General features: G+C 46.0%; 1 protein-coding gene across 1 annotated transcript; it reads right to left on the bottom strand.

Annotated features, from left to right (window-relative positions):
• Positions 1-9,942: 9,942 nt before the first annotated feature.
• Positions 9,943-115,584, bottom strand: SCARA5 (scavenger receptor class A member 5). Its single transcript, XM_056852731.1, has 8 exons — positions 115,469-115,584; positions 93,820-93,948; positions 54,753-55,427; positions 48,687-48,767; positions 43,959-44,057; positions 30,224-30,280; positions 13,999-14,196; positions 9,943-10,160 (listed from the first exon to the last, which is right to left on the bottom strand). Exons 1-8 carry the CDS (start codon positions 115,578-115,580, stop codon positions 10,024-10,026), a joined length of 1,488 nt encoding a protein of 495 aa, XP_056708709.1. The 5' UTR covers positions 115,581-115,584; the 3' UTR covers positions 9,943-10,023.
• Between the last annotated feature and the right edge of the window lie 960 nt (positions 115,585-116,544).

Genomic DNA, 116,544 nt, shown 5'->3' with positions numbered 1-116,544 from the left:
AAAATCTCTTTTGCTAAGAAAAAGCAACTTGAGAAGGCTGCTTTTTACTAGTGGAGTGGTTGTGGCATGTGTATGAGCCCTCCCCATCTGACAAATTTCTTTGCAAGCTTCCCCCAAGATTCTCCCCTCTGAATCAAAAATTTCCAAACATGTTTACCCCCCCACAAATATGTGTCTAGATCACTGGTTCCCAACCAGGGGTCCATGGACCCCCAGGGGTCCGCGAGAACTAAATTAAGGTCCGCAAAACAAAGTTATAAACCCATAATAAATTAATATTTTCAATTAAAAGTTCTCTATTATAAAAATATATATTCAAATATTATTCTAAGTTTAATGTTTAACTAACAGTTATGATTAAAGTTTATTTTCAAATTCTCGGAATTTTTATTTTGAACCTTGGGATCCCTGCACCCAACAAAAAAGTCCTAGTGGTCCCTGGTCCAAAAAAGGTTGGGAACCACTGGTCTAGATGAACTCATAAGAAGGGGGTGAATGGAAGAGAAAGCTGCAGCAGAAAAGTTGCAAACAGGAGGAAGTTAAGCATTCCTCCTTCTCCTGCCACTTTCCCATTCAAAATCACCCCCAGCCCTTTCTCCTAGAAAAACACAGCCACCAGAGATTAAATATATGCATTTCTCCAAAGTGCCATAGGTCTAGGGTTGCCAGGTCCCCTGTGGCCACTGGCAGGGGGTTGGGGGGTTGGACTGCCAGATCCAGGTTGGGAAACTCCTGGAGATTTGGGGGTGGAGCCTGGGGAGGACAGGGACCTCAGTGGGGTACAATTCCATAGAGTCCAAAGCAGCCATTTCCTCCAGGGGAACTGATCTCTGTAGTCTGGAGATGAGCTATAATTCCAGGAGATCCCCAGGTCCCACCTGGAGGCTGGCATCCCTACATAGGTTAGACCCTAAATTAATGTTTGCTTGCACTGAAATCGTTTTGTGACCAATCACACTTGAAATGAATGACCCTAAAGCAGCAGATTCATTAAAGAATGAATATGTATACAAGTTAATTTCACAGCAGGTGTTGGCTGGTTGGGTCCTTTGGGAATGATGGCCATCTCACATCCTCTGTTGTTTCTAGGTCTAAAGAAAAACTTCTGACTGAAATTGGGTCTCTTTTGACTGAAATGGCCTTCCTGAAGGAAGTGCGGGAGCAGCTGGTGAGTGTTCTGAATATGGGTAGACACCCATATTTGTGATTTACTTCCCCAGATCCTGCTGAGTAATAGAGAGTTAAAGAGTTTCATATATGACATATCTCACCCCACTTGAAGTCATATTAACAGAGGGATTACCATTTATGTGTGCTCACTGCCCTCCAAAGATCTTATCTCCTGTCTGGCTAAAATATGCCAGTTTGTATTTACGTGCATAGTAGGGTAGCAGATTAATATCATATTGTCATATTCTGCTGTTAGTATAGTGGCGAAGACTGCCACAATGGGGAGGGTTCCATCAACCCCATATGATGACTCAGCAAAATTAGATGTGCTTGACAGCTCTCATTTATATTTCCAAGATTTAAATGTTTAATTTCTGATGAGGTGGAGATCACAGAAATCTCTGTATCTTTTAAAGGTAAAATTCAGTTGTATGTAAGCCCTTATTCATATTGGAACTACACAGCAGAGGAGCATGGGTTTAATTGTTCCAACCTGAAATGGCCTCCTCCCATGCTTATTATTACTCTCTTCTTCCTGTATTTTTCTTTTAAAGTGGTAGTATCGGCACATGGCACTCTTAGTTTCATTTAGTAAAGTCATGTTTCTGAAATGGATTAAAACCCCTCTCCCCTCCCTGTGTGGTAGGGTTACCAGGTCCCTCTTCGCCACTGGTGGGAGCCTGAGGAGGGTGGGATTTGGGGAGGGGAGGGACTTCGATGCCATAGAGTCCAGTTGCCAAAGCGGCCATTTTCTCCAGGTGAACTGATCTCTATCGGCTGAAGATCAGTTGTAATAGCAGGAGATCTCCAGCTATTACATGGAGGTTGGCATCCCTACTGTGTGGCCACAATATGAACCCTGATCCTGGCCAGGAATAATAATAATGATTGATGATGATTGGTGGTGGTGGTGGTGGTGGCGGCGGCGGCAATAATTCTATTCCTTGGCTCCACCATCAACCAAAAGGGAGACTGCAGCCAAGAAATTAGAAGGAGATTGAGACTGGGAAGGGCAGCCATGAAGGAGCTAGAAAAGATTTTGAAGTGTAAGGATGTGTCACTGGCCACCAAGACTAGATTAATTCATGCCATCGTATTCCCTATTACTAGGTATGGGTGTGAAAGCTAAACAGTGAAGAAAGCTGATAGGAAGAAAATAGATTCCTTTGAAATGTGGTGTTGGAGGAGAGTGTTACGGATTCCGTGGACTGCCAAAAAAACAAATCAGTGGGTTATAGATCAAATCAAGCCTGAACTGACCCTAGAAGCTAAAATGACTAAACTGAGGTGTCGAGGAGACCTGGTCTGCTCTCCAGCAGGCCGGTTCCTCTTTAATTAAAAGTCACCAAATGTTTTCCTAAGAAACCCCAATTCCTTACTGAGCTCCAGGATCCCCCCTTTGAGCGCAGTCCATGTCGAGGAGACCCGGTCTGCTCTCCAGCAGGCCGGTTCCTCTTTAGTTCAAAGTCACTAAATGTTTTCCTAAGAAAACCCAAATCCCTTACTGAGCTCCAGGATTCCCCCTTTGAGCGCAGTATAGGTATATTGCCACCGCTCTCAATTCCAAAAGGCTGGCTTTCCCAGGGATGAGCTGAGAGCTACTCTTCCCCAGCCAGTTTCCCAAAAGTCAAAACAAGCAAAAATCGTCCCTGCAGAGTAGAGCTTCTGCCAGGGGAGGCTTGTTGCCACAAAACACTAAGGTAGGTGGTTTCCCACACACACACACACACACACTCAGGCACTTGGATTTAGCCCTGAGCTCCAGAAAGGTTTCTCAGACTTCAATATAAAGTCTATAAGTTTATTTTAATAAAATGTGCTCGTTACAGGAAAGGAAATTATTTGTGAGGCAGATAGCATAAAAACAAGAAATCTTAGCAATCTCTAACTTCACAGTAATTCTCAAGTTTCATGCAAAATAGGCAGAGTTTTAAGCAAGTTTCAAAGACAAGGCTTTAGTTGATTTAGAGTTACCAGAGTGCAAAAGCAAGGTTTGTTCCTGACACGCAGAGTGTCAGTCCTGCATGGTTGTCAAAAGGTGATGATAGCTCGGGGACATGGCCAGCATGTCCCCCTCCCAAGCTTCATCATTTCTGATTAGAACAGAGCTCATATTTATCTCTCCCATCTCCTCAGGTAATGACCATTCGCCCAATGAGATGTTGAGAACGCAATAAACTTGTAAGATATCTAGCATGACACCTGTAGGCCTTTTGAAGTTAAAGATGTATTTGCATTTCTGCAGCAATGCAAAACATCTGGGCTCCTTCAAGCTTTTGAGATGTCAGGCTTCTAACAGGATTGTCACCAAAAGAACAGATAGCTGATTTACAATAGGAAGGCTTTGAAATGGAGGTGCTTTGAAGTGGAGATGATGGTGCCTCCGGTCTCCACACCTTTCCCCCCAAAGTGAAGTGGCTTCCCACGGGAAATGGAAATGGTTTCCCACGGGAATGGTTTGTGAGAGAGCTGGTCATCAGCTCCCAGAGTCTGATATCAAGACATTGAAGACATAGAAGGCCGCAGCCTGAACCAGTGTTTGGTGATCAGAAGAAGAAGAGCAAGGCTGCTTTTCTTCACATGAGGCTATCATATTTTGGTCACGTCATGAGATGACAAAAGTCACTGGAAAAGACAGTCATGCTAGGAAAAGTTGAGGGCAGCAGGAAAAGAGGAAGACCCAACAAGAGATGGATTGACTCAATAAAGGAAGCAACAGCCTTCAATTTGCAAGATCTGAGCAAGGCTGTCAAAGATAGGACATTTCGGAGGACTTTCATTCATAGGGTTGCCATGAGTCGGAAGCGACTTGACGGCACTTAACACACACAAGTAACAATAATGCATTTATCTTTGCTGAACAAAGGCTGAACAGAACAAAACTGCCATTCTGATCAAGTACAATTATATAAATTGAATCAGCTTGGAACTCCGTTTGGCAGTTCTGCATGGCTTCCTTTCAAGATATCTGCTCTCCCAATAAATCCTGTTCAGCTGATTCAGGCTCCTGGCCTGGAAGCTGTGTGTCTCTGTTTGCCTGCTTCCAGGAATCTTAAGCCCCCAGGAGCTTGGCTGGGATCCTCTTACTGGAGGAGAGCCAGCTGATTCCCATACAGTTCCAAGAAAATTGAACCTTTTACTTTATATCGCTCATGCTTGACTGAGATCTCGAGTTGCCTTTAATCACATGTAGACCACTTCTCTCATCACAATGAGACCACAAGTTACCACCTACTTGGTGAGAGATTCATCTGTCCATCCATTTTTCTCCCATCATTAACTTCCAAGGAATTTAAGGTGGCAATTTTTTCCTCACAATGGCCCTGTGAAGTAGGTTAGGCTAAGACACTTCATTTTCAGGTTTCTTATTGATGACCTATTTATATTCTGATTCTGAAAAATTTTGGTATTCAAATAGTATTTATTCTATATTATTTTTTTACGTTATCGGTATGTAGTGGTCAAGATTTATTATGTGTTTGTAACTGCTTACAACAGGTTTCAGTAGATATGGGCCGTATTGGCTGAAGAAGAAAACGAAACAGGAACTATCAGCTGGCATTCCTGTCTTGTAATTTTGCTGTGTGACTTTGTTAAGAATTAAGACTTTGTTAAGAATTATTACTTATTATGAATGCAGTTTTTGATGTGTCTTTGTAAATAATTTTTTCACACATTTGATACATAAAGTACTGATGAATTGTCTCATATTGAGACACAAATTTAATCATTTTTGCATTTCACTTTTCATAAATTTTACACACCATTTTTGCAAAACACTTTCCTTTGAATTCTTGTTGACCTCTGGTACTACAAACAGCATTTTCTTCATATGAAGTTGATTATGCAATTGCTTGATTAATCAGTGAGCACACCATGTGGTTAACCATTGAAGAAGTCTTTAATTATGTGGAGCCTTTAAGGGCCGCTGGCCTCTGCCTCAATCCTAGTTTTACAGTGCATGTCAAGCATCTGTCTTTCTTGATCAGATGTGGGTTTTTTGTAATTTGTCTAACACATACTGCACGCATTATTACACCCTAGGGTATGACGCTTGCTTTAAACCTAGAAAGCAGACAGTGACCAATAACCAGATGTGAAAAATCACACTTCTGCAGCCTGGCAAGGAATATGGTGGCTCGCGCTGGGAGGGCAGGTTCCGGCGGCCAAGGCATTAATTCCTAGGGTTGCCAGGTCCCCCCTCACCTTTGGCGGGAGGTTTCTGTTTTGTTGTGTGCGTGCTCGCCAACGCGGCACTTCTGGTTGTAAACCGCTCGCCCTGGGGAGGGCAAGGGAAGGTTCCCGGCTGACGCGCGGGCCTGCAGCGCCCCGGGGAGGGCAAGGGAAGGTTCCTGGCGGTTGCGCAGGCCTGCAGCGGGCGGCCCACTCACCCTGGGGAGGGAGAGGAGAGGCTTCCTGGCTGGTGCGCAGGCCTGCGCGTGCACGATTGCCCGCCGACCCTCAGCTGGTCGGCCGGCAGAGGGGCACTTTACTGGGGGTTTGCCCGCCACCAGCGGGCACCTGACAACCCTATTAATTCCCTAAATTGACATCCTCTTGCTTCTTTTCAGAGATACAAGGATCCCGAATCTAGGAAAGAAACTACTAAAGCCCTGACTGAAACCATCCAAGCCAAGCTGGAGGTGGCCTATGCTAAGATAGAGGCCGCTGAGGCCAAGAAGGAGACCTTAGAGGCCCAGAAGAAGGCAGAGGAGGCCAAGGAAACAGCAGCAGCAGCTCAGGCCCGAGAGGAGAACCTGCTGTCCTATGTCTCGAAAATCGCTACCCTGGCTTACCAGCAGGCGGCCGAGGCAGAGTTTGACTGTGCCCAGGCCCGGAAAGCCATGGCAGTAGCGGAGGCCATGCAAGGAGGTGCCTTCACCGACAACAAAGTCCGGCGCAGCCATAAACATCACCAGGATAAGCACCATCGAGGTCATCGGAGTCATGGCGAGTGCCGGTGCCACCACGGCCACCACAGCCACCACCGGAGCCACTACGAGACCCAGAGTGATCTGCCCATCTCAGAACTGGAGACCCAGAGCAGCAACCGATAAGAAGCAGGGAAGTACAGCGGGATAGGAAAGGAGATAGTGGTGGCTTGATAAATTGTGCCATGTGAGGGGTATTGTACAAAATTAAAATTTATGTCTGAACCACAAGACTCCTGAGTCTTTTATACCTGCAGTCATCTCATTCTCCCACCCTTATCTTTGGACCTTCTTCTACCACATTGCCTCCTATGCCTGAAACAGAGTCGCCCTCCTTCAAATAGGGTTGCCAGATCCTGGATGGGAAATACCTGGAGATTTTTGGGGCGGAGCCTGAGGAGGGCAGGGTTTGGGGAGGGGAGGGACTTCATTGCCATAGAGTCCATTTGCAAAGCGGTGAACTGATCTCTATTGGCTGGAGATCAGTTGTAATAATGGGAGATCTCCTGCCACTACCTGGAGCTTGGCAACCTTACCTTCAAAACAGGTCTTTAGCACGCACACACACACACACACACACACACACTGGACACCCTTCTCTGCTCTTCCATTGCCCTTTGATTCTCTGGAGTCCTACCCTTGCTACTTATGGTCAACTCTTGTCTCCATCTAATGATATCGTAAACTATGTATTCTGAAGATGTATTGTTCTGTTGCTCAGAGTGAAAAGATGATTCTCTCTCTGACACTTTTCAGTTTGGCTACTTGAAGGTACTTCTTGTAACAGGCATCGAATGGGCCAGGGTCAAGGGTCGGCATGGTAGGAAGTGTTCTGAGCCTGGCAGGCAGTCTACCAGGGACCAGAGAAGTTTGGTCTCACCAGGGGAGATCGTCCCAGAAGTCCCGTGATGTTGAACACATGAAGCTGTCTTATACTGTCAGACTATCCTGGTCAGTACTGTCTACTATGAACGGCAGCAGGTCTCCAGGGTCTCAGGCTGAGGGCTTTCACATCACCTACCATCTGGTCTGGGGACCTTCTGCACACAAAGTGGATACACTGCCACTGAAACATATTTCCTCTTGCATGGGAATCTCCCATGTCATGCTGGGAGAGGCTGCTAGAAGAAGCATTCTTTTATAGTCCTTTTGGTACTGCCAACCTTGACAGATCTTAAAAGAACAGAAACCAGTTGCCATTTGTGTGCATGCATGCAATGGGGAGGGATGTTTAATAAGGGGCTACTGGACGGCATCTTGCTCAGGGCGCCTCAAAACCTAGATGAGTCCTGAAAAGTCCCTTGATGTTCTCAGAGCAAGGAATGGTGGTCCTTGAAAACCAATGTGTGAAGCGAGATCCAAGGATATCTGTCTTGGTGCCATGTTCAATCCCTATGTGAGAGAATAGTGGAAAGGTTTTACTTTGGGAGTCTGATTCACATCACCCATTCATCTGCAGCAGAAGTCCCCACCAAGTAGTCTGTAGGCACTAGGGCACCCGGGATAATTTTTTCTTGTGCCCGCTGGGCATTTTCAGGAAATGGGCAGGTCCGTGTCTTAGTGGAGAGATTGTTTGGCTGGGAGGATCATGCTCACTCGGCAAATTTGACCTGGTGTTTGTTTTAGCATGGGGAAGAGCGCTTCTCTCTGTCCCGCTGACCTGGCTCAAGAAACTTCTTTCATCATTTTTTCCTCCAAAAGTAATGTTTGTGGGCACTCTACAGCCCAGCACCAGGAAAAGCCAGCCAGGCTGAACAGAAGGGGAAAAAAGCCTGCCCAAACCTACCGCCTGGCTCTTGTCCCCAGCATTGCTGATGCAGCCCAGGATGAAAGTAAGCCGGCTAGCCTGAATGGGAAGTGTGACAGAAATCCTAATACTTACTAAGGTTCAGGTGTGCCACCTAGAGCATCTGGGACCCTAGATTACATTACAATAAAGGTATTAAAATTGGATCATCCTGGCAGACTTAATCCCTTTTGGGCCAAGGATAATCCAGTTTAGACCATACCATCTATTTGTCATGGAAGTTCTGAGCCATTACTAGGTGCTTGATGGGGATGGGATATGGCTCTGACTGGTAAAGGTAGCCTCTGATATCAGAGATGGGGATTTGCATGGTATTGGAGAAATCCCCTTGTCAGTCTTAGAAAGGAGGCTGGCTTAGGTCCAACTCCATTTAGATTTAGAAGAAGAAAAGGAGTTGGTTTTTATATGCTGACTTTCTCTACTACTTAAGGAAGAATAAAACCTTCCCTTCCCACAACAAACACCCTGTGCGGTAGGGGGTGCTGAGAGAGCTCTAAGACAGCTGTGAGTAGCCCAAGGTCAACCAGCTGGCTTCATGTGTAGGAGTGGGGAAACCAACCCTGAGGAGGGCAGGGTTTGGGGGACTTCAATGCCATAGAGTCCAATTGCCAAAGCGCCCATTTTCTCCAGGGGAACTGATCTCTGTCGGCTGGAGATCAGTTTTAAAAGCAGGAGATCTCCAGTTAGTACCTGGAAGTTGGCAACCCTATGTGGAAGCCATTTTATGGTTCCCCCCACCACTTTCTGTTGGAATTCGAAAGGTACCCACTGGCTAAAAAAAGGATGGGACCCCTGATTATGTAATCCTAGCCATAGCAATTATTATATTCTTTATGCCATAGACAGTGGGTGGATGCGTACCTAAGATTTCTCTGCTGTTAAAGTACAAGAGGGGACCCTTGGGTTCAAATCCCCATTCTGCCATGCAGTTTTTTGGCTGAGTTTGGGCCAGGCGTGATATCTGGATGCTGCCTTGATCTACTTGGAGGAAAGGTGGGATAATGACCTTATGAATCAATGAACACATGGAGTTTTGAGGCTCAAAGTGCAATCCTAAACAGAGCTACATCCTAAGTAAATTGAAAGGTATAGGTTTAAAAGGGTGCACCTCTGTTTAGGATTGCACTGTCAGCGACCTATTCCCTTGTGCAGGAGGGACTTTATCTCACCACTGGGTTTCTCTATTAACACGCCTGCTTCAGTATGCGAAGAAGAAGAGTTGGTTTTTATATGCCAACTTTATCACTCAAGGGAGACTCAAACAGGCTTACAATCACCTTCCCTTTCCCTCCCCCCAACGGACACCCTGTGAGGCAGGTGGGGCTGAGAGAGCTCTAAGAGATCTGTGAATAGCCCAAGGTCACCCAGCTGGCTTCATGTGTAGGAATGAGGAAACAAATCCAGTTCACCAGATTAGCCTCCACCGCTCATGTGGAGGAGTGGGGAATCAAACCTGGTTCTCCAGATCAGAATCCACCGCTCCAAACCACCGCTCTTTACCAATACACCACGCTGGCTCCCCACCTTCTGCCTTTAAGGGTTCTGTGTAGTCAAATAAGGGTCATTAAGAAAGAATATGAAACTTTTCATCAGCCAACTCAGATAATTATACAGAATAACACACCGTTCTTTTATTTTATTTTTATGATAAAAAAAGCCACAACCAATAGTTAGCTAAGCAAATAGGTTATGCCCTCAGGTGCTCAGCTGCTCCCTGCCACGTGCGTCTTCAGGCCTTGCGGAACTGTCGCGCTGGTTTGCTCACTGCATCGTACACGGCTTGCAATAACGGGGTCATCATAGACGGCAATTCAAAGCCTGCATAATTCTAGCAGTTCTATCAGGAAGGGACATTTTAAGGGCCTCCTTGTCCCATAACCTTGGACTACATGTGAGAAAGAGAAGCAATATCATTTAGGAAGGGCTGGAACCTCACCCTGGCAGGGTTACCAGATCACAGGAGACTCTACAGCAAGCCCTGAGAGATACTGCTCCACTCGGCCAGCAGCCGGCAGGGGGGAAAAAGGAAGAAAGATGGCTGCCGGTGTTGAACAATCTCTGGGATCCAATAGTTCCCTTCTCAGTGGATAGTCTTTGGCTGCCAAACTTCTCTTATCACAGCTTCGAGCATGTCACTCCTGCATCCTCAGCATGTCCACAGTTTGTTTTCCCCCAGCTGGAAAAGCTACATTGGAAAAGGCTGTCCTCTGTCCCTTTGCAGGCCACATCGTCCATCCAGATATGCCCAGTCCCTGAGAAAAGAATTGGACATCATCATTAGCTGGAATAACTCATTCTACCGCATGGGTTTGTTGGTATCTGTAAAGATAAAGGTCTTTACAGCAAGCACCGGGTCATTTGTGACTCATGGGGTGGCATCACTTCTCGACATTTACTAGGTAGACTATGTTTATGGGGTGGTTTTCCATTGCCTTCCCCCGTCATCTACACTTTCCCCCAGCAAGCTGCATACTCATTTTACCAACCTTGGAAAGATGGAAGGCTGAGTCAACCTTGAGACAGCTACCTGAAACCAACTTCTGTTGGGATTAGGGTTGTCAACCTCCAGGTACTAGCTGGAGATCTTCCACTATTCCACTATTACAACTGATCTCCAGGTGATATAAATCAGTTCCCCTGGAGAAAATGGCTGCTTTGGCAATTGGACTCTATGGCATTGAAGTCCCCCAAACCCTGCCCTCCTCAGGCTCTGCCCCCAAAATCTCCAGGTAATTCCCAACTTGGAGTTGGCAACCCTAGCTTACCACTCTGCACCATGGAGCTTGTCATTCATAATCTCTACAAGAACACATTCCATGCAGATAGGAAGAGATTGTACCTTCCATGCAGGCAGGTTACCCGAGAGCTGTGGAACTCTTCTCCTGGAGGCTCGCCAAAACCCACCATTAGCAGGCACCTGGGAACCCTACTAAAGGGGCATTGCCCATGTATGTTCTTTGTAGCTAGGGTTGCCAGGTCCGGGTTGGGAAATACCTAGAGATTTTGGGGGTGGAGCCTGAGGAGGGCAGGGTTTGGATAGGGGAGGGACTTCAATGCCACAGAAGACTTGAGGGAGAACATAGCCAGGAACAGTGGCATTTAGGTGATGCACAATGTTTTCCAAGTTTTAATTTGTTTTATGAACAAACTCATTACATTTATATATATACACACACACACAATCTACATCAATAAATCAGAAGGGATGCGACCGACAATCTGTATAAGAGTAGGATTGAGGGCAGTCTAGGGGCAGGGACAGCAAGAGGGACAGACTCGGTTGGGTCTGGAAAGAGTGATTACCCTTTGTACCCCTTTGTACCAACACTTTGCATGTGGAAACCTTCCACGCTTAGAGTTTTGTGAATGGATATGCTAAATAGTTCCAAGAAATGGGTCTTTCCCAAGATCTGCTACTTGAGCTCCTTTGTGAGATGCCAACAATTGAACCTGGGGCCTTCTTCAGAATTTGATTTTGTATACAGAGTTCAGCTTGCTGCAAATCTTTATTTCCTTTTTTTTTAATAGCAAGTTTTTCGTCCTTGTGGTTGTGAAGGTATGCTTGAATGTGTAAGGGGGTTAGAATGGCTGAATATGATGTCATAGGAACACAAGAAAAGCCCTGCTGGATTAGACGACTGGTCCAGCATTCTGTCTCACACAGTAGCCAATCAGTTGCCCTAGAGGGCAAACTGGCATAGAGGCTGAGGCCCCTCCACTGATGCTGGCTCTCAGTACTGGCATTCAGAGGTTTGCTGCCTCTGGATATGAAGGTGCCCTTCAGTTACCATAGCAAGTAGCCATTGATCAATTGCTAGGGTTGCCAGGTCCGACTTCGCGACCGTTGGGAGGTTTTGGGAGGGCTGGGTTGGGGGAGGGGAGGGACTTTGCCATAGAGTCCAATTGCCAAAGTGGCCATTTTCTCCAGGTGAACTGATCTCCATTGGCTGGAGATCAGTTGTAATAGCAGGAGATCGCCAACTAGTACCTGGAGGTTGGCAACCCTATCGATCACTCCTCCATGAGTCTTTCTAATGGTGCCTTTTCTAACTCATTGCCCCTTCCCATGGCCGGCAGAAGCAGAATAAATTATGAAAAAGAAATTATGTAAATGTGATTAATTTGCCTAATTTACACAAGGCACAGAATGTTTTACTTATGGGTGCAGAATTTCAATTAGTGCAGGATTTAATTGCTTTCCAGTGCATATAATTCTACAAACAGCCTTATCAAAATAAATATAGGATATTTTCATAGATTACAGCCTGGTTCTATGAAATGTTCTTGAATTGTTTTACCCAGAAGGGATTCCAGGAATTCCCTCTTGTCCAAACAATGTTTAGAGCATACGTGGGTGGTGGTGGAGCATTGCTTGGCTGCATAAACAAGACTTGCAGCTCCAGTTTTAGAATCCAATTACAGGGACATCTTGGGATGTCTTGTAAGGGTTGTCCCTCACTGACTTGGGACCGCTCAGTTTACAAGCAGAAGGAAAGAAGTTTCCCCCTCTTTTCAGACGCCAGCCCTCCCAAATTCCCCAGCTGCGAGCCATGAGTCAGGCCTCATCCTTTCCAGTGTGTGAATCACCAGCAATAAAGACGATTCCATACTCAAGACTTTGTGAAGGAGTCCCTTGACGAAGCGGATAATGAAGCTTAAATCCCAGCCAGGAAAAGCTGGGCTTGAATCTTCCAGGATTAATGGGAACCAAACAGAGATCAGGAGGAAATTTCAAAGTATGCAAGAAAGGAACATTCAAGGAAGGAAAGTTTGGGACATTTATTTTGGGCGGCCCCAGCAACAAACATTTCGGGACTGAAGCCAGGTGGTGCATTATTGTTTAGTCAGTTTGCCACCTGACACTTCTGAAAGGGTTGCGGACTGAGTGGATGACCATAGGTTTAAAACCCGAACCTTTTTCAAACGTTCAAGTTTGATTCTCATACCACCCTTTCCATGGCCCCCAAAGGCTGAATGGAATGTGAGTAAATTAATCTACTGGAAATCTCAAAAGCCAGGGCGGAAAAAAGGGAAGAATCTCCAGTAGTCAGGACCAAGGTGAGGCTTCTGAGAAATGAATGGCTCCATGCCCTTCCTTTTATGTCTATGAGAAATAGAGGGAAACCAAGAATGGGCAATTCACTTGTGGAACGCTGTGTCTCTGGATGTAGTGATGGACAGAACGTTTGATGCGTTTCAATGGGGTTTAAACAGTTTCTGTGGAGGTTGGATCCATCCTGGCTCTGACAGCTCAACAGAGCCTCCCTGTTCAGAAGAATACCTCTGAATACCAGATGCTCAGAGGTAAAACCAGGGGGAGCCTTTGGCCTCTGGTCCTTCAGCAGCATTGGGTTGGCGTCTAGAGGAAACAGGATGCTGATTTCCCTCCACTGAGTGCAACTTCCATGCCTTTCTCCTGTTGTGGTCCAAAAACCCTCCCTCCTCCCCCCTACCAGTGCTTCTCCTGCAGGATGGGGGATCCCCAGAAACAGCATGGGGGGGGGGAGTCAGATTATGTAAGAAGTGGGAAACAGTGAAAATTATCTCGTATTCCACCCATGGAAATGTTAAGAGGGTTCCAACACAACGTCTGGGCAGTACCTTCTCACAGACTGGCTCCTTAGCGCTTTCACCATTAAGAGGATCTTTCTTCTCGTTACTAATTGAAAATCTAAGCGACTAATCCATAGGGTTACCAGGTCCCTCTTCACCACCGGTGGGAGGTTTTTGGGGAGGAGCATCAGGAGGGCGGGGTTTGGGGAGGGGAGGGACTTCAATGCCATAGAGTTCAATTGTCAAAGCGGCCATTGTATCCAAGTGAACTGATCTCTATCAGCTGGAGATCAGTTGTAATAGCAGGAGATCTCCAGCTAGTACCTGGAGGTTGGCAACCCTACTAATCCACCCAAATATCAAGCATCCCTCTTTCTCATGGAAGATGTCTCTCTGCACACTTCCTCTTTCTCATGGAAGATGTCTCTCTGATTTGGGCAAAGCATTGGGGTAGAAACTTCCCTCATGTGGTACCAATTCCATGGACTACTGAGGAAGGCTATCATTCTGAGAAATGCAGGCCATGTTTCTTTTTACCTTGCCCAAACGCAGCCATCCTGTAAACCTCTTCAGCACTCCGGAAACCCAGCATCCGGCATACAACATCACCATCCTTCTTGTCCCAGCCGTCGTCACAAACAGTCCCCCACAGACGGCTGTAGAAAACTTCCACTCGCCCCTCGTGGGGGCCCGAGCCGTTCACCAGGCGGACAACCCCCTCTACTGCAGCAGGTGCTGTGGGGAGCGTAAAGAAGAACACAAAAACAGGTGGAGTTAAAACCATGTACCGATAGGGGTGTTTCTGCCTTGTAACAAGCAACTTGAGGGAAATGTGGAAAATTGACCTGATTTTGTTCATTCTGCTCCTGCAACAAAATGTTATATACCTCCTAAAAAGGGCTGGAGTACACCTTCAATATCACAACACCATTAGTGATATTAGGACATTTTCTGACGACTCAGGTTCAGTTTGAAAGCTGGAGTATCTTTGATGGTATCTCGGTGCTCGGCTGGGTACCCAAGGTTGGGTAGAAAGAAATATATATATATATATATATATATATATATATATATATATATATATATATGTATACACACACACACACACGTATATAAATACTAAAAATATAATTTATTAGAAGAAGGTTAAAAATATTTAAAAACATTAAAATAGCACAATGGCATTTCCTAGGGTTGTTCTCTGTAGACTGCTCTACTAGGTTGATACCTGCACACATAGTACGGTATATGAGAGACATATACTAACCAGTATTACAACTAGAACCAATCTGACCAGATGTTTGCGTAACTGGTAATAGATTTTACAACCTATACACATGCCTGGTTGGGTTTGAACTGTTTGTATATGTATTTATTTATTTATTTATTTCTGTACATGTGCGCAGGCTTCATGTGTGTTTTAATTAACCACTGCTGAAGGCCCAATAGGCTGAAACGCGTTTGGTATGTGGTTACAGAGATCAACCCTAGGAAATGCCATTGTGCTATTTTAACGTTTTAAAATATTTTAAACCTTTGCTTAGCGCGTCTAATACATTATATTTTTAGTATCTGTGTGTGTGTGTGTATGTGTGTGTGTGTGTGTGTGTGTATATATATATATATATATATATATATATATATATATATATATATATATATATATATATATTCCCCCTACCCAACCTTGGGTACTCAGCTTCTGTTTTCAGGTTGGGTTTTAGTCCCCTCCTTTTTCTTCCATCTCGGTGCTCGGAACAGAAACTGTAGCCATCTGGAAACCCCTGTGCCCAGCCAACGCTGGCTGGACACAGGGGATTGGCAACCCCCCACCCCCTTCCCCAGAGTCCCGGCGGACGGGGCAGGGGGTTTGGAAACCCCTGTGCCCAGCCAACGCTGGCTGGGCACAGGGGATTGGCAACCCCCCACCCCCTTCCCCAGAGTCCCGGCGGACGGGGTGGGGGTCTGGAAACCCCTGTGCCCAGCCAACGCTGGCCAGGCACAGTGGATTGGCAACCTCCCACCCCCTTCCCCAGAGTCCCGGCGGGACCCCTGGGGGGGTTGCCAATCCCCTCTGCCCAGCCAGCGTTGGCTGGGCACAGGGGTTTCCAGACCCCCCGCCCCGTCCACCGGGACTCTGGGGAAGGGGGTGGGGGGGTTGTCAAGTCCCGGCAGGGCTGGGGGGGAGGCTTCAAATAGATTTGTGCCTCCCGGGCGGGAGGCGCAAATCTATTTAAAGGGCCCGCTGCGCGCCTCCAGGGAAGCTCCCTGGAGGCACTGGGGGGGGGGGGAACAGATCTGCGCCTTCCAGCTGGAAGGCGCAGATCTTTTTAAAGGGGCCGAATTCGCCGAATTTATTCGGGAACACCCCGAACTCAGTGAATTCGGCTCCCCGGTTTCCCCCCCTTTTTGAGTTCGGTTCGTCCGAACTGAAAAACCGCCAAATTGTGGGAAATTCGGCTGTTTTTCGGTTCGGACCGAACCGAATCAACAGCCCTACCCCCAAGCAAAATACGGTAACACAATTAGACAGGAACATCAGTATTAAAACTGATGCCTTTTGCATAACGAGTGTGTAAGAATATTACAAAAGAAATGAATAAAACAGGGAAACTGGCAAAGAAAACAGGTGGGACAAAAATGCTCAGACCAGATAAGTCTGAAAATTAAAATAAATAAAAACTGGAAAAACATTGTGCATCCCCTAAATGCCACTGTTCTGGCTATGCTCTCCCTCATATCTGAATATTGGATTCTGGCTATTACCTCATTTTCTAAACAGAGAAGAAACAAAACGGGAAGGGTGAAATAAAGGGTGAAATATTCCAAATGGTTTCTGCACAAGCTTTTGTGGTAACAACTGAGATAAAATGTATGTATGTATTTTAAAGGCGTTTTTATCCCACATTATCAGCAGTGGGAGCTCCAGAATTTGTTTCTAACATAATGAAAACTAACAATTTCATATCTGAAACTGAGAAAAAGTGATAAAACACATTGTCCAGCAGGTAGCCAGAAGAAATGACTATAAGCCATAAGAATAAAGCAATGAATACCAGCCGTCAAACTTGCCCGCAGCTTCAAAATATACACAGAAAAGAACCACACCATACCTATTTAATAAGTAACTAACTATGCTTTCACTTAAAAATTCCCAAATCACTTTCCAGTCATCAATAAAAAACAGCTTAAAAACTAGACAATAAAAAATTTCAATTTAAAACAAGGCACAATAAAACAGAAGCACTGGATAAGATCAAATCAAACTGCATCGAATCCAGTAACAATAAAGTCATTATATAAAATGCTAATTAAATACAAGAGATCCATAGCAATAAATAAACAGAACGCCAGGACAAAACAGCAGGGGAGTAACGTATCGGGGGCGGGGGGGAACCACATTGCTAAAACAATCATTATATAGCAGAAAAAGTCTGAGTAAACAGCTAAATCTTAACGGCGCTGAAAATTAGATTGAGCACCAGCCTATCTGCCGGATCCATCCAGTTTATTCACTTACACTCACCCAAATCTCTAACCTACTGCTCCCCATCCCCAATGGCTCCTGTAAACACAGATCTCTTGATGCCCAGCATAGAGGAACCCGCCCCCCCCCTTTGTTGGCTGCCGAACTGCCCGAGCAACCTGGTATGCCATTGAGGCATATAACCAAGGCTAATACGAAAAGCAGGGCATTGCTCCACAAAGGTGTACCAAGATTCCAGGGCTCTGGACTCCATCTTTGTGACCTGTGTGAAATCTTGGAAGATGTCAGGCAGTAATGGGTCATTTACATTTTCCCAGGCCCCCAGGTGTGACAGGCTGAAGAACAATAGGGAATAAACAGAGCCTCCCTCTCATACTAAATGAAGCATTCCAAGCAGACACCTGGAACTGATAGTGATCACCTTTGATCCCATCAGCAATCAGGACTATTCAGAAAAAGGTCTGACTAGTCCTTTGCATGTCTGATATACCCTCGAGCCTCATCTAACCTGCAGAGGAGATTAAGGCAGCCATCTCCAACAGACTCCCACTCTTCCCGAGAAATGTCTCCCATTTCAAAATCTATAGTAAAGTAATCAACAGCCATTAATCAAGCCAGCACAGGTATTCAGAAACATGCTGACATGACCTCACACCCAACATAACCTTTGTCCAAGCTATTATTAGGTGCAGTGGAACACGGGCAGGATGGTGCTGCTGCAGTCGCCTTGCTTGTGGGCCTCCTAGAGGCACCTGGTTGGCCACTGTGTGAACATACTGCTGGATTTGATGGGCCTTGGTCTGATCCAGCAGGGCTTTTCTTATGTTCTTACCGGAGGAGAAATTTGTCTCTTTGTCCCTAGCAATCCTTTTGTTCGCTAGTTTCCCCATGCAGCCTCAGGGCTCATTTTTTCTATAAATATTGGCCTTCTCCCCATTCGTAGTGTGAATGTTCCCTGGAGCTTTGCACACACACCCCTTCTCTTTCCCCTCTCTACAAAGCTGCTTTCATCCAGCCGTCGCTTCTCCTGGACTGGTAAATATCGCTTCTGTCCTAACATCCTCCTCCCTGTTATTTTCTTAGCTTTTGTGTGAATTGGGTGTGTGTTTTTGCTGTGTGTGTTTGAAAATGTTTTTTACAATAAAACTCCATTTAATTTGAAACCAACGCTTCTTTATTAAGAGTTTTCAAAAAGGGGCTGATCATGGTAAGCGATGGCTAAAAAGATCCTGGGTTACCCAACTCTTCGCAAAGCTTAGTCTCCACTGCTAATTCCCCCAACTAAAGCGAAGACACTCTAATCAGCGTAACACCTCTCCCTTTTCACCAGCAGAAAAACTATGTGTGTACCAAGGTTCCCAAGCCCTGCCCTCATCAGGTTTCACCCCCCAAATCTCCAGGAATTTTGAACCTGAAGTTGGCAACCCTAGAATATGTGGAGGTGGGACCAGAGCCTGTCTCCTAGATCCTACTCTCTCCTCCACACATTCAGAATTCCCTGTTTAGTTGGCTGACAAGAGCTTTCATTCCTCGAACAGGGACCCCATGAAGTCGCACAGGACCCTAAGCCAAACAGAAAATCCATCTTTCCTGGTTTGAACCTGAGATCCAACTCTGATCTCTAAGTAGACTTAGAGGGGATGTTCAGGTCTGTTTCTTCTGAATGGAGTCCCTTTCTAGGTTGGCTCTTTAGAAGGGCTTGTAAACTTGGCTGCCCTCGGCCTCTTCCTGGAGAAGAAGAGTTGGTTTCGATACCCCGCTTTCCTCTCCTGTAAAGAGTCTCAGAGCAGCTTACAATCACCTTCCCTTCCTCTCCCCACAACAGACACCTTGTGAGCTAGGTGAGGCTGAGAGAGTTCTGAGAGAACTGTGACTAGTCCAAGGTCACCCAGCAGGCTGCATGTGGAGGAGCAAGGAAACAAACCCAGTTCTCCAGATTAGCATCCACTGCTCATGTGGGGAAGTGGGGAATCAAACCTAGTTCTGAAGATCAGAGTCCACCGCTCTTAACTACTAAACCATGCTTGCTCCAGGATGAGCTTCAGAAAGGAAGTCTGAGTTCAATTCCCAGCCACAACCCCAGTTCATTCTGTATTAGAAGGTACTGTTTCTATGTTCTGGCACCAGTTTTATTGAAGTTATTTGATATTAGCTCAGTGAGACACTCACATATGTGTACTGATGCTGTTAATTGGACCAGAGAAAACCCAGATGTGTAGAAACAATTGAAGCCTGATGGTTTATAAGGAGTTCATAATATATTTCAAGTTTTTAATTTGGTTATCTTACTGGTTCATGTGAATTACTGTGCTTTTCACAGTGTGAGGGGGATATGACTGTGCTGATTATGAAGCCACTGATGAAGGCTTTGTGCCGGAACACATGTGGCATTGTGTGTAATCTTATTGTATGTGCACATTTGTTTCCAATCTGTGGTTTGTTTACATATTAAAATCCTGGTGGTTTTATGTTTTCTGCACAGTTGAATTGGTTCATTTTTATATTACATCACACAACTTTTTTTTTCTTTTTTGAGTGTTCTCAAACTTTTTGGTTCACCCTAGCATTTTTGGTTAGGTAATTTTTACCTTTTTTGTGTCACTGGAAGGCTGGCCAGAGAAGTTTGGAGGAAACCATCAGTGGTGGCTTTTCATACTCTTTCACAGACCCCTTTTCTGTTGTTTCTTATTGTATGGTTTTATTTGTGGGAAGTGGAAATTTGTACAATTTTTTAATGGCTTACTCAATTTTGACAGGTTTTTTTAAAAAATGTTTTCTTGTCTTTAGATTGATACATTTGCTTAATTACATAAGTCATCTTGAACACAGGATAAGGAAGTGTACAAGTAAAAAAATAAATAATAAATAAACTGAGAACTGAGCAGGCTGGCTTCCCCAGGTGAAATACGTATTAGATTTTTTTTGCCAATAATGCCACAAGACACAGTTCTCAGGGTGGGGGTCGTGGACCCACCTTGTGAACTAAAGCTGCCAGCTCCGGGTTGGGAAATACCTGGAAATTTTTGGGGTGGAGCCTGAGGAGAGCGGGGTTTGGGGAGGAGAAGGACTTCAGTGCCATAGAGTCCAATTGCCAAAGTGGTTATTTTCTCCAGGTGAACTGATCTCTATGAGCTGGAGATCAGTTGTAGTAGCAGGAGATCTCCAGCTAGTACCTGGAGGCTGGCAACCCTACTGTGAACAGTTACACCGTCATACATGATTTGCGTATTGTCCATTATTTTTATGCATCAGTTTTGGTCTGAATCGGGATCACAGCAGCACGCAAACAGAAGAATTAGTCCTGCAGCGCTAAGGTCGCCAGCTCCCAGGTGGGGCCTGGAGATCTCCCAGAATTAGAACGGATCTCCAGTTTACAGGGATAAGCTCCCCTTGAGAAAACGGCTGCTTTGGAAGATGGACTCTATGGCATTATACACAATTGAGGTCCCTCCCCTCCCCTTTCCTCCCCGGAGTCCCCCTCCAAAATCTCCAGGTATATCCAAACCCAGAACTGGCAATCCTATGGCCTTATGTTTCCATGGATAGAAACAGTCCAGGGAAGGAACTATTTGCTGTTGCAGAAGATTATTCTGGTTGTACCTCGGAAGAACAAGCGGGGGGAGGGGATGCTTTATTTTCTTATTTGTTTACTAAAAACATTTTTACATTGCTTTTTTGCCCAATAAGTATTTACTTATTTATTTAGGAAATGTTGTTTCTCTCTCTCCAGAGTCCTCAAGGCAGCTTACGATTAAGAATCATAAACTCTCGATATCAAAACAAACTTAAGGTCTCCAAGGAAGAACATAAGAACATAAGAAAGGCCCTGCTGGATCAGACCAAGGTCCATCAAGTCCAGCAGTCTGTTCACAAAGTGGCCAACCAGGTGCCTTTAGGAAGCCACAAACAAGACGAGTGCAGCAGCACCATCCTGCCTGTGTTTCAACGCACCTAAAATAATAGGCATGCTCCTCTGATCCTGGAGAGAATAGGAACAATCAAACACATTAAAATCCAGCTTTAAAAACAAAACACATAAACTTGAAGGTCTTCACCCACTGGTGGAAGACAATGATAGAGGCAGGTGGTGTTGGAAGGGCAGAAAGTTGAATTTAGAAGGGGAACTGACATATATCTGAAGCATTAGCAAACCTACTTGTTGGGGGGGGTGCTGGCCGTCTGTCTCATTTTCCTACATACCCATTTTTTTTTTCTTATTTTAATATGGATGACTTGCCACATGCTTTACAGTTAGGGTTGCCAGCTTCGGGTTGGGAAATACCTGGAGATTTTGGGGGTGGAACCTGAGGAAGGAGGGGTTTGGAGAGGGGAGGGACTTCAATGCCATAGAGTACAACTGCCAAAGTGGCCATTTTCTCCAGGTAGGGTTGCCAGGTCCCTCTTCGCCAGAGGTGGGAGGTTTTTTGGCGGATCCTTAGGAGGGTGGGGTTTGGGGAGGGGAGGGACTTCAATGCCACAGTCCAATTGCCAAAGCAGCCATTTTCTCCAGGTGGACTGATCTCTATCGGCTGGAGATCCGTTGTAATAGCAGGAGATCTCCAGCCACCACCTGGAGGTTGGCAACCCTATTTACAGTTCATTTTTGTGCTGTGAATTGTAGCAATTTAGCAGGGGATTTTTTTTTCCAGGCATGTGGAGGGGGAAAGGGTTCACTTATGTGCCACATTACTATTTACTCCAGCCTGCTGCTGAGAAATATACTTTGGGGGTGGGAAAGGCTAGTTCCTCTGTGGGCCTTGTGAAGCAGCCTCAAAAACAAAGTTGCCAACCTCCAGGTGGAGCCAGGAGATCTCCTAGAGTTACAATTGATTTCCAAGCTAAAAAGAGATCAGTTCCGCTGAAGAAAATGGCTGCTTCGTGTGTCAATATACCCCACCGAAGTCCTATCCGTCCTTAAAGCTCACCCTCTGCAGGATCCACCCCCCAAATCTCTAGGAATTTCCCAATCCAGAGTTGGCAGCCCTACCCTAACAACTAGAAGACACCGCTTCCTAGGGTTGCCAACCTCCAGATACTCAGCAAACTAGAAACAGCTGTTTCTAGTTTGCTGAGCATCCTACAGCACGCTAACCTTTGTTTACCAAACCTCCAGATACTAGCTGGAGATCTCCTGCTATTACAACTGATCTCCAGCCGATAGAGATCAGTTCCCCTGGAGAAACTGGCTGCTATGGCAATTGGACTCTATGGCATTGAAGTCCCTCCCCTCCCCAAACTCTGCCCTCCTCAGGCTCTGCCCCAAAAAACGTCTGCGGGTTTCCAAGAAGGACCTGGGAACCCTACTCCTTCCAGAGGGCCTCCAACAGCCCTTCAGTGGGACCTATATTGAAAGGACATCTGCTCCACGAAGAGAGCAGAAGAAACCCTGTTGAGAATCGTTAAAGTGAGCTTGAGTTAAAATGTTCCAGTGCTGCTTAACTGGACTATGCAAACCACTTTGGGAACTTTCTGTTGAAAGGTAGTGTATAAATACTGTAACTCGATAAATGCTGTTGTTATACAAGAGAACTTTTCTTTTCTCCAAACGCACCCCCTCATTCTGTGGAAAAGAGAGTCGCATTTTTGGACAATATACTCACAATCGCACCTGCCACTCTAGCTCGGACTTCGCTGAGAGGAGAAAGCTCTACACAGTAAACTGGAAACTATTTCTTCCCTTCTTAAAAAAGCAGATTTTATCCACTAGGCAACAGACCAAGTTATTTTCAGCACAAAATCAGGAGCAAAGGACACCACTCCTCCCCAGCCCTGGTTAAGTGAGGCCGACTGTTTGGGATCGCCCCAAGCGACAGATAAGCGGCAGTGGAAAAGCCTATACCTTGCATGAAGAGAGTCCCAAGGTCAATCCCAAGCATCTCCAGGATTTTGATTTGTTGTCAGAATTTATATCCCACATTTAAACTTATATCCCACATTTATATCCCACATTTAAACCTCAATAAACCCATAGAAATGAATTCAGTCTGTTATTACATTAACATTTTTAAATTTAATTCAATAATTCCAAATTCAGGAAATTAAGATGGAGTTGTTCTGATAATAGCACATCTGCCTCCATTTTTCCTGTTACTGATTCTCACCTGCTTCCAACATTCGACGCCTCTTGGATAGGGTTGCCAACTTCCAGGTACTAGCTGGAGATCTCCTGCTATTACAACTGATCTCCAGCTGATAGAGATCAGTTCACCTGGAGAAAATGGCTGCTCTGGCAATTGGACTCTATGGCATTGCCTCCCCTCCCCAAACCCTGCCCTCCTCAGGCTCCGCCGCAATAACCTCCCGCCAGTGGCAAAGCGGGACCTGGCAACCCTGCTCTTGGAGTATTCTCAGTCCTCATCAGGATCCCTTTTTTCTTCTTTTGATCAATTTATGAACATGTAGAAACCACTTTCTTATTGTCTCTGAGTGGATTGGTTTTTGCTACTTGTGTAATTGGTACAAGCCATTCTCTTTATGATTAAAGGTAAAGGTAATCCCCTGTGCAAGCACCAGGTCATTACTGAACCATGGGATGATGTCACATCCCAACATTTCCTAAGCAGACTATGTTTTACAGGGTGGTTTGCCATTGCCTTCCCCAGTCATCTTCCCTTTACCCCCAGCAAGCTAGGTACTCATAACGGTACTACCAACCTCGGAAGCATGGAAGACTGAGTCAACCTTGAGCCGGCTACTTGAAACTGACTTCCGTCAGGATCGAACTCAGGTCATGAACAGAGCTTGAACTGCAGTACTGCAGCTTACCATTCTGCCACGGGGCTCCTTCTTTATGATTAGGTATAGTAAAATAAATGAATCAAGGAATGAACGAATGAAATGAAGGAAATCCCTCTAAAATTATGTACATTTATTATGCTGATGTGATCTTCAGGGAAGGAAGGAAGTGTTTTGTGCCCAGGAATTATTTAACTAACAAAAGCAAAGCTTCACTCACTGTTAAAATAAGAAGCCTTCCAGCAGTCTGGCCTTTAAAAAACCACTTTTGTTAGGAGGGCAGGCCTGGGGCTAGTGGAGTGGCGGCGTGGGGTGGCAATTGTTGGCAGATCCCTGAGGCTCTTGCCTTGCACTTTGCACATGGACATAATAAACTCTTACTACATGGCACAATATGCTCTGTGGTTATGCTTAGGCAGTATAAAACCAAAGTCCCATGAGTCCTTGCAATTACATCAAGCTTAGTTTGGCTACAGATATAGAATGTTCGGCTGCTACGTATCCAGTTTCAGGCTGCAGATGTGCTTTTTTGCAAAAGCAGCAGAGATTTTTTTAAAAAATGTTCAGCATGTACCAAATAAAGAATGGCCATGTTATGTAAGCAAAACATGTGCAGATGTTGGGCAGTCCATGAGAGATGTAGGTCATGTAATGACTTTAAAAAAAAAAGGTGAACCATAGAAGGGGACCAGATTGCCAATTTTACAACGGTCAACGAATTGAGTGCATGTGCACATACAAACACAGGCAGAAAGGAGCACATGTGTCTAAACTATTATACACATATGTGCCACATCTTATGGGCTGATTTATACAACTGGGAGCCATATGCTACCCACTTCAAACCTAATTTGTGTGTTAGTTGTATTTCTATGGTTTATATCCCACCACACTCTTCCTCCAGGGCAGGTTGCAATCAATCTAAATTACCCCATTGAAAAGCAGTTTAATTCCAGCTCAGGGACTTTAAAAAACAATGGAGACTAAAGTCACCAGTTTTATTTGCTGAACCTTTAACCCCCAAACCAAGCAGAATCATCTTAAAATTAGGCCTGCAGCCAGAAATGCAGGTGGGAGACGGCCTACAGGGAAATGAGGAAGGGCAGTGGGCAATCATTTCAGAGCAAGAAAAAAAAGCATATACTTTTGATACTGAAAATTAAGTTAATGAGTGCCAAGGGCCTGTCAGTCAACCCAATGCCACGGCACTCACTGGCCAGAAGGGGGAACTGGTTTTCTTCTTCTTGAGCAATTAAGTAGAATATTACCATATGCTCCAACTGTGCTTAATTAGGGATGTTTTTAAAGAACTGGATTCCGAGCAGGGTCATCTGTCATTTTAAAAACATGTTGGAATATTGGGGATAAAGCTAGTCATATGAGGAAACCGGTGCAATAGTCCTTTACATTTGCTTTGATAGGAAACACATTTCGGGATCACCTACCTCTCAAGCACCCATAGGATTGCCTCCAGGGGAACTATTCTCCAGGGGAACTATTCTCTGTCGCCTGGAAATCAGTTGTAATAGAGGTTCAAATCTTCTTAGGCTCCGCCCAAAAAATCTCCAGGTATTTCCCAACCCAGAGTTGGCAACCCTACTGGTCGAGGACAGCCAGACAATCTTAGGGCCAGGGACAAGAACAGCGTGATGCTCTCTGAGGGGTATATTGGGAGAGGCAGCCCTGTAGATACAAGGGCCCCGGACTGTTTAGGGCCTTGAAGGTCAATACCAAAATCTTGAACCTGATCCAGCACTCAACCTGGAGCCAGTTCAGCTGGCGGAGCACCGGTCGGATACGGGCTCTCCATGGGGCCCTTGTAAGGACCCACGCCACTACATTCTTGACCAGTTGTAATTTCCGGAGCAGCTTCAAAGGAAGCCCTGCGCAGAACAAGTTACAGTTGTCTAATCTAGAGGTGACCGCTGCATGGATCACTGTGGCTAGTTCAGCGCAGAACAGGTAGGGGTTTAGTTGATGGGCTTGGCACAGATGAAAAAACGCCGTTCTGGCAGTGCTTGTGACATGGGCCTCCAAGGAAAGGGAGGCACCTAGGATCACTCCCCAACTCCTGATGGAGAGAGCCGGCACCAGCTGTACCCCGTCAAGAGTGAGAAGCTAAATTCCCTGACCCGGACCTCCCTGGCCCAGCCACAGGACCTCCTTGATGGGTTCAATTTCAGGTACTCTGCTTTAACCATTTCACCACAGCCTCCAAGTACATAGCCAGATTTTCCAGGACTGTGCCTATCTGTCCGTCCATCAACACATACAGATGGGTGTCATCAGCATACTGATGGCACCCCAGCCTGAAACTCCCGACTAGCTGGGCGAGGGGGTGCATATAGATGTTAAAGAGCATCGGGGAGAGAATCACTCCTTGCGGAACTCCACATGCCAGAGGGCGTTGTGTTGAAATCCTCTCCCCAAGTGCCGCCCTCTGCCCCTGGCTTTGGGGAAATGAGACCGGCCACTGAAAGACAGTCCCACGGAATCCAACACTGGCGAGATTGATTTTGATGGAGTACACATTTCACATCTTGTTCAGGTATATTTTGAAATATTAATAATATACTGAAGGGCAGCTATTTCTTTCAAAAATACATTTAACCAAAGGAAAATACACTCCCGGCTTTTAAATCAGTGGACAAACAGGCTATTGCAAAGGAGATGAATGCAGCTGGCAGAAAAGAGCCCTCACCGATGTCTCTCATTTAAACACACCGCTTGCAAGGCACAATAGCTTCCCCGTATGATTTTGCACAAGCTCAGGCTCTGATTTAAACTGCGGGGCAACCTGTGCAACATAACTATGCCTGCCCTCACCAGCTCAAAATCTGCAAGGGCTACAGATCTCTGGCCGACAAACTGAATGCGTGTCTCTGCTTTACACAGTTTAAATTAGAAGCCCATAGAATGTTGCAGTGGGAAGCTCTGTTGCCTTGCCAGCATCACGTTTAAATCAGGCCTAATTGTGGTAGTGGAGAACTTGTGTAGTGACCCTTGCTGTGAGAACTGGGGTGGTACAAGTCCTGTTTTCATCTGTAAAATGTTGGAGAGTATGAATTTCCTGAGGGTCTTCTAGCTTTGAAAGTAAAAAACCTACTACTACTACTACTTTAAAAAAAAGAGAGAGAGAAAGCAGAAAATTCAGAGAATTGACTTGGAATATCTATGAGCTGTCCTTGAGCCCCAAATGCAAATAGAGAAGAAAGCAAGGTGCCTTATATTCCAAAAAAGCCATTTGTCCATCTATTCCAGGTCAATAGTTTTCCCAAGGTCAATAGTTTTCGCCAGCATTCCTGAGATTTTTGCCTTGAAAACTCTGTGGGATCACCATAAGTCAGTTGTGACTTAATAGAACTTTCCTCCACCACTTTCCACCAAACCACTCAAACGTCTAGTGAGCTTCCATCCTTCTGAAGGCATCATGAACATAGACATGGTTGGAAACAGGATACTGGGCTCTGCTATGTGGCTCCATAGGTTGCCCACAAATGTCTGCCTTTTCTGTGGCAAGGAAGCATGTTTAGGACTGAGGCTAATGCAGTTTACATTTAACATGCCAGCCGCAAGAGGTCTCCTAACCTCACCCTGGCCTTCTCAGTCTTCCAAGAATGCAAACAAGAACCTGCCTGATGCTTGGAGATTTGCAATAATGTGCTCTGCCTTGATCATCCCCTTGAAAAGGCTCTGTGGTATGGTGGGGGGGGCACATTCCCCCTCCCCATTGCATGAGATCCAACAGCTCCCCACGGCCTTTGTTCCTCTTCCCTATTTGTTTTCATTGAGCCTGTTACCCTCTCCCATCCTTTACCAAGAGGGAGAAATATAAGGAAAAGAAATAAACTTGATTGCTTAGGAAAACAAGCCCTTAAGTTTCTGCAGCTGCACAAAGATATCATCGACTCGGATAATTGGTACCATGTGTCTGTTAGGGAAATGGGAGATTTATGGCCTAGAACAGAAAGAATTGCTGCTCTGAAGCCCCCAGAAGAAATCGTTCGCTTGTTCTGTTCATCTAGAACCAGGGTATGAATGTTGTCCAGAATGTGGGGGCTTGGAATGTGTCAGATACATTACAGAACGTGGATATTTCATTGCTGGAAGCTGTACTGCTCATGGCTCTGTGGCTCAATGGGTCAGGGCAGCAGGAAGGAAAGCCAGAGGAGAAGTGATGTGCAGCCGTGCTGGCATCCCAGCACATCCAAACCACGGGCTGGCTTCTCAATGTGTGCTGATGTGACTCAGAAGGACCTCACCGAGAAAGGACAGAGGGTTGCTGTGCTTGGCCAATGCAGTCCGCACCCTGATAGCCACAGTTGCAAACTCTGGAATGGCCTTCAAATTTTCCTTTCTTTCTGCAATGACCCCACCAACAGCAGGATCAAACCCAGTATTTTACAGAGCACCCCATGGCTGATAGAAGCCCCATTCATTCTAAACCAGAGCCCATCCTGAATTACCCCAACAAATTAGAAAGTATAACCAGCTGCCACTGACAATGAGGTGAATCCCATTCAGGTGCCACCAACAGACCTGGGGGAAAGGATAAAGCATAGGCTACTGCTAGAATTGTAGGCTGCTGCTAGAATAGATGAAAGGATGACAGATTCCTTCAAAGAAGAACCTTTGAAGAGGAACCTGCAGTTTTAGAAAGCAAGATGAAAGCGGCACTAAGAGCAATTGGGAGAAAAAATCACCAGGCGCAGAATGGGATATCAATAGAGCTATTTCAAGCCACAGATATGGAGTCCATCAAAATCTTAACAAGAATATGCCAACAAATAAGGAAAACACAACAATGGCCAACAGACTGGAAAGGCTCAGTCTACATTCCAATTCTGAAAAAAAGGAGACGCCAAAGACTGCGGCAACTATTGGGTCATCACATTAATTTCTCACGCGAGTAAAGTGATACTCAAAATCTTCCAACAAAGACAGTTACCATATATGGAACAAAAAATGCCATATGTTCAAGCTGGATTCAGGAAAATAAGAGGCACTAGAGATTATATTGCAAATTTGCATTGGTTACTGGAGCACACAAGAGAATTTCAGAGGAAAATCAGCAAATTACAGCAAAGCCTTTGACTGTGTGGATCATGAAAAGCTATGGTTGGTGTTAGAAGAAATGAGTGTGCCACAACATTAGATTGTTTTGATGCACAACCTAGACTCTGGACAAGAGGTTACTGTTAGTACAGAATATGGGGAAACAGAATTGTTTCCTGGTGGCAAAGCTGTTAGGCAAGGTTGTAGTTTATCTCTCTATCTCTTCAATCTGTATGCAGAACATATCATAAGGAAAACTGGATTAGATTTAGATGAAAGTGGAATGAAAATTGGTGTAAGGAACCTATAAATCCCATATTGCAAAGCCAAAATGTTGCATCCTTGTACAGGCATATTTGATAAAGATTGCACTGTGTCATGGGCTCTGTAGTATTTAAAAAGCAAAACCATTGAACCCCGAATGACATATATGTATGCAGGGCTACGTTTTAAGGAGAGAGTAAGGAGGCCTTTTCCTGCCTCCAACACCAAGTTTTACACCATATGTCTCCACTAGGGAGAAAAGCGGGAAATAATTAAAAAACAAATATGTGATTATTGCTAATTAGTACATATAGCTCTAGCATAACCAAGATTTAAGTACTGGGTGATTGTTAGATATCAAGGGGATGGGTGTGCTTGAGAGCAATTGATCACTGTCCTGTTTCCTGTCCTTGTACCAACAGAGAAACCTCTTGGAATGAACATGGGAGTTTTGTAGCCCATGAACTCTGTTGTTTCTCCACACTGTAATTAAAAGATTTTCAGGAAGCAGGTGCTGGGAATGATCTTTCTCTGCCCTCGGAGCTGCAGCTAGTCAGAGGAGACAGCTAAACCAGATACACCAATGGTCTGACTTGGTATAAGGCAGCTTGATATGTTTATATGAGTGCTTCTCAGAAGATGGACACTTGGAACAGGGCAATTTCAGTGGTGGCACCCTAATAATGGAATTTCCTTCCCACAACAGTATGCGTTAAACTGATCCAGTCCAGATTTGGATGCCTTTCTTTTTACACAGCCTTTTGGTTGATTTTGGTCATTTTAAACTGTTCCTTTGCTTCTTGCTTGTTGGACTGGTATAACTGTGTGCTGCTTTATGCTACTTTTACTGCGGTTTTGCTTTTACTGGTGGTTTTACTGCTAAGTTGGCTTGCTGGGTGGGGGGTTAAACTTTTAATGCTGTCTCTATCAACTCGTGAAATGGTTTGCATTGCTATTTTCTGCTGAAAATCACCTGGGAAGCCATTGGATGAGAGTTGTAGTGTATACATTTTTAAAAACAAATGATGTGTAAATAAATGCAACAGGTCTAGTTGTGTCTAATGTAGCGGTGCACTGATTGGGAAAGCCTCACGAGCAGAATGTCTGGGTATCATACAACAGTTAAGGCCATTGTAACTAGCCCTGGCAGGAAAAAAAAGTTGCAATCCTAAATCGAAGATAACAAGTGTTTCCAATAAAGTAATAATATTTCTGTTTTACCTGTTTCTGTACCTCTGTCTCCTTTATCTCCTTTTTCTCCCTTTGGGCCTCGGTCACCTGAAAACAGAAAGGCAATATCAGATGGTGATAGACTGAATATGACAAATGACGCTGACGGGTACATGTGATAATCCATTGGTATTTTTTGGCTCAGAAACCACAGCACTCCAGGGAGAGAAGGACTCATGCTTGTTAACTTCACAAACTATTTCCTGCTTACTGCTGCCAATTGATATAAGCCAATGCTTGTTTTCATTGCTCTGTCTCTGTCTCATATGTTTGTTTGTATTTGCTTGAGTCCACTTAATCACAGGAGAATTAGGCATTTAATGCTAGACAGGGCTGCCCCCAACATTTAGGTAGAAAACCCCAATAGCAAAGCCCCAAACCAAGGGTATGAGCTACTAGAAGTTCTCCCATGAAGCCTCCTGAAATTACTATTATGCAAAATCACCACCTTTCCACTGGAACGTGTCTCCCATGGCTCATGCATCTCAGTCTTCTTCCTGGCTGCCCTCACTGAAGCCTTGTGAATAAATCCACAAAAGTTTCTAGTTTATAACATAGTTGCTACTCTACTAACCATATGATTAAGGGGGGGGGAGATTGATTTCTTTTGGTGAAAATTCTCAATGTAGTTGGCTGAATGCCATTGTCATCTGCCATTGGTAAACAAATATTTACATGCTTGCCCTAATGACATCCAAAATTGATTGTGAGTGCTAGCCTGATTAAAGATGGGTTCTTGCATTCCATTTCTCTGTTGTTCCCAATTTTTTCTCTCCCATGTTTCATTTCTGAAATCTGTTTTAACTAGACAAATCTCCCATGTTAATCCCACAGAGCACACAGAATTTGTTGCAGCTTTTTTGTTTGCATCTTTTGCCACCATCTACAATGCTGGCCCACACATGTACATCGATAAAATATTGCAAAAAAAAAATGCAGTCCTATGTGTGATCACATCAAGATGTTGTGCACTGTTTTACCAACACATATCTGTAAAATACTCAAAAAGAATCTTGATACAATCATCTTGTTTTGTTGTTAAGAGTGGTGGACTCTAATCTGGAGAACAGGGTTTGATTCCCTGCTCCTCCACATGAGTGGCAGACTCTAATCTGGTGAACCAGGTTGGTTTTCCCACGCCTGCACATGAAGCCAGCTGGGTGACCTTGGGCTAGTCACAGTTCTCTCAGAACTCTTATCAGCCCCACCTACCTCACAAGGTGTCTGTTGTGGGGAGAGGAAGGGAAGGAGATTATAAACTGGTTTGATTCTCCTTTTTAAAAAGGTAGAGAAAGTTGGCATATAAAAACCAACTCTTCTTCTTTTGTTTTGTAGTTTTTGACCAAGGCATCAGTAATGAGGGAGGGGAGATGCGGCAAAAATTAACTGAAGGAATCAAAAGCTCTAGCAAACTGCAGAGATAAGCACAGGGCTGAAAATTCAGATATAAATGGAATAATGGAGGATACCTAATGCATCAGTTTCACTTTTGTAACAAGACCACATAATTCAAACTCCGAATTCGGAAGAGAGGAATTTCGAAACATCCCTCTTCTGGCCTTAGAATTAAAGGGAGAAGTCGGTTCGGCTCAGAACTATCAGTTAAGTTTCAGCATACTCTGGAATTTTTGTTTGGCTAATGTTTTCCTTCGCCAATCTAAGTCAGATGTTTTTGAAATATTATCCAAAACTTAACTGGAACATGTCCAGTGGGAACTAAATGCAAATAATTTTTTTAAAGAGATCATTTAAATCACATGCAACAACTCTTTTGCATTATTCAGAAAAACGTGCATATCTCCAAATGTAAACCTGGCATTAGACAGCAATAGGACGAAGTAGTTCAATAATGGACATGACAAAGTTAGGATAAAAGTATGTCCAGCACCTTACATAGAGCAACAGAAGTGCGAAAGGGCTCTAATGATCATCGGCTGCAGGCTGCAGAGTTGAATGATGGCTTGCATGTGTGAAACCGAGGGATTTTTCCTGTGATCCTGCAACATCTTGAATGCAGGATTTTTCAGCCTGTGAGGCCGTTTGCATGTTCAACTGAGCATCTGAAAAAAGCTGATTCACACATATCAGTCCATCACATTCAGTGGACGTCACTTCATTTAAGAGCGGCGCGCTGGCACACGTGAATCAGCCCTAGCGCTGTTCACCTTGGCTTATGTCAACGTTGCCCTTGCTGATTCAGTTAAGGTCTACTACCTATTCATTTATGCCCCATATTTCCTCCCGGGCAGAACATATACTTCTGCCCTCCATTAGGTCATCACAACAGCCATGAAAGGTAGGTTAGGAGAGGGCAATTGGCCCAAAGTCACCCAATAAACATCATGGCTGAAAGGTAGGGTTGCCAACCTCCAGGTACTAGCAGGAGATCTCCTGCTATTACAAGTAATCTCCAGCCGATAGAGATAAGTTCACCTGGAGAGAATGGCCGCTTTGGCAATTGGACTCTATGGCATGGAAGTCCTTCCCCTCCCCAAACCCCGCCCTCCTCAGGCTACACCCCAAAAAACCTCCTGCCAGTTGTGAAGAGGGACCTGGCAACCCTACTGAAAGGGGATTTTAATCAGGGTGTCTGCAGGGTGTAATACTCTAACTACTACACTGCACTACCTCTGTGACTCTGACTTGTCAGCTCAGTGGGTTTGATTCCCCTCTCCCCCCCCACACACACACACCCAATACCTTCTGGAACGCAATCCTTTACATCTCAGCCTTTCTTATAAGCAACCTTTGGGATATTTAATACTCAGTTGTGGAACTCTTTCTTTTCCCTCCTCCCAACTGAAACGCCCCCCTCTGCCCACCAGCCCAGAATCTTGTTTTCTGTTTCCTGCTGGCTGCAAACCCAGCATGTGTGTGCCGGCTTCATACCCCACCTCTCACCATTTGCATCTTGTTAGGCTTCCTCCCCCCGCCCCCCCAGTAATCTCCCTCTCCCGCATCGCAGCATTTTGATCCCCCGGCAGCTTGTCTGAATAGTTTAGTGGGATGGGAAACAGCTCCGGACTGGCAGTTCTCTGTGAGATCTTCCCACAGATCCACGCAGTGTTGGAAGAAGCACTGCTCTTGTCGTGGGATGTGCATTGAGATGCCTGTCTTCTGTAGACCACTCCCAGCAAACAGAGGCTTTGGTCTGAAGGTGGGGTTGCCAACCTCCAGGTACTAGCTGGAGATCTCCTGCTATAACAACTGATCTGCAGCCGACAGAGATCAGTTCACCAGGAGAAAATGGCCACTTTGGCAATTGGACTCTATGGCATTAAAGTCCCTCCCTTCCCCAAACTTTGCCCTCCTCAGGCTCCGCCCAAAAAACCGTTGATGAAGAGGGACCTGGCAACCCTATCTGAAGGGGAATAAAGGAGGCCTGTAATCATACAAAAGAGAGGAAGGCTACTGTCCGGGAATGTGGTGGCTCCCTAAAAGGGATACCTCCAGAGGGCTTCTTCGTGCATGACTATCTGATGTCATCAAACCTTCTTATTTTGTTTATTTTGATTTTTTTAACCCTGCTTTTCACCCAAAGCAGCTCACATCATTCTCCCCACCTCCGTTTTTATTCTCACAGCCACCCTATGAGATACCTGTAGGATAGGCTGAGAGGGAGCTAGTCTCCCAGATCCTGGTCTGACACTTTGACCTCTACGCCACACTGGTTCTAGCCTTAAGGCTTGACCACCGTAACGGGCCTGCCTTTTTCTCACTGCTGGGATGCCCTGGTGGGCAATGCAAGAATCCAGACAAAGATTTCTCTGGGCCCCTTCACTCCACTGGGATCCTCACCCAAGCATCACAGCAAAACTATTCACACGCCTCGCTGTTAGCATGACTAGGCTAATAATTGGGTACCAATTATTAGTTCTGCAAGTGCCATGTTGTCCTCAGAGGGGGTCATCCCTGGGATAAAGAGAACCAATTCTCCTTGAGTGTGCAAGTGTAGAGGAGGAGGAGAATTAGAGTTGCCAACCTCCAGGTACTAGGTGGAGATCTCCTATTATTATAACTGATCTCCAGCCGATAGAGATCAGTTCACCTGTTAAAAAAAAGCTGCTTTGGCAATTGGACTCTATGGCATGGAAGTCCCTCCCCTCCTCAAACCCCACCCTCCTCAGGCTCTGCCCCAAAAACATCCCGCCAGTAGTGAAGAGGGACCTAGCAACCCTAAGGATAATCTGAGGGAGGCTATGGGGGGGGGGGAATGACACTGAACCAGGGATCCCGCGTTTGCATGGGGGCTGCACATTTTATTCTCAGTATGATTCAGGGCTCAACGCCTACTGGACTGGTCCCTACAAACTTGGAGAGCACTTTGCCTCCTACATCCCAATTTGACCTCTCAGATCAAGTGAGAGGGCACGTGCAGCAATGTTCTCAGGGATCAGTCCCCAATTCTTCTTAGTGCTGTTCACCAAAGGCTTAGCCAGAGCATCTTCCAGTAGCTGGTGCATAGTCAAGCCTTTAATGAGTGGGCATCATTGGTCATTTATGCATGGGTACTTGGACTCAGCCCTGACCTGGATGGCCCAGGCTAGCCTGATCTCGTCAGATCTCAGAAGTTAAGCAGGGTCAGCCCTGGATAGTATTTGGATGGGAGACCACCAAGGAATACCAGGGTTGCTGTGCAGAGGAAGGCACTGGCAAACCACCTCTGTTAGTCTCTTGCCATGAAAACCCCCAAAAGGGGTCGCCATAAATCGGCTGCAACTTGACGGCGCTTTACACACACACACTTGGACTCACGTTCGCCCTCTGTCTGACTCAGTTGTTCCTTGGAGTTCTGCATGAGTTTTCCATCCATTAGAGATGACCTCGCTGCCAGCCCTCGCAATGTCCGGGTCTTCTCATTCCTCTGTTAACCAGACTCTTCCCTCTCCCCTGAGCTCAGCCCGGCTGAAATCTCCATGCAGAAGGCAAAGCAGGGGGAACAGAAGCTGGGTTTCTCTCACAGCCAATCACAAAGCAGTGTGTAAAGAGGCAAAGATTCAAATACTTCCTGCTTCCTCGGGGCTCTTACTGAGCAAAAGAAAGGCTTTTTAAAACTGAGGCTTGGATTTCTTTCCCCCCTCCCTTCTTTCAGATTACTCCGTTTTTGGTTCTTAAAATGTTTTTTTATGCGGCAATTGGTTTTTTTGGGGGGGGACTTCTCTCACAGTGAGCATTGCGAAATAAGCCAATTACAAGGAAGCATTTAAAGGGGTGGAACTTGATTTGCGTTTGGAGACTGCTGGTGCAGATTCCCAACTGGAATGTGTGGGTCCAGCCAGCAACGAACCTCAGGTAAAACTCCCATGCATAAATGACCATTAAGACTGCGGTTCTCAACACCCTGACCCAGCAAGCAGAGTTAGTTATGCTAGATTTGTTCACCTGTCAATAAATATGCAAATCCAGAGGAAATTTAAAATGTCGAATGAATTATTTTGGAATTGGGAACGACCTGCTCGAGTACGAAAACCTCTCCTCCCAGCCCCTCTCGCTCTGTCCACCTTCTCGTTCTTGAGCCTGGGAAATTCTTGCTTCCACATGAGGCTGGATTCCCCCTCCCCTCCAATTACAACTCAGATTTATCTTGGCCTCTCCATGTTGTTCGCCTCTGTTTGTGTTGGCAGAGGGGGGTCCAGAGTCTGGAGGGCTCTTTCATTTCCAGAAAGTTTTATCCCCCAGTCCACCCCCTAAAGAGAGATTAGACTGGGAACGGACAGAATGCACTCCTTTCTCACATCCTCAGTGCGTGCCAGCAAGCATTCATAGGGATGAAGCTTTGAAAGTGATTCCTGTTTTTTAATCATTGCTAACTGCACAAAACCCTTTACAGTAATCATCTAATTGATGCTCACAGGATGTGAGCTAATTCACTAATATTCCTATTCTCTTGGCAGAGGACTGAAACTGATAACGATTTCCCCTGAAGTATCCAGTAAGCTTCACGGCTGAGCCAAGGAAGCTAAAACTCACAATTCAAGGCACCGGCTCTTATCTGGAAAGCTCTAAATGATCTAGGCTGGGGGAGTTTAAAAGACCGCCTTTTCCTCATCAGACCTGCTGCAGAGGCCCTGCAGTGGGGTAGCTCGTACCTGTATCCCCCCCCCCACTCCACTTAGCAAAGTTTGAAGCCTTCTTCCAGCCCAAGGGCTCAACTAAACATTATGCACGTCCCAAGCTGGGTCAGGGGTCCCCCAGTCTGACTTCAGCCTTCTCTCCCACACCATTTTCCTGAGCTGAAATGGACGCAGGGTGCCCTGTTTGCTTCATATGCACTGACGGTGACAGTAAATGTTTTTAAATCAAGCAATCCATCAGTGATTTTGCTTTTATACGAGTTCAACTGCCATAACTACCACCACCACCACCACCCCCACCCCGCCAAGAATGCGGTTTGGTGAGGTTACTGAGGGTTCTCCACTCCCAGAACTGCAGTTTTCAGGGCTTTTCTGGGGAGAAGGGCTTACTGCTAAACCAGATAGAGACTGTAGTACAGACTTCCATTATACAGTGGCTCTCAGTAACGGACAGAGACAGTTGAAACTGGTTTTTAGTTTTGTGGATATTTCTGCCTTCCCGCACATTGACACATCATGGTTGGGACACTTATCTGCAAAAGAGGGCAAAATATTTTTGCCAAACAGATGAAAATCGTTGCTGTCCATCCTACTTCCCTGTGGTTCATTCACACAACAGTTTTGAACACATCACACCCCCATTCCGCCCTGCCTCCTGGACTGGAAGATAACAAATATCCTAACAGTCTTTTTTGCCAAGTTTGAAGTCTTCCTTCAGCCCAAGGAAACTTACTCCAACAGGCAGGATGACATCTGTTGGAAACAGGCTCCTTGCTCGGGAGGAAGAACTTAGCTGAGCAGAAAGACAGGATACAAGCCACAATTTCCAAATCCACTGCATGTGTTTCAATAGATGGGTTTGCCCTGCGCTGTGTTTAGTGGACTGCTAACTTCAGCGGAGGGAATCTGCTCTTTTTCTTCGGCAAACTTATTCTGCATATGCCTATTCACTCCTTTTCTCCTCCTTTCACTCATAGGCAGATGAACAAGCTGGAATGTGTCCAGAGGAAGGCAACAAAGATGGTGAGGGGTCTGGAGACCAAGTCCTATGAGGAAAGGTTGAAGAAGCTGGATATGTTTAGCCTGAAGAGGAGAAGACTGAGAGGTGATATGGTAACCATCTTCAAGTACTTGAAGGGCTGTCATATACAGGATGGTGCCGAGTTGTTTTCTGTTGCCCCAGAAGGTCGGACCAGAACCAACGGGTTGAAATTAAATCAAAAGAGTTTTCGTTTAGACATAAGGAAGAATTTTCTAACAGAGCGGTTCCTCAATGGAACAGGCTTCCTTGGGAGGTGGTAAGCACACCTTCCCTGGAGGTTTTTAAGAAGAGGCTAGATGGCCATCTGTCAGCAATGCTGATTCTATGACCTTAAGAAGATGATGAGAGGGGGGGCATCTTAGCCATCTTCTGGGCATGGTGTAGGGGTCACTGGGGGTGTGGGGGAGGTAGTTGTGAATTTCCTGCATTGTGCAGAGGGTTGGACTAGATGATCCTGGTGGTCCCTTCCAACTCTATGATTCTATGAACCCATGAAGATGTCTTACACCGACATGCACCCTGACGTTGACACAGGGTGCCAGGAGAAGGGAAGGCATGCAGGAGACACTCAGCGGAAGTTCTGCTGCCTCAGAGTCTTAGAAATAAGACCAACTGGGGAGGAAAGCAAGAGGTATATGTCAAGGGCCAAACTGGAGCATCTTGTACCTGCTGTATGTGGGAGAGAAGAGAGTGCAAGCAACATCGGTAGCAGCGGAGCAGATGTTTAAAGGGTTTGCACTGAGTAGTATGGACAGCTCCTCAGAATCTCTCCGTATTTTTTTTTCCAAAGCAGCATCCAAAATGAAGAACGGTGAAATATAGAACGTGGAAACAGGGAGGCAAGGAACTTTATATCTCCTTCCGCACTTCTTGTTTCCACATTGCAGTGCCTGAGCTCTCCCCAGCCCTGCCTCCAGCAGATTAAGGCTGCTTCCTCTTGGCAAAAATTTGCCAGTCTCAATAGAGTATCCACATGGAGGTTTTTCTGCCATTTTCCATGCCATGCCACCAGATGGCTTAAAAACAACTATAGAGCTATAGCTATTACTAGTTTTCTTTTAAATAGCCCCCACAAAGCCCTCCAGGGGCACAGTGTGGAAGATGGCAGCTGTGACAGAAGAAAAATAGTGATGACTTTTAAAAATGTATACCTTCCCATCCAGGCAGCAGGCTAACATGCTTAGACTGTGGACCAAACTAGAGGCATTCTTGTGGCCACCCTGGGAAGTTGCTGCTGTTTTAAAGTGATTGAAAAGGCCAGGAGGGCCCAATCCTGATAGGGATTGCAGTGTGGCAGGCTGAGGCACTGTTGTGCACCTTCTCAAGTGTCCAAAAGGCTGCACCCCCCGCAGCTGTTTCAGCTCTTGAAAAGGAGCGCAGAAGTGGTGGTGGTGGGGAACAAGAGCACTGTGCCCTCACAGCATTTTAAGAACAGTTTAAAATGGCAGCAGCATACTCATGGTGACCATGAGGATACCATCAAGTCTAGTTTGGCTTGATGTTCTTTCCAAAAAGATCCTAGTAAACCAGGAAGGTGCCTTGGTATACCCTGATCCCTTCAGATCTTGGAAGCTAAGCAGGGTGGTGTAGTGGTTAACAGTGGTGGACTCTGATCTGGAGAACAGGGTTTGATTCCCCAGTCTTCCACATGAGCAGTGGAGGCTAATCTGGTGAACTGGATTCGTTTCCTCACTCCTACATGTGTAGCCAGCTGGGTGACCTTGGGCTTGTCACACTCTCTCAGTCCCACCTACCTCACAGGGTGTCTATTGTGGGGAGGGGGAGGAAAGGTAATTGTAAGCCGGTATGATTCTTCCTTAAGTGGTAGAGAAAGTCGGCATATAAAACCCAAAAGGGGCAAGAGTCCAGTAGCACCTTAAAGACTAACAAAAATATTTTCTGGTAGGGTATGAGCTTTCGTGAGCCACAGCTCACTTCTTCAGATACAGCTAGAATGTGAATCCATCGGTCTTTAAGTAGAGGAACAGTATGTAAATGTGAATAGCAGGCTTGACTGGATTAGGTGTGATATGCAAAAGAGTCTGTGATGTCCAGGGGAGAGATGGGTGTGGACATCACAGACTCTTTTGCATATCACACCTAATCCAGTCAAGCCTGCTATTCACATTTACATACTGTTCCTCTACTTAAAGACCGATGGATTCACATTCTAGCTGTATCTGAAGAAGTGAGCTGTGGCTCACGAAAGCTCATACCCTACCAGAAAATATTTTTGTTAGTCTTTAAGGTGCTACTGGACTCTTGCCCTTTTTGACTACTGCAAACAGACTAACACGGCTACCCACTGTGAAATATAAAACCCAATTCTTCTTCTTCTACTTGGATGGGAGACCATCAAGGAAGACTCTGCCGAGGAAGGCAATGGCAAACCACCTCCACTTCTCACTTGCCTTGAAAGCCCCTCGCTGGGGTCGCTATAAGTTGGCTGCGACCTGATGGCACTTTACACACATACAAACCAGGAGTGAAAGACAGAGTATGTCGATACAGGGAAATCTTGCAACGTGGATGGTTAGAGGACGATGTTGTGTGGATCATCCCCCAAAACAATGTTCTGGTTTGGAAGCAAAGGCTGAGAAAAATCATCAACGTGGAAGCAACTGCTTTCTCTGGAACAGAGAGCAGATTGCTTTTGTTTTCTTAGCAGCACCTACTATGCTGTTGGTATTAAATTAATGCTGAGCCTTTAGTAACTCAGTTAATAATATTCTGTTTTTGGCAGGAGGGGGATTAAGAAGAGAAGGTTTTAAGTATAATGCACAGCCCTGTACTACAAATCAGTAGCAGCTACAGGGTTAGAATACAGCTGTGCCTCCGCTCTGGAATGGTGACAATCAACAGACTTGTGATGTGGTTAATGTGGGGGGGGGCAAATGTATTCCTTTCAATGGGGTACGCCCAGAAGGTTTGAGGGAAAAGCCCTCCCCCTCCGCTCAAGACTTTTGATGTTTGTCCCCATAAGCCTTGTGAACACTTGTAGGACTTCATTCGACACCTGCAAGGTCAACCCACACCTGAAAGCCAATTTGCCTCCTTGGCTTTGCCTTCCGACAGATTTTGCCGATAAGAAATCGTATTCCTTTCGCACAGTGTTATTAAAGCTGCAGCCTGAATTGGCTCGCACAACCATACAATGAATACATTCAGCTGTGCTGGATGCTTAATGGCTCCGGTGGGGGCCTATCGGGAAATATTATGCTGGGAATATGGGCCTGGGGTCTGGGAAGAACGCCAAACCAGCCTCATTTCCCCAGGCCTAGAAGTAGTAAGAGTGCCACCTTTCCTATTTAAAAATATCTGCCCCTATAATATTTCTGGGTCTACAGATAAAGACTAATTGCATGAGGAATGGCTTAAAACAACTTCAGGATGAAGAGCAACTAAAATGTCTTGTGCAGCAGTCGCCAAAGCTTGCTCTAGAACAAAGTCAGGGCACTGATTCACTGGCATGTTTCTGTGGATGGAAGAACTTCCATTTGTGGAGTGCGTCTTTCTTGCCTTCCCCCTCCCTCTACAGCCAAAATGCACACTGAAATGCTGTCCCTGTGGACTGTGTATTCAAGCCAAGGTCATGCCATTTTAGGCTGGGCACTGAAATTACCAATCCTCTACCACGGCTAAATATCAGGGAATGTGTCCAAGATGTAAATTCTATCACTACAGCCCCATCCACATTTTTTCTATCCTCCTCTTCCTCTCACCCCAAAACAAGTCAGCATAGTATATCTCTAGATGCTAGATGCTGGGGGAGGAACATCATTTTCCCAGAGTCCTCTGCTAGAGACAGAATGATTAGGTTTATTAAGTTCCTGCTTATGGCGGGAGATTTCCCGCATCCTGCTGCTGCTGCTCACCGCTGTTCAATTGAGCAGCAAAAGGGAACTGGCTCGCAAAATGGGGGGGGGGGCAGCACAATCATTGTCCCTGATATGATGATGTAAATTCTGGTGTGAGCTGGAAGTGATGCCACTGCACATGGGGTGATTCTCTAGCACTTTTTGGGCGAGTGCTAGAGCATTACCTCCCCCCCGAAGTGATGATGTCACTTCTGGGTCACACCAGAAGTTGCGTCATTGCGTTGGGGGTGGTGATCATGCCCCTCTGGTAAGTTCCTGCCTCCCGATGGGAGCCAGGCCATGCCTGTCCACCCTAGGAACGGTGGACTGGATAAACCTTTTTGTCTGACCAACGAGGCAATTCTTGGCTTCTAATGAGATCAGACCATTAATCCCACTGCCACCACCTAGGGTTTCCAACACCACCTCAACAAACACCAGGAGATTTAGGGGACAGTGCCTGGGGAGGGTGGAGTTGGGGGAGGATGTGATGCCCAGGTGACATTCTGGGAATTTCTACTAATCTCTATGGTAAGACCTTTTTTCCCCCTCCCACTGCCCAATTTCTCGAGGGTGGGAGAATAGGGCTGGAAGCAGGGAATTAATTCCCCACTGGGCCTGGGCAACTGAGAATCCCACCACCACCGTACATGCAAAGAACTCCAGCTAAAGGACTTGCTGGATTGCTGCCAACCACACACGAGCCTACAGGCTCCAAAAACATGTGTGTTTCATTGGCTAGATGGTTAAAAGGGAATTGCCTGGCTGGGGCCAAAAAGGAAATTTAATCTCGAGCTTGTGCCTTGGGACTGCTCACCTGTCAAATGGTTGTCTGGCAGCAGGCCATGATGGGGAAGCAGGAGGGGGGGGGGAGAATTCCCCTTCTCAAAAGGACAAGGAAGCCACAGACCGAACCATAACAACAACCCAGCTCTTGCCGCTGTCTGCTAAAAGAGCAATCCTTTGAGTGACAGCCAGGAAGCAAAGAAAGGGCTGCCCGTTTTCCAAACAGCTTGGCACGAGCCTTCACTTGATCAAGAGTCACTTGGACATGCCACCCAGCCAGAACTGGAAAGTGTTTTGCTAGAAAGTGTTAGGACAAGATGAAGTCCCCTTTATAGAAAGGAAAGAGTTCTGGGGGTGGGGTGGGGAGGCACAAGGGGAAACCAGCGCCAAAGAAACACTGAGGTTCTCCCACCCACACCACCTCCTATTTATTTATACAATATACTGATGATTTTTCCATCCCCGAAAAGACACTCAAGGCAACACACAAACATTTAGAATAACATGCCAGCTAAAAAAGGAGGGGAGGGAAAGCCCAGTGTAATCTTAAAACAAGCAGAAGGCCAAAAGCAGCTGATTTCAACCGTTCCATTTAGGAAAGGACTGAATTAATGAAAAAGGCATTATCTTGCTTCTAAACGCTTGCAGCAAAGTGACTCAGCTGGCCTTCTGTAGCGCATTCGGGAGGAGGGGAAATTAATTACAGTTTGAGATTGAAGAAAGGCAGTCCCTTCGTACTAGAGATTAAATTAATTCTACCTCCTCAACTCCCACCCACCTAGCGTTGCCAACCTCTAGGTGGTGGTTGGAGATCTCCCGCTATTACAACTGATCTCCAGGCGACCGAGATCAGTTCCCCTGGAGAAAATGGCCACTTTGGCAATTGGACTCTTCACTTTAAAGTTCCTCCCCAAAACTGCACCCTCCTCAGGCTCCACCCAAAAAAACTCCCACCAGTGTCGAAGAGGGACCTGGCATCCCTATACCCACCCCACTTCTTCTCTGCAGATTGGGAATATTGTTTTGTTACTCTGTGATTAGATTAGATCTTTATTACAGTCAATGACCAGCACAGGTAGACTGTTACTATGTGAGTATCTGCAGAATACTGGATACTTCACACAAACATTTCAAATCCAGAATCTGCAAAAGCAGTCAAAATTATTTATTATGTTTTCATTGTGCACTTCTTCCAAGGATCTCAGGGGGAGGCATACATGGACACTAGGGTTGCCAGGTTGGGAAATACCTGGAGATTTGGGGTGGAGCCTGAGGATGGTTGGGTTTGGGGAGGGACTTCAATGGGGTATAATGCCAAAGCGGCCATTTTCTCCAGGGGAACTGTTCTCTGTTGCCTGGAGATCAGATGTAATAGCAGGAGATCTCCATATACCACCTGGAGGTTGGCAAAATGGACACCCTCTCTCTAATATGTAAAACAGCCCTGTGAGGCAGTTCAACTAAGAGATAACTACAAGTCAAACATCACCCTGGGAACTTCCTTGTAAGCTAGGAATTTTGACCCAAGACCTCACCGTTCCTAGTCTGGCACTCTAACCAGTACATCACGGCGGATTTCAACAGTGAGAAGTTAAAGGAACTTGCAGTGCAATCCTAAAAAAATGAACACACATAATGCTGCCATATACTGAGTCAGACTATTGGCCCATCAAAGTCAGTATTGTCTAACTCTGACTGGCAGCACATTTCCAGGGTATTTGGCAGAGGTCTGTCACATCAGCTTCTACCTGATACTTTCAACTGGAGATGCCAGAGATTGAACCCGGGACCTTCTGTGTGCAAAGCAGAAGCTACGGCCCCTCCTCTGTAAGCAGAGTTACACCATTCTTAGAAGGCTATAGCTTTCATTGGATGGCACTCTTTGTATACTTATGCTACAGAAAGGATTAGAAGGAGATGTCAGATAGAAATTCAAACAATTTTGTCAAAAAATGAGCCAATACTACCTGTCATTCCACGGAAGCCAGGCAATCCTCGTGGGCCTGCATCTCCTTGGTCCCCCTTGAGGCCACGTTGCCCCATAGGTCCTCTTTCCCCAGGAAACCCTAGATTCAGAAGAAGGAGAAAAAAATAAGTCAAGATTTGGTTAGTTACTTAAGAAACTGCATATGTCAAAAAGGAATAAAAGTTAACAGCCTAGCAGGTATGCCAGCTGGATCTGTTTTCTTAACTAAGTGTAGAAATCCCTGATTGGCAGACTTTTGGCCAGTCAACTCAGTACTTAACCAAAACCATTGTCCCTGCAAACTCAGGAGCTTCTGCCTTACATGGTTTGGGCTTATGGTTGCCAGTTCCGGGCTGGGAAATACCTGGAGATTTTAGGGGTGGAGCCTGAGGAGGGTGGGGTTTGGGGAGGGGAGGGACTTCAATGCCATAGAGTCCAATTGCCAAAGTGGCCATTTTCTCCAGGTGAACTGATCTCTATCGGCTGGAGATCAGTTGTAATAGCAGGAGATCCCACCCTCCTCAGGCTCCGCCCCAAAAACCTCCCGCCGGTGACAAAGAGGGACCTGGCAACCCTATTTGTAACATATGCCATTTTTATACAATAGATGCAAAAATTGCACGCATGGCAAAAATATAGATCCACAGGTATGATTTGCAGTAATAAAAAACAAAAGCGAAATTGGGATTTTCATGTCAAAACAATGGGGGGTGCAAAATGTGGTAGCAGTCCGACTCTCTTCCAAGTAGAAAGACAATTCCTGCCTTGGCATGAAAGGTGTAGCTGAAACAAGGCATTATTTAGTTACATACTGGTGTTTTCCCCTTTCCCCTTCCTAGAATACAACCTGGTCTCTCGTTTGCCAAGATCTTGGCGTATGCCAAGCACATGTTTCCAATGAGGTTTTTGCAATGGCTCGGAGGCCTCTTTTCCTGAGTGGTAACAGCTCATTTAAAACCCAAGCTGGGATCTGGATAGTTTAGAGTGATCTTTCCAACATGACGTTAACATAATGTTACATGACAGTGCGCCCAGAAGAACTATCCATGTCAACCTCTCTGAAGTGGGGGAGGAATGACAGTTTCTTGGAGCATCTCGCGGCCCCTGGATATAAAGGAGGATGAGATGTTCAGCTTGCTGTTATTTGTGAATCCTTCTTTGGCGTAGATTAGTCCTGACAGGAGCAAAAACTGTTAAGAGGTGGGATGATCTCTGAAGAGATTAGGTGAAAGCTTTCATCCCTTGGGAGACAGTTAAGAGGAACATAATCTGGCAGGATTCGAACCTAATTTGGAATCCCATAGGTTTTAACAGCTCTGATTTCTCTTGCACAAATTTTGCCTGGATTTGTCAAAGAATGTGGTTTGGTCAGGTAGATGGCGGACACGTTCGGCGCAGGAGCAAAGAATCTCCTCACACTCAACCCTCCTGGAAATTACAACAGGAAAGACTGTGGTGGCCATTCATTGCCCTGAGGAGCGGCTACTGGCTCCAGGGTATTGGTTGGAAGGCTTGTGATATCTCATTTGCAACTACAGAGGTCTGATTTGTACAGGAGACCTCTTGGAATCCTACATGAGGCATCTTGAATTTGCTGATGGAAGAAAGGTGGGATATAAAAAGCAAAGACTGGTTACTGTACCCAACCAAATCCAAACAGAACAAAAGAACAAACAGCATGAACAGAAGAACAGGCCCCCAAAGAGCACACATGAAACTGCTTTATACTGAGTCAGACCCTTGATCTATCAAGGTCAGTCTTGTATATTCTGACAGGCAGTGAGTGGCTCTCCAAGGACTCAGGCGTAGGACTTTCACATCACCTCTACTGGAGACACTAGGGATTGAACCTGTGGCCTCCTGCATGCAAACGAGATATTTAACCATTAAGCCACAGCCCCTCAACAAATGTAAGCAGCTGTTGAGAAAAAAGGAACTGTATAGGGTTGCCAATCTCCAGGTACTAGCTGGAGATCTCCTGCTATTACAACTGATCTCCAGCCGATAGAGATCAGTTCACCTGGAGAAAATTGTAATCGAAGGATTGGCTGCACAGAGAACATATAGGCCTTCAACACAACCACAAAGCGAAAGAGTTATGCTGTTGCAGTCCAAGGCAACTGGTTGCCCGTAGCTGTTCTAAATCAAATCCAGGAGTTCCTTAATCCCAGGTCTGCTGGGACACAAATCTTAGGCAATTGCACATCGTTAATGATGTCCCCTGGTCCTTCAGCCAAGAGTGTTTAACATTTATATAGCAAAAACTTCCACTTAGATAGAAAATCATGTTTCCCTTTAGTGCTTTAATTAAATTTCCTTTTGCAAACAGAGATTTCAATGTAGGAAGAAAACGTTTCCTGAAGCCTTTGGAAGATCAAGCACAGCCCAGATAATAAAGCTGAAACCCCAGTATAGTTTGGGGCGCACTCCTAGCTCCAGTCTTTTTAGGAACTCAGAGATGCCCATGAAGAGCCAATCGCCTTTTCCACTTGCTGCTGCTGAGATGGATGCGCAATCACACACCTAACGCTAACCTTTTGCTTCCTCTGCTTCAGTTAGGGTTGCCAACCTCCAGGTACTAGCTGGAGATCTCCCACTATTACAACTGATCTCCAGCCGATATAGATCAGTTCACCTGGAGAAAATGGCCGCTTTGGCAATTGGACTCTACAGCACTCAAGTCCCTCCTCAAACCCTGCCCTCAGGCTCCAGCTCAAAAACCTCCAGGTATTTCCCAAGCCAGAGCTGGCAACCCTAGCCACAGTGCCATCTGCTTTGTGGTCAGCCCTTCAGCACCAGCGTGAACTTTAAAGACCTTACATGCGCTGCCCTTTCACAAAGGGAGCATGCATGCAGAAAACCCTACAAAACAAAACCCCGTCTTTTATAAAGAAAACTATGAAGGGGAATTGGCAGGTGATCTGATGTAAGTCATGGAATTAGCGCTGCCAGCTCTGGATTGGGAAATACCTGGAGATTTTGGGGGTGGAGCCTGGAGAGGGCAAGGTTTTGGGAGGGGCGGGACCTCAGCGGGGTATAATGCCACAGAGTCCAGCCTCCAAAGCAGCCATTTTCTCCAGGGGAACTATGTTGGTCCTCTGGTTGCCAGGTCCCCCCTCCTGCAGGAGATTTTGGGGGTGGGGATTGCACGCACGCAGCTGGAAGCAACGCAATCTCGTCACTTCTGGTTTACTTCCAGAAGCACCGCAGCACAATGCACTGATTTACCACTCAAAACCCTCATTTGAGTGGTAAATCGTCCCGTCATGCTGCAGCTCTTCTGGAAGTAAACTGGAAGTGACGAGGTCGCGTTGCTCATGGCTGCGCACACACACAATCCTTGCTGTCAGCTGGCAGATGGAGTGGCGGGCAATTCCAAGCCACCTGGCAACCATATCTGGAGATTAATTGTAATAGCGGTAGAAAAATGCATGAAACTCAGATGCAGGATCTATGCAGAGGTTACATGCCATATCTTACAGGTAGGAATTACTAAAACAGTCCCCACCCTACATAAGAGTCTCCTTAATATATGGAGATGTTAATGGGAATCAGGGAAGATATGAGATGTTGAGACAAGCCACAAAATGCACCTGGAATAAAATGTTTTGAAAAGAACGGGTAAATCATTAGGGTTAAAGGAGTAAGGCCGGAACAAGTCACTGATCTGTAGCCACACCTCTGATATTACTCCAAAACCATGTTTGAGAATTCAGTTCCTCCTCCATCAACACTCATATTCTCCCATATCCACCCCCCAGAGGCACTCAGAACCACTTCTGGGTCTTGTGTGAACGGAATATATATCCACACTATGGAGAATGGGCATCTTGCCCAAAATAAATATAGGCTCACTGCTACTCATCCCTGCTGAGTAGAGACCTCTGCCACTGTCTATGTGCTCTATATACTAGGACCGTGTACAGAAAAAAAAAAGATGGGCATCACATGTTAATATGTAGTGAGCACAACCTGCTTTTATATACAGCATGTACTATTTGTAAAATGGAAGCTGAACAACCATAGCTAAAGGACAACTGCTACCATGCTTGTAGGCAGGCTGATGTAGTGCAAGCACATGCGCACCGTGCTTGACTGCCAGTAGATCAAAACTGGAGAAACGGACATGAAGCTGCCCCATACTAAATCAGAAGCTTGCTCCATCAAAGTCAGTATTGTCTACTCAGACGGGCAGATGTCCTCTAGGGTTTCACGCAGAGGCCTTTCCTGCCACCTACTAAAGGTAAAGGTCTTCTGTGAAAGCACCGGGTCATTCCTGACCCATGGGGTGACATCACATCCTGACGTTTACTAGGCAGACTTTGTTTACGGGGTGGTTTGCCGTTGCCTTCCCCAGTCATCTTCCCTTTACCCCCAGCAAACTGGGTACTCATTTTACCGACCTTAGAAGGATGAATGGCTGAGTCAGCCTTGAGCTGGCTACCTGAAACTGACTCCCGTCGGGATCAAACTCAGGTCGTGAGCAGAGCTTGGACTGCAGTACTGCAGCTTACCACTCTACGCCACAGGGCTCATGTCACCTACTACCAGATCATTTTAACTGGAGATGCCAGGGATTGCCAGAGACTTTCTACATGCCTAGCAGATGATGTACCTCTGAGCCATGGCCCCTGCCCATGCATGGTATCTCCCCTAATACCCAAAATGAATCCACTGCAAGCCAATGCATGCAAAAAGACAGCAGTTGCTTTCTATAATGATAGGTTACCTTGCAGTCCAGGTAAACCAGGAGGGCCAGGTTCACCTTCCATCCCTTCGTTGCCTTGATCCCCTTTTGGTCCTGGAGGCCCTACAATATAAAAATAAAGAGGTGGTAAGTGGCTTCATTTAATACCCATCTAAGCTTCATGGTTGGAGGACATAAACTTGTTTATTATGTAGGGGTGCTCCCCCCCCCAAAAAAAATCATCTGAATTTTCTCTCGAGGTTTTAGATATCTGAATTAGCTAGTCTTGTTTCCAAAATGGAACTGATGCATTACAAATCCCTTGCTGTTCTGTTTATTCCAAAATGTACAATTAGTGTTCATGTACAGCTTGCTGCAACTGTTATTCCCTGATTCTTTTCCCCTCTGGGGTGCACATGCACCTTGATAAAAACCTGCCAGAGCCCAGGCTTGGAGCTTAATTACTAGGGTTGCCAGGTCCCTTTTTGCCACCGGCAATTTTTGGTATGGAGCCTGAGGAGGGTGAGGTTTGGGGAGGGACTTCAATGCCATAGAGTCCAATTGCCAAAGTGGCCATTTTCTCCAGGTGAACTGATCTCTATTGGATGGAGATCAGTTGTAATAGCAGGAGATCTCCGGCTAGTACCTGGAGACTGGCAACCCTATTAATTACCGAAGATACTTGGAGTTCCATGAATGGCATTCCAGTATCCTTTGTTTCCTGAAAAATCGGAAAACAAGGTATTGACAAAGATGTTTGCACAAATGGGGCAAATAGTGGATTCCCAAGGCAATTTCAGGTTTGGAAAAAGATGGGGAAGGAAGGGTTAAACAGCCTTCCCCAAGTTCCCAAGCGGAACCAGGCCCCCGTACATTTTAATTTTTTGAGCCCATGGTGCAGTTGTACAAACAGTTGCATCTAGATTTTGTGTGTGTGGTGTTTTACCAATGCACAAAAGTGCCTGTGTGCAACAGTAAAAAGAATAATTCATACATCAAAGAATTTTTTTAAACATTTTTTTAATTGGAATGCACATCAGTAAGATGGGGAGGATACAAATGGACTGAAGATACTGAAAGCTGCAGAGAATTGGAAATGAGGCAATTCCAGAAATAATTTTAGAAATTCTCAAAGTTAAGTTGGACTTCAGGGTGAGTGGAATGCAGGACCCAGCAAAATAAAAGAACAGTACAAGAAATCTGTGCATCCCTAGGATCAACTCACATGTGCATGTTTATCCTTTGATGACTCATCAAGTGATGACTTGCATGTGCATATGAGCAGTCTCATAGAAATATAGAGCTGGAAGGCACCCTAACGATCATCTAGTCCAGCCCCTGCACGATGCAGGAAATTCATAGCTACCTCCCCTCCCCAACTCCCCCAGTGTCCCCTGCTCTATGCCCAGAGGAAGGCAAAAAACCTGGGCAAAAAAGCCCAGGATCCCTGGGCTAATCTGGCCTGGGGGAAAGTTATCCTGACCCCAAAGTGGCGATCAGCATTACCCTGGGCATATAAGAAAGGGCCATGAGAGCCGAGCACTGGCTCATCTCCTCCTGCCCTCCTTCTCACAAGCTACCTAAATTCATAGTGAGTCATAGAATCAGCACTGCTGTCAGATGACCATCTAACCTCTGCTTAAAACCTTCCAAAGAAGGAGATGTAACCCTGCAGCTAGACCTCACAACCCTTCAGACACCATGCCTTTTATTTCAGCCAGTTCACGATCAAGCAACCACTGAGACATAGGGTTGCCAGGTCTCTCTTTGGCACCAGTGGGAGGGGCTTCAATGCCATAGAGTCCAATTGCCAAAGTGGCCATTTTCTCCAGGTGAACGGATCTCTATCGGCTGGAGATCAGTTGTAATAGTGGGAGATCTCCAGCTAGTACCTGGAGGTTGGCAACCCTACTGAGATAGGTTAGGCTGAGTAACCCCCCCCCCCAAACCTACTAGAGAATTTTTACGGGGATATTAGCCTGGGGCTCTTACCGTTCTGCTTCTTCCACTATGCCACAATGGCACCAAATCTCAGTACAGAATTGGGAAGAGTAAGAAATGACGCACTTTGCACACAGTCTTTCTTTTAGGCTAACCGACTTCGTCCACTTTTGCTGATGACCTAAAAAAAACTGTTGGTGTTTAACAGGGGGGAAGGGTCAGTCCAGTTGGCTCAGAGAAGAGTGACAAAAATTGGCTCAAGCTGCCGCACCGGAAGCAAGGCCAGTGAGAAGACGCACATGCCTCCGGGCTTAATGAGAGTCAGATGCCCTTCTCCCTGGAGGCCTGTATTGTGAAGCCCGGCAGAATTTTATGGGGCTGCCCCTCCAGGAGGGATCTGAGGCTCAGCCAGGTCGGAGCCAGCTCAAGAAAGCAGCCCACTTTTCACAGGACAGTTCTGGATCCCAGTCTCCAAAACAATTCACTTGTGTTGGGATCTGGTGAGATCTTGTGAACTGAAGGTATTGGGGGTCATGGTCAACCTTACAGCTGGGAGTGGATGGGGTAAAATGTTTTAAAATAAAATAGGAAGCCATGTTAGTTCATTTTTTAAAAACAGTCTAAACCACAGCAGTACCTAATGAAGGCTGCAAATGGGAGTTTTACCTGAGATTAGTTGCTGGCTGGACCCACACTTTCCTGTTGGGAATCTATGCACCAGCAGTCTCCAAGCTCAAATCAAGTCCCTGCCCCTTGAAATGCTGCTTTGTAATTGGCTTACTTGTAGTGCTTACTGTGAGAGAAAATCCCCCCAACCCAATTGCCACATAAAAAAGCATTTTCAGAACAATAACATAAAAAACAGAGCAGTCTGAAAGGGGAAGGGGAGAAATCCAAGCCTCCATAGAGAAACCCAATCCCTCCCACCTCCACAGACAAGCACTGGAAGGTAAGAGATTCTCAGTCTGTTCGCTAATAGGCTAATGCTTGTCTATGGAGGAGGGAGGAGCAACCTCTCCAGAGCCCATAACACCGGATCCCCGGACCCAATCTTCACCAAACTTTGGGGTTCGTGCAAAGCTACCCTGAAAATTTGGGACCTTTATCCCCAAAAATGCCCCCATAGGAGCATCACAAAAAATCCCCTTTGTTTCCTATTATGGGAATTTTCCATTTGCCGACTTCCGCAGCTGATAGTTCATACTTGATAGTCCATGCATTTGTTAGATTCTTTATGTATATAGTTTTTGAATTCGAGCCTGCGTGCTGTTTCTATTTTTTCCTAGCATTATTGTTTTTCCCAGTGGCTCTTGTCTTTCCCACAATGTGACCAAAATACAATAGCCTCAATAGTCTTTTCAGCTTCTAGGGCCCGTTCAGGCTTGATTTGATCGAGAACCCACTGATTTGTCTTTTTGGAGGTCCTCGGTATCCATAAAACTCTCCTCCAACACCATATTTCAAAGGAATCAACTTTCTTCCTGTCAGCTTTCTTCACTGTCCAGCTTTCATACCCATACATAGTAAAAGGGAAAACTATGGCATAAATTATTTTCGCCATTAAGTCAAACCTAATTTATAGAGACCCTGTGGGGTTTTCAAGGCAAGAGATGTTCAGAGGCGGTTTGCACAAACAGTATACAAAAAACACCCTAAAAAAATCTGTCTCTTGCCACTAGGTGGGGCAAATTCCAGCTGAAAAGAAAGAGAGAGGAGCCCTCAAAAAAAGAAAAAAAACCACTTTTTGCTTTTCAATTAATGCTAAGCTAACCATTTCCATACTCCCTCCCTCACTAAGTGAGCCCCTCTCTCAGGGTGCTGACAGGGAAGAAAGAAGAATGTGCCCCATTTGAACTAGGCCAACGTTTCCCACCTAAATGCACAGTCCACTGAATGTTATGCGGTGTAGACAGAAGGCATGTGATTCCAAATGTCTCCTTGAGTGTGGATGGTGTTCTCGCTGAGTACATTATTTTGAACCATATAGACTTTTAGATATGCATCCCAGTGAGAGGCAGCACTGATCCACTTACCCCTGCAATAGGAACAGGTTCCTTCTTCTATCTCAGCAGAATCTACTACAGTTTTGCTTGTCTTTCCTCAAGGTACTCAGGGTAGAATACATGGGTTTTTAGTAGGCTTGCTGGGCCCCGTAGCTCCACCGGCGGGAGCTTTGCGGGGCCGGGGCCAAGTTGCATGATGCACGCGCCTGTCGCGACACACACGCGCACCCTGCGTGACGCACCTACGTCACTTCCGGGTTTACCCAGAATCGATGCGGACGCTCTCGCGATCTTGGCCGAAACGCTATGGTTTCCAAGTGGCCCCTGAAGGGTCAGAGCCAAGAGGCCCCTGGTTTCCATAGAGTTTTAGCCGAAGTTGCCAGAGTGTCCGCGTCGTGCGGGGTGCACGCGTGTGCCACGACAGGCACGCGTGCGCATCACGCATCGTGCAACTTGGCCCCGGCCCCGCAAAGCCACTTAGTCTGACACATGAACCAACACACTGCAATGGCCATGAAAAGGTGCAAGAAAACATGAATGGGGATTTTTAATTGCTTTTTTGCTTGCATGCTCAACCAATGAAACAGCTGCATCAGGCTGCTCGTCTTTGGGCTCTATACAGGAGAAGACTGGGAAGTGAAAATGGAGCAAGCCAAGCTGAATGGCCCCTGTGGGGCTAGAAGGCAGCGCTGCAGCTCAGCAGTGCAAACAGTGGGTGTCAGCTCACCTATTGCTCCCTCTTCAAAACTGACAGCAGCATGAGAAAAGACAGCTGATGAACTGACACCAGTGGCCCCTGAAGCTTCAATCTGGCCACCAGAAGTCCTCTAGGGCAGAGGGCCACTTGGGAAATTCCCTTGTGAGTTAAATTGAGTTAAATGGCCGGTCCACCCCGGCTCTGTCTAGAAGATACACAGAGCCCCAGCTCTGTCTCTAGAAGACACTCGTCACAACGAGTGGGCAGGGCTTCCAAGTCTCAAGTAGTTCTTCAGGTCGCCAAAACTTAGCTGGCAGCACCAGGCCTGACTCTCTCCCTGGCCTCTCCAATGAACAGTTGTGGGGGTAATGCAGACAAGAAGGCCCGTTTTACACACTGACTCCACACTGGGGAAACAGGGTGGTAAGCTCTCCTTCCCTGGAGGTTTTTAAGCAGAGGTTAGATGGCCATCTGTCAGCAGTGCTGATTCTATTACTTTAGGCAGATGATGAGAGGGACGGCATCTTGGTCATCTTCTGGGCATGGAGTAGGGGTCACTGAGGTGTGTGGGGGAGGTAGTTGAGAATTTCCTGCATTGTGCAGGGGGTTGGACTAGATGACCCTGGTGGCCCCTTCCAACTCTATGATTCCAGCTGCCAAAGTAAAGCTCCAACCATAGCCTGAGGTTAAGACAACCCCAGAAGTAGGAATCCAAACAGCAAGGCACAACTTCATTGTTCAAAACAGAGCAGAGTTCCACTTAGGGTTGCCAACCTCCAGGTAGAGCCTGGAGATCTCCTGGAATTATAGCTGATCTCAGAACTACAGAGATCAATTCCCCTGGAGGTAGGGTTGTCAGACAAGGCCTGGCAACCAGCAGGAGACTGGGGGGTGGAAATGGGGGCAGCCATAAACGACAGCATGATCTCACTTCTGGGGAAAACCCAGAAGTGGTGTCACGCTTCTCTCCTGCCCCTGCTAGGAGTGGCTGGCAACCCTGGAGGGTTGTTTTGTAGCATGGACTCTATGGAATTATAACCTTGCAGAAGACATGAGGGCATGATATCGGCGATACCACTATGTCATTTCTGGGGAAACCAGGAAATGGTGTAGGATACCTCTACGAATCATCAGAAACTCAATGGTAAACTATCCTAACATTACTCCTCTGTTACTCCTCTGTTACTCCTCTGAAGATGCCTGCCACAGCTGCTGGCGAAATGTCAGGAAAGAAAATAACAAGACCACGGTCACACAGCCTGGATAGCCTACAAGAACCAATATCCTAACATTGTACATTACACCTTAAGCAGAGGACAGTGGCCTTCTCCTTATCAGACTGGTGACTGATGCTTTTTAAGATGCTGTTAAAAATCCTTAAACCTCTCACGCAGGGCAGATAAGTCATTTAAACTAAATACATACTTTAACCAATGAGCCTTCTCATAGACATTTGGCAAACCCTACCTTGTATGAGGGAGATGTCCCTCAAGGCGATGGAGTGCTCCCAGTCCTTGAGCCTCAGGTCTTCAGTCACGTTGTTTAGGATGGCCAGCTCATGTTTGAGCTGTTGCTCCATGGCGATGTGGACGAGACGCATTTGCCGGGCATCCTCGGTGACGTTACTGATAAGGACCTGTAGGTCCTGGATGCGGGTGTGGTGGATGCCTACATCGTAGGAGAGGGTCCTATTCATGGTGCCCACTTCCCCACCCACATCGGTCAGCTGGTCGCTCATGCTCTCCACATGGGACGCCAGCTCATTGAGCAAGACTTCGTGGTGCTTCAGCCTCAGCAGGCTGCTGTTTCCCTCCACCGAGAGCCTGTATATCTCCATTTGGGCCAGGTCGCTCTGCTGGTTCAGGCTGTCCCGCAGCCCAGCGACGACTCTGTCTGTCTGAGCAGCTTGTGCCTGCAAGCTCCCAAGAACCCCTTCCAGTTTCTGAAGGGAGCCTGTCATCACCAGGAGGGAATCCGAGTGGTTCTGCAGGAGGTCCTGGAGGCGCCAGATGTGGTCCAGGAAGTCTCCCTTGATGGGCTGGTGAACCGTTTTCAACTGAAGGTCCCGCAAGCTTTCGTTTAATCGGTTCACGTTCCCCGTTAGCACCTTCAGGTCTTCAGGAGAGCTCTGAGGTCTAGACACTGGAAGAGAAAGGAAGGAGACATCATCACAAGGTGGTCTGGGTGCGGGAGTATGGATAAGGTCCAATATCCTTTAGAGAGCCCCATCTCTCCTGGGCCCCATTATGATTTCATGACACACCAGCATCTTATGCCATACACATGGCAGAAAAATGACATTCTTGGTGGCTCTTCCCCCCCTCACAGAACACCTTCCCTTTGAAGTCTTGCAAAACCAATGAACGATTTTTGGAAATTTAGCTCTTGGGGGTGGGGAGGGAGAGAGCATCTTATCAGCAACCTCTCCCTCTGCAGAATAACCCTCCCAAGAGATGGTTACTTGGTTGCCAACAGTCCTGGATAAAAGTATCTCTTTAATGCACCATTGAAGATTTTCATGGCACAGAGGTAAAAATAACATCACCTGGTTAATAACATCCCCACAAACCCTCTGTTAAGGGGATTGGACATTTTTCTCCAGGCCTGTTGGCAACCCACCTTAGTACCCACTCATCTTTCATTTGGTGCCATATTAAAACTGTTTTATCTGGAAAAGTTTTTATTGGTTGGTAGCTGGAGGGACAGACTTATTTTAAATGTATATATCCCCTTTCCTATGTTCAAAGCAGCTTAACAGTAAAAAAAAATTGCAACATCAGTCACAAAAACAGTGAATCATAATTTAAAATGAAAATGTAGCCTAAAAAATCTATTTACTTAACAAAGTGATATAGTTATGGACATATTTATTAAAAAAACTGAGGCCTTTTATTTTATATAATTGAAATATCACTGTTTGAAAGAAGTAAGAAATAAGAATATCACTCAGAGTTAGAGGTTAGGAGGCTTCTTCGTTTCTGTTGGTCTGGTTCTGTGGGTGTGAGATTAAGGCTGCAGTCCTAAAGACACTTTCCTGGGGAGTAAGATCCACTGAATAACGTGGAACCTACTTCTGAGAAGAACTGCTTAGGATTGCTTCCGGACCCAGCAGCAGATAGCTCACTTTTTGGGGGAGGGGGTAGCTGCCCAGTTGTTCAAAATGTTCATGTTCTTAAAACAAGTCTCAACTCATCCCGTGGCCCAGGAGTCCTCCCAGTTCCCTCTTCCTAATGGCTTAATGGTTTTGCTTTGTGGGTTGGCAATTTGGGGCTGGGACTAAACTCTCCTGGCCATAATTCACTCCAGATGACGTTTATAGGCAATCTGGAACTAGATGTTGGCAGGATCAGTTGTGTGCCCGCCCTGGGGAGTTGCCAATTACCAAGAAAACAGAAGGAATGAGGAGGATTAAAAAGCAAGCAAATTGTAACAGATGATCTCTGCTAAGCTCTTCTCACTCTTATGATCTGTGTCTCCAAAGGTTCCCTCCATGTGTGTGTAGCAGCAATCATAGTATTAACATCTGTGGAATGGGTTCCCAAAGGGACAGGGATATGCTTGGGATAGAATAATAGAATCATAGAGTTGGAAGGGACCACCAGGATATGCTTGACCTTTTACAGCTGCAGGTCCAGAGTTAGGTCTGAAGGTGGAATTTTATATTATTGGTGTTTGACATTATGACCTCTTATCCATTATGCACAATTGCACAGCTTGGCACATGTGACAGTTTCTAGCAAGCCGGAGGTCCTGGTAGGTTGCCACCAGGCCTGGGGAACAATGCCGTGTTCCTTTAATAAAGGTTTAATGTGTGAAAATGAACAGCTGAATCTTTTCATGGCATGAAGCTAAATAGCACTGCCTGATGAATAGCATCCCATTAAGTCTCTATTAAAGGGATAACAGGGCACTTCTTTGCATGCCTGCTGGCAACCCTAGAAATAAAGCAACAGCTGCAATGCTAATTTCAGCCTCTCGGGGGCAGACTTCCCCCCAAATCCTGCAGATCAAAATTGTCTTCCTGTCAGATCGAAACCATCAAAAAGACCTGGGGGGCCAGATGAACCACAGCTGTCTGCGGGGTGCTGGCTGTCATGCTCTGGCACAGGTCTCATTTGATTCCACCTGCCTTGTGCCATTCCATAGATCTCTCTATGGACAGTGCCCCCTGTTAGTCCGCGTCAGTCTTTGTTATTCACTTGGCTTTCCAGCTCAAGTCCAAGCTAGATTGGATGGAGGAAATCCATGCAAATTTATTTTTACCCTGCCTTTCTCCCCAAGGAGGACTGAATGCAGTTTACATCATTCTCCTCTATTTTATCCTCAGAGCAACTCTGTGGGGCAAGTTTGGTGTGGGAGCTATTATTTTTTAGCAAAAACAGCACAGAGGCAATGGGAGCAAATCCCCTGCCTTCTCGACCACTTGATCGTTCTGCTCAGTTTCTTTCAGCAGTTTCATTCTAGTCAAACTCCAACACCAGGTCAGTGGGGCTAGAAGCAAAGTAATGTACTTACTCAAATGCGAGACTACGTTTTTTTCCAGGTATGCCATCAAAAAAAGAGGGGATCTTCTAACATTTGCCTACAAGTTATGTCCAGTAATATTTTGTGGGTGTGCATGACGTACAGGGCAGTTGTCATCTTACATCCAGGATCACTCTAGAACAAGGGTGGGGAACATCAGGTCCGGGGGGCCATTTAAGGCCCGCAAAATCATTTGGTCTGGCCCTTCGTTGGTCCTGGCAGATCTCTAGCTCAGAAGGCTCTAAGACTGGTGATCCGCCCCCTCCTGCGGACAGGAATAGCCTCTATTCAAGGTGAACGTGAGTTTGTTTTGCTGAGAAAAGGAACCTTTTCCCCCCTTGCTGAAGAGTCTTTAGCTATGGAGCTGCTAGGACTGCCCAAGAAACTGTGTTAACCCATTCCCACCAGGGCCATGGAGAAACGTATTCCCTCTGTAGTACAAGAGGGCTGGGGGTGGAAGTGGCGACAATGGGGGGGTTAAAGGCGGCAGGGCCAGAATGCGCTGGGGGGGGATTCTTAGCCAGTGTGTCCTCATTTCACCCCTGCAGGCAGAGGTAGCAGGAGTTGGCTGTAGAATCTGGCCCCAACCATGCGGAGCAGGAGCAAGTCTGGCATGTGGCTGGACAGCTACGCCCAGCTGGTGCAACAGATCATCCTGTGTCACTAGGTGGGTGAGTGTGCCACCGGTTGGATGCCTGCCTGCTTGCCCACGGGGGGGGTGGTTGTTATCTGGGGCAGCTGCCTGCTTGGGGCTTGGTCGGCTAATTTTTAAGTTGATAATTTTGTACGGCCCACGAATGAAGTTATAAATATCCAAATGGCCCTTGGTGGAAAAAAGGTTCCCCACCCCTGCTCTAGAACTTCCATTTCTCCTAGAGCAGGGGTGTCAAATATAAGGCCCGGAGGGGGTCGGATTTGGCCCCTTGGGAGTTCTTATCCGACCCGCAAGCTAGCCAAGGCAGCTACCCCCCCAACTCCTGAGGTGTCAATGATTAAAGACTGTTAAACAAAAGAAAATACTGTAAGAGTGTTATTGTCTTAAGCATGTTTGTATTTTAAGTAAAAATAATATCATTAATTGGCTTTGCTTGTGTCTTCTATAAAGTTTATATTTCTGGTACCTGACATTAAATTTTATGGTACACATGGCCAGGCCCAACGAAATAACATTTATGTCATACCCGGCCCTTGTAACAAATGAGTTTGACACCCCTGTCCTAGAGTCTATGGTATACCATAGAGTCCACCCTCCAAACATTCCGTTTCCTCCAGGAGAACTGATCTCTGTAGTCTTGAGATCAGTTGAAATTCTGGAAGATCTCCAAACCCCACCTTGAAGCTGGTAACACTGATGGTATCTGGAAGCACAGTGCCTCTGAATATAGGAACTCCAGTGAACATTATGATCATTGATAGACACTGTCCTTCAGTGCTACTCCTCCGAAGATGCCGGCCACAGCTGCTGGCGAAATGTCAGGAAAGAAAATACCAAGACCACGGTCACACAGCCCGGATAACCTACAAGAACCAAACTTCTCCCTTTGTTTAACCAATCGGCTTTGAAAACTATTTAAGCCAGTGATCCTCACCTAGGGTTGCCAGGTGGCTTGGAATGGTGGAATTGTGGGCACTTCATTGGCTGGCTCACAGCAAGGATTACGCGTGCACGCAAGGCCACGAGCAACGTGATCCCCTCACTTCCGGTTTACTTCCAGAAGTGCTGCAGCACGACAGGACAATTTACCACTCAGATGGGGGGTTGAGTAGTAAATTGTCCCATTGCGCTGCAGTGCTTCTGGAAGTAAACCGGAAGTGATGGGATCGTGTCGCTCCCAGCAGCCCAGTTGCGATCCCCGCCCCAAAAATCTCCTACTAGAGGAGAGAGGGGACCTGCCAACCCTATTCTTGCCACATCTTATGGCAACAAATTCTGTAAATTAATCATACCATTGAATGAAGAGGTCCTTCCTTTTACCTGTCCTAAACATATTCCCAGTGTATTTAATTGGGTATTGCCAGCAGATATTCGAGACAGGCCAAAAGGTCTTCTTCACACAAAAGATAGCAATTTGGATCCTACCAGCTTTTCTACCGATGAAAGAAGGAGGAAGGGCCCTTTTGGACCCAGGGCTACCAGCTGTCCTGCTGTAGTGGGAGACCTCCCACCAGCAACACCCCCACCCCCAAACACCAGACCCATTCCATTGGCCAGTAGGCAGAAAATGCATGCCATCACTTGATGGCATGACACCATTTCTGGGGCAAACCCAGAACCTATATCATACCACACTTAGATTCAGCAGAAACTCTATGGTAAAATCAAATTTCCTTTGAATCCTGGAGTGGCATAACATCTCTTCCAGGTTTGCCCCAGAAATCCTATCATGCCATTGAGCAATGGAACTTCCATGTCCCTTCCTCCCTCCCTAGTCTGCTGCCAGGTGCTTAGGGTTGCCAACCTCCAGGTACTAGCTGGAGATCTCCTGCTATTACAACTGATCTCCAGCCAACAGAGATCAGTTCACCTGGAGAAAATGGCTGCTTTGGCAATTGCACTCTATGGCAGTTGTAATGGCAGGAGATCTCCAGCTAGTACCTGGAGGTTGGCAACCCTGCCCAGCATGCTTCCTGTAGAGTTGGGAAACCAACCCAGTTCTCCAGATTTGAGTCCACCACGCTTAACCACTACACCACGCTGGTGTAAAAATGTGAGAGATGATTATAGGGTTATAGTGAAGAGGTGAATTAAGCAGAAAGCTGGCAGGATCAAGCCCACACATAGGATCATTTCAGTGCATTTTCTCAGCGGTCTGTGGCCCATGTCATTTAGGGAAGGGAAGGTGTTCTCTGGATTTTCTCTCTCAGGCACCAAAACTGCTTTGGGTTGGCTTAGCCTTGGAAAATGCCCCACCCTCTTGCAGTACAGGAGAAGCCACACTCGGAGGCGTGGAGCCCGGAGTTATTTTTATTTACCCATTTCTAGCGTGCTTTCCTCCTACACACAAATTAAGATTTGAGACGAAGGTGGCTTACGAAGAAAAAATGCGGATGCAGATAAAAACGGAAACATGCAATAAAAACAACAAGAATAAATAGCACCGTTTACCACAAGCGCTGTGTACAAAAACAGAACGTAAAACCTCTGCCATAAAACCTGGCCTGCGAACTATAAAAGATTCCTGAAGGCCCACCTAGAAAGCAAACTCTTAAGAATATTCCCTAAAAGGTTTGCAGCTGTGGAGACAGGAACTGGGCAAACCATGGTGTGAACTTGCATCTGTGAGAATACGTAACTAAAGATGTCAGATGTCAGGGGTGTCACCCAAAACCGCAGCCCTGCATCTAGCTCCTCCTTTTACTAGGAGAAATAGACAGTCTGGCGTCACTGCATCAGATGTTTCCCTGTCCCCTGTGGCAGCTAATAACCTGGAAGGGATGGGAAAACGCACTACATCGTATCACACCACAAATTTCCTTTATGGACTGTGCAATCCTAAACAGAGTTGCACCCTTCTAAACAGGCTGACGTCAAGATAATCACTGTTAACGTTCTAAGGAAGGAAGGGCTTTTTATGTGGCTTTAAACTGGACAAATTCGCGGAGGACAGTTCTGTCAGCTATGAACCAAGAGAACTAAATAGAACCTCCATGATCGGAAGCAGTGTACCTCTGAACATCCGGATGACCAGTGCAGAAAGCCAGCATGGTGTAGTGGTTAAGAGCGGCAGACTCTAATCTGATGAACCAGGTTGGTTTCCCCACTCCTACACATGACCTGGATGGCCCAGGCTAGCCTGATCTCATCAGATCTCAGAAGCTAAGCAGGGTCAGCCCTGGTTAGTATTTGGATGGGAGACCACCAAGGAATGCCAGGGTTGCTGTGCAGAGGAAGGCACTGGCAAACCACCTCTGTTAGTCTCTTGCCTTGAAAACCCCATAAGGGGTTGCCATAAGTTGGCTGCGACTTGACGGCACTTTACACACACACACATGAAGCCAGCTGGGCGACCTTGGGCTAGTCACAGTTCTCTCTGGACTCAGCCCCACCTACCTCACAAGGTGTCTGTTGTGGGGAGGGGAAGGGAAGGTGATTGTAAGCCGCTATGAGACTCCTTAAAGGTAGAGAAAAGCGGGGTATAAAAACCAACTCTTCTTCTTCAAGCAATGGAGGGCAATGTAGTATATTGGGCAATGCAGAATATTGTAAAAGGTAAAGGTAAAGATCCCCTGTGCAAGCACCGGGTCATTCCTGACCCATGGGGTGATGTCACATCCTGACATTTCCAAGGCAGACTTTGTTTGCGGGGTGGTTTGCCAGTGCCTTCCCCAGTCGTCTTCCCTTTACCCCCAGCAAGCTGGGTCCTCATTTGACCGACCTCGGAAGGATGGAAGGCTGAGCCAACCTTGAGCCGGCTACCTGAAACCGACTTCCGTCGGGATCGAACTCAGGTCGTGAGCAGAGCTTTTGACTGCAGTACTGCAGCTTAACACTCTGCGCCACGGGGCTCCTAGAATATTGTAGTATATTGTAATCTGGCTGGGCAACGTAGTATATTGTATACTGCATAAAGTGGACTTGATGTGATCCAGCAGGGCTCTTCTTACATTGTTGCATCCAATTGCAAGGGAGAACTGGACGCATCACATATATTACTGCCCTGGCCAAAGGCAACTTAAACAGAGCTTCCCTTGCCACCCTTCAGGACCACTAATTTTACTCTGGTGGGGCAAACAGCAGCTCCCCCAGGCCACTTCAGGTCAGCAAAATGGCATGGGGAAAGGCTTAAGCCCCCATCCCTCATGCTGCAGTCCAGATTGAAACTGAAGCTCCGCCTTCTAGAAGGATCCACTGCTAGTGCATGCGTGAAAAGAAAAAATGTGCTATGCCTCCTGCCTCTCCTTGCTGCAAGACAGTGAGCAGCAAGCAAGACAGAGCAGCAAGGCAGTAAGGCCAGGTAACTCAGCGTTTGAGCGTAGGGCTGCCAAGTCCCCCTTCGCCACTGGCGGGAGGTTTTTGGGGCAGAGCCTGAGGAGGGCAGGATTTGGGAAGGGGAGGGACTTCAGTGCCATTGAGTCCAACTGCCAAAGGGGCCATTTTCTTCAAGGGAACTGATCTCTATCAGTTGGAAATCAGTTGTAATAGCAGGAGATCTCCAGCTAGTATCTGGAGGTTCTCAAAATATACAGCACTCCTGCTCAATGAAAATTATACATATAAATTCTAGAATTCTAATAGCCCAAACGTGGCTAAAATAATATTATAGTCAAATAGTACAAGAAGCTACTTAAGGACTATTTTAATGTGTTGTATTCACACAATTAAATAAAGTATAACACAATACAAACCTGTCCCGTTCTGTAAAGGATTCACAGACTGCCACCACCCCATATATGCACGAAAACTTTCTCTTTAGCTGGCCTGACCTGGCCACCACCAAGCCATGCTTGCAACCTGGAGCACCCCCCTTCCCATCATTAAGATTACTACTGTGGCTCTTCCTCTTCCTGTTATGGGACTGTATTGTGTGATTTCTTGTAATAAATTTGCATCTCAGTGGGTCTAATGCTGCTGCCGCTGCCTGGGCACTCAAGGGAAGTTGAAGGTGACAGACAGACGGATGAAGGAAGGAAGGAAGAAACAAACAAACAAACTGGAGGGTGAAAGATTCAAAACAGATAAAAGGAAGTATTTCTTCACACAACACATAGTTAAACTGTGGAACTCCCTGCCCCGGGATGTGGTAATAGCTACCAACTCGGGAAGCTTTAAGAAGGGAGTGGGCATGTTCATGGAGGAGAGGTAGGGTTACCAGGTCCCTCTTCGCAACCGGTGGGAGATTTGGGGGGCGGAGCCTGAGGAGGGTGGGGTTTGGGGAGGGGAGGGACTTCAATGCCATAGAGTTCAATGGCCAAAGCGGCCATTTTTCTCCAGGCGATCTGATCTCTATCGGCTGGAGATCAGTTGAATTAGCGGGAGATCTCTTGCTACTACCTGACAGTTATACCAAAAAATCAGCACGAGGGCTCTGCTTTTAAACATAAGATTATATTCACCAATTACAAGTTGCAAGTTTCCCTTATTTAAGTAGCACTATATACATTGAAATCAAAATGAAACATTTAAACAAGATAATACAAAGTGTTCAATCACACCATTCAATTTCAGAATCAGTTACTCAAGTGTAAGCTGGAAAAGAGTCCGTTACTCAAGTGTAAGCTGCTAGAGAGTCCAAATGAAATTCAAAAACAAACCAAGGTATAAATCATGCTGTGGCTGTCTTCCTGCAGCCAAAGGTCAGACCAAGGTGTAAATCAGGCTGCGGCTGCCTTCCTGCATTAGAACCTTATTTGGTCATCCAACAATGTATTAAGAGGTTTTATACCTGAATAACACAACGTGGGCAATTTCCCACAAAGAATTCAGATAAATATCCAAAAGGAAAGCCAACTTACTGATGAAGCATACGAAACGAGCACCAACCTAGGGTGTCGTTGAGTTGGACTTTACGTTGTTCTAATTTGCGGTGTTCTTGACCGGGAGAACTCCGGTATGACTTTTTGTTTTGAACTTTGATGCTCACAAGCCATACAGAATCCCTGACTTTTGGCTGCAGGAAGGCAGCCGCAGCCTGATTTACACCTTGGTCTGACCTTTGGCTGCAGGAAGACAGCCACAGCATGACTTACCTGTATACCTTGGTTTGTTTTTGAATTTCATTTGGACTCTCTAGCAGCTTACACTTGAGTAACGGACTCTTTTCCAGCTTACACTTGAGTAACTGATTCTGAAATTGAATGGTGTGATTGAACACTTTGTATTATCTTGTTTAAATGTTTTATTTTGATTTCAGTGTATATAGTGCTACTTAAATAAGGGCAACTTGCAACTTGTAATTGGTGAATATAATCTTATGTTTAAAAGCAGAGCCCTCGGGCTGATTTTTTGGTATAACTGTGGTTAATACAGCATAGATCCATTGTTTACATTAAACTACCTGGCAGTTGGCAACCCTAAGGAGAGGGCTATCCAGGGCTACTAGTCAAAATGAATACTAGTCATGATTAGTGTTGCCAATCTCCAGGTGGTGGCTGGAGATCTCCTGCTATTACAACTGATCTCCAGGTGATAGAGATCAGTTCCCCTGGAGAAAATGGCCACTTTGGCCATTGAACTCTATGGCACTGACGTCCCTCCCCTCCCCAAACCCCGCCCTCCTCAGGCTCCACCCCAAAATCTCCAGGTAGTTCCCAACCCTAGTCATGATGCATACCTATTATCTCCAGGATCAGAGGAGCATACCTATTATCTTGGTGCTATGGAACACAGGCAGGATGGTGCTGCTACAGTCGTCTTGTTTGGGGGCTTCCTAGAGGCACCTGGTTGGCCACAGTGTGAACAGACTGCTGGACTTGATGGGCCTTGGTCTGACCCAGCATGGCCTTTCTTATGTTTTTAAAGAAAGAAAGAATTGTACTTGTATTGCGTAGTGCATTATGTATATTGACATCTATCTTTGGATTTGATGAGCACATTTTGGATTGTGTGAACAATTGTAGGTATTGAGTCTGTGTAGCATCTCAATACAATTGGGCAAGTTGACATTTTGCTTGGCATCCTGTACTTTTTTCATATGCAGCCTCCTGTTTAGTACAGAGGTATTTTTTGTTGTTTTCTTGTTTTTCCAAACAAACCTCCGACACATTCCAAGAGAGGCAGAAGAGCAAAGAATGAGGCATGTGGGGCTCATTCCTCCAATGCTGTTTACATTAAAAATTAACAATCATTTCTCAAAATATGACTCTGGTTTTATTAGCAATCAGTGCAATACTGTTTTAGGTCTTTTGCATTGAATGCCTGTTCTGACCACCTTCTTCAGCTGTTCTTCACAGAAAGAAAGAAAGAAAGAAAGAAAGAAAGAAAGAAAGAAAGAAAGAAAGAAAGAAAGAAAGAAAGAAAGAAAGAAAGAAAGAAAGAAAGAAAGAAAGAAAGAAAGAAAGAAAGAAAGAAAGAAAGTCTGAATGTCAGATTTTTTTTTTCAAACTGGATTTGACTGGGAGGAACCTTGCAGTTTCTAAGCAACCACTGTTGTGTGCTGAGCAGCTGGCCCCACCAGCCCAATTGGGACTACAGCTGGGTGGAGGTTTTGGAAGAACCACAGAAAACGAAGGCTGAGGGTAGAAGAAAGACACTGGAGTGCAACACAATGGCCAGTTCTGCAAAATAAAAGGAGGAGGTAAGAGGCACACGAGGGTTGGGGGCCCCCAAATGTGCAGCACTGAACTCTGTCCAGGTTACTGAAAGATCTAGACCCAGAGCCAGTTGCAACTGTAGGCATTCGGTGTAAACTGAGTGTTGGCTACTCAATTCAAAATTCCCACCCCCACACAACTAAGCCATGATTTGTCTCGGACCGATAATGAGCTAAGTGCAAAAGAGAACCTGGTTACAATTCCGTTAAAAAAAAAAAAAAAAATCAAGGGGTTTTTAATTTACTGCCCGTTCTCCAGAGTAAGCCAGGGGTAAGTTGGGCAGGAAGCCAAACCCGACCAAGTAATAATAAAATCGTAATTACCGAAAATATTATTAGAATCTGCCTGGCCTTGAGCCGCTGGTGATGCAACATCTTGTTTATAGCAAAGGCCGGGGATATTAATGGAGCACATTTGGTTCCGATTAGAGAGGGGGTGGGCGCACAGAAGATGTCCACATATGCACACACACATACAACGTCAGCAACGTGCAAGCTTTCTGCACAGGTCTACTGCATGGCTTTCGCACTGAACAGAGACTAAGGGATGTGGAAGGTTGGCTCTAGCAGATGACGGAACAGGGTACTGCTTTTAAGTAGGGCAGGCTGGTTAGTGATGGGCTTATATTCTCCATGAAGGAGAAACAGGCTTGGGTGGTCAAGCTGCCACCTTTTCTCATACCACTGTTATATTTGCTGCTATGCCATGAAAGGTGGGGCCCTCACCTGGATGGCCCAGGCTAGCCTGATCTCAGCGGTTTGCTAACTGTATATGGAGGTTTTCTTTAGTCACCATGGCTAGAAGTCACAGATGGACCTATTTATTTATACCCCCCTTTTCTCCGCAGTAGGGACCCAAAGTGGCTTTCAACATTCTTCCCTTCTCCATTTTATCCTCACAAGGTAGGCTAGGCTGAGAGTGTGTTACTGGCCCAAGATCACCCAGCCAGCTTTTATGGAAGAGTGGGGATTCGAACCTGGACCTCCCAGGACATTACACTAGCTGTCCTCCATGAATCTGTCTACCCCTCCCTCTAAAGCCATCTATATACTCATGGCCATCACAACGTCCAGTCATTTCCACAATGTAATTGCTTTTTGAGTAAAGTACTTTTGTCCATCCTGAATCTATTGTCCATTAACCTCCTTGGGTGCCCCCAAGTTCTAGTTCTATTCAATTTCTATCAAGTTCTATTCAGGATGAAAAAGTTTTATTTACCCCTTAATCGTTTTTGGTTTGCCCTGTTCTGTACTTTTTCCAGCTCTGCAATATCATTTTTGAGATACAGCAACCAGAACTCTATGCAGTATTCCCAGTGAGGCTGCACCATAGCTCTATATAACTGTATTACGGTACTGGCTGTTTTATTTTCAATTCCTTTCCTAATAATCCCCAGCATGGAGTTTGCCTTTTTCACTGCTGCCACATCCTGTGTGAACATTTTCATTCAGCTGGCTACTACAACCTCAAGATCTCATTCAATCTCACTCTTGGCCAGTTCAGACCCCATCAGCATGTATCTGAAGTTAGGGCTTTTTGTTTCAATGTGCATCACCTTACACTTACCAACACTGAATTTCGTTTGCAGTGTTTTTGCTCACTCCTCCAATTTAGTGGGATCCTCCTGTAGCTCTTCACACTCTGCCTTGGTTTTCACCATGCTGAATAATTTGGTATCGTACGCAAACTTGCCCACTACACTGCCTGCCACCACGTTCCAAATAATTTATGAACAATGAGTTAGCAACGTTACGCGCGGTTAGCCATAACGGTCCAAAGCAAAATCCAAAAACAAAGGCTGTGTGATGCCTTTTATTAAGACCAAATAAACTAACACAAAACAGCAAGAATGTGGCTCTTCACACATTACATAGAACATGTTGGGTTAGGTGCTGCACATGCAGGAATTGAGGAGAACCCACAATTCACATGTCATTGGGTGACATAGGCTGGGGACACAAACCCAAATTGTGTTCTATCGTGTGCAGCCTCCAGTTGAAAATATGAAAAACAGTGGCTAATTGAGTGTTTTGTCTAAAATCAGGGTGAAAGTGGTAGTTGTAATAACAATAAAAAAGGTAAAGGTAGTCCCCTGTGCAAGCACCGGGTCATTACTGACTCATGGGGTGACATCACATCCTGACTTTTACTAGGCAGACTATGGCCATTTATGCAGGGTCGCTCAATGCTGATTTTTTATATCCGACCTTTAAAATGACTATTCATGGTCCTGATGCAAGATGAGAAAGTCAAACAAATTCCACCCCCCACTTGCCTGCTCCTTCGTTTGCATAGCCATTAGCAATAGTCGTTTGCATAACTACTCCGTGGCTGGGAGTCTGCATGCTTCCTTCAGTGAATGCTTTGATGCAGGGGCGGAGCAAATACAAAAGGTCACGTTAAAGGGGCTCTTAAGAAATGTGAAGCAGGTATGCACTGGCTTCGCAGTGACGTCTGGAATGACAGTTCAGCATGAAGAAATAAAAAAAATATGCGGGGCACTTCAGCCTGGAACACGGAGCTAATTACCAAGCATAAACAGCCTATGTTTATGGGGTGGTTTGCCCCTGCTTTCCCCCCGTCATCTACACTTTACCCCCAGCAAGCTGGGTACTCATTTCACCGACCTCAGAAGGCTGAGTCAACCTTGAGCTGGCTACCTGAAACCGACTTCCGTCGGGATCAAACTCAGGTCGTGAACAGAGCTTTTGACTACTGGAGATTAATTCTATCTGCCCGAGGTAAAGAATCAAAGAAAGGCAAAGTGGGTAATATTATCTAGCGGTGGGTGGGGGGACCACTTAAAGCGAAAGCAAGTGTGACGTCCTTCACTGCTAAAATTATCATAATTGTCCTCTCTTCTAACAGTTAACTGAAACCATGAGCTTGCCTTGCCGTTCCACACTGTGTTTCTTTCTTAGCAGGATCCCAGGCAGCCAGCCACGGCTTTGCAGAAAACCTTGCCCTGCACTCCGTAAGAATGCCACGGAGTCACTTGCGCATCCATATGTTCCTTTTAACTTCTCTTGCTGTCATCACCTTCACCTGAGGCCAAAGTGGAACGATGGTTTGATCGAGGATGTGAGGAGGCTGGCGAACAAAGGCTGGGGCCAGGCAAGGAAACATCTCTTTTGCGATGTGTACATATCTTTTTTTAAAATATCACTGTACTTTAACCCCCAAGTGTAGCATCCCAACTGGCTCATGTTTCCCTGGCGCAAGGCTGTAAAGCTGAAATGTCAGATGGTTGAAAGTCTTAGCTGGAACATGACTGGAAAGAAGGGAGGGGAAACCGAGCAATTTCTTGAATGAGAAGGAACGCTGTTTTGGAAGCCTGCTGTACGAACAGCTTTCTGGCTCAAGATGTTGCTCAGATCTGACCTATAATAGGTCACCTTACATCCCAAGGACAAAAAGAGGGCTTATTTATTTCCTAGTTCACATTGTAGGTCTGGATTCCAGCCATCTGGCTAAGGACTGAAACAGCGGTGAACATTTCTCTGTAGCCTGAAGTTGCTATCTTCTATCTGAGTTCCTCTGAGCATATGCAGATCATCCACCACCTCCCCATCAGGGAAACTGTGCACATTTTAAGATTACTTTCTTAATGGGAGGGGATGCTCCCTAGAATATACTTCCCTTATTATCCAGCATCTTCTTCAGATGTTCAAAAGAGGTATGAGAGGGGAGTGGGATCCTTGTGGCAATCTCTGCCCCAACCTACAGGCACTCACTCGACCATGTTCATTGAGCATATGGTGGCATGAAAGGGTCCCTTTCTGCGCTATTGGGAACCCTGAAAAAAGCAGTTTCCCAGTTGCTCAGAGGGAGCCATACAAAAGGCTCTTCACATACACTCAAATAAAAAATGAGTAGGCTGGGGACAGAGTTTGACTCCACAATCTCCATTTCCACCCACACTCATTCATTCTGCTTCTTTCTTTACATCTAAAGATAGTTTATCTAGGTGCGTAGGGTTGCCAACTCTAACTTGAGAAATTCCTGGAGATATGGGGGCAGTGCCTGGGTAGGGTTGAGTATGGGATGGGGAAGGGAGCTCAACTGGAGGTTGGCAACCCTGATGTATAATCAGGTGCCTTTCTCCCCACCCTCATTTCCCACCCTATGGTGATGAAGTCAGGAGAGAAAGGGAAGCGCTGTGCTGTGAAGCTGGAGTCGCTGAGACAGAAAGTGCTCTCGTCACAGACTATATCGGCCAGCCTGCAAAGGCTTTCTCAGTTTTGGAATGATTGTACTTGATGTTTTCATTGCAGGACTCTCCAGGGGGATCGTAATGGTTTGGAAAGTTGCAGTTGTCAGTAAACAGACCCCACCTTCTCAGTGCGTGAGATCCGTCCTGATGATATGCATGTATCCCTGGCCTCCCCTCTCTCGTCCATCTGGAAACTGACCTAGCCCACTTTAGCAACTGATCTGCCTTATTTCATCACTCAAGAGCCAGATGCTTATGTCCAAACCGAACTGAGATTTTGTCAAATTATTGCATCAAGTGAAAGTCAAGAGAAATAAGGTGGGCCAAACCACTTATCGCTCCATTATACTTTAGTGAAATGTACGGCTCAATTCAGTTGATTCCACAAAACAGCACTAAACTTGGCAGGAATAAAATGGAGCAGAAATCATTAGCTTCCCAATTGATAACAGTAACAACAGGCTGTTGGATCTTTAGGATGGGAGGGGAAAGATTGGATGTCAAATCTGGAGGGGGATGATGGCCATTTATGCAGGGCTGCTTCTCCGTGATCACCCCTGTTGACTGCTTCGGGGCTTCCTTTGGATTATGCGTGCCTTTCCCAACCGTCAGAGGTCGTCTTGCGCTTTGCCTGCGTTTTCTGGATTTTAGCTAAAACAGCACCCGGAAAATGCACGGGGTAAGCGAGGCAACCTCTGACTGTCGGGAAAGGCCTGCATAATCCAAAGGAAGCCCCGAAGCAGCTGGCGAGGTGACCAAGAGGGAAACAGCCCTGCATAAATGGCGGACCTCAGAGCAGTTCAGACCCAGGAGCGAAAGCTTTATGATAAAATAAAATAAAGCCTCTGGTGTCTCAATTATCTGAGGTAAAACGAAGCAGGGGACGAGAGAGAGATTTCCCCCCCTTGTCACATCAGCTAAGAGAGTAAACTATGTGGGTGCCATTCCCGGAGTCCCCAGTTCCTAGATTGCTGGCCCATTACAATAGACATGGTTCAGTATGGAATGCTGACTGCTCTAAGTGTATGGCAGGGCTTTGGCTACCACCACATCCCCGTTACTGTTAGCTGTCTTAGATATATATATATATCAAGTGTTTGTGTGTGTGTGTATCTTTTTTTGCTAATGATACTGGGCACCCATTATGAATTATGATTAGCAAAAAAAAAAAAAAAAAAAGGCTCAGGGCAGCCAGCAGTACTAAGCCAGCAGTTGTAGGGGATGAAGGAAAGCCACTGGATAGAAGATTGAAACATCTGTTAACAGCAACTAGAATCAACACCGAGCCAATGGAATGAGAATACGACAGTCTCTTTCAAGGGATCAGCTGTAGAGTCAGGCGTGAAAACCAGAGCATACAGTTGAATAGTGACAGTGGAGGGGGAAAGAGGTTTATAAAATGATGGTTAGCACGGACAGATCCGAGAGCCAGCACGTTTAAGAGCAGTGGACTCTAATCTGGAGAACTGGGTTTGATTCCCCACTCCTCCACATGAAACCTGCTGGATGACCAAGGCCTAGGGCCGGTCAGAATTCTCTCAGCCCCACGGAAGCAGGCAATGGCAAACCAACGTCGCTTGCCTTGAAAATCCTATGGGGTCGCCATAAGTCAGCTGTGACTTGTCAGCAATTTCCACCACCACCACAGAAAGCCCAGAAGCATAGACATTCGAGACATTTTTCTCCCTCTCTCCTAGTACTAGAATTCAAGAGTGCTCAAACCTGTCGATTGGCAGCAGGTTCAGAATTGCATTACTGAAATTTTAAAATTGTTGATAGGTGCTAACTTAGATTTTAAAAACAACAACGATTAAACTAATACATGGAGGTGAGATCTGGCCAGGGCTACTAGGTGTGGTAGCTAAATGGAACCTACACGTACTAAAGTATTATACCGATGAATGCTAGCAGCTGGGGGCCCAAAAGGGGTCCTTAAAACCTTCATGCCTGTTGGAAGGCTGGAGACTTCTTATGAACCCAGAACACTGGACCAGATGGATCTTGGTTTGACTGAGCAAAGCAACTGTCAAGATTTCATGTTCCAACAGGCTTGACTCTACTTTCTCACCAATGGATTTACAGCTTTAACCCCTACCGACCAGAAGCCTGAGCCCCCTTCCGTCATTCAGCCTGGCAACAGTCAAAAGCCCCACTTCAATGGCTTCTAAAGGAAATTAATCAGCTTGGCTCTCCCTCTGGGAATGCTCCTGTTATGTCACAAACCCCAGGGCCCAGAGGTTTGGCATCTTCCTGATGCAGACGGAGGAAGGGAAACAGAATAAAGGGAGAGAGTGCCGCAGCTCTCCAGAGGTGAGTGACAGATACTGGGGTGAAGAAAGTGGAGAAAGGGGGGCTGAAGACTACTTTTCTAGCATCAAAGCCAGTTCTTGAACGGTGCAGGTCTTGATTCACCGATCCTGAACTGAACTGTGGGACGAGTATGCAGCCACAGCAACCTCGGTTCGAATCCGAGTCATGGCACCAAGTAATGTTGCAGTAAAACGGGTTCGCGGGGGAGAGGGAGACCCAAAATCGTTATCAAGAAAAGTTTATTTGCAGCTGCTGACTCAGAGGCCCTAACGGGCAGAAATCTCTGAGTCCCGATTATACTGGGGAAGAGATATTTATCCAAATTCAAGTTATGACGATACATATGCATAACTGATTGTATTACAATCTGTATTACAGACAGAAAGGCGACTCAGTACAGTTGCAGTTTCATCCAGTTTCTCCTATCATTGTTTATCGTTCACTCTGACACTCCATGACTCTTAGCCCAGTTACCCAGTGCCCAGAGCAGGCTTGTATCTAGGCAGAAATTCCTTCCCTGGCAGTCTGGAAGCCAATTATTACCGGGAAATCTCTGGGGTACTGTCACAGAAGAAAAGAGAGAAAAGCCTTCACACACACACAGCTGGCTCCATGCGACCAGGCTTCAGCCTTCCCACCTCTCCACCCCCAGTCCACAAAAGTCCTCCACCTGATCGGCTCCCACGTGCATGCTTCGCCGCCGGCAGCGGCTGGCTTTTTCATCTCCCCCCCCCTCCCTCAGCGGCGAGAGAGGTTTAAACTGCTGTGCCGCGGCGTGCAGGAACGCTTCACCTTCCCGCCTTGGGGGAAGCGTCTCTCTCCCTACCCCCTAGCTGATTAACACCTGACAGTCGGCGAGATGGGGTTTAAAGGGTCCGCAGCATTCCTGCACACTGCGACTTCAGGGAGGGCAGTGCTGCGCTGTGTTTCTCTGGCAGGGCCCTGGAGTTCCCGGGGGCCACCGAAAATGGCCTCGGGGGCCGTAAACGGCCCAGGGGCTGGACGTTCCCCATCCCTGCTTTACGGAAATATAAACAGCAGGAGGGCTATCATTGCCCAAAGCAAAGGAAAGGATGTCTTGACTGCGCAATCGTTTTTTTAACGGGAACTCTAAGCATCTCTCAAGGGGATGTTACGAGAATGTTATTAATACCTCAGAACTTTCCTATCCTGGGGTAAATGTGGAAGAATCCAACAGGAGAGGTGGGTAGAATATGAGGGCCCAACTACATGATACGTTTGGCCTTGAGTTGGACTGGGGTTCCCATGACCCGACTCACTTTCCCTGCAGTCTCATGGCAGCTGCAGGGAGCTTATTTACCAAAAGCCACAGGGCCTGATTCAGATCTTCTCCCAGCACAGTTTTTCTGAGCTGAAATGGCAGGGGGCACTTTTTGCCCCATTGCAGGATTGCACATGAAGTAATTAGTGCAAAATAACGCCCCCAGAGCCATTTCGGCTCAGGAAAGCAGAGTGGGAAGTAGGCAGGAACCCCTCCTCCAGCTCTATGATTCTGATCTGAATTGGGCCCTATGACATTTGGGTAAGTTCTGTGCAGCTGCTGTGTAATCATGTAGTACGCATTTTGTAGTTTTACTCCAAATGCAATCCTAAACAAATCATCTTCGAAAGTAAGTCCTACATTATTCACTGGGGCTTTCTCCCAGAAAACTTGTTTTCAGGATTGCAGCCTACATTACTTATCAGTTAGCTTTCGTGAGCTAGAACCTACATCATTAGATGCACCTTTGAAGAAGTGGACTCACTAAAGCTTCAATCCCAATAAATCCATTAGTCTTTAAGGTATCACAAGAACTCTTTCAGACCTAAACAGAGTTACATCCATCTAAACTATCTTAAGTCAATGGTCTTAGAATGCCATAGCTCTGCTTAGGGGTTGCATTGCAACATGGCTATGCCTCTGGAATTTTGCTTATCAATACATCAATTTTAACCCAGACTGATAGTGCCCAAGGAAATTTACCAGGCTCCATTTTCAAACCCGTTCAGGCTGTCCTCCAGATCTGATTAATACCACTTCTTCATCACTATTGTAAAAATACAGTATTACATTTTAATAAAGCATCATAGGTTTATGTAACTTAAGTGTAGTATACATGGCAGTAGAGAAACCCATGCCAGCCATTTTGTGACTAGTCCCATCCCCATGGCAGCCATTTTCTGACTGATCCCTAGCAGTCATTTTGTTGTGGTGCTCACAATCTGATCTCAAAATTTCAAAATCAACCACTGGTTCAACAAGGCTGGGGACCCATGGAACAGAGGTTATTGAGCTAGAAGGACCAACAAACTAATTTCGTATAAGCCAGATTCATCAATGGAATTGATACACCCAAACTGAAAACGGTATATTTTATAAGAAAAATTCAAAGTGAAGAAATAGAAAATGTTGTTGAAGGCTTTCACAGTCAGAGTTCATTGGTTCTTGTAGGTTATCCGGGCTGTGTAACCGTGGTCTTGGAATTTTCTTTCCTGACGTTTCGCCAGCAGCTGTGGCAGGCATCTTCAGAGGAGTAACACTGAAGGACAGTGTCTCTCAGTGTCAAGTGTGTAGGAAGAGTCAGAGAGGGGTTGGGTTTGAGCTGAGTACTGTCCTGCAGACGTAATGTGCTAATCATTGTCCTGTAAGTATCAAGATAATGTACTAATGAGAGTGTGGTATGTTAATATGGAAGCAATTGTATCCTGAAATGATCTGGTAATTACCAGATCATTTCAAGATACAATTGCTTCCATATTAACATACCACACTCTCATTAGTACATTATTAGTACATTGACACTGAGAGACACTGTCCTTCAGTGTTACTACTCTGAAGATGCCTGCCACAGCTGCTGGTGAAACGTCAGGAAAGAAAATTCCAAGACCATGGTTACACAGCCCGGATAACCTACAAGAACAAATAGAAAATGGTATGAAAATGAACCGTCACAGGTTTAGTTTGCACAAGTGAACCAAGTATTGTGGGATTTAAAGAAAAGGGCTGAAAAATTTGAATACTGGGAGACACTGGAGTGGGGCCACGGTTCAGTGGTAGAGCATCTGCTTTGCATGCAGAAATCTCAGGTTCAGGCCCTGGTGTCTCCAGTTAAAAGAAACAGGTAGCAGTTGGTGTGAAACAACTTATTTATTTATTTATTGGTCTTATATCCTGCTCTATATCCTGGCTAAGGCCGGGCTCAGAGCGGCTAACAGTCATAAAATATAATAAATATACATTTAAAGCATAGTACATATATTGGTTCTTGTAGGTTATCCGGGCTGTGTAACCGTGGTCTTGGAAAATTCCAAGACCACGGTTACACAGCCCGGATAACCTACAAGAACCAATGAACTCTGACCGTGAAAGCCTTCGACAATATCATAGTACATATAGATTAAAAGCTAGGTCAAACAACAATAAATTATTTCATTGACCCTGGAGAGCTCCTATTAAATTATTATAAATTATTTTATTAAGGCCCTGGAGAGCTCCTACTGGTCAGAACAGATAATACTGACCTTGAATAGGTCTGATTCGGTAAAAGGCAGCTGCGTGTGCATGTGCGTGCCCAGCAAACAATCTGGCTGGCTGTTTTTCTAGCAGCTGATGGAGAAAATGCATATATATCAGCGAAGTGTGCCTCCAATCCGAATCCAGAGAAAAAAGCTCTGCTCCAGATAGCAAAAACTTGGGCCCGCCATCGCCTTTAACAGATGACGCATCTAGCCCAGGGTGTGAGAAACTGTGATGAAAGGCCTCTGCTAAGAGGGACAAATGTTTGTGTGACTCCCGCCTGCTGGTTGGGTCATCTTTAAACAGCCCGTGGCTGAACCAGCCAGTGAGATCAACGCCAACTCGGAATGGAAGGAATCGAGCGCTGATAGCCAGCTCGAGCCCTGTCGAGAAGAACTCACAGAGAAATCATTATCTCGAAGTGCCTGAGCGAGGCTGTAGAGCCCTCCCCTCCGTATTGTGGTTTCGGACATTCTGTTCTATTAATGTGTTTATTTTTTTTTTAAAAAAAACCCTCCCCTCCTCATACCTCCTTGCTAAGTCAGCTGGAGGAATCACTTTCCCCCCCTTTGTCTGCGTTGTTTTTCCAAATGAACCTTTTATACTTGGCAACGAGGATTATTTTGAAAGGGCTCTCGGATTATTTTGCCTCTTGCTCGATGGCTAAATCCCAAAGACCACAGACAAGGCTGGGGAAGGTCTTCCTTGCCCCTCTGAGAGCCTAGCTACGTGGGGTGCTAGGAGTGCCATGTATGGACCACCCAGCGCTTTTTAGCTCACTTAGTGGGAGCACAGGGACCCAATTTGTATTGCCTAAGCCTCCTCTCCCCTTCCATTTCCCTGTTAAAAATTGACTCTGGGGGGCTGCTGTTTACCTTATTGTAAAACTACGCTGTGACAAAATGGAGCAAATAGTGCTCCCCTGGGGCCGTTGGTGACTGGGAAAATAGCATAAGGAAAGGCTTAAAAGATACCCCCCCCCCTGTACCACTGCCTCAATCCAATTCAGGCCCCAACATGCCTAAAGTGAGTTTTAAAAAACAAAAAAAACAAAAAAGACTGTGCCATACACAGAACATCCCGCATATTGTGTAGTTAGGCCCCGATTAAGGCTGTGTTCCCGTGAACAAATGCAAACAGCATATAGGTGTTGCTCTAGCGGTCATGATTTATTTTGGTCTGTTTACAGATCATGGGGAGGGGATGAGGCAGGGGTCCCTGCTTAGGGTTGCCAGGTGCCCGGTGGTGGCGGGCAAACCCCCGGTAATTCACCCCTCTGCCTGAGGGTCAGCGGGCAAATGTGCACGCGCGTACACACCACGCGCACGGCCCTTCCGGTTTACAACCGGAAGTACCGCCTCGCGAGGGGCCTTATATTACTCAAACTCTTAGTTTGAGCGGTAAAGGGCTGCTTTACCACTCAAACTCAGAGGTATAAGGCCCCTCGCGAGGTGGCACTTCCGGTTGCATGTGCAATCCCGACCTCAGTCTCATAGCCTCCCGCCAGAGGAGAGGGGGGACCTGGCAGCCCTATCCCTGCTAGAGCAGCGGCAGCCACCAATGTCCTGCTCTCTCGAAAGGGGGATAAGCCTCAGTATAGTCAGATTCACCATAAGGAGAGGGGGGTTCAAAGCACCAGAGACTTTCCTTCCCTCTCTTGGCTGGCCCCTCTTTGACCTTAGAAGCTGCACTGCCGCCCTCCTCCTTCTTCACCATCTGAGCCCTTTTTAAAGAGAACCTCCCTGGAGGTACGCAGGATCAGGTCCTACTCCAGGTCCCTCACAGGGAAGTGTCCCCACTGGGGAGCTTCCAGAGGGAGGAAGGCTCAACCTTCATTCACGAGGAAAACTCGGACCCCCTCTTTGGGCAACGAGGCCCAGTTGGCTGAGTCCTAGGCAGTGATATTCCCTCCTGCCTCCCCCTCTTTAGCCTGTGAGGGGTGGGTCCAGGGTTAGGCGCAGCAGCCAGCCGGCCCTATACTCACCCTGGGAAATACAGCTGCCAACCTCCAGGTTGAATGGTGACATCACATTCTGAATCAAACTCCTACGTGACTCGATTGTCGTACAAAGAAGACAGCCTTTGTCTAACAATTTCACATACTGACGACATAGTTCATGCAGAAAAGTACAAAAGTCTCTGACTTTTGAAAGCAACTGCAAAGCCCCTGAGCTAGCCTACAAGGGACAGATAAAGGAAACTTCCAAGCCTTGGGAAACATGGGAATTGTGAAGTCCATATGCTGCTCGGATCAATGTCAGGGAAGCTTCCCGATCCACCTACACTACTATTAAGCAGAGTCACTTACATACTCTGTGCAAGCTCTCTCCCCCTCCCCCTCCCCCTCAGCCATGTTACTGTAGGTAAGGCAGGGCTAAGGTGAACCCATGAAGTTGTCTCCTACTGAATCAGACCCTTGGTCCATCAAAGTCAGTATTGTCTACTCAGACCGGCAGTGGCTCTCCAGCTTCTCAGGCAAGGGTCTTTCACATCACCTACTTGCCCAGTCCCTTTAACTGGAGATGCTGGGGATTGAACCTGGCACCTTCTGCATGCCAAGCAGATGCTCTACCACTGAGCCATGGCCCCTGCTTGTAACAGGTGAGACTGTTACAAGCAGTGTTGCTTACAGAAAATATAAAGGAACCTTGTCTCAGTTTTAGTTCAGGTGGATTGTCAAGATAAGCTCAGGGGCTGCATAACTTCTTCGTTCCTAAGGCACAAGCACAGTGTCCAATGGGTTTATCTTAGAGAACAGCATGGTTCCCTTCAGCCTTCAAAACCAGCCTCTGGAGACTTTTGCATGCTTTTATCTAGTGTCCAAAATCTAAACCAAAATAAAAGGAGATATCTTAAGGGAGGGGACACTCCAAGGCACATCAACAAGCCCAGGTGCTTTTCTGGCAATAACAACAGTCTAGATATTTCAGCTGAGCCCTTAAAATAGTCTTTTCATAGGGAAGCTGGCAAATTGAGGCCCGGATGTAGTGATGAGGTAGGGATGGGAGGCATGTCAAATGCCTTGTGCAAGACCACAGTGGCAGAGCCAAGGCCTGGAATCAAGAATTCCTGGCTCTCAAGCCTGGGACGGGAGCCCAGGGCCAGGCCAACCCAACGCAGGCTTCATTAGACAACAAAATAAATACCTTGTTCTTGGAAAGGGAGTTTCAGGTTGGACTCTGAATCGCACAACCCAAGTAAATAGCCCCAAACAAGACTGCCAGTCCCAATGATCTCATCTGTTTTTGCCAGGGAGGAAAAAGTGAAAGGAAAGGTGTTTGACCACAAGATAATAGAACGAGAAAGAGAAGGGGGAATGTCTGGACTCTAGACAAGAAAGGCACCAAAGAGGCCACTGTAGGCCCAACTCCAGAGGAAACCTAAGTGGCTTGGCTGGAACAGCAGTTATCAGTAGGGGTGTTAACAAAGCTGTGTGAGACCTGGGAAGGGGAAAGGAGGATGCCTTATGAGGTCTTCCACCCTGCTCTATGGAAGATTCAATAAGGTCTCATATATGGACAGGGCCTGTCCATGCGGGGAAAGCGTAATAGAATCAGTTCCTCACGTCCTTCTTAAGTGTTCATTTTTTTCTAGGGGCCATTCTCAATGTATTGACCCGTTATTTGTGGACAGGGAATGGTTACCCGCCAAAATTAAGGTGTCTCTCCTTATGACCACTCAGGACCCAATAAAAATTGAATCGGTGGCAAGATTTCTGAAGTGCAATCCAAGAACATGAGCACTTGTGTATCAAATTAGGGCTGTTGAAAAAAAAATTCGGTATAGTTCGGATTCGGCAGAATTCAGCCCGTTTCGATTCGGGATATGCTAAAGTCTGAACTCCCCTCAATTCGGATCTGTGGAATTCGGCGCCTAGTTCGAGTATGGGGGAAAATTCGGCCAAATAAAGTCATTAAAAATGCACTCGCGCCTTTCTGCAGCTCCAGGGGGGCATTTTGGGGGGTAGAGGTCTCAAACTTTCCGGGTAGCTTGAGGGGACGCTTCTTGCAAGAACCCCCAAGTTTTGTAAAGATTGGGTCAGGGGGTCCCGAGATATGGGGCCCGGAAGAGGTTGCCCCCCCAAAAAATCGCCCACAGTGACAGGAATAAAGCCACTTAAAGCACATTGGCACTTTTCTGTGGCTCCGGGGGGGCATTTTTGGGGGTAGAGGTCTCAAACTTTCAGCGTAGCTTCAGATGAGGCTTCTTGCAAGAACCCCCAAGTTTTGTAAAGATGGGATCAGGGGGTCCAGAGATATGGGTTCCCCTCTTTTCCCTATTGGGATGAATGGGATCAGCCGATCCTATGCATCTAGAGAGCGGCAAATCCAAGGCAAAACCTCCCGTGCTAACCATTGCAATGCAAAGCAACACGCGAGCGATCTTGGAAAGGAACAGAGGCGCACTAGGCTAGCTTTTGCAAAAAGGAAAAAAGGAGCAGGTGACTTGGACCGTGAAAATGCATTGTGAAAGTCAGATTTTGCAAAAACATTTTTGAGTGAGCAGCAAAACAGACCGTGCAAAAAACAACAACCAGAATTTGTATTTTCTGCCCTGCTCCTTCTTGTCATGGTGGAGGGACGCTCCCCCCCTTATGCAAACGACCCCACCAAACTCAAGCAAGTCTCACCAGCACCACCCCCCACCTCTCCAACCAATACGGCGTCGCGGTGCACCCCCTAAATGGGGAAAAAATCCAAGACTCGGGATCTCACGCAAGCCGCCCCGTTGCACTCAACCCCAGGCTAGAGGCAAAAACAGTGAAAAACACCAAGGAGGAGGCTCGACACCAAGGGTGCCGAGCTGAGAGAGACTCGCTAGCCGCCGCACAGACTCAACTTTAAACTTAACTTTAAAAGCAGTACACACACTCCCACAGAGGTGAGCGGTCACACACCCCTCGGCAGAATGGGCGAAAGCCTCCTTTGGCTTCCCCCACACACAGAAACTGCCCCCCACAGACTCTGCTTCCCCCCCCCCACATACACATGGGGAAAAAATATAGATTAAAGCCCCAAAAGGGGTCTTACTGTGGATGTCTTCTGTTCCATCAGGAGGGACTGGGTAATCCAATACGATTCCATTTAAGCACGGGAAGTTTTGCCTTGGATTTGCCGCTCTCTAGATGCATAGGATCAGCTGATCCCATTCATCCCAATAGGGAAAAGGGGGACCCATATCTCAGGACCCCCTGATCCCATCTTTACAAAACTTGGGGGTTCTTGCAAGAAGCATCATCTGAAGCTACGCTGAAAGTTTGGGGGCTGCACCCCCAAAAATGTGCCCCCTGCAGCCACGGGGATTTCTCTCTCACACGAACAGATACTCTCTCTTTCTCTCCCCGGGCCACACATCAGCTGGGCACACGTGCTCAATCGCGACTGATTGGCCAGAAGAAGACCCTGCTTGGCCACCGATTGGCCGCGGGAGAATGCTGCTTACTAACTGACGGTTATGCTGCTGTGCCAAACCCTAATTTGCCGAATTCATTCACCAAACACCCCGAAACCGCCGAATTCGGCTCCCCGGTTTCCAGCCTTTTTTGAGTTCGGATCCATCCGAACTAAAAACCGCCGAATCGGGGAAAATTCGGCTGTTTTTCGGTTCGGGCCAAACCGAATCGACAGCCCTATATCAAATAAGGCTGGCCTAGTACTGTAAAATTATGCAATCCACTTAAATTGATTTTATTGTAAAAACGATGGAGCTCCTTGTACAGTATGGTTTTATGGATTTGCTTTTGTAAATTTTATTTTTATGCCAATAAAGGCTTTGTTGTTGTTGTTGTTGCCTTATGAGGTCTTAGAAGATGGATGCTTGGAGAGCGGTTCTCAGATCTTGCTCCACTGATGTTGAGTCCCAAAATCCTCTGTGGCATTGTGACTTAGCAGCAGCAATATTCTGGTCTTAAATCCAGGGAGAAATTCAGAGGAGGAGAATTTTAGACTCAGAACTATGAGCAAGGGTTATGATAAGAGAGATCTGATGAGGAATTTATATAATAGCCTGCAGAAAAAAAGCATAACAATATTGTGTCCAAATTGGTTATAATATGGGTGGACAGTAAAAGCATATCTTGGTGTTTCCAGCATATAACTTAGAAGTCCCATGATACTAGGCAGTTTTCTTAAAGCCTCAACTCCTTCAAAATCTTTTTCTTTCTTTCTTTCTTTCTTTCTTTCTTTCTTTCTTTCTTTCTTTCTTTCTTTCTTTCTTTCTTTCTTTCTTTCTTTCTTTCTTTCTTTCTTTCTTTCTTTCTTTCTTTCTTTCTTTCTTTCTTTCTTGAACAGCTAAAGAAGGTGGTCAGAACAGGCATTCATTGCAAAAGACCTAAAACAGTATTGCACTGATTGCTAATAAAACCAGAGTCTTATTTTGAGAAATGATTGTTAATTTTTAATGTAAACAGCCCTGGAGGAATGAGCCCCACATGCCTCATTCTTTGCTCTTCTGCCTCTCTTGGAATGTGTCAGAAGTTTGTTTGGAAAAACAAGAAAACAACAAAAAATACCTCTGTACTAAACAGGATGCTGCATATGAAAAAAGTACAGGATGCCAAGCAAAATGTCAACTCACCCAATTGTATTGAGATGCTACACAGACTCAATACCTACAATTGTTCACACAATCCAAAATGTGCTCATCAAATCCAAAGATAGATGTCAATATACATAATGCACTACGCAATACAACTACAATTCACGTAGAAGAATCTACTAAGCAAAATGTGGATTAATGGTCTAATGCCTCTCTTGGAATGTATCAGAAGTTTGTTTGGGCCATGATCCAGCTCTGTCTACAAAGTCAAGCTTTGTTAAACCCAAGTTGTGTGTTGCATGTTCTTTCTGGGGCACACAGTTGCTTAATGCACAATCAAACCACTGGTCCACCCAGCCAAGAATTGTATGCCATGACTGGTAAACTATTCCAAACTGTTAGAGAAAAACTCTTCCTAGCCTTACTAATTCAGAATGCTAGAAACTGAATCTGGGGCCTTATGCGTTGCATTAAAAGCACAAACTGATTCACTAAACTACGGCCCTTCCTTTACACCACTGTAGAATTCCATTTCGAAGACCTAGGCATGACTCTGGATTCTGATCTTGTCAAAATGTTTTCAATCACCCAAATGTTTATTCTCTGTTTTGTTTCTATCAAGGCCATGTTAGCTGAAGGGGGCGGGGGAGGCAAAAATCCAGAATATCAGAACATGTTTTTGTCATAAGTAATACTGCCATGTGGCTACTTTTGGACAACAGTCAAACCACATTTTTTTTTACAAGTAAAGAGACAATCTGGTTTATTTTCCTCTGTGCTGGATTTCGCTTTGCATTTAATTTATGGAGATTCTTCAAAAGCCTCTCAGAAGAGGAGGAAATGGCACTACATTGATTTCTTTGTGGAACATCCAAAGTATATCGAGCGAGGCCAATGGAAACAGACAAAAAAGGTACGGCAGAGTCATGGAGAAGACAGAATTTATTGCCCTGGACTCCAATATTACTAGAAAGATGGTTTGTTACTGTCCTTTACGGAGTAATAGATGGACCATGGAAGTAGCATCTGATCCTGATATGAAATCAGTTTTCCTAACACAAATGTCATATCTGCAGCGAAACGAAGTTCATTTGCTGGCAGCTAAGCCTTTTACCCAGCAAGTGGGGGAGAGGTGTTTTCCATCCTTGCTTAGAAAGACATGGTCATCCTCTTCTTTACAAGAGAAGGAATGGACAGGTGCCATTTCCCTCCATATTTCACAGCAGGTGTTATGGGAACTGAGAGTTCAGAGAAGAGTTTCTACAAGCTTGGAAAGTCTATGGTGAGAATGGGTAACAGTACCGGAGTGGAACACTCTTTTTGCATGCCAAAGCTGTCTGGTTCTATACTGTTAGGGCATGGGGTGGGGGAGCAGCAAGAAAGGCAGAAGAGAAGACAAACAGGTTTCCAAGTTACACCAATGACGGCTAAAGTAGGCTTGACTTTGTAGTCCAACCAAGGGTCAGATTGCCAGATAAAGGAGAGAAGTCTATACGCATGGTTAGGGTCAGAAGAAGAAGAGTTCGTTTTTATACCCCGCTTTTCTCTACCTTAAGGAGAATCAAAGCGGCTTATAATTGCCTCCCCACACACACACACATAAACACAACAGGCACCATGTGAGGTAAGTGGGTGGGACTGAGAGAGTTCTGAGAGAACTGTGACTGGCCCAAGGTCACCCCAGCAGGCTTCGTGTGTAGGAGTGGGGAAACAAAACCAGTTCACCAGATTAGAGTCCACTGCTCTTGTGGAGGAGTGGGGAATCAAACTCGGTTCTCCTGATTAGAGAAGATTAGCAGTCTATGGCAGGGGCAGGTGGGCAGTGAAAGAACTGAGCCTTGACATAGTATAAGCAAGATGTTCAGACAGCAGAGCCTAGCCTGGAGGCAGAAGCGTCATTTATTTTAATTTAGGTATTTATACCCTGCTTTTCTGCAACTCCCATAGAACTTTTCCAGACAGGGTGTACTTCCTCTGCTGAGGAGGGCACTGTGGTGCAGAGGAGATTGGACCAGCAGTTCTCCCTTGAAAAATGCAGCTCTGCAAACACATCAGACAGGGCTCCAGAGCCCCTTTGGCATTGCTGCTTATATTTTCCCCCACCCCTCTACATGAAGCCTGACTGCTGCTGATGGAGAGACATTTGACAAATTGCTGCCTTTCAGATGGGCAAAGGAAGAGGAGACAATGGGGAAATGCATAGCTTCCATCGTGATGTAGTGGTTAGAGTGCTGGACCTAGAAGACCCAGGTTCGAATCCTCACTCTGCCAAATAAGCTTTCTGGGTGACTTCGGGCCAGCCTAACCTACCCCACAAGGTCATTGTGAGGACAAAATGAGAAGGGTATAAACTACTTTGGGTACCTGTAGGAGAGAAAAGTGGGGTATAAATGCACGAAATTAAATAAATAAGTAAATGAATGAATAAAAGCAGGCTGGTTCTACCAATAGCTATTCAGCCACGACAGCTTTGCATCCCCATGTCCAAATGGCTGTCTACGCAGACTGGCTGCAACTTAGATATTTCATTCTCATTATCCACTTTTGAAGGGGGGATTTCAGATATCTTTTTTTAAAATCAAAACTGTGTTTCATTTCAGTATGGCAGAGCATTACCCCCCACACACACACACACACCTTGATCGCCTGTTGTTCTGGATCATATACAGGAGCCTCTGGGCTGTTTACTGGGGCAGGTGGCTAGCTCCACTTCGTTTGATATCCTGTAATCTAACTTGGCTGGGTGTCTTTCACCAGCCGGGATAAGTTCTGCAGCAGCATGTGTGCATTCAGAGGGGTCAACCCACACAATCTTAGTAAGTCCCTTCTGTCCCTGAAAGCACTCTCGAATGACCCAAGAATACTTCTTGTGCTTCCTGGACCTTAGCCAGCGGCCTTTGTCCAGAGTCCTTCATATTGGCCAAGAATTGTCAATGTGCTCCATCCCAACAGCCGGCTGTTACCTCTCGAGGTTCTTGTAAAAAGAAGCTATTAAAAGCCAGCCTGATTCTGAGCAACATAAATCACCAGCCTTCAGCTTCCTGTTTTGAAAGGCTCCAGAGGAACTGGAGAAATTATTTAGTCTGTCTTTTTAACAGCTATTAGACTTGGAATCTGTTAGGAATTTGCCAGAATCATGTGAAAACAGGAGAGTATTTCGGATGTCATCAAACCAACCTTTACCTATTAAAGTTTTGATCCCACCCTTCCTCCATGAAGGGCAGTACATATGGCTCTCTTGACTCTGTTTTATCCTCGCAATAACTTTGTGAGGTAGTTAAGCTGCTAGAGGATGACGGGACCAAGTCACTTTAGCGAGCTTTATACTCAAATGGGGATTAACGTCTGAGTTTTCCCAATCTGATCCTCTAAAGATTACACTACATTTGCTCTCAACCTCAGCGTGCAGAGATGGGGTTTAATGCCTTAAAGAGGAAGGGGGACTATAGCACAGACATCTGAACTCAGAACACCAACCCCACATTTACTCTACCCCCTTAGAATGCCTCAAATGGTTTTTTTTGCTGTATTTGATGGGACTATAATAAATACCTTTGGCTTTGGCCTCAAAAGGGACGGTGACTGCCTCAAGATCACCTACTGTTCTTTTTCTAGGGACAAGGTTGCCAACTGCCAGGTACTAGCTGGAGATCATAGAATCATAGAATCAGAGTTGGAAGGTGCCACCAGGGTCATCTAGTCCAACCCCCTAAACAATGCAGGAAATTAACAACTACCTCCCCCCACATCCCCAGTGACCCCAACCCTTCCCCCGCCATGCAGGATCCCACAATCAAAGCACTCCCGACAGGTGGCCATCTAGCCTCTGCTTAAAGACCTCCAAAGACGGGGACTCCACCACCCTCCAAGGCAGCACATTCCACCGTCGAACAGCCCTCACCATCAAAAAGTTCTTCTTAACGTTTAGGTGGAATTGCTTTTCTCTTAGTTTAAATCCATTACTCCGTGTCCTAGTCTCTGGAGCAACAAAGAACAAGCTAGTTCCCTCATCAACATGACATCCCTTCAAATATTTAAACATGGCTATCATGTCTCCCCTCAACCTTCTCTTCTCCAAACTAAACAAACTCAACTCCCTAAATCTCTCCTCATAGGGCATGGATTCCAGACCTTTGACCATTCTGGTCGCCCTCCTCTGGACACGCTCCAACTTGTCAACATCCTTCTTAAATTGTGGAGCCCAAAACTGGACACAGAATTCCAAGTGAGGTCTGACCAATGCAGAATACAGTGGTAGTATTACTTCCCTTGACCTAGACACAATATTCCTATTGATGCAGCCCAGAATTGCATTGGCCTTCTTAGCTGCCATATCACACTGTTGACTCATGTTCAGTTTGTGGTCCACTAAGACTCCCAGATCTCTTTCACATGTACTGTTGTCAAGCCAACTATCTCCCATCCTGTACCTGTGCCTTATGTTGTTTCTGCCAAGGTGAAGTACTTTACACTTCTCCCTATTGAAATCCATTTTATTACTTATGGCCCAGCTGTCCAGTCTATCGAGATCATTCTGAACTCTGGCCCTACCCTCCGGGGTATTAACTACCCCTCCTAACTTGGTGTTATCTGCAAATTTGATTAGCATGCTCTCTATTCCATCATCCAAGTCATTTATAAAAATATTAAATAGCACTGGTCCCAGGACAGACCCCTGTGGCACCCCACTGGCCACTCCTCTCCAGGATGAAGTTGTGCCATTAATGAGCACCCTTTGGGTTCAGTTGGTCAACCAGTTACCAATCCACCTAACAGTAGCAGTGTCCAGCCCACATTTTACTAGCTTTGTTTCAAGAAGATCACAGGGGACTTTATCAAAGGCTTTACTGAAATCAAGGTACACTACATCTACAGCATTCCCTTCATCTACCATACTGGTCACTCTTTCAAAAAAAGATATGAGACTAGTTTGGCATGACTTGTTTTTGAGAAACCCATGTTGACTGTTAGTGATCACGGCATTTCTTTCTAAGTGCTTACAGACCGTCTGTTTAATTATCTGCTCTGGTATTTTACCTGGTATTGATGTCAGGCTGACTGGGTGATAATTGTTTGGGATTTCTTTTCCCCCCTTTTTAAAGATGGGGACCACATTTGCCCTCCCCCAGTCTGCTGGAACTTCTCCTGTTCTCCATGAATTCTCAAAGATTATTGCCAGTGGTTCTGAAATCAATTCAGCCAGTTCTTTTAACACCCTTGGATGCAGTTCGTCCGGCCCCGGAGACTTGAATTCATTAAGAGTAGCCAGGTATTCCCATACTATCTCGGTGTCTAAACTATGCTGTAATTCCCCTATTGCATCCGCTGCTCCATTATTCCCAGGTTGAGCACTATTCCCCTTTTGGGAGAAGACTGATACAAAAAAGGAGTTAAGTAATTTTGCCTTTTCTGCCTCCCCTATTAATAACTCACCATCCTCTCCACGCAATGACCCGATCGTTACCAGATCTGCTATTACAACTGATCTCCAGCCGATAGAGATCAGTTCCCCTGGAGAAAATGGCCCCTTTGGCAATTGGACTCAATGGCATTGAAATCCCTCCCCTCCACAAACCCCACCCTCCTCATGCTCCACCCAAAAAACCTCCCGCCGGTAGCAAAGAGGGACCTGGGAACCCTAACAATGGGGCCTTTTCCCCCCAGGCATAGGCCGCAAGCGATTTTTTTTTATCCTGGGAAAAGGTTTCACGGAGGCATATTTGGGGATTAATTCTGCATTCCCCTTTTCCAAGGATAATTGTGCGAGAACAATCCATTAAGTCAACAGTGACCTTTTCCATTGGGGGGGACAAATAAATAGATGTTTGACACTACAGCAGCCCCTCCTTGGAAAGAGCCCCTTCCAAATTCTGATCTGATGTTGCAAAAAGTCTTGGACAGCAAATAGGCACGCAACACCCCTCTTTTCCTCACCAAACCCAGCAAAGGAATATGGCCTCGTGAAATCTTGAAGGGTCCAGATAAACAAAAAGGGGGGAAGAATCGCCCCCAGTCCCTCCTTGACCATGAATCTTTACATGTTTAGATTTGTAGACATATATGCTTCTTTAGAAGCTTGATGCAGGCCAGGAAACTTTACAAGGCAGCACTTCAGACACAACAAACTTAGTTTATTCTTCTGTCCTTCCTCCAGCCGCTGCCTGCCCTTCTTTCTCTTCCATCTTTCTCTTTCCACCTTCTCTCTTCTTCATTTCCCTTTCAGGGTAAGGCAAGACTAGTCAGCTCAGCAACAGACTATAGATAAACTTCTAAACTCCATGATGGAACAAAAATTTGGTAAAGGCAGCAAATAGAAATAGTAACTAGACAGCACAAAACTAGATAGCCAGTTCAAAGTAGTGGTTAAAGTGTCAGACTCGGATCTGGGAGACCCAAGTTCATATCTCCACTCTGCCATGGAAACTTGCTGGGTGACCTTGGGCCGGTCATCCTAATGGACCTCACAGGGTACCTGTTGTGAGGAGAAAAAAAGAGGGAAGGAAAATGTTGCAGCCTGCTTTGGGTCTCCACTGGGGAACAGACATGAGTGACATTCCCTGTTTCACTGTATTATATTCATTTGTATTTTCATCAGTGGTTTCCATGCTCTACTTTTAGCTGTTGGTTTGGTAGATTGTTTTTTTTTCTATTGTGTATGCACTTTGTATAGGTTTTAGAAGCAATTTTTCTATGCAGCATGTGACATTTCTGTGTATAGTACTCATACAACTTATAATGCTTCTTGATTGATAAACGTTGGGATATGCGTATACTACACAGGAAAAATTCACAGTGAAGAAGTGAGCTGTGGCTCACAAAAGCTCATACCCTACCAGAAAATATTTTTGTTAGTCTTTAAGGTGCTACTGGACTCTTGCCTTTTTTGACTAGGAAAAATTCAGTACACAGAAGTAAAACATCACAACACTAAAGAATTACAAGTTTGATTTGCACAAGCGAGAAGCAAAATTGAAAGAGGGATTTTCAGGTCAAAACCTTCAGGGATGAAAAAATCAAAACCATCCCTAATTATTACACGTCGTATAATATTCCAACTGAAGCACTCGTGCCAGTATAAAGGGTGTGGGATAGGGAGGATTTCAATTTTTCTGAGAATTCTTTACTTTTGGTTATCAAAAAGTTTTTCTGTTCTGCAAAGACTTCTGAATGGAAATCCATTTCAATTAGCAAGCAAATCTGGAAGTAATTACCATTTAATCACAATGGGCAATTATTCTCTCAAATGCTGCATTTCTTTCTGTTTCTGTCACATTGGCCACGTCTCTCAGAATACTGACCAAGTTGCATTCAGATGGGTACTGACTGCAAATGGTATCTGAAATCCGTGTGGTCCAGTCTGAAATTTCCGCTTAGACCCAGACTTATTGTGTGGCCTCTGGCATGTCTCCCACCTTTTGACCTCATTTCTCCTGCTATGAATTTGTAGAGAAGAAGTGGAGAAGTGGTCAGGAATGCTATAACCTGCCTTAGAAACAGGACTCGATTCTAACCCTCCAAAATGTTTCTGGTTGGCCTTCTTTTCGGTCCCAATATGGGTTCCCCTTGATGTTTCTTTGCTGCTTCTTAACTGGTGTTATGAAATAGTCCAGAGGTTGTTTTATTTTTGCCTTCAAGAAGCCCTTTCCTCGTCGACTTGTCTGCCAAGAATCCCCTGGACAGCATCCATTGGCACCTGGTTGGCCACTGTGTGAACAGACTGCTGGACTTGATGGGCCTTGGTCTGATCCAGCATGGTTTTTCTTATGTTCTTATGTTTCTTATGTTCTTAACTCCAATACATGAAATTGGATTCTGAGGCATGCTGTTGAGTCATTTGGGGTTGATACTGATGAAACCTGTTGGACCTCACTGTTGTCTCACGTCACCTTTCTGTTCACCTGTGCACTGCTGGAGAAGACTGTTAGTTGTGGATTTGCCATCTCTCATGAAATCTTATCCACCTTTCCTGTTTTTCTCAGTAGGAAACCCAAGTCTTCTGCTATAAGACATTTTCAAAACCATGCCCCTGAGAAGTCTATCAACAAACTTCTTTCTTCCATTCATTTTGTTGTTGCTTTTTAAACAGCCCTAAAATGAAAGAAAGGTGTCCAGAGAGACCAAAATAGCCACCTTATGTTTCACTGTATTCCCATATTTACAGTGCAATTCTAAGCAGAGTTCCCACGCAGCTTCCTGCCCATAATCAGCCTCTCTGAGCCTGTCAGCTGGTCACTACTGGTATTGTTCCTCACACTTACAACCCCCTAGTCTGACAATGTACAACTAAAATAATCCACAGTGAAACTTTTTCTTCCTACTTCCACACCACACTAGCTCTCACTATAGACCCTCTAGCTTAGAAGACAGCTTATAATGATAACAGGCAAAAACTATTGAGTTGGATCGTACCACTCTACTTGGTTAACTGTGGACCCTTCCATGAAAAAGAGCCCCTTGCGGCAGAGGAAGGCTCCATATTTAGCTGAGTAGAGTGGTAGAATCCAACAAACATGCAAAAATAAAAATCCCAGCCAATATATAATTACAATACGAACTCCAAAACCAAAGTCCAAGACCAAGTTCTCACGAACAATAGATCACCTGGACAACTTGCATCTGGGCTGCACCACTTCAAAATGCAGGATATCACACTGATTTATTGCTCCTCCACACAGGAAAATCTCCCTCCTGCATATTGAAAAAAAGTTAGGAAAAAGCTGACGCTAGAACCTTGCTCCCTGACCTCCATCTTGTTTTTAGGGTTGCCAACTTCCACTAGGGAAAAACCTGGAGACTTGAGGGTAGAGCCTGAGGAGGACAAGGTTTGGAAGGGAGGGACCTCAGTGGGGTATAATGCCATAGAGTCCACCCTCCAAAGCAGCCATTTTCTCTGGGGGAACTGATCTCTGCTGTCTAGTAGAAAAACAAAGCAGCTAGGCCACAATGTACAGGGTCCAACCGCAGCTTCTCACCTAATATTAAAATTAAGCCAAGCTTACCCGCCCCACCCTTCAATTCCAGAACATGTTGACAGTTTAGCGTTGGTTGTTATTTGGTCATTTATGCATGGGAGTTTTACCTGAGGTTCATTGATCGCTGGACCCACACTTTCCTGTTGCAATTTATGCACCAGCAGTCTCCAAGCTGAAATCAGGAAGCATTTGAGTCCCCGCCCTAGAAATGCTGCTTTGTAATTGGCTACAGTGCTTACTGTGAGAGAAAAGTCCTCCCCCCACCCCACGGAAACCCAAGTGCCATGAAAAAAAGCATTTAAGAAAATGGAACTCTCTAAAAGAAAAGGAAGGGGGGAGAAACCCAAGCCTATTTTTTTAAATCCTTTCTTCTGTTCAGAAAGAACTCTGAGGAAACAGGAAGCATTTGAATCTCCACCCCTTGATACGCTGCTTTGTAACTGGCTCTAGTGCTTTCTGTGAGAGAAACGTCACTCCCCCAAGCTTCTGTGTCCTGCACTTTGCCTTATGCATGGGGATTTCACCCAGGGTGATCTCAGGAGAGATCGAAGAATCGGGTTAATAAAGGAACAGGAAGTCCTGGGATTTGTGAGGGCTGGCCACAAGGTCATCTCTAATGGATGGAAAACTCATGCATAGCTCCAAGAAACAACTGAGACAGACTGGGGGCGAACGTGTGTGAAAGTACCCATGCATAAACGACCTTTGTCTCTCTCTTTCTGTTGGGGGAGCCACCCATAAGGTATTTTGAAAACATATAAGGACTGGAAGAACACAAAGATCCTGCACTGAAGATAAGTTAGAAAGGAAGAGTTCGATCTAAGGTTGACAGCTCCAGGTTGTGAAACACCTGGAGATTTTGGGGGTGGGGCTTGAGGAGGGTGGGGTTTGGAGAGGGGAGGGACTTCAATGCCATAGAGTCCAACTGCCAAAGCAGCCATTTTCTCCAGGGGAACGGATCTCTGTCGCCTGGAGACCACCCATAAGCTCTAAGCTTTGCCCTTGAATTTCAAAGTCTGAGCCTTAGGAGACATGGCAACCTTAAATTGGGGCACAACAGGCCAGCAGCAGGAGGGAGCCACTGAATATGGTACAGGTCTCACTCTAGATTTTTGTGGAGCCCAGGCAAGAGGCCATCAATGGGGAGGCAGGGTCCTCCTAGAGACCACCCCACATATATACACTCCGCTTTGGTGGGTGCTGCTGGTATTATTCCTTGTGTTAATCAGCTCTCACCCACCAACCTACAACCCTTTGGTAACCTAGGTCTCGATCTATCAATGGCTGTTAACCAGTGTGGCTGAATGGAACTTCCAGGTTCAGAGGTAGCATATACCTGTGAATACCAGTTTCTGTAGAGCAACAACAGGAGGAGGCATTGCTCTCTGTGCTTCCTGCTTGTGGGCCTTCTGGGGGTATTTGGTTGTCCACTATTGGAAAGAGGATGTGAGACAAAATGGACCATTGGTCTGATCTCACAGGACTCTTCTTTTGTTCTTCGGTTAACTTAAGGGCCGGAGCTGTGAAACTCTGGTCAATGGACTGAGTTTCTGTCTCTTCTCCAACATAACAATGGCAACAGACTGCCTATATCTCTGATTACTTTTCAGAAAGTTCCCTTTGAGGGAGACATCAGAAATCAAACATATTTGTGGGTTGGCTGTCTGTCTCTTTTCCCAAGTTGGAGCTCTGTGGTGTCCGGGAGACTATCCTACGACAAGCAGACTTTTGGATGTTCTAGTGCCATGCTTGATTTGTCCTTTTGGCAGAGAAGGCCATCATTTGATTTTTAGACCATCCAGACATTCTGGGAACGTGCAAATGTGGCAGCTGCCCAACCCACAAACCCAGAGCTTGAGCCCAAAGACTCTTGGGATGGTTTGTGGCCACCCACTCAATCTCACTTGGTTCGTTGCATCTCGGATTAGTTTTGACACATCTTTCATTCCTGGTCCAACGATTACTCATTGTGTTTCGCATTGTAGCTTTATCTTCTCTTAGCTACGGCCAAACGTCTGGGTGGTGGCACAAGTAAACACAAGGCCGTGGAAACAAACCACTGTGGTATGGCAAAGGGATGCAACACATTCAGAGAGAAACATTTTGAAACAACACAGCTAGAGCTTTAGGGACTTTAGCAGAAGAGGAACGAGAATGGCAGTGTAATCATCTGTAATTCTAGTGGATCCAGATTCTTTATTCCACTCCTACCTGCTAAGATAAAGACTCCCACAAGAATCAGGAACACCAGCAAGTACAGCCCAACCACTGCATATTTGAGGGCAGCCAAGGATCCAAGATGGCCGCAGGGCCCTGATGGTTTCTTCTTGCTTCCTGGACCTAGGGAAGCGTAGGAGAAGGAAAGGGTCAGTTAGCTATAATTTCAGAATGATTATCATACATTTATTTCTACCAGGATTAGGAGCATTATTAATTTGCTAGTTAGGTCATTTATATAACTGGAGCAACAAGGTATGCAGTAGTTAACATACTCTTTTATTTTGGTAGATTTTTAGTAACAGAGGGTAGACCTTAAGTCAACCGCTTTCAGAAGTTAGTACCCCCAAGTAGCAGACCACCCTTCATCAGGCAGGGGAGTAAAATACAAAGCAGGCAAGAATCCAGTACTGAAAATCCAGTACTGAAAAGAAGAACTCTTGGCCCGGGGGTTCACAAACTGATGATTGCTGTGTCATTCTCTAAGAGGCAAACAAATGTCATAGAATCATAGATTCATAGCTTTGGAAGGGACCACCTGCACAATGCAGGACATTCACAACTACCTCCCCCATACCCCCAGTGACCTCTATTCCATGCCCAGAAGATGGCAACAACAACAACAACCCTCCAGGATCCCTGGCCAATCTGGCCTGGTGGGAAATTGCTTCCTGACCCCAAAGAGGTGATCAGCATTACCCTGGACATGAAAGAAAGGGTCATGAGAGCCAAACACCGGCACAACCCTTCTTGCCCACCCTCTCATTGTCTGCCTAAATTCACAGAATAAGCATTGCTGTCAGATGGCCATCTAGCCTCTGCCTAAAAACCTCCAAAGAGAGCCCACCACCTCCCGAGGAAGCCTGTTGCACTGCGGAACTGCTCTATCAGGAAGTTCTTCCTAATGTTTAGCCAAAAACTCTTTTAATTTCAATCCATTGGTTCTGGTCCAACCTTCTGGGACAACAGAAAACAACTCCACACCATACTTTCTAACTGGAAGGGGGAGGAGTGACTTTCTCTAGAACAGGAATGGGAGTAGGGTTCTCAAACGACTGCAGGGAAAATGGTCTGTCCCATTAATACAGGCTTACTAGGATGTTATTTCCCAAGTTACCGTACTTATCTCCATGCCATGAAAAGCTCCACCTGTCCATTTCCATCAATTAAGCCTCTATTAAAGGGGCCTGTTGCCAACCCTAGATGGGAAATGTTTGAGCCAAATGAAGGGTGGGACTGTGTGGCATAATGGAGAGGGTGCCCTTGGGGAAATCACTATGGTCTGGTTCACAAGGGGATTAGACACATTCGTGGAGGATAGGTTTACCAAAAGCTTCTAATCTTGGTGGCTAAAGGGAACCTTCACATTCTGATGGGGTAAACTGTTGGAAATTGGGCTCTCCCTAACAGTGTCACTTGCCTCCACACTCAAAGGGGGGGAAGGGGAACTGACCAGATAGTCAGATAGATAGATGGGAGTTTGTTAGCAGTTGCACCTCTCCCCTCATTTCCTGCCCTTTGATGTTTAGAGCTATATTGTCAGGGACAATATCCTCTTCTCTCTCTCTTCCCTTTCGCCCAACATCCAAGCAAGATCTGGGAGCCGGGCGCTCCGCGCGCCCAGGCCTTCCCACCCCAAGATGGAGTGGAAGGCAGATGCCCTTTTATACCTAGAGAAACAGCAAGGTAGATCAGGATAGAGAATCCTTGTTTGTCCTTTCCTATCCAAAGTGTATTTCCACAATAAACGTACTATAGTTTGATTAGACCAAACGACTGCTCCTTTTATTTTCATACCCGCACGCATGAGTCAGCTCCCGCTGTTTGCTAAGCTTAAGGCACTCTGCTAAATACAGGAATATCTCCACGATAGATATTCCAACATAAACCTCTGACATTAGAAGAAGAACATAAGAAAAACCCTGCTGTATCAGACAGTGGTCTATGAAGTCTGGCATCCTGTTTCATACAGTGGCTAAACAACTGTAGGGTTGCCAGGCCAAGCCTGATAACTAGCAAGAATCTGTTTCCCATTTTCCCGCTTATGGCAGAAGACTTCCAGGTAATTGCGGCCCTTCCCCACCGATGCTCACCTGGTTTGTGGGCAGAAACTGGGGTCAAGTGAGGCACCTGACTGTCCTGAGGAGAAAAATCTAAAAGAAATATAAGGTCTTGTCTACTTGATGAAGCCTTTTTTTCTTTTTGATTTTGCTCTAGGGATGCTACCCGCCCCCCAACCCTCCGGCAGGTTGCCAGGCACTGCCTAGTGGGCCACCCTAGGCAGAAGGGTTTCAGGCGGAGGTATGTGGCATCAGTGATATCACTACATCATTTCCGGGCTTTTAAATGAGGTAGCTCTAAAAATTGCCAGAAACTCTATGGTAAAACCTTAAGAGTTTCTGGCGATTCTTAGAACTACCCTGCTTCACATTCAAGGTTTTCCACAGAAATGAAGTAATGATAATAAGTGAATTTTTAGGATTTGTCACAACATTCCATTGGAAGTCCAATGGTGAAGGGCACTGTGGTGGGGGGTGGGATTTGGATCCAGGGCAATATGGGGTTTTTATAACAATGCATTAGTAGTCAATAAGTGCTCTGTATATGTTTTTTTTTTACTTTGATTTTATGTATTTTATGTTTTTCTTTTCTTTTCTTTTTTTTCTTTGTATGTTTCATTATAAAAATGCAATAAAAATATTATAAAAAAAAGAAATGAAGTAATGATGTCAGAGGCATTGTGGTGTTGAAAATTTTTAATTATCCCTCCACTGCTCAGAGTGGTGGCAGGCAAAGAGGGCTGCCAGCGGGAGACTTCTCACCATAGCAGGAGGCCTGGCAGCTCTATAACCACATTCCCTGGAGGAGCCAATAAACAGGACATAGCAGCCACCATCTTCCCCTAGTGGTGGTATTCAGAGGTTTAAAGCCTCTGGATATGGTGTTTCCCTTTAATCAGTCAGCCTTGAAGGACCTATCCTCAACGAATCTGTCTAATTCCCCTTTAAAGCCATCTGTGCTCCTGGCCATCACTATGTCCTCTGGCAGTGAATTCTACAATTTAAACACATGAATAATAAAAAAAAAAACATTGTCGAAGGCTTTCACGGTCAGAGTTCATTGGTTCTTGTGGGTTATCCGGGCTGTGTGACCATGGTTTTGGTATTTTCTTTCCTGACGTTTCGCCTGCAGCTGTGGCAGGCATCTTCAGAGGAGTAACACTGAAGGACAGTGTCTCTCAGCGTCAAGTGTGTAGGAAGAGTAATATATAGTCAGAAAGGGGTTTCAGCTCAACCCAACCCCTTTCTGACTATATTACTCTTCCTACACATTTGACACTGAGAGACACTGTCCTTCAGTGTTACTCCTCTGAAGATGCTTGCCACAGCTGCTGGCGAAACGTCAGGAATGAAAATACCAAGACCACGGTTACACAGCCCGGATAACCCACAAGAACCAAAAAAAACCACGCTTCTTCTTTTTAGCCTGACCTAAGTCTAGTGCCCCATCAACTTCACTGGGTGCCCCGAGTTCTAGTGTTCTAAAAAAGGGAGAAAGAGCTCTTTCTAGAAAGACACAGATCTTTCCCATCTCCTCCTTCCTTCATCTGGATGATCTTTGGGCCAGGTACTCCCAGGAGGTTGTTCCAAGCCAAGCAAAAGGCTCTCTGGGAGCTGTATTGGGAGAGACAGTCCCATAAATACAAGGGAGCCAGACCATTTAGGGCTTTAAAGGTGAGTACCAACACCTTGAACTTGATCCAATGCTCAATTTGGAGCTAGTGCAACTGGCGGAGCACTGGTTATATATGTGCTCTCCATGGGGTCCCATCATAGTTGATGCTATTTTGGTTAACAGTTTTGATCTCGTGTTGGGTTTTATAGATTTATTTCTATTGTATGATTTTTTTATACACAATACACATCATTTATATCATACCATTCTCCATTTATAATATATGTAGAATGATGTACAATTTATTTTGAAAAATGCATACATTTTAGAGGGGGGGGATTCAGTGTGAGGAAATTGAAACTGATGCAAAGTCAGAGAATGATAGGCTTGATCTGCCCAAGGGAGAAGTAAAATCAAAACAGGAATTGTTGAGTCAAAACAGCAGGGATGAGAAATTTGAAATCTCCCCCTAAAAGAGACTGAGCTGGGTTTTTGGAAGAGTGCTTTTTGCACAAGTTCTCTTTTGTTTTGTGCTCTCATGCAATGCAAAACTTCATTCCACAAAGGTGATATCAACTGGGCAGGTATTCCAAAGTAACTCCTAATAAGGATAGGAAAAGGGTATGACTTAACACTGGTAGCAAAACCCCAGTCCAAATAGCCCCAAAAATCACTTACAAAAAAAGCTAAGTGTTTCTACAAGTGTTGTTGTTGGTTTAAAAAAAAATAAATCTGGCATGAGGAATTTCTCACAAACATTTTGCCAAGAGGAGGAATTTCGCATAAAACTCTAGCCAATGCTTGTGTTAGAGGGTTGAACGGGTACCTTTGCCTTTAAAAATAGCCTGAGAATAAAACAAACAAAAGGGAGATGAGTTTGGAAGAGTTCTGGAGGCATCAAAGCCTACAGAGACTGGATATAAACAAATTATAAAAATATATAGTTTGTAGGTTTGTAAGTCTCTTTCTGCTTCAAGGCAAATTCACAGCATGTTGCAGAGAGAGAACTGAAGATGCCTGCCTCCCCCTCAGTCAGTGTTTAGTAGGGCAAACCTTCAAATGAATTACTCCTGACTGCTTTGCAAAATGTCATTTTCTTCGCAACTGCCTATATTCACCCTCTCAGCTTCAATAAACAAATCCTGCAAAACCTCTTTCCATCATTGCAACCAATTCAAACACCAAGGACAGAGTCAACAACTAGGGGTCCTCGTGTGAAATGTCCTCTTGATTTTGAAGCCCCCATTTCTCCTACATTGCTTTTGCTACCTTGTTGCCTTGGAGGGCATCAGAGCCTGTTTTAGGTATTTTTCCGTCCTAGCAGCTATGGCCATTTAGGCACGGCCGTTACCTCGCGGGCACCTCGCCGACTTCTTTGGGGCTTTGCCTTGATTATGCTTGCATATTCCAACTGTGAAAGGCCACCTCACCCTCCCTGAGCGTTTCTGCACGTTTTGCCTGCGTTTTCTGGATTCGGGTTTAGCCAGCATCTAGCAAATGCATGGGAAGTGCGCAGAAACACATGGGGAGAGCGAGGCGACCTCTGATAGTCAGAAAATGCAAGCATAGTCAAAGCAAAGCCCCAAAGTAGTCGGTGGGGTGATTGTGAGGAAACAGCCGTGCATAAATGGCTTTAGACTCTCTCCAAAGTCCGTAGCCCTACTATTTTCATGACTGTTCACAACTCTTCACATCAACTGATCTTTCACTGTTTCCCCCTCTGCTGCTCCTTTGGGAGGTCATATTTTCTTGTTTTCGTTCGTCCTGATGTAATCCCAGACAATCAGGTATGGCGTCTAGGAGTCGACGGTGCATCTCATATAATGTCGCCAATCAGATTTCGCTATACACTGATATAAATAAGGCAAATGTAGCCCATTAGAGTGAGGGCAACCCTTTTTGCCGTGGGCCACGCAGTGATCACACGAAATGTTAGGGATGCCAGCCTCCGGGTGGGACCTGGAGATCCCAAACATTACAGCTCATCTCCAGAGTTCAGAGATGCTTTGGAGGGTAGAAGCTATAGCATTGTATCCCACTGAGGACCCTGTTCTCCCCAGGTTCCATCTCCAAATCACCAGGGGTTTGCCAACCCAGAACTGGCAACCCTATCGCCCCCATCCCCCACCGGTGGCTAGGGGGGACCTGGAAACCCTATTAAACATCAATCCATTTCTTGGTCCTTTTACTGTGATAAAATTCTGCCAAAAATCTTTCCGCTAAACTTTCCTTTCAGCTCAGTGGTAGATCCAGTTCCACTGAACAGTCTCTTTGAAAAAACCCACTAGCAGCGAAAACCATCTCTGCGTCCTCCTCAGACCGAATTCACCTCCACAGCAGCTGTCCTAACGTCCTGGCAACAGCTGAGCGGCCCTCCCCAAGGGCAAATTTTCACCTCATTTGGCAACCTCAGAATTTAGCCTTCTCACCCAACGTAGTTACTGCCGCCTGTTTTTCAAAACACCATCTGGAACTACCACTGTGAGGAGACCACTACCAGGCCAGGCCAAAGAGCCCAGCATCGCAAAAAAACCAGTGGGAACTTCTCACCGATGGGTGGGGTGATGTATTCCTGTCCCGCACTAGCCTCTTTCTCAGCATGATCCTAGCAACAAGAGCAAGAGGAACCCCAGGATTCCCCCCCCCCACAAAAAAAACTCCTTCTGCTTACTCTGGAGGAGGCATCTGGCTTAGTACAGCATGTGTATTCTGAAGTAGGGCTGCAGCCATAAAGCATTCCATGGCTATACAACGGAAGGATTAAACTCAGATATTACCTCATGGGCTGTAAGAAATCAAATTATAATCCCCAAAGAGAAATACTGAAAGGAAATATATGGCCCATGAAAACCAACAGAATTGCTGTTTCTGAACTGGGATGCGGGGGAATTTGAAAACCTGTCTGTTTCTTTGAGCCATTAATTCACTTAATGAATGAATATTTCTAACTTACAAGTCCCCGCCACAGGTTCACGAGGTAGATAAGGGTAAAAATATAGTAATGCAAACATGAAGCATGAATGCATTAAAAGCAATGAACAAGAATCATACACTGTAATCCTGAACGGAGTTGTGGTGGGGGTGGAAAGTGCCATCAAGTCACAGAAAACCTATTGCAGCCCCGTAGGCTTTTCAAGGCAAGAAACGTTCAGAGGTGGTTTGCAGTTGCCTGCCTCTGCCTAGCAACCCTGGACTTCCTTGGAGGTCTCCCATCCAAATATTAACCAGGGGCGACCCTGCTTACACCCTTCTAAAGCCACTGATGTCGGTGGGTTTACAAGATGCATCTCTCTTTAGGACTGCAATGATAAATGTTTAGAACCAGCATGCTATAGAGCAGCTTTTAAAAATATCAGGCGAACAATAAGATGTACCAGAAAGCCAATTCATCTTATGTAAATGTCTTTGTGAAGTACCCAGAATTACCCCTTCCTTTCAGAAGCAGGTTGTTCTGAATAAAGACAAATAGTTTATCCTGTTTTCTGTAGTTGCTAGCCTTACACAGATGGCATAAAAGCCTGAGATAATCAACAGGCGGGGAGCTAAAGCATGATCATACCCAATATCCCTCCTCCCTCCCTCCACACATGGGATTCTGTGCAGAGCCTATACATATATGTTACCTGGACAAGGTTTCTCTCTTCTACGCATCCCTGGATAATGGGGAAAACTCTAAAAGAGCAGAACTGGACATCTGAATGGATTCCCTTTGTTCCACTCCTTTATCACCATGAAATTTTGCCCTATTCTGTGTTTCACTCGTCTTGGATTTTTGGGAGAATAGCTAAACTGGGAGAACAGCTAAAATTAAATCTGGAATTGGAGCACACTTTCTCTTGGGGGGCTCCAGAACAGGAAGTCAGCTGGAGAAAAATATTCAAAGAAACTGAGCACAGAAAGGAAAGAGATGGGAGGAGCAGGGGTTAGTTCCCCTTTTCTGTCCATTCATTTGAAATGTGTTTGTAAATCAATCGATTCAGAATCTATTCAGAATACCATTTAAGCGCATTTGAAACTGCCTATATATTACAGGCGCATGCCATCCAGGGTTCCAGCTCCACCTTGGGAAATTCCTAGAAATGTGGGGACTTGGAAAGGGAGAGTTTGGGCGGCAGAGGGACCTCAGCACCAGTCAGGGATGGAACAAGGATTTGGGGTGTCCTAGGCCTTTTATGCATGGCTGTTTCCCTCGCTGTCACCCCTCCGATGACTTGGGGTCTTTGTTTTGATTATGCATGTCATTTCTGAACGTCAGAGGTCGCCTAGCTCTTCCCCTGCATTTCCCCCTGTTTTGCCCCCGTTTTCAGAGACCTGTTTTATCTCGAATTTGAAAATGGGGGGCAAAATGCAGGGAAACACAAGGGGAGAACAAGGCAATCTCTGATGGTCAGAAACAGCATGCATAATCAAAACAAAGACCCGAAGCTGTCGGAGGGGTGACGACGAGGGAAACTGCCATGCATGAAAGGCTCTAGGATACAGCAACCCTGGGCTACAGAGAGGTGGGAAGATCATGGCCACCCTTCTCCCCACCCACACTGTGGGAAAAAGCCACTGCCCATACACCTTGTCTCCCAGCTACTTGTTCAGGCAGGACAGCTCCCACCATCGTCCCACCCCGCACCACAGCGATAAGCCATTACCAGCCCTCCTCGTCCCCTGGCAGTCGGGCAAGGCAGGGCACAATAGTGCCCACCCTTCTCACCCCTAGCATCATGGCAAGAAGCCACTGACCATCTCCTTGCCCCGTCACCATGGTAGAGGTAAGGAGGAAGAGGGCCTGCCCCACACCCTGACAGGGGCAATGAAGGAGAGAGCAGGCTCCCTGCCAGCCACCCACTGGTGCCCAGGGCACCTCCTGGGGCAGACCCCAAAGCTACAGGCAGGGTTTGGGGGGTGACCAGGCTGCTTGGTGCCTGTCCCTCACTGGTGCCCTAGGCAAGTCAGAGGCCGCCCTTGGCAGCAGCATGATGCCTAGGGTTGCCAGGTCCCTCTTCGCCACCGGCAGGAGATGTTTGGGGTGGAGCCTGAAGAGGGTGGGTTTTGGGGACTTCAATGCCATAGAGTTCAATTGCCAAAGCGGCCATTTTTTTCCAGGTGATCTGATCTCTATCGGCTGGAAATCAGTTGAATTAGCAGGAGATCTCCTGCTACTACCTGGCAGTTGGCAACCCTAGTGATGCCATAGAGTTCACCCTCTGAAGCTGCCATTTCTTCTAGCAGAAACTGATAGTTGTAATCTGGAGATCAGTTACAATTCCTGCAGAACTCCAAGCCCCACTGTGAGTTTGGTATTCCAAAAATCAACATAGAGAGGACGACCAAGGAGAAAAGCACATTAGCGGGCATGTTTGAATAATCTGGCCCAAATCACAATCACATCAGTACTGGCCTTCTGTTCTCAATAAATAGGAAATTGGTATGGTATAATTATTCAGTTGGAGATAGATCAAGGAGACAAAGGATCAAAAAAATTACAATATATATAGGTTTTTTTTTTTACTTTATTTATACCCTACGTTACTTGCTGGGACTCAAGGCGAATTGCAAAACATAGATATCAATTCAAGCAGACAGCATAAAGTACCCAATAAACAATGCAATAGGACTAGGTGACAGAACTGGAAAATAATGCAAAGAAACAAGCCAAAAACTATCTAAGGCATGATATACAGTATCACAAAAAGTGAATTACAAAGGCAGAAAATAACGCAGTAAAAGCAAGGTGATATACAGAATAAACATTGCAATAGACTGCTGTCCTATTCTCTTATAAAAGTGACCTCCTGAGCTGTTCTCATATCCCATAGTTCTAATCTGTTTATAAAAATGTCCTCCTGAACATGGATTCATGTAATCAAGGACTGAGCAGATGACTATCCTTTGCTTGTTTGGCTTTGAGCAAAAAAAAGAAAAAATGTTTTCTTTTTTTAATCAACAGTGTTATGATATTGTATATGTTGGGATTTAAGTTTATAACGGAAAGAAAATCTGCTTTACAAAGTGAGGTTAAAAGAAAAATGAACTCATCCTGAATGTTCTTTTAAATATTAAATGTCTTCCCAAATTGTTTATATATCCCCCCCCCCTCCACAAGGGTGATGAATACCACATATCTTATATTTGGCTAAGGGATTCCACATAAGCGTTTGTTATTGGGTGTAACGGAGGAGAACGCCTCCAGCTAGAATGTAGAACAAGCTGCCGAATTGTGTTACTGAAGCAAAACTGATGCTCACCGTAAACAAAATGAATGTAATACCATTTTATAAGGACTAGAGTTGCCGGCTCCATGTTGGGAATTTCCTGGAGATTTGGTGGGTAAAGTCTGGGGATGGCCGAGTTTGTGGAGGAGAGGGACCTCATCGAGGTATAATGCCATAGAGTCCACCTTCGAAAGCGGCCGTTTTCTCCAGGGGAACTGATCCCTGTTTGCCTGGAGATCAGTTGTAAACCCAGGAGATCTCCAGCCACCACCTGGAGTTTGGCAACCTTAATGAGGACCAACCAAGGCACCCCAAACCAGGTGCATTACAAACAAACAAAACCTGTTACCAGTTTGCATATGGAGGGGAAGAAGCACATCTATTCTTGATTGCCTTAAAATCTGGCTCAGAGACTGAGCATCTGCTTTGCAGTTTCAAGGTCTCGGGCTCAGTCCTTAGGCTCTCTGGTAACAAATGTTGGGAAAGTGTTTTCTCTTCCTGAGGCCCTGCAGACCTGCGGCCACAGGAGATCACGCGGAGATAAACGGACTGACGGTCTGACTCAGTGTAAGGTTTCTTTGTGTGTTTATATGGGAGGCAGACCTTTGACTCCTGGTGATTACTATGCACACCCCTCTGAGCTATTCAGGCAGGGCACAGACAATACTTTTTGGTGATTTGAATGAAGGTCTGTTGGTCATAACGGATCATCTGAGGCTCCATCTATACATTACAAAGTCTTTGCGTTTCCTGGGGAACGCCACAAAGTCTTTGTATCGCACATGCAATGGGAGTTTTGTGCCTCCCAGGTGCACTGGGGCGGTTTTCCGTTTGCACTGTGTAAACTGTGGCACAGACACCGGTGTGGGTAGGGTTGCCAACCGCCAGGTACTAGCTGGAGATCTCCTGCTATTACAACTGATCTCCAGCCGATAGAGATGGGTTCACCTGGAGATAATGGCTGCTTGGGCAATTGGACTCTATGGCCCTGAAGTCCCTCCCCTCCCCAAACCCCGCCCTCCTCATGCTCCGCCCCAAAAATCTTCCGCCAGTGGCAAAGAAGAACCTGGCAACCCTAGGTGTGGGCAACTTACGCTGGTCCACCCCTAGACCACAGCGGCAGCGCGGCTCTCAGATGCCAGCATGGCCTCCCGCTGGCGTTCTGGGAGGTGTTCATGTTTATGAACATAAATAATGGCCGCTTGGGCAATTGTTTATGAACACCTGGGGGTGGGAGGTGGGGCTGCCTTTTGGCAGCTTCCTAATCCCTTTTGCCCCATGCTCAGGAGGGGCTACACCAGCAAAATAACTGGCTTAGCTTGCTAAAGTCTATGCAGCATTTTTCACCTTTTTCTTTGAAGTGCCTTGAATTTTCTTTTTTTCCGGACAGGCAGCCTCTGTGGGGGCGCGGCCGCACCCCTCTTGGCCACTGCCTAACTGCCCCCCCTTCAGGAATGGACTGCCTGAATATAAATTGATCAGGTGGGTGGTGGCTGTGGACTTAGGCTGGAAGTGACTTGACTTCCCCCCCCCTTTTAATAGTTATTTTCTTTTCCTCATATTCCTTAACTAGCTTATCTCTAAATCTGTCTCTGTGTCTTTCTCCAGTTTCACAATAAAAACTTTTTTCCCCATTTCCGAAGAGTTAAGATGGGCGTCCGGTCCAAGCAAAGGCAAGTAGATCGAATGACTGAGCTGAGAAGGTTTCGGCCAAACTATGAGACAATAAAACACTGAGGTCACCCTTTTGTTGGCCATGGTGAAATGAGATCCCTGGAGAAAACACTGAGCTTTAAGAGGAGATTTTTTTTTTGAGGGGCGGAGGAAGCGTGAAATGCGATGTTGTCTTTGCTGTGCAGTAGACCTTGCCTCACCCCGGTATGGGTCAATATGTAATTAATTACCAGGATGCTGTTATCGTCAACTTGTGGTTTGTGATTGTATGTCCCTGGCCAAACAGATGGAAATGGAGGTTTCATAATGATGACAGTCAGCAATATTTTTCTCTGACACCTATATCAGGCCCTTGGGGAGCCGGAGAGGAATTGGCCTGGCCCTTCTCCGTTAACCGCTCTCTTTCTGAGCCAGATCACAGCTGCGTGTCAAAAAAAGGCCTCCAGTTGCATCCTTGTTAACAGCATCAATTAGATGTAGGATTGCCAGGTCCCTCTTCGCCACCGGTGGAAGGTTTTGGGGGCGGAGCCTGAGGAGGGTGGGGTTCAGGGAGGGGAGGGACTTCAATGCCATCGAGTCCAATTGCCAAAGCAGCCATTTTTCTCCAGGTGAACTGATCTCTATCAGCTGGAGATCAGTTGAATTAGCAGGAGATCTCCTGCTACTACCTGGTAGTTGGCAACCATGATTAGAAGGAACAATAAGATTGCAAAAAGCACATTTGATGCTTCCCTTACAGTGTCTCTGTGTGTGGGGGGGGAAGGGAACCCCCTCACAGTCAAGAGGTCTAATCCTGACAGACTATTGAGGTTGTGGGCAACAAATAAAAACAGGCTAAGCCTGACGCCGCCTCCGCTGATGTCTCCAGAAGCCTATTACGACAATACAGAAAGAAAACTGAATGACTATATAACGTATCAGGATGTGATCAATACCCATGGAGAGATTAAAACATGGCAGACAATTAAAGAGGAGAACAAAAACATAAAGTGGCTTAGATAGTGCCAACTAGTCTCAAGATTAAGAAAAGACTGCCTGGCAATGGGCACAATGAGAGATAGGACAGAATTTGAAAGCATGATTATGAAACACAAAGACTATCTCCTGGGTAGGATATACAAATTGCTACTTAAATATGACACTGAGTCTGAGCAAGTCAAACCATGCATGGTGAAGTGGTCTAACCCTTGTTGAACCAATAGTCCAGCCAGCCCTTCACTATGTTCCATGTTGTACCATATCTCATAGTTTAGGATTTAACGCAGAGGCAAATTTCACAAACGTTCATGTTCTAACTGTGATTGGGAAACTGCCGTCTCTGTTCATTAGCCAAGAGAAGGGTACTTGCCCCAAACTCAGTTGAGGGACAGGTGACTGTAAACCTGCCCAGCATGGAGAAGGAGGGCATTTAACACCTAGGAACACTTCAGGTGTTCCTCTTTACCAGCAGACTGTTCTAATGGCAACTGAGAGAAGGAACACATCCCTATTGCCAGTTCAAATGAGCCAATGCTCCCTAGCCAATCAAAAGTTGGATGGGAAAACACTAGGGTTGCCAGCCTCCAAGTACTAGCTGGAGATCTTCTGCTATGACAACTGATCTCCAGCTGAAAGAGATCAGTTCACCTGACGAAAATGGCCGCTTTGGCAATTGGACTCTATGGCATTGAAGTCCCTCCCCTCCCCAAACCCTGCCCTCCTCAGGCTCCGCCCCAAAAAACCTCCTGCTGGTGGCGAAGAGGGATCTGGCAACCCTAGTATACACATTCAGATGTGCATTGAAATGCAGAGCAGACAGGTATTCTTTGGATGCGTATCTGGGTTGCTCCCTGTTTTGCTAAAATGAAACTGTCCTATGACAGGACAGGAAGTGTCACCTTTGCTGAACAGGCATGGGCTATATCCTTTGACTCCCCACACCATTTTAAGATGAGAGCAAAACATTGGCTTTTTTTCTCTTCATGTGATACCCATCATCCCCGATTGGCTGGGATTACAAAACAAAAAGACAGCCCAGCCAAAAAACAAAAAAAGTTCCAGCAGAGCAGCAGAGGGGGGAAACAAGAGCTACATGGCAACATGACAAATCGATACAAACAGCAATGGGGGGGGGAAGGGTTTGTTTGAAGACCTTGGAGGGGGGTGCAACTTGAATCAAGAAGCAAGACTGAATCTCAGCCGACATTTTTCAGGAAACCACAGCCGCGGAACTTCAGTTTTCAGAAAGCACAAACCTCTAGCCGTTGTGATGGCTGGGGAAAATCTCAACATATGTTAGAAATTTCTGTTGGTGTAAGTCCCCATGCCACTGCTTCATCTTTCCCGAACCCTGAGGCACCAACAGCAGCAATTACACTTGTGACATCTCAAGCTGATTTTAGTCCTCTTAGAAACAAGAAGAACTGGGAAGTCCCAAATGTCTCAACTAAGAGCCTATCCCATTAGGTAGGGGATGGGCATTTTTAGGCCCTTTGGGGTCCCCAGTGTAGCTGTGCAGTCTCCCTACCCCCCCCCCAAAAAAAAACCTCAAATAAATAAGGATATAAGAACATAATGGTTGAACCAACTTGAGGGCTAAGAAATGCTGTGCTTAGTAGGGCAAAGGGACTGAGTCACCGAAGGCCGCATCTACGTGTCACAGCCTCAGCCTTTCCCCATGTCCATATCAAGGAATAACGATATCATTAGAGTTACAAGAACACAAGAAGCCCTGGCAGGATCGGAGAAGTGGTCCATCTAGTCCTCCAGCATCCCATTTCACACACTGGCCAACCAGTTGCCCTGGAAGGTCAACAGGGCATAGGGGCCATGACCTTCCCTTGATTTTGCCTCCTAGCTCTAACTGCCAGGCTCATAAGGGGAACTCCAGTGGGACTAGGGGTTCTTCTCTTGCCTTGAAAACCCTGTGGGGTCGCCATAAGTCAGTTGCAACTTGAAGGCACATTTTTTTTAAAAAAGGTAAAGGTCCCCTGTGCAAGCACCGGGCCATTCCTGACCCATGGGGTGACTTCACATCCTGACGTTTCCTAGGCAGACTTTGTTTACGGGGTGGTTTGCCAGTGCCTTCCCCAGTCATCTTCCCTTTAGCCCCAGCAAGCTGGGTACTCATTTTGCCAACCTCGGAAGGATGGAAGGCTGCATCAACCTTGAGCCGGCTACCTGAAACCGACTTCCGTCGGGATTGAACTCAGGTCGTGAGCAGAGCTTGGACTGCAGTACTGCAGTTTACCACTCTGCTCCACAGGGCTCTTGATGACACTTTTACACACCCGTTATAATTAGGGATCCAGTTAACTTTGTGCAGAAGAGCAGGCAAACATAACACTTTTGGCAGGCACAATCAGAGGTAAGCAGAGCCTCCAATTGCCTTGCCTTGCTCTGCTACCGTCTGACTTGAACATCTGTCACACATAGGGTTGCCAACCTCCAGGTGGTGGCTGGAGACCTTCCGCCATTACAACTGATCTCCTAGGTGACAGAGATCAGTACCCCAGGAGAAAATGGCCACTTTGGCAATTGGACTATTTGGCATTGAAGTTCCTCCCCTCTCCAAACCCCGCCCTCCTCAGGCTCCACCCCCAAAATTTCCAGATATTTCCCAACCTGGAGCTGGCAACTGTAGTCACACACCTTTACAGCCACACAGTAGCTGTGTTTGCTGACTTTAGTTGCTTTATGATTTGTTAGTTCTGCATAGGGCTGTTGATTCGGTTCGGCCCGAACTGAAAATCAGCCGAATTTCCCCTGATTCGGTGGTTTTTAGTTCGGGAGGAACCGAACTCAAAACTGGCGGGCAACCGGGGGGGCGAATTCAGCGAGTTCGGGAGTTCGCGAATAAATCCGGCAAATTCGGGGCCGTCAGTAAGCAGCATAACCGTCAGTAAGCAGCATTCTCCTCCCCCGGCCAATCGGTGGCCAAGCTGGGTTTTCTTCTGGCCAATCAGTCAGGATTGAGTACTGGAGGAATCAGCTGATGTGCGGCCCGGCCAGGGAGAGAGAGAGAGAGCGAAATCCTCGTGTGTGTGTGTGGGGTGCTTGTGCACATTTGCTCCTTTCTGTGGCTGCAGGGGGCGTATTTTTTGGGGTACAGACACAAAACTTTCAGTGGAGCTTCAGATGAAGCTTCTTAAGATACCCCCCAAGTTTTGTAAACATTGGGTTAGGGGGTCCCGAGATATGGGCTCCCCCCTTTTTCTTTCCATGGCTACAGGGGGTGCATTTTTGGGGGTACAGACCCCAAACCTTCAGTGGAGCTTCAGATGAAGCTTCTTAAGATACCCCCCAAGTTTTGTAAACATTGGGTCAGGGGGTCTCGAGATGTGGGCTCTCCCCCTTTTCCCTCCCCCCTTTTTCCATTTATGTGGCTGCAGGGGGTGCTTTTTTGGGGATATAGCCCCGAAACTTTTAGCATAGCTTCAGACAATTATTCTTAAGATACCACCCAAGTTTTGTAAAGATGGGTTCAGTGGGGGCAGAAATATCGCCTCCCCCCCTTTTCTCTTTCCGTGGCTGCAGGGGGCGCATTTTTGGGGGTGCAGATCCCAAACTTTGAGCGGAGTTTCAGACCAGTGTTCTTAAGAGACCACCCAAGTTTTGTGAACATTGGGTCAGGGGGTCCCGAGATATGGGCTTTCCCCTTTCCCCTTTCCCCTTTTCCCTATTGGGATGAATGGATCAGCCGATCCTGTGTGCATCTTCTCCAGAGCAAAACGTCCCGTGCCTAATTGGAATCATCTTGGATTACAAGTCCTCCCCAGCCCCTCCTGATGGAACAGAAGACAGCCACAGTAAGACCCCTTTGGGGGCTTTAATCTATAATTTTTCTGCTGTGTATGTGTGTGTGTGTGTGGGGGGGGGGAAGCAGAGTCTGTGTGTGTGTGGGGAGGGAGCAGTTTCTGTGGGTGGGGGGGAAGCCAAAGGGGGCTTTCGTCGGTTCTGCCTGGGGTGTGTGTTCCCCCTCGAGTCTCTCGCTCCCTGGTTTGAGGGGGGAGGTTTCAGTTGTGTGTCTTCTGGTTTTCCCTGTTGCAAAGGTGTTGTTTTACAAGGTTGTGTTGCTTTGCAAACTGCTGTCGGGGCTGGGAGCTTTGTGCGTGGGCGGCAAGCTCTGCTGAGAGATGCACATTAAGGGTGGGGGGACCCCTTTCAGGGCCCATATCTCAGCCCCCCCTGACCCAATCTTTACAAAACTTGGGGAGTCTTTCAATAAACATCCTTTGAAGCTCTGCTGAAAGTTTGGGACCTCTAACCCCAAAAATGCCCCCCCAGAGCCGCGGTAAGGTGCGATTGTGTTTTTAATGGCTTTATTCGGCCGAATTTTTTTCCCGAACTTTGAATTCCCGCCGAATTGAACGGATCCGAAGTGGGGGAGTTTGGACTTCGGCATATCCCGAATCTAAACGGGCCGAATTCGGCCGAATCCTAACTATACCGAATTTTTTTAAATTCAACAGCCCTAGTTCGGCAGATTTTGTCTCCCAGTAGGGATACTTGCTTTTAATGTGTACTTTTCATGTATGGCTGGTTCTTGCTGACACACACACAAACTTTTAATCTTTAAATACTGACACACACACAAAAACTTGTAAAAAGACATGCGGCCTGTGTGTGTTTGTGTGTGAAAACCATAACCCCATTGGACTCTGAGAAAACATTCATGCACAAAATGTTCCCAAACCAAACAGATTGGCAGCCATTGACCGTTGTATATGGACCTAGACAAACACCAAACAGTATGATTTTTTTTAAAACCACATTGTGGTTATTTATGACAGGCTTACAACTGCTCTGACAACTCTTTGTTCAAACAGTTGGCTGCACTGTATCTTGCCACAACAACGGGGCTGTGGGGGGGAGAATACAACTCCCGCTGGGCTGTGCAAAAATGTGCATGCGCAAAATGATGCCAATTGTTTGTACTGTTGGAATGTGTGGCAAAAGTAACCCACTAAACAGGCGAAAATTGCTCATGAGCAACCAAGAAGCCTGTCAAAAAATACAGCTGGTGAGCAGGACGTGGGCCAAACTGCTGGGTTTTTGAGCATCATGAATATTAAGCAGGAATAGTTTATGGAACCAGTATCTGCCTTTCATATAACCAGATCCTGGTTTGCCTAACAATTCTGGCTTCTCTTTCCCTTGCCCATCCTGCAGAGACCCAGCTGGAGAGCTGGCCTGGATTGCAGTGAAAGTAGCAGCAGGAGCTAGCCAAGATTAAACCAGAATGCCTGTATTCATACATTACACAAAACCATTGTTAAGACAACCTGTGGTTAATAAATTCAAGAGCCAGCGTGGTATAGTGGTTAAGAGTGGCAGACTCCAATCTGGAGAACCAGGTTTGATTCCCCACTCCTCCATATGAAGCCTGCTGGTTGACCTTGGGGTAGTCACAGTTCTCTCAGAACTCTCTCAGCCTCACCTATCTCGCAAGGTGTTTGTTGTGAGGAGGGGAAGGGAAGGTGATTATAAGCCTCTTTGCGACTCCTTAAGGGTAGAGAAAAGTGGGGTATAAAAGCCAACTCTTCTTCTTCAAACCATGGATTCAGATCCACGTTTGAAGTACTCTAACTAACCAGAGTTACTGGAGGATGATCACTTTGGTGGTCGAAAGTGCCATCAAGTCGCAGCTGACTCATGGCAACCCTGTAGGGTTTTCAAGGCATGAGATGAACAGAGGTGGATTGCCATTGCCCACCTCTGCAAAGCAACCCTGGGCTTCCTTGTTGGTCTCCCATCCAAGTACTAACCAGGGTCAACCTTGGTCACCTTGGAATATCAGATGAGGTCGGGCTAGCCAAGGCCATCCCCGTCAGGGCACGATCACATTAACAACAGCTATTTTGTATTAAACTGTGGTTTCACCTGATGTCTGAACTAAGTCACTGGATCAACTCATAGACAGTCAGTGGCACAGCAGACTAGTTCAAAGTTACCAGTCAGCTATCCACCATGAATCCAACAAGACAATAGAAGAGCCCCGCTGAACCACTGCAAGCATCCATCTTGCATCAGGTTCTCACTGAGGCCCCAACCAGATGTCTCTGAGAAGCCCACGAATGGGGACAACGGCTTTCGTCAATTACTGCCTCCCAGCAACTGGAACGCAGCCTCTTAACAAGGTCACTTTTCAGCATCTCTCCGGAATTCTTTCCCCAGGTACATTTGCCTGCCCCTTTTGTAGGCGTCTCCCACCGGCAGGTGAGGACTGGTTTGTTTCCCTTGGCATTCCCTCAGTGATCCCTCCTTCCTCCCCAATGTTTGCACTTCGTTTTAAGGTCTGGTTTTAACTTGTTTTAATGATGTATTTGTGTGGTGGTTTTAATGGCTTTCAAGATGAGATTTTAATTTGTATGTTTCAATTTGTTAGCCACCTTGGTGGCAGAGCCACTGGAGATCTCACAAGTCAGTGTATCTGTGATGCTGGGGAGAGGGGGGAGGCTGTCCCTAAGTGCATCACCTTGCATTTACTTATTTTGAACCCCACTTGCCATTTTATTGCTCATTCCTCCAGTATAGGGCAGTCATTTGGAACAGGAAGCTTTACCATCTGTAATCATGTGTGATTAGGGATGGTAAAGCTCCCTGCTTCAAATGGCTGTCCCCATACTGGAGGAATGAGCAATAAAATGGTGAGCCCTGGCCTGGCTAGCCTGATCTCGTCAGATCTCAGAAGCTAGACCCTGGTTAGTACTTGGATGGGAGACTACCAAAGAATACCAGGGTCACTATGCAGAGAAAGGCCACCTTTATTAGTCTCTTGCCTCGAAAGCCATACTGAGTTGCCATAAGTCGGCTATGACTTGCCGGCACTTTATACACACACACACACAATCATGTGTGATCTGCAAACCTGGAGACTTGTGGGCTGATAGGTACTGATCAGTACACATGCAGATTGTCAGCACAGTGGCTTAAATGAGGGTGGAGAACCAAAAACTCCTCCCCCAAGCTTCACAGCCTGCAGCCCAACATGTTGTGGCATCGTTATGCGAGGAAATGAAGGGCAGTTTCTTGCAACCTCTGGGCCACACAGGCCTCTTGACACATTAATGAAGTGCTGGCAAGAATTCCCAGCCCCACCCTCCCCTCCCACAAAGAAACAGAAGTCTTGGCGCTCGAGACCCAAACTCCTTGCACGTGCTGCATGCTTTGTAGGCACAGTGAATGCTTTCTCTTGGCAACTGTGCCACTATATGATACCCAGAGGATTGCACAGGCTGATCGGCTTTCCGCCCTGCCACTGCCTAAGAAGGTGTTGGCAGTGTTTCTGTGCCAAACCAACTATTCTTGGAACAGCCTCGATTCATTGGGGCTAGGGGAATCTTCAGAGTTAAGTTGGGCTGGAAGGGACAAGGCCATGAGTGACCATCGAGGACAGCGGCTTCCATCAGCCAGCATGATTCTTACAGTCAGGTCTTTTCCTCATGTTTTGCTTTTGCCTCTGAGGTTGCTCTGCGGCAGGGGTGAGAGGGGCTAATTAAATAGTGGAAGATGCATGAGAAGAAAGGTTTAACCACCCTCTTCTCTACTTGCCCCAATCTTCAAGGCAAACAAGCAAGATTGCTAAATAGGCATTGCTGTTGTTTTTATAATAGGGGAGATCATAATCACTGAACTCTTGGGTTCGATCTCCTCCATTTGCTCCAGCAGCCTGAAATGCCCCCTGAAATCCTCTTCCTAGGACAGAGAGGACCTCCTGGAACAGAGAGGAGGGGTATTTTGGGCTGCCTTGGGAAGCAGGAGATAGGAAAATCACAACACATCAGAGGAAGTCCTTACACCTGTGAAAACATTAGTGTGAATCCAAACTCTTGCCAGCTCCACACGTGTATTCCCTAATACAAGGTGGATCTTGGGGGATGAACTATCCACATGCTTCAAGATGTATTTGCACGCAAGAGAAAAGGCTATATGATGTGTTTTGTGAAGGTTTAACCAGAATGATGTACAGCGGCCACCTTGGTGTTGAACACAGATTATCTTGGGGAAAGGTTGGGAACATATCCACGTTGAATCTCAAGCAGACCTAGGTCCTTCCTCTATTTATCCCACACACCTGATATTCATAGGTACACCAACTCTGTGCAATATTTAGCTGACAGCCAGTGTTGTGTAGTAGTTAAAAGTGGTGGACTCTAATCTAGAGAAACGGGTTTGATTCCCCACTCCTCCGCATGAGGAGTGGACTCTAATCTGGTGAACCAGGTTGGTTTCCCTACTCCTACACATGAAGCCTGACCTGGATGGCCCAGGTTAGCCTGATTTCGTCAGATCTCAAACGCTAAGCAGGGTCAGCCCTGGTTAGTATTTGGATGGGAGACCACCAAGGAATACCAGGGTTGCTGTGCAGAGGAAGGCACTGGCAAACCACCTGTTAGTCTCTTGCCATGAAAACCCCAAAAAAGGGATCACCATAAGTCTGCAGCGACTTGATGGCACTTTACACACACACACACATAAAGCCAGCTGGTTCACCTTGGGCTAGTCACAGTCCTCTCCGAACTCTCTCAGCCTCACCTACCTCAAAAGGTGTTTGTTTTGGGGAGAGGAATGAGATTGTATGCTGGTTTGAGACTCCTTAAGGGTAGAGGAAATCAGCATATAAAACCCTACTCTTCTTCTTCTAATAGCGATTACCTGTAGTTGATTGTGTATTGACTGGTCACTCTCTGGAAAAGGCAATAATGCTAGGCACCAGGAAATTGAAGGCAGCAGAAAAATACTCGACATCAGATGGATTGACTCAATCAACGAAGCCATGGCCTTCAGTTTGCAAGACCTGAGCAAGGCTGTTAAGGATAGGATGCTTTGGAGAACATTGATTCATAGGGTCATCATGAATCGGACGTGACCTGATGGCACTTAACACGCACACAGTTATTTGAATCTTTTTTTGCTGTTATATTTGCAGACTTTGTTAGCTGGCTTACTCTGAGATGTATTTTTAAAATATCATTGTAACCCACCTTCAGCCCCTTCAAGGACAAACGCTGGCTAAAATGCCTTTAATAAATACTAAATTGTTTTGACACTTTGACACCGGAATTAAGATCATCTGCTGGGATCTCAGCATTGCCTCGAGCACTTACCATCCTCACAGAGGTTCAGCTTCGAAAGGTTCTTTCCATCAAATGGCTCTTCAAAGATGGATCCATTCTCCCTCTCCCCAAAAGTGTGCATGTACATGGCTTTGTTATCCATCCTGTTGCCTGAGGGTGGCAAAGAGAAATTATCTGGTGAGAAACTGTGTTGTGGGTCTGTTGGTGTACCTTTGACACAAAAAGGCAGAAAATGAACCATTTGAAGTCAGTGAATGTTGGGAGATGCTCTAGACTGGGGGAGGGGAATTGTCATCGAGGGATGCTGCTGAATTCTGCAAGCCCCATTGTTGAATGAAAAAAATCCTGTTTGATTGTGTTCATCTCTGCTGTGATTCAAATTCCTGAGTCTTCCTGTTCATGTCATTTTCTGTTTTGCACGTCAGATTTTTGCAGTTAAAGTTCTGCATTTTTAACATAAAAATGACATGTCAGTTTATGCCATTTAAACATAGCAGGCACTTATTCAAGCAGAGGTTTTCCTACACCATCCAGGCTTCCTTTGTGTTCTTTGCCTACCATCTGGGGGAGCACAAAGTGGTGGGGGCAAGAGATGGTGGCTAGTGGCAGTGGTAAGGTTGCCGGTACCCAGGAGCTGGCTGGAGAACTCCTAATTACAACTGATCTCCAGGCGACAGAGATCAGTTTACCTGGAGAAAATGGCCGCTTTGGAAGGTGGACTCTGCGGCCTTATACCCCCCCCAAAACCAGCTCTTCTCAGGCTCCATTCCCAAAATCTCCCATCCCGGAGATGGCAACCCTAGGCAATGACCTCAGGTAGCTCCCCTGGTTGAACCCCCTCCCTAAATCATATACTCGTTGACCCAGAACCCCAGGTATCTGTTCATCTCTCTCTATCACCCTTCCTCCGAGATCAGGGCAATGAGTCATGGTCCTTCCTCCTCCTTACCTGCCTCACAACACCCCTTTGGGCTATGTTAGGCTGAGGGGCTGTGACTGGCCTGAGCTGAATCATCCAGGCCCCACCAGGAGGCTGGTGACCCTTGTACAAACTAAGGCTTTGTTTCAGTTTTGTGCAGAAGGTCTCTATAGTTTTGAAAAAGGAT

This window comes from Euleptes europaea, chromosome 7 (genome assembly GCF_029931775.1).
Source record: "Euleptes europaea isolate rEulEur1 chromosome 7, rEulEur1.hap1, whole genome shotgun sequence".
Taxonomy (NCBI): domain Eukaryota; kingdom Metazoa; phylum Chordata; class Lepidosauria; order Squamata; family Sphaerodactylidae; genus Euleptes; species Euleptes europaea.
This window is presented reverse-complemented; position numbering and strand designations above follow the sequence as displayed.

What these genes read in the sequence shown, in the direction of transcription:
- SCARA5 (XM_056852731.1), bottom strand. Translation starts at nt 115,580, where the DNA reads ATGGATAACAAAGCCATGTACATGCACACTTTTGGGGAGAGGGAGAAT. An exon ending in TGGTTTACCTGGACTGCAAG is followed by an intron (nt 44,058 to 48,686) that starts GTAACCTATCAT and finishes TTCTGAATCTAG; the next exon opens with GGTTTCCTGGGGAAAGAGGA. An exon ending in GATGGCTGCGTTTGGGCAAG is followed by an intron (nt 10,161 to 13,998) that starts GTAAAAAGAAAC and finishes TTCTTTTCTCAG; the next exon opens with GGACTGGGCATATCTGGATG.